Raw genomic sequence first — 137,983 nt, 5'->3', positions numbered from 1 at the left:
AAGGCCCTAAGCCCCAAAATTTCTACAAATAAATTTTTTTACCGAAAAAAAACTATTTTTTTAAAAAAAAATTATTGGAAAAAAATATGGAAAAAAATTACCGGGATTTTTTTTTACCTGAAAATTTTTTTTACCGGGAATTTTTTTTTACCGAATTTTTTTTTAAAGTAAAAAAAATATTTTACCGAAACTTTTTTACGAAAAAATATTTACTTGAAATCAACATTAAATGATGGTACCAAAGCTTGCATAACACACCAAGGAGACATTAATGATGACATGTCCACACTTGAGAGGGAAATTCAAATTTGAAAACTTGAAATCAACATTAAATGCATCATTAAATGATGGTACCAAAGCTTGCATAACACACCTAGGAGATGTGTTTGGGAGGGAAAACACAAAAGCAATTAGGGTTAAGCATTTGCTTGACCTAACTGGCTTTTATAATAAGTATGAAGCAAACAAACGTTTTAATTTGCATATGGATTTTTGATCCAATGGTCCCTCAAATAATTTCAAGTTTTCATTTTGGTCCCACAATTAATAAAACGTACTTTTTGGTCCCTCACTTTTTCCTCCGTTTGCCAAATAAATCCCGTCTGTTAACTTTTAACTCTAAATGTCTATGGTGGATCAACTTTAAAAGTGGTCCATCGTAGACCTTATAATTTTGTTAATCTTAACCGTTTGATCTTTTTTAAAAGAAAGTGGACCCTTTGATCTTTTTCAATTCCTAACTTCATCTTCTTCCTATCATTTTCATCTTCATGGATGACATTCATCAAAAATCCAGAAAAACCAAAAATTGAAATTGAACCAAAATCATCACAAAACACTTGCAGCTCCCAGATTTTGTGTTGCTTCCTTGCATAATTAAATCAACCCATGGAAAATAAACATTCAAAATTTCCCTCACCGTATAATTCATATTACCATTGTGCCACTCACCTTCTCCTTCAACCTTTTATCGCAAGCCCAGGAACAAGCCATAACCATCACCGTCGCCGTCGCGGGATACCCCAACAGCTTGTCCCTTTCCTTTGCATTCACTATCGGAATCTCTCCCGCCACCATGTCCATTTTCCGCATATCCCATGTCGTGATCTCGTCCGCCGCCGAGCCATTCATCAGCACAGAGCTGCGATTTCGTCGGTGCAGAGCTGCGATTTCAAATTTATGGTAGAAAACAACAGATCTTTGATTCGAATATTAACCTCTTATGCAACAAATAATTCAATTTCTTGATCAATTGTCACTTCACATGTTCATTGCTGCAATTGCATAAGTTTTGATTCAAGAGTTTATGATTCGATTAGCCTTGGGTTTGTTCTCTGGGAGGCTTTGTTCTTCATGAATGAAATTAAATGGTGACTAGAGATGGAAAAAAAAGTGATTGTGAAACATGGTTAGCCACCGTTTGAGCTAGAGATGGAATAACATAGTTCAGTAAAAAAATCAATAAAAAACACAAGATTTCAGTGAAGGGGCGAGAGATGGAATTTGACTTCGAAAGGTCAACTTCGTAGCTTTCCAACAATCAAGCTGGTGTGACACACAAAGCAATTTGGCTTCGACAGAGTTTGTTAGCCACCATTTGAATGAAAAAAAATTCCAGAAAGATGCATGGTTCTTCTTCTCTTACAAAAATTGTTATGTGTTTTGAGTTGAAGATTAAAGTTTTTTTTTCATGGGTTTTGAAATTGAATATTTATGATTTTTGGATAAGAATAAGTTGTAGAAAAAAATTATAAGTTTTAATTTATTTTTCTGGGCTTTGTATAAATATTGATGATTGTGGTGTTAAAGATGGTGAAGAAGATGAAGGTAGAAGATAAAGAAATGAGAAAAAATTATGTATTGATGATTCACCGTAAGATATAATAGATTTGCATGATCCAGCGGTCAACTTTAAAAAAAAGATCAAACGGCTAAAATTAACAAAATTAATAAGGTCTACGATAGACCACTTTTAAAGTTGGTCCACCGTAGACATTTTAGAGTTAAAAGTTAACAGATGGGATTTATTTGGCAAACAGAGGAAAAAGTGAGGGACCAAAAGGTACGTTTTATTAATTGTGGGACCAAAATGAAAACTTGAAATTATTTGAGGGACCATTGGATCAAATAAGCCTTTTTTTTTTTGAAGGACTTTGCATATGGATTTTAAAGAAAGTAGGGATTTTAGATTTAGGGTTCATGTACCATAATGAAGAGAGGATTTGAATCTTTATTCTTTTATTTTTTAAATTTTTTTAACTTCATTAGATTTTTATTATGTAATTCTATTAATAATAAATGACATGAAAAAGCCTATTAATGAGATGGAAACTGAATTAGCCAACACACACTACTATGTCAACCCTACATCATTAATAATAGTGACAAATCACCAAAATTGATGAGCGAGATTAAGAAAACCCAAAAATTATAAAATAGGGGATCAAAAATGCATTTAAGCCAAGAATTTATTCTATATTATCATATTGTTGGCAAAAGATAAACATAACTTGTTACAATTTAAAAGTAACAAATATTTATCTATATCTATAATTTTAATCAAAATCAAAATAACAAAAATTATTGCTTGTAATTTACACGCTATAGCGCATTAAAAAAATGTAGTGCGCGTCTAGTTGATATAAAATTATTTATGTTTTGATACAATAATATTAAAATATTTAAATAATAAATTTAAACGTAAAAATCAATTCTATAATGAAAAGTTAAAATTTCCAACTTCAAGTTAGAATCAATTATTATTAAAGCAAAACTGATTCTATTTTTTCTTTTTAGATCGATTATAAGTTTACCTAATAACAACTAAATATGTCAAAATTAATTTGGACCCTTACACAAAAATGGAATCAAACATAAAAAAAAAAAAAAAAAATCAATATACGTAACAATGATCAAAACCAACTTCAACCAAAATTGTTTCATTCTTCTCACTCAAACTTAGCAACTCTATGGTTTCTAGTGATTTGGGAATCTGTGTCTCTCCAATTAGCAAACTTGTCTCTCTACAAATCACTACTAGTATAAGATTAATGATAAATTTTAAAATCACCGGTGTAAAGTTATTTTCTCATATCAACATCTTGTTCATGAAATCTATAAATTTCAGCAATCATTTCCACCAAAAATATTGACGGTAATTTCATGAATAATCACTTGAAAAAATCCCCACTTTTGCATACATTTTTAATTTGGCTCATTACCACAATATGCAAGACCTTCCATGAGATTCTAAATGTCTTTTACGAATTATGAAGTTGATGACATATTTTTTGTGAGTGTGTGTGCGAACAAGTGCATCTTTATTATTTAATGCATCAATAATATATAAATAATATTGATTTACTTTATAATATATAAAGTATTTCAATTAAATTAATATCGACAACTTTTGAGTTTGAGTTGGACTGTCAAAATTACCCATACTTGGCGTGAAGGCAACAAAAGTGCAGATTGGTTTGCTAATTTCAGCATTTCGATGGATTTTCTAGATTTTCATAGTCTGGAGAATCCCCCTAGTGATCTTCAGAGTCTTTTGTTTGATGATATTTACGGGGCTTGCATGTCTAGGAACGTCCGTTTAATTTCTTAGTTTTCATTCTCTTTGGACTTTTGGCCCTCTTTTGTAAAAGGAAAAAAAAATATGGTCGGTCTTATAAGATGTTAAGTTTTTATATATTTAATACGTCAAGTAATTTCCCGCGTGGGTCTCATCCTAATACATATAAATTGAACAAAAAATTTATATAATAACAATTCAAATATTCAATTCAATACATACCACTCGAGGATCTCACATGTTGATAACAAAAGCTCTTGCATAGGAGTAGGGGTGGGAATGAGCCGGCCGAGCCGGACATTACTTAAATAGGTTAGGCCTAGTTGAAAAAACTAAGGCCTAAGCCTTGGCCTTTTACCTGTCAAAGGCTTTATTTTAAGTCTGACCTGACCTTTTTTAAAAGCCTAGTATGGCCTATTAGCCTGTCTAAAAGCCTAGTTTGTGTTATAAATTTCAAACAGAGTCTGTTCATCAATTTTTTTTTCCTTTCAATTTGTGCAACATACTTAATATAGAGATAAACATTAATTAGATACAAATTACACTAATAAAACACAATTGGTGTGAGTAACTCTTGACTCGTTAGATGAACTTCATCTGATATATGAGGGAAATAGCAAGAGGTGTGTTGTATCTCAAATACAAAATAAATAAATAAAAACTGAAATAATAATAATTGTGGTACTAGAATTTGAAGGATCGGTAATTCTTTTTGATATATATATATATATATATATATATATATATATATATATATATATATATATATATACACACACACACACACACATATATATAATAAATGTGGAAAAATGTAATATACTTATATACGGGCCGGCCTGATAGGCTTTTTTATAAGCCTAAGCCCGGCCTGATTAAGTTAATATGCTTTTTAAAAAGCTCAAGCTTGACTCATTTATTAAACGAGCTAGGTCGAGCCGGGCTTTTAGTAGGCCGAGCCATAGGCCCCTGACGGGTAACCTGGCCTATTTCCACCCCTACATAGGAGGAACATTAAACTATTAATTTTCATGAATAATTTGAAGACCACCAAGTTGGTCTCAAAAGAATGAAATTGTAAAATGCATGTCCAATAATTCACCTATACTACGAAAAATAAACCATATCCTTATGCACTAAAAGATTCATTAAAATAACAAAATCTATAAATTATTTCAATTACACCATGTCAAATTTAATAATTCTAAATCATACACCATCATTTTCAATTAGCAATTTAAACAAATTAGAATTGGAACAAGATAAAATTTTCTTTTCATATCGCAAGTGTAAAACTGTTTTCGCACTTCAACACCTTGTTTGTTAAAGCTACGAACTCCATCAATCATTGTATCTAAAACATCAATGGGAATTCCATGGTTGATAACCATGGAAAATCCCCACTTTCTGCATGCATTTTTAATCTGGGTAATCACCTCAGTATGCAAAGCAGTATTGTGGATGTCGTTTAGGTCAATGATTGGAACACTGAAGTTGAAGTCAGTAGTTGCATTTTCAGGGTTGTCCAATTTGTCACAATAGAACATCCGCTGATTTTTTGTTACACTCGACTCTATAAGTCCTCTAACACCCGCTTTTGATTCATCGAAAGCTGCCTGCCTATGATAGCTGGAATCATTCTGTTTAATTAAACATGCCACAATTAGGTAAAGAACAATCATCAACAGAGAAACATGTGTAGAAAACAAATTAGTAGCAGATAATCGTAACAAACATATAGGTATAAAACATTCAACAACATATCTAAGAAAATCAACTACAAGTCTAATTCAAACTTAGAAAAATCACTTGGAAAAATCTTCACTTTTTGCATGCATTTTTAATTTGGCGAATTACATCAATATGCGAGACGATCCACGAGATTTTGATTGTCTTTTTCAAATTATGAATTTGATGTCATATTTTTCGTGATTACGTGCGCGCGCGTGCGAGCGAATGTGTCTTGATAATTTCAAAAGACTTATAGAGTTCAGTTTCACCACCTCCCCTCTTCATGCATGCTTTGAAACCATTAGTAACTAACAAGTGATATTATCAAGACATCTTCATCCACTAAGGTTCTCACTCACATCATTATTTGGGATTCTCACATTCACCATCACCATCACCATCGCTTTCTCTGGTTTCACTTTCAGGTTCTCACTCACACCATTTTTGTTCATTATTTGAGATCTGTGATTCTTCCATTGTTTTTGGTTAGATCTAATGAAACACATCTTTCACATGGTCTAGGGAGAGACTCATATTGGCTTTATGCTGTTCCTAAATCTTTTTAGGAAATAAGGGACGATGTTAATGACATCAAAAGTCTTTTGAAGTTTTTTAAGTTAATTTTTTGAGAGGAGAATAATACCCAGAAATAATGCCTAAGTTATAATGGATGAAGTAAAAAAAATGAAATGGAAGAAGGTAGATTAATGCCCAAAATCATGGCTAAGTGAATGCCCAACACTAATGCCCTCAATTAAAGTCAAGATGGACAAAAAAGGTGAAAACGTAAACAATTGATGCTCATATTTATGATATGGACAAAATATATCGTTAAACATATAAGTAATTCGTTAGTTTACATTTTTTTTTTTGAGGAAAAAAAGAATTAAAACTGGGATGTTATGGACAACACATATCATTTTGTTTATTTTTAAAACTGAATCACTAATTCTTCAACCAAAAAAAAAAATTAATCACTAATTAAATGTTTGTCCTAAAAAAATTAATGGTTCTTCTTATGAATTAAAACAATTCGCAAGTCATTAAAATTTAACTAAATTAATTAATCAGTAATTGTAATAAAATGTAATTAAATGTTTTTTTTTCTTTCTGAAAAGTTAAATGTTATTTAATTAATTACAAGATATCAAAATTTATTTGAACTAAATTTGGTCATCAAATGAGTAAACAATTCATCAAATTTTTAATTAATATTAAAAAATCTGTAAATATAATTACATATAATTTGGGGGTGACATTGCAAATACATACAGTGTATCACATAAACCTATTAAAAAGATAACCATTCTCTAATCCTAACCATTGAATAAAATACTAATATATCAATGGTGAAAGAAGCATTTTTGTATGGTACACAAAAGAGTCACTTGTGTATGTTAAATGTCACCAACACTCCAAAACCATATGGCTTTTCAAAAACAATAAAACAGAAGGTGAGGCTCAAAGTTGAGAACAACAAAAGAATTCATTAAAAGTGAGTATAAAGATCTCAGTCTGAAGGTGAAAACTACATAGTATAGATGCATAAAATAATGTCAATTTTTAGAAATATGAATTCATGGTTAGACAGTTAAAATATACTAAAAAATGATATATTCAACTATATTGTCATAATTGCACACTGATCATCTTCCAGAAAGCTTGCTTTATCGTTTGCTATGATCCCAAATGGTGTTTTTTAATTGTATAGAGTCAATGTATATTAGCAATGTATAAGTTAAACATAAATTCAAATGTCACTTGTTCATTTCACTACCTTGAAAGGCTCCAAGGCAGAGTTTCTGTCAAGGCCCTTCTTAAAATGATGCGCCATCAATTCTCTTATGGTTGTGTCCATATATATCGCCGGATTTTCATCTGATAAGAGGTAGTAATTCATCAAATAAACATTAGATAAATAAATAGATAACTGATACATAATTATAAAAACTGATAAAAACTGATGATTATAAATTATACATAACACCAGAACCCATTTCTCAGAAACTCATAAACTCCTAATTCTTCAGCCGGTAAATCTCTTCAAATGTACCCTAGAAATGATATGCATTGAAACCCCACGGTCATGGCAAATAGGGCACAAAAAGCATAGGAATACGATGAAGTGTCTGTTTCAGGAATTTTTTTTAATTGTAGAGAGACAATGCATATTAGCAATGTATAAGTTAAACATAAATTCAAATGTCACTTGTTCATTTCACTACCTTGAAAGGCTCTAAGGCAGAGTTTCTGTCAAGGCCCTTCTTAAAATGATGCGCCATCAATTCTCTTATGGTTGTGTCCCTATATATCGCCGAATTTTCATCTGATAAGAGCTCCTTAATAGAACCATAGGACTTCGGTGGAGCTTCAGTTGTGTCACAGGAGTGTACAAAGAAGCTAGCCACTGAAATTCTTGGCTCTTTATAACTTGATACACTCGATGATAGACACTAACGAAAGTATCATTCGAAATGAGTTCTGACAATAACAAAGAAATTGATAAATATAATGCCCAGACATGCCTTCTGATGAAAACTATAGAGTATGGATGCAAAAAATAATGTCAGTTTTTAGAAATATGAATTCATGGTTAGACAGTTAAAAATGATATAGCCAACTATTGCCATAATTGCACACTGATCATCTATCAGAAAGAAGTATATGTATGTATTCTATCAATCATTTCATCCAAAATTATTAATGGTCAATTCCATGAATAATCACTTGGAAAAATCCCACTTTCTGCATGCATTTTTAATTTGACGAATTACCTCGATATGTGAGATCGTCCACAAGATTTTGATTGTCTTTTCAAATTATGAATTTGATGTCATATTTGTTGTGACCGAATGCTCGCGCGTGCGAGCGAGTCTGTCTTGATTATTTAATGCATAAATAATAAATAAATAATGAAAATATACTCACACACATGGGTAAGTACTTAATAAATATACATAAATAAACTTACGTAACAATATCATGAGTTTACTATCTATGTCGTTGTAAAAATATTAATTATAAATATGTTTTTTATCTTACGAAAAGTAGTTTATACTATCTATGTCGTTGTAAAAATATTAATTATAAATATGTTTTTTATCTTACGAAAAGTACTTTATATTAACCTCACTTTTAGTTAAAAAGCAATTTTATTATATCAATTCATTCAAAATCCTTATTTATTAATTTTGTTATGTCTGCAGCAACTTAACCTAATTTTTTCCCGCTCATTTGCTTTATTAGGTTTGCAATTATTTAACCTAACAAATTTCATCTAAAAAAATGCATTGCAGACCAATTTCATTCCTATCCTCTTGCCTTTTGTTTCCAACATTAAAATCAAGTTAAAAAGATGAAACATAACATATTTTCAACAATGTTTTAAATTTCATCAAACATTACAATTTAATTTTCATTTTACAATGTTTCCAACAACATAAACCAAGTTAAAAACGTGGACAAAAAGTAATTCTATTTTGTAAGAAATGCAAATGATTAAAATTTTATCATGTTCTAAAAGTTTAAGTAGCACATAAATACATTTTTGAAATAAAAAGAAAAGAATGAACTTAACAAGAGAAAAAATATATCATTTTATAAAAAAATTCATTGAGTTTATATGAGTATTGGTGTAGGAGGTGACATATGTTTAATTAATAGTTTTCTTATGTTGCGGTTTGGTTTGGTTTGGTTTGGTTCGGTTGGTGAAATGAAAACCGCAAACCAAACCAAACCAAACCATGCGGTTGAGTAAAAAAATGATCCGATTACATCTAAAACTAAATGCGGTTTTTTGCGGTTTCGGTTTGGGTTGGTTCAGTTTGCGGTTTTTCTATTGGATTGGTTCGGTTTTGAACACCCCTACTTGTAGATACAAAGTTGGTATCAATGGAGTATCCAACATTTCAGTTTCAATGCCATTCATTTGTCTTTTTTATGCCACTCATCTGTCTTTGTCTATGCGGTAAGTTTTTCTCTTTTACAATAAAAAAACAGCTTCATTTCAATAATAATATTCCCTTCGTTTTATAATGAGGTCATTCTAGCAAAGAAAAATTGTTTTAAAATGAATGACATTGATTTTTCTTCCAATTGTGTTATCTAATTAATATTATGGGTATTACTTTCAAAATATCATATTTCACTTTGCATTTATGATTGTCGGACCCACAACAATAGTAAATAAAGTTAGTTTACTAAAAATATCATGTTTTTGATAAGTGCATTGCATTTCTTAATCCATGTGTACAGGGGCGGAGCTACATATGCCCTTTTGTGGGCATGTGCCTCCACAAATATTCTAATTCTAATACTAGTAATAGTGTTAAGCATACTTCATGCCCCCATTAGTTAGTAAAAAAAAACTTATATTATCAAAGTAAAATTAGTCAAATTATTTAATATCTCAATTATTGATAAATTGATCCATTAATTATGATATATTTTCCCGTGAGTTTAGCTCAATTATTAGGGACATTGCATAATATATGTAGGAGTCATGTTTTGAACTCCGAACACCCAACTTCTCCATATTTAAAATGTGTGAGCTCAAATTACCAACCTATTTGACCCAAAAAAAAAAAATCATAATATATATTTTTTGTGCTATGAGTGATTCATTTGTAATAAAATTTTGTTTAAATTAAATGATCATTTCAATTTTTAATGCAATCTTAATTACTTTTTCTAATTGTACACTAATAATTGCACTATTCTTGAGTGGAAATAGAGACATTACATAATATATGTAGGAACCAGAAATTATATTAGGGACAATTGCATAATATACGTAGGAGCCAGAAATTTTTGGTGAATATTGCCCCCACAATCTAAAATTTCTGGTTCCGCCACTGCATGTGTATAAGCCTAAAACGACAAGAGTAAACCGATTAGTGGTACACAAAAAGTTCAAATGAAAAATTTGTTGCATTTTTTAATCTATATGTATAAACCTTAAACGACATTCATTTTAAGACGAATGGAAAAGACAGAATTTTTTTTTGATCATTCACGGTCTTTGTTTCTATCCGATTACGAATCACTTTTTTACTTCATCATCATGCATAATTTGACTATAATTAGTCTCAAATTTGTCCATTTGTCTCGCATAAATGAAGTCACTTGATAAATGGGGAGAGTATTTAACTTGGGGTTAGCCACATAGAGAACTACACCTTTTTTTTTTTGACAGAGAGAACTACACCTTTGATAATTGTTTTTCTTGATTATTGTGGAAAAAACCTTAAGCCATCGGTTAATCATAAAAGATATGTTAACACAAGATAGTTGTACACCTTTAATAATTGTTTTAAACACCAATGTAGATCCTTGGGTTAATTATGTTTCTAGTCCCTATAAAATAGCGACCTTGTAAGTTTAGTCCCTACTTAATTTTAATAGCATTTTTAGTCCCTGATTTTGTTTTTCTGCACTGAGTATTAGTCCCTACTCAATTCAAATTTGTTTAATTTATGCTTAAACTCTTAAATTTTTGAACAATTTTTACAGACATGTTTAGAACATTACTAAAAGTTCGTCCGCAAAAAATTATCGCAAAATTTGATTTCTACATCCAGATTTTATTACTTTTTATCTTTAACTTTTGTCGTTTTAAAAAATTCATATTTAATTTATTTCATGTCAGAAAATTCTAAATTTTAGTAAACGAACCTTTCATAGTGTTCTAATCTTGTCTCAAAAAAATCGTTCAAAAATTTAAGAGTTTAAGGATAATTAATCAAACTTTGTTTTAGCAGGGACTAAAATTATAAGTAAATTTTTTTTTATAGGGACTAAAAATGCTATTAAAATTAAGTAGGGACTAAACTTACAAGGTCGCTATTTTATAGGGACTAGAAACATAATTAACCCTAGATCCTTTGTAGCACAGAAAGAGTATATGTTGAAAACTCATAACCACACGCATAGTCTCCGACTCTATAATGTTTACATCTTAAAACTAGAGCTGTCAAAACGGGCTTGCCCGTATGGGCCGGCCCGAAAGCCCGAATAAAACGAAGGGCTTGGGCCTTAAAATTGCAGCCCGAATTTAAACAGGGCTTTTTGGCCCGGCCCGTAAAAGCCCGAAGCCCGTTAGGGCTAGCCCGTGCGGGCTACGGGTAGCCCGCCAGCCCGCGTAATTAAAATTACAAATTGAAGCTGCTGTTTGGGCTTGTGTGGTGTGTGTGGCCTAATTTCACTTTTCTGGCCCAATCCAACAAAATAAGCCATTTCTAGCTTTCTACCCATCCAACAAAAGAAACCAGTTCACGTCTCTCTCCCTTAGGTTCACTCTCTCACCATGGAAACTTCACAAACCATAAAAATTTCAGCTGCGCAGTCGATTTGTCATCCGTTCGTCTCGTTTTCTGTCATCGTGTAACTCGTGTTCTTCATTGACTCGTCTTCTTCCATCCATTTCTATTATATTCCATTTTTAATTTCTGCTTTAATATTACTCAAGTTGTGCTGAAAAATATTATGTCTATGTTGCTGGTTTATGTATTTATTGGGATCTAATGCATATTATTTTAATCAATATTTGTAGTATGTGGTTAAAAGGATTTACTTGATTATGTTAAATTGATTTTTGAAGCTGCAACTTCTGTTGTTAATGTTCATAAGTTTATTCATTTTTTTTCTACAAGTTATTGAGAATAAATTTTAATAATTCACAATGATGCAGTTTCTGCCCTTTGTTCTCAAGTGGATTATGAATTCACTACAAATACATTAAAAAAAAAAAGGTAAGACGGGCCGGCCCGTTAGCCCGGGAGCCCGTATAGGGCCGGGCTCGGGCTCTAATATTCAAGCCCGTTTTTCAACAGGGCTTTTTGGCCCGGCCCGATAAAGCCCGAAGCCCGTTAGGGCCGGGCCTAAACGGGCCGGGCTGCCCGATTTGACAGCTCTACTTAAAACTCACCTGGCAAAAAAGTACGGGTACCAAAAAAGAAACGAGTATTGAGACGCTCAAGGTTGGCGAGGGCAGAGAGAGATCACGCATGAACAGCTCCTAGCATGCTTCTAGATAGGGTACACATGAACAAAATAAATCACATCAAAATAAAAAGGATCCTAAGGTCGTGTAGGTATGAGACTGTATAAATGAAGGGGGCTTATAAGATCTACTTAGTGCTCATCCATAACATAAAAACTTCACAGTTAAGCGTGATTGACTTGGAACAATTTTGGGATGGTGATCTTTTGAGAAGTTATATATAAAACGTGTGAATGAAGACAAAACTAGCTGAAAGATGGCGATCTTTTGAGAAGTTATATATAAAACGTGTGAATGAAGACAAAACTAGCTGAAAAAACTCATGTTGGTTTGTGAGATCAGCCGACAATCGTGAAAGGAGTCTAGGGCGATACATTATGGGAGCCTTTTATTTTTTTCCTTTACTCTTTCAAAATGTTAAACCAAACGATATTGTTAAGATAAATAAAAAAACATGATCTGCAACCTAACTTACTTTGTTCAGTCCATGACCAGAAGGAGGGACTGACATGCATGATATTGAGGTGCATCATATAGGTCCATAAACAGTGCATACAAGATTAAAACATGAACTTCAATGTAGTCATAGCCAATTTGCCTTAAGTTAAATGTCTAAATTCGGCAATTAGTTACAATAAATTTTTGTTCTTAATATCCTAAGTTATTACAAGAAAGAATACAAGTACAACAAACAACAACAGACGTTCTCTTCTGCTGCCTCAAGCCAGCATCAGTCTTAGCATGCATCATGACTTTCAAATCAATACTGCAGCACACCCTGCAAACAATATTAAGTTACATTACAATCCCCCCAAATAAAAAGAATTAGTCAACTACTTGAAATTAGCCATTACACATATCACAGCCATTTCAAAAAAATTCCCTAGTTTAGAACACATCAAAAATCAAAGATGTTTAAAAACCTCGTATATCAACAATTCCAGTTCGAAAACTTGCAGATTCCATTTAAAGAAAAGTACGCTAGAATACTCTATCGATAATCATGTCTCTCACAGGATGAATATTGCTTACTTTGGTATAGTAATTTTCAACCGCCTTGCTCCGAAGTGAATGCCTTGGATTGAAATCATCTTCAACATGTCTTGTGAAGGAGGGAGGTCCAGGATTTATCTGGCAAGTGACTGCAGAGGGTTCTGCATCTTTATTTGCAATGGGAGCACCCTCGGTTAATGAAAAACCAAACACTCTGCAGCTACTTTTACATGTGGAAACCAACTCTTGACCGCTTCTCTGTAGTGCAACCAAATCACGTGAATGTGTACCAAACGAGTTCATGTCTTCATGAGCTAGCCCGCGGAAAATAGGCCTATTAGTTGGCGTTGAGGCAGATGTACCATCTTTCATTTCAGAAGCATAGAACGAACCTCTTTGAAGGACGTTATCCTCCACCGGATTAATTTTGTTATTATAATCCATGGTTGACGCTTGCTGGTACATCAACACTGATGGATGAAAATGTGAGTTGTTACTCGTCTGAGAAGACCATCCATTTGTGGATCTTGGCACCTGGTGGTGACCATCAAAAAGTCCAAAGCGACCATTTCTACAAGCCTCGTTGACAGAAAAGGCTTGTCCATATGGTTGGCTAGGAAGTATTTCTTGACCTTGCAAGACCTTCTGGAATCGGAAAGATTCACCAAAGCCATTGCAGGAAACATCAGAATTCATTTGTGGGATTCTGATGTTGTTTCCTGTTGAAGCGATCCCGGGATAGGTTGAACCGGGATAGCACCTCTGTAATTCAGATAACTGGTGGTGACTATGAGCACTGATACTATTGAAAGTAGTATCAACGCCTAAAATTTCTTGACCTTGCAAGACCTTCTGGAACCGCAGTGATTCCCCAAAGTCTGATGTCCCAATTCTACCTGTTAGAGGAATGGAGCAATTCATCAATGACGTTTCATTGCATGAGGTAGAAAAATTCAAAAGTAAACCAAAAAAATAAATAAATTGAGACATACTGGGAACCGGAAACTCTAGCTTTGATGAAGGCAATCCAGTCTTGGTCCTCTTCAAACTAGTTGCCATCAAGCTATTGGTGGTGGAAGATGAGCCTGAGGGCTCAATCTCCCATGGTGAAACCCTGTTGAGCCTTGAAGCTTCCATGTCATCCCACCTTACCTGAAATGATGAGAAATGCCATTTGATTGCAATCAGTCAATTTACTCTAAATATGACAACACAAACAAGTAGTAATGAGGTTAATAGGAAGCAATCATAGTTTCCATGAACAGCAAATGCAATCAATCTTCAAACATGCACACGAATGGCCTTTTATAGATTAATTAGTAGAAATACGCTTGCCGAGTGTACTTCTTAAGCTACTTCACATCTACCAAAAACTTGAGTTACTTCAAGAACGTAAAGTATAGACAATGTCAGGCAAAACAATATGAAGTGAAATATGGTATTGGTTTGAAAATCCAAATTTTTTTCCTATGTTAAGTAATACTCCCTTCTGTTTCAAAATGAGTGTCGTTTAAGGTTTTTATACACAGATTGATAAATGTAATGATGGTGTCAAATGACATGACAATTTTACTAAACTTACCTTATTTACTATTGGTGTAATGTTTTGGAAGTAGTGTACACTCAATTAATTAGAGGGTACAATTGGAAGTAGAATAATAATTCTACATTGAAAAGTGTAAGTGAAATTCATTTTGAAAGAAAATATTTTTGCTAAAGTGACACTTATTTTGAAACGGAGGGAGTATTTAATTATTACACTGAAAGACTGATCCATGTAAGTTTCTACAATTTTCACATTCCATAAAGCCAGTTCAATAATGGAATTATTTGACTATATAATAGTCCTTCTCATTCTAAAGGAATACATAACAGTAGTACAGAACTCCTACGGTTTTGAAAGTGTGCCACTAATATGTATAGTTAGATGGAAGACAGAGGTATTTTGCTATAACACAAGCACCTAAGTGCAGGCTATATAATAAAATGACGGTAAAATCATACTAACAAACCGTCTGCAAAATTTTATTGAAAATAAAATATCAGGCTTCAACCCCATATGACAGGATGACACAGGCATGAGGAGCCACAACATTGACAAAAAAAAAATGCAAACTTATATATGATAAATCCACAGGAGTTTCCTTAACTGCGGTCAGAACAAGCCATCTCCTAACACCCAATTTCAAGCATATAAATGATAATCCTAATAAACGAAGTTAGAAAGGTCCCAGCAAAATACCACTAGGCATTTCCATTTTGATCCAGGCCATCTAACAGGATCCACATCAGTAATTCCAATAATTAGTCCTGTGAATCTGCATAATAAAAGGAACATGATTAAGATTCTCTTAAATAAGGTTATCTGAATACAAAAAACTGAATCATGAACAAACCTTCGCTCTGCAGCATCTTCAGATTCAAAACGCATCCTGAACCTCATTCCAACTGAGTAAGAATAATCAAGGCTCTTTAAGAATTTGTGGATAGGTATGATGAACTCAGATGAACCAATCCTACAAAGAAATAGTAAAAGCATTGAAAATATTACACTCTAGAAATTGTAGATAGAAAAGAACGATTTCCCTTTCACGAACTACTAAAAAACGTACAAGAGAATAGCCATAAAAATACCTTGGATTGTAGTGTATGCTAAAGGCACATCTAGTAGATAAAGCATTAACTATGTCTTTAAGGCTACCAAGATTCAATTGCTGGCCGGAGATAGATGAAAAGTTACTGCAATTTTTTAATTGAGCTGCCCTGCGGATTCCCAATCTCAATTCGCCATCTTCTCCTCTGTCAATTGTCGTGAAATATAAAATGTCGGATGAGTCCTTGTTACTCTATGTAAATGTTTTGATAGAATGTAGGTCATCTTACCGGAGGAACAGAACAGCATCTCCAGATACAAGTTTCTTCTTGTTAACAAATGCACTCCATCCAGTCGTAAGCAAATGCCTTCGTGGCTGCCCTGCGTTTATTAGAAACCGAAAATACAAACCCAACAATCAATTGGTATTCTACCTGAAATGTTCTTGTCCTTATAAAAATGAGAAACAAGTGAAAAACCTCTGTATATATGCCGAAACTTCCATTCCTGGCCGTGCAGGTCCTTTGCCACAAGCTCTTGTGAAGGTCTTTGTTGAGAGTAATCCTAAAGAGGAAGTGGATTAAATTCAAAATGCATTGAAATAATAACTATTTAGCACAATTTTAGAAATTAGATACAAGTTTTGATGAAAGAAAACTTTCAAAATTGAACAAGGGTGTGTCATTTCAAAGTAGCACACTCAAGGTAAGTACCAGGGGAGGAAAGCAATCTTCGGCTGCTCGACGAGGTACAGAGAATCCACCATGAGTGCTAGTATCAGAAGCAGTAAGAGTCTTGCAGAACATGTGAGGTGTCGTTGACTTCATAACAGCATCAGTATCCTCTCCTTCACCATCACCATCACCATCAATTACCCCTTCCCTCAACTTTTGTTGCACTTGCTATAAAAAGTGGCCAAGTTCATTCAAAAATCAGTTCATAAAGTCACTTCATTTAATACTAATGTAGCACTCTAGTGTTCAAAAGGACTAGTTAATCAACAAAGACACAGAACAAGCCTATAGCTACTTAGTACTATGGTCTATGACTCCTTTGGTAATATGACACTTAACATAGCTCAATCAAGCAATTTCATTATAATCATCTCAAATGGTCAACTTAGACCCCTAAGACTTAGACACTGAGTAATATTTCTCAAGATTAATCAAGATTTTTTTCCATTTTCAGCACTCTCTCCAAAACAGAACTGAACCAAAAAAAAAAACATAAACAAGTCTCACCTCACTTTCAGGAACCAACAACACCTGACAATACACCTCATCGTTCCCTTCCTCAGCCTGCACAAATACACATTCTATGTCAAAAAATACAAAGCAACAACAAAACCAAACCATAACAAGTTTCACTCAAAAAAAAAAAAAAAAAATGAGATAAAACACACAGATAACAAAAGTGTCATTCACAAAATTTGTCAATTGAACAACAACCTATGCCAAACTTGACACTAACATAGATAATTTTCCCATCAATTTCCTCATTGAGCAAACAAAACCCACATGTAAAAACCCAAAAAGAAACCAAATTTTAGAAGGAAAAAAGTAAAACAAAAAAAAAAAAAAACATGAAAATAGAATATTGAACTATAACCCGACCAATAAAAGACAACATTCGATTTGTACGCTGAAAAGAAGGGAATAACAAAAACTCACATGAAGCTTGACATCAACAACACGACAGAACACATGAGAAGGAATATTATCCGAAAAAGATAACGGAAAATCATGAAGATGTTCCAAGTGTCCTTGAGGGAAGTAAACAACAACACTTCCTTTCTTTGGCAAAGAGATCATAGGACCAGCACAAGCATGCCATAGCTCCAAACAAACAGAAGAAACAGAACCAGAACCAACAGCGCCAACATTACCTATACTTGTACTTGAAGATGAACCAGAAGAAGGTGTTTCATCTTCCTCAGTAGTGTTGAGATCAATCAAACCCATCATAGTGAAGAGAATCTTGTGATAATGATGATGATGAGAGAAAAATGAAAGTGTTGTTTATTGTTGTAGTGGTTTCATAATAATGATGGTTACTAGTAGTAGTAGTGCATTTTATTTGTTTTGCAGAGAGCGTGAAGAACTTTGGCATTGGCAAAAGAACCTGACCCAATACACCAAAAAGAAAGAGACCTTCTTTCTCTTTCTCTTTCTCTTTCTCTTCCCACTCACTCACTGCTTTCACTCTCTGCCAAATTTTCCTTTTGTTTCTTTTTTGGGTTCTTTCCTTTTACTTTCTATTTCCCTCTCACTGAATGGGCTTTTGGGTAGGCATCAAATCCAGCTTTCATTTGCATTTTTAAGTTCAGGTCTCATAAAAAATTGTTTTTTTAAATATTTTTTGTGTCAAGGTATATCCTCTGCATTCAAATGTAAAAAATTAATCTTTTAAACCGAGTGTCTATTTGGTTTCGGTTTTAGAAAATTAATTTTTGAAGTGTATAATTGATTTTAATATATTTAATTATTGTCGAATAAAAGTTATTTTACTTTGACTGTTGATTATATTTGAAGTTAATCTTTGTAGTTTTTGATTTTAGAATTGATTTTTGCACATATATATAATTCAATTCACTTTTACAAAAATATATTCAAACAAAAATCACTTATTTTTAACCAAAATCAATGCTACATAATCAATTATATCAAAATCAATATTTCTCACTGCACAACCGAACACATGTTGAGTAGATCTCTAAATTGATGGTTGAGTACTTCTTCAAGCGATTTAATATTGTTGTATTTTCATGACCAAATTTGATTCCAAAACTTACGATTAAGCTGGAATGGATATTTTTTCATATTATCCAAATGCTACTAAAAAATTTATATGCTCTCTTCCGCTCTATATATAAAAGAAAGTTGAATCAATAAAAATTTATATATTTGGTGTAATCCAATTTTGAAGTATGCCTGTTAATTTTTGTTGATCTAATTTCCATTGATGTATAAATTTTTGTTATTTTGTTAAGTAACCAAGTGGTTAGGAATTTACCTTTATAAAGTGAATAAAGAATAAATGGGATGTCCGAAGTTTGAACCTCAACCTTTACGTATATTAACATATTATGCAATATCCTTGACAAATAAGTTAAGCTTACGTGAACAAAATCAAAATCGGGGGAAGCATTAAATACTAAAAAAGTTTACTTTTTTTGAGAGAATTATTAATGCTAATTATTGTTGGTATTATTATTTTTGTATACCCTTTTCTTTTGCTCGTTCGTCTGTATGCTGAAGGTGTAGCAGTGTTGCAGAGGCTGCAATACTGAAGACTGTTTGGGTGTGATGTGTGGCAGACAAGAAGAGAGAGAAAAGAAAAACAAAGACTGTGTACTGTAGTAAGAGTGAGTCACTTTTTGTTTGTGAAGTGAAGCCTATTTTAGTTGTACGGTCACCCTGTATTTCCGGGCGGATGTCTATTCTGTCCCCTTCTATTTCACCAAATCTCACATATATCCTTCTTCTTAATCTTAGTAATAACTATTGAAAATTATCAACATTATTACATTATGCTTCAAATTAGTGAAGGTTGATAGAAAATCTAAGTAGTATTATGTCCCCTAACATGGTTAACAATAGTCTCCTAGCAATTGTAAATGGCGATATTATTCGATATGATGTTACATTATCTACATGTGATTTTAGATGATATTTGTTTCTTTGTCTATAAACAAAAAACATGTGTGATGTGACCATAAAAAAATAAAGTACAACCTTGATCTCTCAAAAGAAAAGAAAAAGCATAGAACAAACCCAAATTAATATTTTAAGACAAAAAAATAGTTATTTTAAATCTAGTATAAAAATAAATTGGATCACATTAGTTCTTTATTCTGTCGTTTATTTTTCAACTAATTTTTTTTTCTATTTTGAACCATGTCTTGTTTATCTGATGCTACAACTACATGCAAGGGCGTAGCCCTTCACTAACATGAGGAAGCCATGGCTACCCCAAAATAAATGTTATTTTTGAATGGTTATGTATGTTTTTATGTTTAGCTCCCCCAAATAAATTTAATTGTTGAAAATTAGCATAAATAAGAAATATTATTACACGATGGATAGATTATTTGTATTAATTTGACACTTCAGTCTCAACAACAAATATAGAGAAAACTTTTTTAAGAACAAAAATTTGCTAAACAATAGTCAAAAACAAATTAAACATATAACGAGTTTCTTGCAAATAACTTATTTGTTTACATTGAAAAGGACATTATTAGTCTATTTTATATACAATCAATTATAAATAAAATTGACTTTTTGAAACATGTTGTGCCCAACTTTTCTAAATAGCTTATCAATTTTTATTTTCTTTGTCATTGCTTTAACTTACATTTCATGTAAGTGCAAATTATTTTGAATTTTTGTTAACAAATTGGTTAAGTTTAAGATTAAATTTGGATTTAATCTCTGGAACACTCACAATTTTTAAGTTAAGTTCCTAAGATTTTGTTTAATGTTGATCCCTAATTTGTTGTTATCGAAATTAAATGCATGACTAAAAGCACTCTTGAAATGTAAAAATTTGCGATAAAAATTGGATAATTTTTTTTGTAGTGACTAAACCTAAAAAGTTATAATTTATTAGACTAAAGTCATATTTTATCTTTAAATTTAATATGTTGGTTTTATAAATATTTTATTCAAAAAAATATTTTATTTTTTCTTTAAATTTGGCCCCTGCGTGAAATTTATGCTAGCTTTGCCGCCGACTACATGTAACAGTTTGAACGAGAAGTAAGTAAAATTTAACAACAAATTATTTCATCCAACGAAGAAACATAGATTCTTTTAGATGATTGATCTTTAGGAAGTTAATTAACTCCTCAAGCCTAATTACTACCTCCGTCCCTAATTATAGGATCCTTTTGAAAAAAAAATTTGTCTCTTTTTATAAGACCCTTTTGGTATTTCCAAGTACATTAATTAATTCTTTACCAACATACCCCTATTTATTTATATCTTTTTCTTCAATCAACATTAAATATTCATTGAAAACATAAACTAACTCTCTCTTTTAAAGGATAAAATTGTAAAAACAATACTAATTACTAACAAATTTATTACACTTATCAATTTTCTTAATATGCGTTATTTTTTCAAAAGGGTCTTATAATTAGGGACGGAGGTAGTACTTGTTTTACAAACTTTGTGTTTTTGTGAAGGATTAAAATGAATAATCATTAAAAATATAAATTACTGTCTTCGTATTCCCATTTCTCACTTCGATTTTAATCTCATTTTCTTGTGTCGGTTCTTTAATGATTTTGTTTGTTGCCATTATTACAAATTACAATTACATTAAATTGTATAGTACTAGTGTGTGTTCCCGCGCCATGCGCGGGATAATTTTTTATTTTTAATATTTTTAATAATTTGTTTATTTTAAAGTATCATATGATATAGTTTGTTTATTTTTACGATGACAGTTAAAATGATTGATATTCTTCATATATTTATATATAATGTGTATAGTATTTATCAAACAATTATAAATTTATTCAATATATATAACTGTAAAAATTATTTGCTTCAATTATCAACGGTGCTAGAAAATATTTTGAAAACTGACTTCGGATAATAAATTCAAATTGTGTTGTTTGACAGGGCTAGATTGAGAGTGATCCTCGCTCTCCATCGCAATCCTTCAAAATATTTTTCACTCCCATTCTCCACCACAGGAAGATTTTCACTTTTTTTTTTTTGAAGAAGCTAAATAGCCCACCTAAATTGGCACCGGAAAGAATCGAACCTGAGACCTTGCGGAGGAGCACACTCCCAAGACCCAAGCCAATATCACCAGGCCAACCCAAGTGGGTTAGGAAGATTTTCACTCTTGTCCCCGTCCTTGCATATCTCCACGGGTTTCTCTGGAGAATTCATATATTTTTTGGCTTTTCAAAAAAAAAAAAAAACATTAACCTTCTCATAACCCTTTTTTTCTTTCTATTATATCCGATGATAAGATCTTTATGTTGGTTTCTAATAATTCAATAGAAATAGCTTTCATTTTGTATTAAAATTCTCAGTGGTTTGATTCTCAAACCGTACAATCCCAAATAATTCAATTGTTAAAATTGATGTGGGGTTATTTTAATTTATCAATTCAAGTTGAAGGTTGATTTAGTATTACACAGTGCTTAGACTTAACGGTTGCATTTTTTTTTTCAGTTTATCTATACTACTTATTGGAGAAATTAGCTTCGTAATTCTTTATTAGTTAGCACTGGTTAGTATGCGCATGCAGGAATTAAGTTTTGGTCATTGATTGAATAGACCGGTATGTTGGCATCAATATTCAATTATCTATTGAAATCGAAGCTCAAGGTTGATGAACATGGTGAGTGAACAAATGAAATTGTTAGTTGGAGAAGATGAACAGAATTAATGAGAATTGATAGAATAAGGGAGGCATGTGTGTTATTTAATTAGATTGGAATATTAATTTAATTTTGTTTAGCTATGATTGTGGGAAGAAGAATATGAAAAGGGAAATGATTTTATGAGTATTGATATAATAAAGTGAGGTATATATGTGACTTTTTAATATCAACCATTTATTTTTGATCTAATGGTTGATGATCATTCTCATCATTCTCATATAAGATAGTCATTCTCATACTAAACGTTCTATATATATATATATAATCTCTATTATATCCTTATGAATACATCAAAAGAGAAAATTTCGTACACAATTTCCTCTTAGAGTTGATTCTTAAACTTGTAGATCAATGTTATTCATATAAAAGCATCAATTTGGTCTCCCTAAATAGCAAAGATTCGAACATCATATTTTAAACAAAAAATACAAAAACCAAAACGATATGAAAGAAAATATCTTTCGATCCATTACAACAGACCCCATGAAAAATGGAAGTTTCTTATTTTCGTAGTCATGAATAAAATAAGCATGCATGCACAACTCTCAGAACCAATATCCATGATTATTTTTCCAAGAGATGCATCAGAAATGAAATCGTGTTTCAGATACATTTTTTTAAAAAAAGGTATGGAAATATCAAAGAATATATGAATTTAAAAACGATTTTGTTATTGAATTTTAGTCTCCCAAAAACTCTATTATTTATATGCAACAACACAATTTATTGATATTGAAATCATAACGTAACGGTTATTTTTTTATTAATTATTAATTCAACAGTTTAAGAAACCGTTTAGAATATTTATTGTTCTTGGGTTGTAACCAACTAAGTTTTTAAAGTAAGATTTATTTACTTATAAATGAAATGTTTTCTTAATAATTATTATTTTCATGTAAATAATAAATATTTTCAAGGTTTGATGAAAATTTTGCCACATAGCACATGTCAGTTAAAACAGGGGTGGCCCTGAGCATGGGCCGGGACATAAGTGTCAGTGTCGTAAAGATACAATGGTCTCTTAAGAGTAGGTTTTAAATTATCTATTTATTTATTAAATACTCATATAATTCTTTTTTATGATATAATAGTAAAATCAAACGATTTCTTAGAGAAGGAGGAGGATGAAGAATATAAACATTAGATTATGATTCATATGTGCTATTGGAGCATGAATCTAGTTTAGAGTCACTTGGTTCACATTTCAAAGATCCATACTCGTGTTCTTTTTGCACAATGTCAAATGAAAATGTGCAAATCTCCAAGTTCAATTCTTTTATCCTTGTATATTTTTTGTTAATTTTTTTTATTGGGGCACCATTTCATGATTTATCCAAGGCATCCAAATTCAAAGGATCGACCCTGAATTAAAATTATACATAGAAAAAGGTTTTAAGAAAAAAATTAGAACCCACTTGGGTTGGTCTGATGGTGTTGGTTTGTGACCTTGGATTGTGCTTTTATCAAGTTCTCAGAATCAATTCTCCTCGAGACAATTTCGGTGGGTTAATTTGACTTCTTCAAAAACGTAATTAAAATCAGTTGTACACAATTGACTTAATTGAAATTTGATTTTGTTACTGTATATTTATTTTTGGAACGCAATATAGTTAGACTTACAACTAATTTATATGCCACTTCCTACTTTCTAAGTTATCTTTGCTCAATATTGTTGTTGTGTATGACAAATTTGATGGAGAAAAATGAGAACATGACATAGGATGATGTTAAAAAATACGACTTATATATTGTTTTCGGAATAATAATAGTTCCCAATTTCTAATCAATATACTACTGAGTTTTTTTTGGAGAATCATTCATTTATATAAGCAGAAATCTATTAGCACAATGAAAAAAAAATTATATTAAAAAAATATTTTCAAAAAAAATAGGTAATATATTATTGTATTTGGGTAAATATATATAATCAAAATGATAAGAAAAAAGTGGTAGTCACTTACCAACTAAATAGTTGTCGTCGTAAGAATCAATGAAAATATCAGACGTTAGTCTAAACGAATACATGTTTGTAGGGACTAAAATAGTTTTAGATATTTTGACTTTGTTATTGATTGTGAAATTCAGTTTGTATTTGTTACGTGATGTTCTATACGAACGATTGTTGGAACCAACATCAAATGATAAAATTGTGTACATCATTCCCTCTTGAAGTTGCTTCTTGAACTTGTAAATCAATGTTCTTCTTATAGTAGCATTATTTTGGTTACCCTACATAACAGATAAAAAATTCCTATTTCAAATTAAAAAAATACAAAAAACTAAAACGATATGAATAAAAATACCTCTTGATCCATTAGAACTAACTTCATGGAAAATGGAAGTTTCTTACAACCAAGCATGAACAACCCTCATAACCAATGTCCAGGATAGTTTTTTAGGTGACATATCAGAAATGAAGTCGTGTCTTATAGACATTTTTTTTTGCAACAGAAACCCATAAAATAGATGAATAAGAAAATTGTTGTGATTGTGAATTCATTGTACCCCAAAATGTTACTATTTATCTACAAAAATAATATCATAACGTTTATTTTCTATTAATTATTGATTTAAATGTTTTAAAATCAACATTGTTAATATCTTTAATATTATTTTCTCAAAAATATATCTTTTATATTAACCTACAAATTATTAATTATAATATTATTATATGTTTGTAACCGTTCAAAATATATTTCTTTAAAAAAACATTAAAAAAATTAATTAGTATATTATTGTAATTGTGTAACGGACCAAAAAAAGTTGTCTAACGGACCAAAAATCCAAACACAATGTTTTTATATTATTTATTGCAACTTTGTAACCTACCAAATTTTTAATGTATCATATAAATATTAATCGAAACACTAATTATATTAATAATTATTTGATTATAACTGACTATGTATCTTATGCACGATTTAATTTTAAATAAAAAACGGTTTTTTAATCATAATTATTATTAAACATGTATTAAAAATTAGGAGAAATTTTTGGAACAAATGTCAAGTCATATTTTGATGATGTGGACATCCTTTGAGAAGAGGATTCTTGAAATAGTGCATTTAGAAAAACTCTAAATTGTTAGTATAAAGACTAGTATTGCACCGTTATCTGCATGGCAATGTACCTGTGTTTTATCACAACCACCTTTTTATAAACTAACCAGAACTAGGAGGATTAATAATGCAAAATGATCAACCAGAGCAATGATATTCTAACATTTTAAGTTTTTTTTTTTTTGGATATGGACACTTTTAATTTTTCAACACTCATCTAACACATCATTTTCGTTTAATGTCGATAAAATATTTTCCCGTTTCAAGATCATACTATTGGAGTGGTTAAATTTAACTCACAAATGAATTTTGTTTAGATTGAAAGAAGTATCCAAATTCAATCTTTAATTGAAACGATGTCCTTAGACACTTGTTAGCAACACATCAACTAAAAGCGAAAACAAAGTAAGAGACAAATAAACTTGATAGTTGCATGCTACTTTTAAGCAGTGTCTTTATTTATTTATTTTTTTCACTTTACAAACCGCCAATTACTTTGCCTACCCAAGTTTTGATTTTGCAATTAGACACCTATCATAATTATTAGTTGTTTTTCTTTGACAAAAAGCATTGGCTAATCCAGGTCACCGTGCCTAACCAATTAAGGAAGTGGTAAATTAATGAACCTTTTTATAACAACTTTTTTTTTCTTTCTAATTTCTTTAGGCCAATCCTTGCCATTGAAAAGCTTTTTGTTGCTTTGCACATGACACGTTAGTTGATCATTGGTACCCATGCCTACTGGCCTATGAATCCATGATCCATCCCTACAAAATACGATTTTTTTCATTTTTGAGTTAGCTCGGTTACATGCTTTAATTTATGGTCCTTACTCCTTACCAAAATGTTTACGAAGCTCCTTTATTCTGAACCTTTGGTAGTTGAAGTTTTGAACAATAATTGTGAAATTATTTACTTGTATGGATGGAATGCCAATATATTAATTGTTTGATCTATACGTAAGAAATACCCTCTAACTCATACTAATTAATTGTTAAATGACAAAATGAAAAACTTTATAATGCAAATCGAAGATATGTGTGCATAAACATGAAAATCTTGTGAAGCACTTGTTGAATGATGGGTTATATTATTATATACCTCTAAATATACGTGATGATCATTTGATAAAACAAATAAAAAGAAAGCTATACATATTTGAGGGGGTGAGATTTATATGTCCAATACAAAAATTGATAGCTAATGGTTATTCAACATAGTATGTGAAAATTCTCAAATACACCGATAGAAGTAGAGGATCCATGCTCATTTAGATAAACTATCCTGACCATAAAGTGAAAAACTTCACTTTTGTAGGGTAGCTATTTATAAGAAAAACATAAAATATAAAATATGATAATGATTCAGTTCAGTTCAGGTACCATCAGACCCAAAATTACCACCCGAACCAAATCAAACCCTACATAAACCAAAATAACAACCGAGTGGTCCGAAGTCTGACACAAACCAACCCGATACACTTAAAAACATTCGGTTTGGACATGCAGATTGAATCAGTTTGACCTGGAATGCCCACCCCTACACACGCGTGATCCTTATCTAAAAAAATACATGAATATGATCAATGACTAGATCGCTATAAAAAATGGTAAACTAATTAGCCAAGTTGGCCCTGTCACCGGCGGGGAGGGGGGTGGTAAAGTACCCGTCCCCGATCCGCTCCATTGACATCCCTATGGCCAACAACTAGCTAGTAGCTACATGATAATTGGATATGGCTAATTGAAGTAGTACTCTAAATTAATTAATATTTCTTGTCGTATAATAGCTATAGCCTATAGCGACATTCAAGCTGTCGTTTCCTTAGTATTATTAGAAGATGAAAGAACTTTTAAGAACATTAATCGGCATAATAGTACGTAGTAGTATATTGGTAGTATGTTTCTGTAATTATGGAGCCTTAATTAGAAAAGAAAAAAAAACTATAAGAGTCTTCAATTTCCAGGTAAATATCATTGTACTTCATATATAATAATATCTCAAAAAATCTAAAGAAAGTAGTGAATCAATCCAAATTAATCAGAAGCATATATGTCGATTTGTTAGAGAAAGCAATCCTATATTAACTTCTTCCCTATTATTTTTTACATATATAGCATAGATCAATGATTCAACGCAATCCTTATTTTGCAAGGAAGGCCATCTAAAATATTACCAACTTTGTAAGCAATCCGTTTATGTTGCTTGCTACATTTGAGATAGACAAGTTGAAGTCCTTCTCCCTACCCCTATACCTATAATTTCAAAGCCAGAGTTAACAAGAAACCTCAGACAGAGACTTTTAAACTAGAAACTAGAAATAAACCATGCAAGCTTCCAGCAATTAACAATTGTTATTAAAATTGAAAAGTATAGGTTTGATTTGGTTCCCCAAGATATAATGTTAACCGTTAAGGATGAGGGCAGTAAAGTTTTGGTGTACTTTAGCCATTGTTAGATTATTTTTTTGGATGATTTAACCATTGTTAGATGTACTTGTAAAACTAATATGAGACAAATTAAAAAAATTAATTAATACAATGTTCGAGCTTGCTTCTAACTTAAACAAATACACACTGATTTCAAGAAGAAAAAAAATTTAAACAAACATACGCTATAAGTAAAAGTATATAAATATAGATTAAATAACAGAAATGCTTAATGTCGCGAGAGAATACATCCCGAGCATTTCACGATTTATTTTCATTGGCTAGTCAAACCTTGATCCACCCATGTTTCCCTTGAAATCCGGAATTGCTAGTTTTCCTTTGCTTTGCAAATACAACACATAGGTGTCGAGAAGTTTCACGAAGGAAACCTTCTCGATGTGCTCATTAAATAAACTATCACTTTGGTTCCTAAAATATTATTAGTTAACTTTTAATTTAGTTCATGAACTATAAAAATAGGGTTTGTCTATCCTATGCATAGGTTAAGATTACTACAAGTAATAATTTTTTTATATCATAAAGTACACAAATTCTAAGATGAATTTACTATCTTTTTTTTTACTTTTTAATATATGCAAGTTGATCATCTAATTCCTTTTAAAGTAAAGGGAGAACGATGGTTTAGAGACTATATAATTTAAGAACTTATTATATTTATCAGCCATGCTGTATATAGTGAAAGTTTATTTCGCAACAGAATCACGAGGCGTTATGCAGTACACCAAATCGTTGACATTTTGACATTTTGTTGAAAACACGGGATATTAAAGTGAAACCACCAATCACAATTGCTTCGTGAAGTGTTCGGGATGAATTCCTTCGGAATATTCAGCATTTATGTATATTTATATAGTGCATGGAGGTGATAATCCAAATACAAAACTGAAGACTTATTTAATGTAAATAATTTTACATACAATTCGATTAAAATAAATTATTCTACAATGTAGTTAATAATTTTACAAAACTACATTGTTTTAATTTTAACTATTAATTACACAAATTTAATACTGCCTTAGACTGGCCAACAGTAAGAATAAAATCATCATAACGTTATAATTAAAGTGGGAGTTGAGCTGAATTATAAACTCATATAAATACACATGTCATGGTCATGAATTTTCTTCTTTATTGGATGAAAAATTTACTAAAAAACGCCATAACTGCTTCTGTAAGTTGTAAAGAAACTGAAAATGGGGCTGCAGATATTGACCATCAGGAATGAAAGTAAACCCAGAAGGCAAATTGGGTACTGGGAAAAAGGGCAAATTTTGGAATTCATTTTTAGTGCTCAATCACTAAAATAGTTACCAATCCAAGTAGTAGTAATTAAAGGGGCAGGTCCTTTATAAGAAACCATCAATTACAAAGGACCCAAAGACCAAATATAGAGAGGTCTAATACTTTAGGACCAGCCTAGTTGCTAGCCCTAGTTGGTTAACTCGGTCACCACTCAGTACCCATTTAGTTAAAGCCTTGTCCCATGCTTTTATCCATTTGTGGAACTGGAAACCTTCTTACTCCAAGCATCTACTGTGTATGAGTTATCAACCTTCTCCACCACCTTGTGTATTTTCTTTTGAGATATGTTATTTGAAGGGTTAACTTTGGGATAACTTTTGAGATAAGAACAAATATAAATATTGATATGAAAACTGACTAGAGAGAGTAAAATCACAATAAAAGTATAAGAGAGAACATTGTTTCAAAAGTTATGAGAAAATAGTTATATAAATATCAAAAGTTATAGAAATTATTGAGTTTTTTGGTCACGGGAAGAGATTTAAGAAAATGGTAGAAATTAGGATTGCTCTTGAAGAGCTTGTTTAGGTTAATTTATTGTAACTCTTTGTAAAGAAACTCTTTGATAGTGAAGTGGAGGGATCTCTCCTCCAGATGTAGGTCATTATTAGACCGAACTGGATGAACAAATTCTTGGTGTGTTGTCACATTTTCTCTACTCTCTTTATCTTGTTGTTTTGGTTTGATTGTAGCTTTGTATACACTTGGTTGCTAGATTAAATTTATATACAGTTAAAACTCTATAAATTAATAATGTTAGGACCGGAGAAATTTATTAATTTAGAGAGTTATTAATTTATCGATAAATTAATAATTATTAATTTAAAGAGTTTTTAAGTAATTATAATGTACAAACCAAACAAAAAGGCAAATTAGTCTATGCCTCTTAGAATTACGTTGCAGCGAACCTTAGGACTCAACGTAAATTAGTAACTACTGTGTTCATATGCATTGGAAATCAATAATGACTTTTGAAGTACAATAAATGTAAACAAGAGGAACAAATGTGTTCAATGTATTCTTAATATATTTTTTTCAGTTTCTATGAATTATTAATTTATGATTTTCTTGGGACCGAAAATTATAAAGGGATCTCTCGAAAAATTATTATCTTATTATTTTATCGAGTTTTTCAATTTTTTACATTGGACCAAGTCGGGACCGGACAAATTTATTATTTTAGAGAGTTTATTAATTTACCGAGTAATAATTTAAAGAGTTTCTACTGTACATTGTTGTTGCTTGCTCCTGTTTTAGTTATTGGTTGTCATTAATGTTTGACTCACACATCTAAGTTTATTGATGTGATTTTGAGTCCCGAATTCACAACAAACAGGTCCAAAAACAACCGAGCCTTTTGGGCCTGACCCATTTAACAATATAGAAATTAAATTGGATCGGACTGGTCCATTGAACTTTGATCCAAGTGAAAAACTGAAAAAATTGATTGATTGATCCAAACTGAAAAAATTATTTAAAAATATATTTAAATAAGTAAGCTTAATATCAACAATTGATTGATCCAAGTGGTAAGTGACTTGAGTTCCTTAAACATGTGGTCAGGTGTTCGACTCCTAGCTCATACATATGGAAAAAATTCGGTTGAGGGGGGAGAACCCACCTTGTGTGGCCCACGGGTACCTTGACGGAGATCATAAATGCATTTGTTAACATTTCTCTAACTTATTTTATATACACACCGACATTTGAATTTTTGTTAACATTTCTCTAACTTATTTTATATACACACTGACATTTGAATTTTTTTCGTGTTTTGTCTAACATCAACAAATAAAGTTAACATTTCTCTAACTTATTTTATATACACACCAACATTTGAATTTTTTTCGTGTTTTGTCTAACATCAACAAATAAAACGCTCTTGCACCATGTGAAAATGTATTTTTATCATTTGATCAACAAATAATATTATTTCTCATTTAATTTAGTGGTGAATTTTTTTGATTCAACCATGAAAAACTAGTTTGTCCGCTGAAGATTTGTCCCATTTTTGCACTTTTTCTTTGATAGGTATGCCAAAGAACATAGATGTGGATTGGTTGACATATGATCAAATCTGAGTGGAAATAATTTTGAATGCAATAGCATTAGATGATTCTCTTGAAGCAAGGAACATTGCTATCATCGTCATTGAGTTGTCCACGGAAATTAAATAACAAATTCTGATTTCTCATGCTGTGGATGTTAAACATATTGCTGAGGGGAAGAACATCGAAAATTTGGTCTTTTTGAAAAGAAAACTATAATTTACTCTTGGAAACATCGTAGATATGACAATTAATGTGTTGAGTCATTATATCATGTCAATTTTAAGAACAAAGTTTTGTTGTAACCTAGGTGTACACAAATTTTGAGCTAAATGATAATATTTCAATTTTACATGTGTGTAGAATTGTTTTGGCTTAAACCCATTTTTGACCCCCTAAGTTTCATAATGTAGCGATTTTGGCCCCCTTTTAAAAAAATGGCAAAAGACACCCCTCATGTTTAGCCCCTTTTGCAAACCCCCAATTTTGACTTGGTCAATCCTAGGTGTCATGCCACATAATTTTAAAAGTTGACAGTGTTGGAACAAAATGTGTTTAACAATGAACCTTAAAGAGTTTTGATGATAACAAGGTATTAAAAATTGTAAATTGGACTAGCTAATATTTGTTCAAGTGTACAGGACCATAATTATAAAGTTACATCATCATTGGTTCTGAATGAGCAAATAAAGAGCAAAAGAAAATGAAGCTTAGATGATTCTGAAGGCAAAGCGCTCCTGAAGTCAAGCTGCTCCTGAAGAAATACCGCTCCTGAAGTAAAGCTGCTCCTGAAGAATAATGCTTCTGAAGACAAGAGGTCCAGAAGCCACATCATCAGAAGCTGCACCATCAGAAGCTGCAGAAGTCACTTCATCAGAAGCTGCATCATCAGAAGCTGCCTCATCAGAAGCTATTTCACCAGAAGCTGAATCTCAACTGTTTGCAAAAGATTCAAGAATTGAAGAATTATCAATGCAAAAGCTGTCCATTGGATTCGAAAACACAAACAAAGGATTAGTGGAATTTTGCAACGGTCATTTCAAAGGTGTTTGAAGGCATGTGGTTGCAATTTGGACGAAAGCGTTGACATTGTACTATTGTACGAATTGTACAGCCACGTTCTCCACTGCTCTGTTTTGTGTCCACGCTTCAAGACAAGAAAACAGCTCCAGAATACGGTCTCGCCTGCATAGATGTTCCTTTGGATAAGGAATGGATTTCAAATTTGTTCTTCATAGGACAACAACCAAATCAGGCAAAAGATCATTGGTGAAAGATCAAGCTTCAACAACGACTCTTTGGTGTGCTGGCAATTTCACAACGTCTCTTTCACACCTCTATATAAAGGAGTGAAGACCTAGAGATTTGGTAATGCAAGAACGCTGAACGAAAGACTCACAAGATTTTCACAAGTACCAAACCTCTGCTGAAATTGTTCTGCATTCACTTAGAATTTCTGTGTCTCAAAGTCATATCTTAGAAATTCTTAAGTCCATTGAGTCTGTATCTGATTTGTATTGTGAGCACCTCTGATTGTATATCAAGTGTTCAACCTTAAACAATTTTCTGTGTAATTTTGTTTAGTTAGGAAGTCTCCTGCAGTTGTGCTTGAGCAGGAAGTCTCTTGATTGTGTTCTTGAGCAAAGGAAGTCTCTTGCTTGTGTGCTTGAGCATTGGAAGTCTCTTGCTTGTGTGCTTGAGCATTTGTAATCAGATATTACTCATAGTGAAATCTCCTTGGAAGTGCAAGGGGGACTGGACTACTTCCGGATTGTGGAAGGAACCAGTATAATTGCTTTGTGTCGTTCTTCTTCTCTCTCTCTGTTTTATTCCGCTGCATTTAGATTCTGATTATCACTTCAGAAGCTGTCTCACCTAGCTTCTGATCAGTGTGTTCAGTTTTTAGGAGAAACGAAGAATTTTTCAAAACACAATTCAACCCCCCCTTCTTGTGTTTTTCTCACCTTCAATTGGTATCTAGAGCCTTGGTCTGTCGTGTATCACTTAACCGTGCAACAGTCAAAGATCTGAGAAAAACATGTCTACTCCTCCTCCTACTAGTTCTGGTGAAACTAGCTATAAACATGTCTCACATGATTATAGTGATAGTAAGAAAACCAGTGTTGGAAAAGTTCCAAAGTTCAATGGAGATGCTGAAGAGTTCTCTTGGTGGAAGACCAACTTTTACAGTTACATCATGAGCCTGGATGAAGAATTATGGGATATTCTGGAAGATGGTGTTGGTGATTTAGTCCTTGATGAAGAAGGAGCTGCTGTGGATAGAAAGAAACATACTCCAGAACTGAGGAAACTTTACAAGAAGCATCATATTATCAGAGGAGCCCTTGTCACTGCCATACCCAAAGCAGAGTATATGAAGATGAGTGACAAATCCACTGCTAAAGCTATGTTTGCTTCTCTCTGTTCAAATTATGAAGGGAGCAAGAAGGTCAAAGAAGCAAAGGCTCTTCTGCTTGTACATCAGTATGAGCTATTCAAGATGAAGGATGATGAAACTATTGAGGAGATGTACTCAAGGTTTCAAACCTTAGTTTCTGGGCTACAGATTCTAAAGAAGAGCTATGTTGCTTCTGATCATGTAAGCAAGATTCTCAGAAGCTTACCTGCCAGATGGAGACCAAAAGTGACTGCCATTGAGGAAGCTAAAGATTTAAACACTTTAAGTGTCGAAGATCTTGTTAGTTCTCTCAAAGTTCATGAGTTAAGTCTTAATGAACATGAGTCTACTAAGAAGAGTAAATCAATAGCTCTTCCATCCAAAGGCAAGTCATCAAAAGCTCTCAAAGTAGTTGAATCTGAAGAGGAAGAACAGTCAAGTTCAGATTCTGAACCAGATGCTGCTGAAATGGCCATGCTCTCAAACAGACTTCAATATCTGGCCAAGAAGAACAGAAAGTTTCTCTCCAGAAGGGGTAACTCCAGAAGCTCAAAGAAAGAAGATCAGAAGGGATGCTTCAACTGTAAGAAGCCTGGACACTTCATTGCTGAATGCCCTGATCTTCAAAGAGAAAAGTCAAAGGACAAGTCAAAAAGGTCTACATTCAAACCAAGCAAACTCAAGAAGCAGATTAAGCAGAGTTTAATGGCAACCTGGGATGATTTGGGTAGTGAATCTGGATCTGATAAAGAGGAAGCTGATGAAGATGCAAAGGTAGTTGTTGGGTTGGTAGCAACAGCAACTTCAGAAGCTGGATCAGATTCAGACTCAGAAGATGAAAACGAGGTATATTCCAAAATTCCCAGAGATGAACTTGTTGAGTCACTTAAAGAACTTCTTACACATTTTGAAGTAAGAACCAATGAGTTGAAGGATTTAAAAGAAAAATATGCTGATTTGGTACAACAGCAAAAATCAACTCTATTGGATCTGAAAGCTTCTGAACAAGGACTTAGGGGCTTTGACTTCATGTGTAAAACATATGAAGATCAGCTCAGGTTCTTATGTCAGAAGCTACAAGATAAGTGTAATGAAAAACCTTTAAGTAACCATGAAATTGCTCTTGAAGATTTTATTATATCTGGCATTGACAGAAGCAGAGTGGCTTCTATGATTTATAGCATTTACAAGAACAATGGCAGAGGAATTGGTTTTTCAGAAGTGAAACTTGAGAAAACCAATCTAAAATCTTGTTGTGAATGCATCAAGGAAGGTCTGAAAACATTCTTTGTACCAGAAGGGGCTGAGTTGGAAACTGTTGTTCAATCAGAACCTGAAGCTTCTAGTCCTAAGGCTAAGATTACTTCAAAGCCAAAGAACTCTAAGTCAAAGGCTATGATCAAATCTGATTCCAAGACTTCAAAGGTCAGGATCCTGAAAAGATCAGAACCTATTCCTCAGAGTCTGGTGAAACCAAAATCTGGGGTTCTGAAGTCTAAGTTTCAGAAGAAGACAGTTACTGCTTCTGAAGTACCAAAACCTAAGGTGATGGTTAATCAGAAGCAACCCAACTCACAGCACAAGGTACAAGAAGTGAAGAGTAAAGCCTTAAGTACTAACCTTCCAGGACCCATAGAACAATGGGTACCTAAATCTAAAAATGTCAATGATGCAGGTATGTCTAAGAGCAGTGCCAAAGCAAAGATCATGGTACCTAGACAGCGGTTGCTCAAGACACATGACAGGAGACAAGTCCATGTTCCTCAGCCTAACAATGAAAGAGGGAGGAAATGTGAAATTTGGAGGCAACCAGTCAGGCAAGATCATAGGTACAGGAACTATTGGTAATTCCTCTACCTCAATTAATAATGTATGGTTGGTAGATGGTCTTGAACATAACCTTTTGAGCATTAGTCAATTTTGTGATAATGGTTATGATGTGCTTTTTGAAAAACCCAACTGTACAGTAATCAACAAGAAAGACAAATCCATTGTGTTCAAGGGAAAGAGAGTTGACAATGTCTATAAAATCAATTTTTCTGAACTAGCTGATCAGAAGGTGGTTTGCCTACTATCAGTGAATGATAAGAAATGGATGTGGCACAGAAGGTTGGGACATGCTAACTGGAGGTTAATCTCTAAGCTTAGTAAGTTACAACTTGTGAAAGGGCTACCAGACATTGACTATCATTCAGATGCACTCTGTGGTGCATGTCAGAGAGGGAAAATTGTGAAATCATCTTTTAAAACCAAAGACATTGTTTCAACCTCAAGACCTTTAGAATTACTCCATATTGATTTATTTGGACCAGTGAGTACTGCATCCCTATATGGAAGTAGATATGGATTAGTCATTGTTGATGATTACAGCAGATGGACTTGGGTGAAATTCATAAAGAGTAAAGATGTTGCGTGTGATGTATTCAGTAGCTTCTGCACTCAAATTCAATCTGAAAAAGAATCAAAAATTTTGAAAGTCAGAAGTGATCATGGTGGAGAATTTGAAAATGAGCCATTTGAAGCTTTTTGTGAAAAACATGGAATTTTCCATGAGTTCTCTTCTCCTAGAACACCACAACAAAATGGGGTTGTAGAGAGAAAGAATAGAACTTTACAAGAAATGGCCAGAACCATGATTCATGAAAACAATTTACCAAAACATTTTTGGGCAGAAGCAGTGAATACAGCATGCTATGTTCAAAACAGGATCTATATTAGACCTATTTTGGAGAAAACAGCATATGAACTCTTTAAAGGAAGAAAACCCAATATCTCTTACTTTCATCAATTTGGATGTACATGTTACATTCTGAACAACAAGCTCTACCTAAAGAAATTTGATGCCAAGGCCCAAAGAGGAATCTTTTTAGGTTACTCTGAAAGGTCAAAGGCATACAGAGTGTATAATTCAGAAACACTCTGTGTTGAAGAATCTATGCACGTTAAATTTGATGACAAGGAGCTTGAAGATAAAACTTCAAAGCAAGGTGAAAGTTTTGCAGAGATACAGGTTCCTGAAGCTACTCCAGAACCTGATCAGATAGCTGAGTCTGAAGATAGTCCAGAAGTTGAACCCACATCAGAAGCACAAGATGAAGCTGCTTCTGATGAAGCACAAGATGGCTCACATCAAGCAGATCCTCCCAGAAACACATTCAAACACAAGTCTTCACATCCTGAGGAGCTAATCATTGGAAACAAAGATAGTCCAAGAAGAACAAGATCACATTTCAGACAAGAGGAGTCAATGATTGGACTAATCTCAATGATTGAACCTACAACAGTTGATGAAGCACTTTCAGATGATGGATGGATCCTAGCTATGCAAGAAGAGTTGAATCAATTTCAAAGAAATGATGTGTGGGATCTGGTACCCAAACCTCAGCACAAGAACATTATTGGAACAAAATGGGTATTCAGAAACAAGCTGAATGAGCAAGGTGAAGTAACAAGAAACAAAGCCAGGCTTGTTGCACAAGGGTATAGTCAACAAGAAGGCATTGATTACACTGAAACGTTTGCTCCAATTGCAAGATTGGAAGCAATCAGGTTACTTCTTTCCTATGCAGTTAATCATGGCATAATATTATATCAAATGGATGTCAAGAGTGCATTTCTAAATGGTGTCATAGAAGAAGAAGTGTATGTCAAGCAACCTCCTGGATTTGAGGATATTAAATATCCTGACCATGTTTTTAAACTGAAGAAATCACTATATGGCTTGAAACAAGCTCCCAGAGCTTGGTATGATAGACTAAGTAATTTCTTAATAAAAAATGATTTTAAAAGAGGACAGGTTGATACTACACTCTTCAGAAGGACCCTTGAGAAAGATATTCTTGTTGTGCAAATATATGTTGATGATATAATATTTGGTTCTACTAATGCATCTCTTTGCAAGGAATTTTCTGAGTTAATGCAGGATGAATTTGAAATGAGCATGATGGGAGAGCTGAAGTTCTTCCTGGGCATTCAAATCAATCAATGCAAAGATGGAGTCTATGTTCATCAATCAAAGTACACAAAGGAGCTTCTGAAGAAGTTCAAACTTGAAGATTGTAAAGTGATGAACACTCCAATGCACCCTACGTGCACCTTAAGCAAAGAAGATGAAGGAGCTAAAGTAAATCAGAAGCTGTATAGAGGTATGATTGGTTCTTTGTTATACCTCACTGCATCTAGGCCAGATATTTTATTCAGTGTATGCTTGTGTGCAAGATTCCAATCAGATCCTAGAGAATCTCATATGACTGCTGTCAAGAGGATCTTCAGGTATTTGAAAGGAACGACCAATCTTGGACTCCTTTATAGGAAATCCTTAGATTATAAGCTAATTGGATTCTGTGATGCTGATTATGCTGGTGATAGGATTGAAAGAAAGTCAACCAGTGGCAATTGTCAATTTCTGGGTGATAATCTTATATCCTGGGCTAGCAAAAGACAAACAACTATTGTTATGTCTACATCAGAAGCAGAATACATTTCAGCTGCAAGTTGTTGTACACAACTACTTTGGATGAAACATCAGTTGGAAGATTATCAGATAACTGCTAACAGTATTCCCATTTATTGTGATAATACTGCTGCTATTTGTTTGTCTAAAAATCCAATTTTGCATTCAAGAGCCAAGCACATTGAAATCAAACACCATTTTATCAGAGATTATGTTCAAAAAGGAATTTTAGATATACAATTCATTGATACTGAAAATCAATGGGCTGATATATTTACTAAGCCTTTAACTGTTGAAAGATTTGATTTTATAAAGAAAAATTTGAACATGCATTACGTGTCTGATTAGATGTTTGCTTGCTCCTGAATAGGATTTTAAGTTCTGAAGTTAGTTCAGAAGCAGTAGTCCATCAGAAGCTCTTTATTGAGGTTCTGAGGAAAACTCGCTTCTGATGACGTCAGCATCTGAAGTCCAGAAGCTGGATTTATTGCTTCTGAATAGTTGAATTAGTGGAAACGTTGGGAGTTACTTTTTAAAGTAACTTCTGGCCCACTAATTTGGTAGTTACTCTGTGAACTTCTTACGTGGCCTGTATGTGTTGGTGTATAACTAAAAAGGCAATGATGATTTAATAGCTTTGAAAGTACTTTTCACGCGCCCCCAATTTTGTCATTAATGTTATGTTTGTTTGTCTCTTTTGAATTGCAATCGTTTTACTTTTAACACTTTGACAATTCACACACTACTCACTCACAACAAACACATTTGCTCTCAAACCTCTTGCGAAGTAAGCGCATTCTCTCAAACCTTAGAACCCTAAAATCTTCATCTTCTTCAAATCTTCGTCAATCATCAAATGGCATCATCAAGCTCAAAAGTTTCAGAATCTACTTCACGGATGGTCCCTGAATTTGACTACAAAGGAAGAAGCATGAAATTGGAAGAATGGGAACTACAGGTTCAAATAGAAAATCCGGTGGATTTTGAATCACTCGCCTTCCATGAGTGTTGGATCAGAAGCTACTATGAAGAGCAGGAACTTATGCATTACTTCAAGATGTTGAATGGACCAACATACGAAGCATTGGTAAGACACTCCTGGGTAAGGGCTAAGGTTTATGACAAAGCTGCGTCTATAACTGAAGAAAGTCAAATGGTGTTGATTTATCCCGAACTGGAAGGGAAGACCAGAAAAGAAATGGGACTTGAGCCATTTACAGGTATTGAAATCAGGTCAAGTATTTGTGGTATTCCAGTGAGAATTGCGGAATGGCAGATAGAAGCTGTACTCTGTAGAGAGGCCTCTGGAAAATACTCTGGAATTGATCTCTCAAATACAGCTGAAGAACGCCTCTGGAAGGAAAAAGTAAACTTGGCACTGTACAACTCAACGCAAGCAGGAAAGTATGCTGATCTAAGCATGGATAAGAAGCTGCTTCTGAAGATTCAGAATGAGGACTTACTTCTGATAGACGTTTGGCAAGTGCACCAAATACTATCGAAGTAGTAAAAATATCGATCCCACGAGGACTGTTTTTAACTTCAATAATTCAATTGCGTTATAAAAATAGGATGTATAAAGGTTTATTTTAGTTTGCCACTAGGCAGTAGATTTGGTTTGATTTTAAGAAATCAAATAAAAGAAATAGGTTTGATTAAGAAAATATGGAGAGAGATGAGATCAGGTCTGTCGAATCCTCTATGTTTCCCCTAATTGGTTACTGCACCTATTATTACTAATGATTCTCTAATTTCACGATAGTTAACAAATTAGCCCTAATCAATCCCTTGAGTTAGGACCCTCTTTTTAAACTACAGCCCCTAATTCCTTAGGTGGTCTAATAATCATCAAAGGTTTAAGCACGTTAACCTAATATCACTAACAAACGATTATCCATTCCTAGACTAACCATGTTTATTAGAACAATTCAATTAGGTCTAAGTCGAAAGCTATGGTCAGTAGTCATTCGTTCTCACAAAATCATGTTTATATTTGATCAGGATATAAAAAGCATTAAGAACAATTGAATTGAATGAAAACTAGAATATCATTAATAAGTAATAGAGTTTCACAGCAACATGTATCAATTAGGGTTACATAGATTCATCTCTGACCTAATCTCTGAGAGATTTAGCTACTCATAATCGAGTTTACAAATAGCATAATCAATGAAATAATTAAAACATACATGAATTGGTAAAAGGATGAAGAAATCGCCCTTCTAGCCGTCTCTGATGTCTCAAAATCGCACTTTGCTCTCCAAAATCGTAACCCTTGTTCTTCAGATTGAGTGCAGTATTTATAGAAGTCATGGGCCTGACCCGTCAAAATCGCGCCGCGCCATGTATATAGGCGTGCCGCGATTTCCTCTTTACAGGAAGTGTGTAATTTTGCTTCAAAAATCGCAGCACGGCTTGAAATTGGCGTGGCGCGATTTCCTTCGAACAGACTTCAAATTTTAAGCTTTTTGCACTCCAGAACAGTATAAATTGCATGAGAACTCTATCAAAATGTCACAATAAGTCCCTAATATTACGTAATGACAGGATGTCATCACAACCCCAAACTTAAACCATTCCTTGTCCTCAAGGAATTTGCTTGCAACAGTGACAAATGACAGTAAAATAACAGTTACCTGACAAAACGATAGTACCCAAAAGTTCATTCTCCTTCTAGCTAAAGATGAGCTAGTTTGACTTGTTCGCATCCACCAATTCACAACTCCACGCATCAAATTGAAATAGGATTCTACCAGTCGACATGCAGGTCTACATATTACCATATGCTTGAAAAGTTTCTAAACATCAATCAAAGTCAATATCATTACACACTTTTGAGGTCTTTAGGGTTATAACGGGGCTTAGGTGAAAGGTGGGATATATTTGGATAAGTAGGCTACACAAAATTTGAGTTAGGCATTCCTACGGAAGTTAAAGCACAAAATTCAATCCTTCAATCATTCACCTTGTGGAATAACAATCAATGCAAAGGTACTAGAGAATATTTTTAACATTTAGGGACACTCGAGTTTGAAGTTACTCGGATTTTCAATGTTTTGTCCCTTTTTCATCATTCAATTTCTTTTTTTTTTTTGATACACCATTTTTATGTGTATATTTTGCATGACAATTTCATATTTCTTTCATTTTTGTTCTCTTATTCTCTAGTACCCCCACCCCAAACTTAGTTGGTTGCAAATTCCAATAGCAACCCCAAACTTAATCTTTAGCAACATTCTACAATGCCTTAACTCAGAAAATACATTAAGGGACAAGTCCTAAAAGTCTCTAGGCTTGTAATATAGTTTGTCACCGAACAAAAAGTTCTAATCCTACCGGCTCACAATTGATTAAGAAAGGATAAATTCAACAAATTAAAACAGGGTAGGCTTCAAAAAGGCTCACAGGACCAAGCACTTTTGCCTCAGTGTGTAATTAACAAAGACCAATCAATAATAGAGAAACAATGCAAGTTCTAGAAATGTAGTTGCATGGAAAACTATTCTAAATATAAGTAAATTGAAAAACAAAATTTGGCAATGAACCTTATGGCTGAGATTTCTGGGAGTATGTGACTACCTAGCAACGCCGTACACTTCGCCTTTGAATCAAGTCACCCCTCCTTTAGAACTTTTGGAATACCGTTTCATCAAACAACTGTTACTAAACTGGAATAGGTCACATGAAACAAAACAAATTCATTAATAATAAACAAGTGCAGGAGCAATTACAATAGGGAAATAAGTTCAATGGACTTCGACATTAAAAGAAAATAAAGAAAATACATCAAAAGAAAAATGACTGAAAATAAAATACAAAGCAGAAAATGCTAATCCATCAGTAGATCAGCCCATGTTCACATCATCATCCGAGTGTCCAGCCCCCGGTGTCCTCAATCCTTCAAAGATGCCATCCCCTTGATCTTGCTCGGTGGCATTGAAATCATCAGTGATTTCCCTCCTCAATTTCTCAACCCAACACTCCTCCGGCGGTTGAACATTCAGCAATGCATTAAGGGCTTCAGGGCTGAAATCAATGATCTTGCCCCAAACAAAAGATTGAAAGGGTGTATCGGAAACCCGTGCATTTGCAAAGAATTCGACGATCACGGTTTTGTTGTTCGCTTCATCGATCATCTCATTCAACTTCGTCCACCCTCTCCTTCGTAACTCAGCCTCAAAGAAAGGATATTTCACAAGCTTTGTGAAATCAAACTTCCTCTCCCCCACAACTTCAAAACTTTTCATGGCTTTGTGGAACTCTTGGGCTTGGTCATTGATAAAATGAATGGTGTTTTCGGGTGGTTCGGATGCGGTACGAGGGCGTTTGGCTTTTCTTGTGGATGGCTTGGGGTTGGTGGCTTTCTTTGAGCGGGTGTTTCGTGGATTGGAGGCCATTTGTGGTTAAGGAAGATGGTGAAAGGAAAGTTTTATGAAGTTTGGGAAGGTTTGGAATGATTGTGGTTTGATGGTGGTTTGGATTGGTGAATTTGTGATACGAATGTGGTATGATGATGGTTAGGAAGTGAATATTGAGATGAAGATGAGGAGAATTCGTGAATGGAAGTTTAGGGAAGTTTTGGTAGAGAAAGGTATGAAGAATGGAATGAAAATGATGATGAACAGTGAAGGATTTATAGGCTGAGGAGAAAAATCGCGCTGCGGCCATATACAGGCGCGGCGCGATTTTGTAGAAACAGGGAGTTCTCTCATGCCAAAACTTGTTTTCTTGAAAAATGCCTGAGTCTTATTGAATTTTTGAAAAACTTTTGAAGAGAGAATCATGCAAGACATCAGTACCTTGCATGATTTTCTTGATAGGAGGTACTAGAACAATTTTTCGAAAACTTTCCTGCCTCATATTAAAAAGAAAAGAAAAATATTTTTGTGTTTTTATTTTTGAAAGCAATAAAATCATACCTGAAAATTAAACAGTGGGTTGCCTCCCACCCAGCGCTTTCTTTTACGTCATTGAGCTTGACGCTTCAACCACTGTTAGGGTGGCAAATATGTCAGAAAGAATATATCATCCTTCTTCTTCCTCTTGTTTGGTAGGAATTCCATGAATTTGTAGCAAAGAAGTAGATGCTCCCATGCTCTCACTGTTAAACCTTTAGAGTTTAAGCTCTCCCACCGTAGAGAAGGACGTGCATCCATCTGCACACGAGTGATTTCCTCAACCTCCGTTGGTTCAGACTTCGGGAATATATCAACACTCCTCACTTTGGGTTTTTCTTCCACCTGAACCTTGTGACACTCACTCTTCATCTGAACCAGCTTCCTCTGAGACTCATGTGCTTTCTCAACAAGATCACCACACTGAACATCAAACTTCTCAAATGAAACTTGATTTGACACCAAGAAATCATCTAAAATATTCTGAAGTTGAGTATTGTAATCGATGTTGATCATCGCTTTCTTCCCTTCACCATCACTACCTGGTTGATTTGCCTCATGATGATCACAACTCGAGATTTTGTTGTCCAAAATTTTGATCTTAAAAGATAGCATATATTTTTCATACTGCAACTTAGCAATCTCTTCTGTGTCATAGAGGAGTACCCTGTCTATCATAGCTGCAAAACTTGGATAAACTTTTCAGTAGCACAGTACAATGAGAAGAAAACAAAGAGCATAATATTTTTTTTTATATATATATATACAAAAATATAAAAGACAGAAATCCTAAATAATAACGTAATTGCCAAATTGAAATGACTCAACAGTCCCCGGCAACGGCGCCAAAAACTTGATAGACGTTTGGCAAGTGCACCAAATACTATCGAAGTAGTAAAAATATCGATCCCACGAGGACTGTTTTTAACTTCAATAATTCAATTGCGTTATAAAAATAGGATGTATAAAGGTTTATTTTAGTTTGCCACTAGGCAGTAGATTTGGTTTGATTTTAAGAAATCAAATAAAAGAAATAGGTTTGATTAAGAAAATATGGAGAGAGATGAGATCAGGTCTGTCGAATCCTCTATGTTTCCCCTAATTGGTTACTGCACCTATTATTACTAATGATTCTCTAATTTCACGATAGTTAACAAATTAGCCCTAATCAATCCCTTGAGTTAGGACCCTCTTTTTAAACTACAGCCCCTAATTCCTTAGGTGGTCTAATAATCATCAAAGGTTTAAGCACGTTAACCTAATATCACTAACAAACGATTATCCATTCCTAGACTAACCATGTTTATTAGAACAATTCAATTAGGTCTAAGTCGAAAGCTATGGTCAGTAGTCATTCGTTCTCACAAAATCATGTTTATATTTGATCAGGATATAAAAAGCATTAAGAACAATTGAATTGAATGAAAACTAGAATATCATTAATAAGTAATAGAGTTTCACAGCAACATGTATCAATTAGGGTTACATAGATTCATCTCTGACCTAATCTCTGAGAGATTTAGCTACTCATAATCGAGTTTACAAATAGCATAATCAATGAAATAATTAAAACATACATGAATTGGTAAAAGGATGAAGAAATCGCCCTTCTAGCCGTCTCTGATGTCTCAAAATCGCACTTTGCTCTCCAAAATCGTAACCCTTGTTCTTCAGATTGAGTGCAGTATTTATAGAAGTCATGGGCCTGACCCGTCAAAATCGCGCCGCGCCATGTATATAGGCGTGCCGCGATTTCCTCTTTACAGGAAGTGTGTAATTTTGCTTCAAAAATCGCAGCACGGCTTGAAATTGGCGTGGCGCGATTTCCTTCGAACAGACTTCAAATTTTAAGCTTTTTGCACTCCAGAACAGTATAAATTGCATGAGAACTCTATCAAAATGTCACAATAAGTCCCTAATATTACGTAATGACAGGATGTCATCAACTTCCATGTGGTGCTAGTGAGAAACCCAATTTGGCACAAAAAGTCTTTCTTCAACACTTCATTAAGAAGGAGAAAGTGAATGTGCCAAAGTATATGTTCAAATACTTGATAGAGTGTCTGAAACAGAGTCAGCTGCAGAATAGAACCTGGGTACCTTATGGAAGACTCTTGTCAGAAATATTCTATCAAGGAGGAGTCTTGGACAAGCTAAGCAGTGCTGAAGCCTTCACAGATGAGCTGCTTGATACTAAAACTGGAAAGTTCATTAATGCACAAACCCTCAAGAATATGAAGTTGATCCCTGCTGTCACCAAGCTTCATACAGATTTGAGTGAATCACTTGTTAAGTCTGATCTTATGAAGGACTTTCCACCCATCTGCAAGAAGGATCCCATTGAAGTGCAGATGTACTATATCAAGGAACATTTTGAGGCAACCAATGAGAGAATCAGATTGGAAGATATTCCAGAGGAAATGTATGGTGGTGCTCTGCCACGAGCCAGAGGCAGAAAGTCAAAAAGGAAGATGACTGCAGAGCAATATCTAGAGGTTGAACAATCTGCTAAAAAGGCAAAAGTTGCTACTGACAAGCTCAAAATTGGTAGTTCATCAGTACCTTCTATTGAAGAAGCCATTGAAGACATGGATTCCAGGATGATCATGGATGTTGGCATTACTCTTGATCAACCTGCAATACCAAAGAAGAAAAGGAAGCAAGCAGTAAGGAGGACCAAGAACTTCCCTCATGTTTCTAAAAAGACTGAAGCTGCTACTATTGTGTCAGAAGCTATTGGAAAAGCTATGGAGATTGCTGCTGAGCTACAAGAGTCTGTAGTTTCAGAAGCCAAGCAACTGTTGCTGATGACCAGTGAGTCTGTTAAAGAGGATTCTGATCCTGATCCAGAGAAGGTAATTAATATATCATCAGATTCCGCATCCACACCATTATCAGATTCTGATGATTCTGATGATGATATACCCTTAGCCCAACTCTTTCAAAAACCAGTAAAAAGCCAGTCAACATCAACCAAAACCAACAAAAAGCCCTCTCAGTCAACTACTTATGAACCAGTTGGTCACATAATTAATGAGAAGTTGGCTGAAATGGCTGTGCAGAGAGAAAGAGTCATTGAGACTATCTTTCGCCTTAACCCTCAACCCCTTAACATTCAACCTCTCAACATGATTCCTCCAGAAAATGTTGAGTTTACCTCAGAAAAGGCCTCTGAAGCAACTCCAGAAGCAGCTGCTTCTGAAAACGTTGTTTCAGAAAACCCCCATCAACAAACACCTGAACCACATAAACCCACAACACCCCCACAATCACCAACAGCTACCATTGATCCCCAACTCAACACTCAAACATCAACTTCACCACAACAACCATCAACAGAAACTGATTTTCAACCTTTACCTGAACACTCCCCAGAACCAACTCCCATGGATGTTGACATCTCTCTAGTCAATGTTCAAGCTTCAACCTCTACCACTCACATTGCCTCTGACCAGCCTTCATCTTCAAACACACAAACACACCTTACCATTCCAGTTCCTAACCCTATTCAAGATCTGGAAATCAGTGATTCTGATCTTGAAACCCTTGAACATCCACCCACAAACATCCTGGAATCTGAATATATCAATGCTGAGCTTCTCACAATCCTGAGTCAGTTGCATAATCTTGTGGATCAACGAAGGACAATTGATCTCACAAGTGCATATGAAGACTCCTGGGCATCTCTTCAGAACCGGGCAGCTGAGCTTATTGAAGAGATCAAGGCTAAATGCATCAGAGTCAAGCAAGCCTCAGTCAGAAGGTTAATGGAGCATCTGAATCAGAGTCTCAGAGTAAGAAGTTCTACACTGCTCCTGGCAAACCAGCCTTTCTTCTCAGAAACGGACTACTTGACCAGAGAAGCCAGGTTGTGTAAGCTTCTGAAGAAACAGATGGCACAGCAGCAGCAAGAAGCTAAGGAAAGGGAACAGGCTCTTCTCCAGAGGCAACAACAGCTTGAAGAACTGTTGCAGAAAAAGATTGAAGAAATGGAGGAGATGAAGAAACAACATCAAACCAACACTTAGTTGCACACCCTTGTGTTTTTCTTTTTGTTTGTTGTTTGTTTTGAATTCCTAGTCCTTGCTTCTGAAACCATTCTGTTTTAATTCTCTTTGCTTCTGAATGCTTACTGATTCTGACTGTTTAGCTGCTTCTGATATTTTAGATATTCATGTTCCTATACTCTGCTCTGATTTATTTAGTTAATTTCCTATTATACTCTCTCATGTTTGAGTTTTTCTCATATCTTTTTGTCTTTTATGCTTATTTTTTTTTCTTTTTTGATAATGACAAAAGGGGGAGTATATGTGTCAAGTATTTAAAGGCTCTGAGCCCCATTAATGGCATTTGAAATTTTTTGAAAAACTTCTATCATTTTTTTTACCTTATTGGTATAAGCTATGAACGAACGAAGGAGTATCAAAATTCAAGTAAAATTAATTGAACCATTCTTCTTATCTATAAGTTAATTCTTTCAATGATTCAATTTTGTTTTTAAGCTCTGATATTTTTTATTGTGCGAAAAATGAATTTAATTAACCTGGATAGAACTTAGGGGGAGCTTACAAACCTCACCTTAAATACTATCAGACTCAGGGGGAGTTTGAGCTTACAAACCTCAGATTCTGAGCTTACAAACCTCAGAACCCCAAAGTCAACTTGTTAATTAGATTAACAACAATTGATCAATTTTAAATACTTTTGTTTGTCATCATCAAAAAGGGGGAGATTGTTGGAACAAAATGTGTTTAACAATGAACCTTAAAGAGTTTTGATGATAACAAGGTATTAAAAATTGTAAATTGGACTAGCTAATATTTGTTCAAGTGTACAGGACCATAATTATAAAGTTACATCATCATTGGTTCTGAATGAGCAAATAAAGAGCAAAAGAAAATGAAGCTTAGATGATTCTGAAGGCAAAGCGCTCCTGAAGTCAAGCTGCTCCTGAAGAAATACCGCTCCTGAAGTAAAGCTGCTCCTGAAGAATAATGCTTCTGAAGACAAGAGGTCCAGAAGCCACATCATCAGAAGCTGCACCATCAGAAGCTGCAGAAGTCACTTCATCAGAAGCTGCATCATCAGAAGCTGCCTCATCAGAAGCTATTTCACCAGAAGCTGAATCTCAACTGGATTTGCAAAAGATTCAAGAATTGAAGAATTATCAATGCAAAAGCTGTCCATTGGATTCGAAAACACAAACAAAGGATTAGTGGAATTTTGCAACGGTCATTTCAAAGGTGTTTGAAGGCATGTGGTTGCAATTTGGACGAAAGCGTTGACATTGTACTATTGTACGAATTGTACAGCCACGTTCTCCACTGCTCTGTTTTGTGTCCACGCTTCAAGACAAGAAAACAGCTCCAGAATACGGTCTCGCCTGCATAGATGTTCCTTTGGATAAGGAATGGATTTCAAATTTGTTCTTCATAGGACAACAACCAAATCAGGCAAAAGATCATTGGTGAAAGATCAAGCTTCAACAACGACTCTTTGGTGTGCTGGCAATTTCACAACGTCTCTTTCACACCTCTATATAAAGGAGTGAAGACCTAGAGATTTGGTAATGCAAGAACGCTGAACGAAAGACTCACAAGATTTTCACAAGTACCAAACCTCTGCTGAAATTGTTCTGCATTCACTTAGAATTTCTGTGTCTCAAAGTCATATCTTAGAAATTCTTAAGTCCATTGAGTCTATATCTGATTTGTATTGTGAGCACCTCTGATTGTATATCAAGTGTTCAACCTTAAACAATTTTCTGTGTAATTTTGTTTAGTTAGGAAGTCTCCTGCAGTTGTGCTTGAGCAGGAAGTCTCTTGATTATGTTCTTGAGCAAAGGAAGTCTCTTGCTTGTGTGCTTGAGCATTGGAAGTCTCTTGCTTGTGTGCTTGAGCATTTGTAATCAGATATTACTCATAGTGAAATCTCCTTGGAAGTGCAAGGGGGACTGGACTACTTCCGGATTGTGGAAGGAACCAGTATAATTGCTTTGTGTCGTTCTTCTTCTCTCTCTCTGTTTTATTCCGCTGCATTTAGATTCTGATTATCACTTCAGAAGCTGTCTCACCTAGCTTCTGATCAGTGTGTTCAGTTTTCAGGAGAAACGAAGAATTTTTCAAAACACAATTCATCCCCCCCTTCTTGTGTTTTTCTCACCTTCAGACAGCTGTGTATTTTTAAAATTAAAAATAAAAGAAAAATCCATGCCTGTAATTCATAATTACAAAAAGGGTTAATATGTGTTTACCCCCTGTAATTTGGGCGAGTTCCGGTTTTTCCCCCTGTAAAAAATTTTGTTAAAACTCAGACCCTGTAATTTGAAGATTCCGTCAAAAAAACCCCTGGTCGAATCTGGCACATGCCAGGTGTTGATGTGGCGTGCCACGTCACCTTTTTTATGATGACGTGGCACGCTGACTGTATAATTATTTTATTTTTTATTTTTTTATATTGTACACGTGGCATTTTTTATTTTTTTATTAAAAAAATATTATTTTTAATTAAAAAAATATTTTTTTTAATTAAAAAATTCTGAAAAAATAAAAAAATACCGAAAAAATTAATAAAAATGAAAACAAAAATCTGGAATATTTTAAAAATAAAAAATAAAATCTGGAAATATTAAAAAAAATGAAAACATTCGGGAAAAAATTAATAAATTTCGAAAAATTCATATTTCCAGATTTTTTTCAATACCGGAAAAATGAAAAAAATTCTTTTTATTTTTTTTTCGGAAAGTACTTGTCTTTCAACCGTATAACATGATTTATATACCGGTGTCAATCAATATACATTGTATCCTGTTATTCGAACATGATTTTTATAAATATGATTAATCTTGAAAATTTTGAAAATGATCAATTTTGAAATTTTTGAAAAAAGATTAATCAGCTCTTTGGGACTGATTGTTTCTTTTCAAAAATGTCCTCAATTTTCAATACAAATAAAACATGTAATACATCGTAAATATTAAAAAAAATTCCAGATTGTTTTTATTTTTCGAAAAAGAAGTTTTTCAAATTTTCTCAATAAAAAAAAATCTTGAAAATATTTTTATTTTTAAAAATCTGTGTACAAATTTATTTAAAAATTTAGGAAAATTCAGATTTTTTTTCAATTTTTTTTTACGATGTGTTACAAATTTGAGAATATTTTCTAATATTTAAAAATTGAGTATAAAAACAATCTGGAAATTATTTGTATTGAAAATTGAGGACATTTTTGAAAAGTACTTTCTGAAAAAAAATGAATTTTTTTCATTTTTCCGGTATTGAAAAAAATCTGGAAATATGAATTTTTCGAAATTTATTAATTTTTTCCAGAATGTTTTCATTTTTTTAATTTTTCCAGATTTTATTTTTTATTTTTAAAATTTTCCAGATTTTTTTTCATTTTTATTAATTTTTTCATTTTTTTAAAATTATTTTTTTAATTAAAAAAAATTTAATTAAAAAAGTAAAAAATGCCACGTGTACAATATAAAAAAATAAAAAATAAAATAATTATACAGTCAGTGTGCCACGTCATCATAAAAAGGTGACGTGGCACGCCACATCAGCACCTGGCGTTTGCCAGATTCGACCAGGGGGTTTTCGACGGAATCTTCAAATTACATGGTCTGAATTTTAACAAAATTTTTTACAGGGGGGAAAACCGAAACTCGCCAAAATTACAGGGGGTAAACACATATTAACCCTTAAAAAAATGAAAAAATGAAAGGGTAAATTGGAGAGGCACACGTGAGCTTCTTCTCCAGACCACACCACCACCACCCAACAACCATCACCTCCCTTTTCTTCTTCCCTCTGGGTTCTTTCCACCACATCATAATCAAAAAACACAACTACATCCTTAAAATCAACAACATTAGCAAACCTAATCCATATTTTAAAAAACCCCCAATCCAATTAGTGAAAAACCAAATCAACCCACATAATTTCAGAAAAATTAAACCAGTTTAGCATATCCTTAAACCAGTTCAAAACTTGTGTTTTCTCAAAGGAAGAACTCACTTTCAGAACAAATTCACAAACTAATTTCGTTTCTCAAATCAAATCAATTTTTTATTCAAATCGTGATTCTCTCCTTCACAAACTCACTTCAAATCCTTCATACCGTGTTAAATCGCCACGAACGTGATTCTCAGAAACGTGATTCAATAAGATTTGACCAAAACCGCGTTTCAAAATTGAGTACTAAATAACTTTATGTAAAATGATTGAGAAGGAGAACAGATCTCTGATCTAACTGGGTGTTTATTGGATTGATTGAATAATAATATTTCATGAAGAGAAGAACAAGTAAGAAGAAGAAGAATAAGAAAGGGGTATTGGTTTAAGTTTGGTATGGATTTAAGATAATAGGGTTTCTGGAAAATTAATGGAAGATTGAATGGAGAAGATAAACGTTTGGTATGGATTGAAGATGAAAGTTCAATGTTACCTTTCATGAAGATTGCACGTGCCTGCCAATTTTTCCTTGATTTTTTCTTTCTTTTTATTCTGCAATTACACACGTGGATATTACTCTCCTTTTTAATTAAAAAATTACACAGCTGGCGAGACACATAGGATTGACCAAGTCAAAATTGGGGTTTTGCAAAAGGGGCTAAACATGAGGGGTGTATTTTGCCATTTTTTTTAAAAAGGGGGCCAAAATTGCTACATTATGAAACTTAGGGGGTCAAAAGTGGGTTTAAGCCAATTGTTTTTATGGCATTAATTACATAAAAGATAGGCCACAAAACAAATTTAAGGGTTTTAGCACAAACCTTAGTTTTAACTTAGTTTCTAGCTTATTCCTTAAAGTATCCAACGAGACTCACTACTATCCCTAGCTAAAAGCAAATAATGCTAACAGTCCTAAAAACAATCCGTTTTATGGCATTAATTACATAAAAGATAGGCCACAAAACAAATTTAAGGGTTTTAGCACAAACCTTAGTTTTAACTTAGTTTCTAGCTTATTCCTTAAAGTATCCAACGAGACTCACTACTATCCCTAGCTAAAAGCAAATAATGCTAACAGTCCTAAAAACAATCCGTTTTCTAGAACAAGCTTCAATTTTATGCTGCACAAAGTACAACTAGACTGCGAAGTATATAGTCAATGGCCAAAAGCCTGAGACTCAGAGAATTTGATTGAAGTAAGGAAACATGATTACAAGGCCACTTGTGGAAATCACATAAGATGTTTGAAAACATTAATTTCCTCAACGTGTTCAGCTGAAAATCTGGCAACAGATGCAGTTTCAATTGGATACAAAATCCTTCCGATCCATTTAAAAATTGCATATAAAATCCTTCAAACAAAAACAAAGGTACATCTGCAAAACAAGTGATCCTCTTCCTCTTGAATATCTGGGTATCACATACAATCCGAAGTCACACCAACCGGCAACAATTATCTTTGAGATAAGTATGAGCGAGTCGGAAGTTTACAAAAAATTAACTGCCAAGAGAAAATTTAAACTTTTTGGAGAGCCAAACTAGTCCAAATTTCCCATATCCTTCTTCTATACGCCACACTTAAATATGTAGGAGGAAAAAATTTACTGCTCAAAGTGACTATAAAGATTTCACTGTGAAGATTTTATACATTTAATGACCTAAAGCCATCTATCTTTCTCTTTTTTTATTCGAATAGTATATAGGAGTTTCAATAGCTCACCCAACAAATGTTCCTACCTTGCAGAAACTCCATCCTCCGATCCAGATCCCAACAACACTCTTCATTAACCCACCGCCTCATTTGACTAACCTTATTATTCTTTTGTGTGGATAGCGAAAAAATTCTCGGAATTCTTTTGTGTGGATAGCGAAAAAATTCTCGGAATCAAATAGTATATAGGAGTTTCAATAGCTCACCCAACAAATGTTCCTACCTTGCAAAAACTCCATCCTCCGATCCAGATCCCAACAACACTCTTCATTAACCCACCGTCTCATTTGACTAACCTTATTATTCTTTTGTGTGGATAGCGAAAAAATTCTCGGAAATTTGGAGAGGAGAGATTTATCCCCTATCCATATATCATGCCAAAAGAATGTGGCTTCCCGTTATCAATACTTTTCTTTGCAAACTCCCAAAACTAATCTTGGACGTTTCCAATCCCCTTTCCTAAAGCACAAAATTCCTTCAACCAAAGGGAAGAAAATTTGAACTTATATCCAGATAGAAGATTTTAAGGATAATCACAATTTCCGCCATATTTCAAAATACATCTCAAATATGTTGGACATATTTCAAAATACTCGATTTTTACAATACAGTGTCATATAAAGCAAATATAATATGTTGGACATTCAGTTATCAAAACCTTTTAAAATGTAATCAAAGTACCGTAACTTGAACAATTAAAAACCAATCCAACAAAGCAAACAACATTTAAGAGAGTAAATATAAAAATAGTATCTATAGGATACACACGATAAAGTTGCAACAAATATATAATGTTATGGGTGTGGCGGTATGACAGGTAAATGTCAAGGTCATTTGTCGTCACGGCAAAAGATGAAGCTATAGTGTTCGACTAATGTTGGAAAATGCAAAGGCTGAGCTTCTTCTTTGTAGTCGGGATTGTATCCACCATAGGTAGGTACCTTATACTTGTTGATTTCCTTCATCTTTAAGATGAAATCTTCTGTTAAGATATCTTCTAATTTCGGACTATGACAAATTTTAGCAGCTTTCTTCACACATGCAGCGGTTCTTCCTTGCTGCTTACAACGGCCTCGTAGTACCATTAGGAAGAAGGGTTTCAAATATGGTAAATTCAAAATACTTCTTTTCTTTCTTTGAAGATTTTTAACCGAGTTTACACTAACCCTGGATTTTTTTCCACCACCTGAAACAACATATATCATTCTAAATTAGTAGTAAACACACAAGAAAGACAAATTATCGGTTACTAATTAATAGTGAAACGGTTTCAAACCTTTTGTTTTGCTTCCAACTTTTTGCAGTGCCATTAAGGTTTCCGGTTATTATTATTATGCAAAAAAAGGAGATTATACGAATAGAAGAGGTAAAGATGATTGGAGAGGTAAAGAGCCTGACGCCGCGACTTGTATCTACTAGCAGGCAGGCAATAAAAATTAGGGTTGTAAACTTGTAATATCATGCGCAATGTTTGGGCTGGGCAGGAGATAATAATTAAATAATAAAACACCTTCATTTTTTTTTTAAATAAAACACCTTCGTATTCATACTACTACTGACAGTTAAAAAAAAATCAGCCAACTACTATTAAAAAAGGTGCACATTGTTCACACGTCCTAATGCATCCGATAACAATGTTGAAATTGTTAGGTCGGACGTTTGGTGGTGGCTGGGGTTTGAACCCCAGACCTTGCATATTTTATGCATTGTCCATACCAACTGAGTAAGTGCCGAAATCGATATTTTCTTAATTGAAATGGTAAAGATTAGTAATGAATTGTTAGTTTAATGTTTTTTTTCCCCGCCCATATATTTAAACTTGAGATCTCCAACTCCTTTAACTATTATCTCAAATCAATTGAGGTATCAAACCTCCCCTTACGGAGGGCAACCAATTTTGAATGGAACACATACATACATATAGCTAGAAAATGAATTAATTTGAAAAGAAAAAAAAACTAATGCATGGATTAAAAATACTCCTTTGTGTACTTAAGAGCACTTAGAAACAAGAGATATTACTCTTTCTCGAAATATGGATGAATGAAAGTTTAACTCCTCACGAAGCACTTTATGAAGCCTCCCAAAATTTAATTGATTTATCTATTCCTTTTTTACATGTTGAAGTAGAAAACTTAAAATTTGAAAACAATCAACACAGAGTTATTCTACCACTCTTACTTTGTGTATGATAGATTGCTTAAGGATAAACTAAGGAAAAAGAAAAAGAAATTGCATTGAACCTCATTTGCAACGAATTCTCGATGTGAAAACGCAAATGCAAAAGGAACATCTTGGAATAGCCGAAAAAGTGCATCCGCAAGAGAGAACTTTTCCACCTATAATTCTATCTGATTTGATGGATTAATCTTTGCAGTTGCGTGCAAAGAATATTGGTGAACACATAAGAAAAAACTTGTGTTACATATTAGAATCTTGTAATGATTGCATGTTACCGATTAGAAATTAAAAAAAAATTATTAATTGTTTTCTTTCTATCAATGCATGAATTACTCATAAATTGAAGGATATTGCTAGTTATAGAGAAACATCATCCAACGAGAGTTTCACGAGTGGATTTTTACTCAATACCATTCTTAAACTATACCCTACCACTTTCCTTGTTTTTCAGCCAAGAAGGGAAAAAATTAACTGGCTAATAGCTTTTTGGTATCAATTCAGGACGATTTCTCTCGGGGTAAATAGCAGTACTCTAAATAGAATCCCATAAATTTGTCTCTGTGAGCTTAAGTCAGTTGGTCGAGACATTGCATTATATATACAGGGGTCAGGACTCAAACCTGACTTTCCACTTATTCACCTTAAGAGGTGAATTTCTAACCATTGTGCTACTTGAAAAAAAAATGATATACATTTAACAGGCGAATTCTACAGTTGATGGGTGAGTCCTTTTTATCAAATTAGAAATTATTAAAAATAGACATCAAAGCTTTATATAACTAAGGGCTGAACTCCATATAGTATTTAGGTTGCATATATATAATTAAAGGGTGTGTCCATGACATATTGACTCTACCTCCATTAGGATTGGTGAGTGTAAATTCATCAAAGGGAAATGATAAATGAACAACCAAAAGGTTGTACACACCGTATTTTAATACGGTTAGCAATACAAATCAATTTTTTTAATCATTTTTTTATTACCTTGGAATGCGTGGAAGGCTGAATTGCTTCATTAGGAGAGCTAGGGTGTGAGATGAGTTGTGGATATTTAGATGTCAATATAACACTGCTCTTTCTCTTTATTTATAACACGAGTGTGCAGCAGTTTACATACGCACACTCCTTTGGTTAACAAAAATGTTGTAGTTCTTCCTTTTGTACTCAAATGCGGAAAAATCTTGAAGAAAATATGAGTCAATGGAGAATCACACTCCGTAAACTTTTTTTCTTCTTCTTTTGTAACGATCTCAAACAAATTTGTTTTCAATACATTAAACTTTCTCTGTTTTTCAGAAACAAACATGACATTATTTTCCTTGATTACTTAAAAGGAAAAACACCTACTTTTTTTTAGTAGGGAACAATGATATCTATGTATGCAAAGAACAAGTTTGAGAAATTAATTTCTAACAGGAACTTATTGAATTCATAGTTCATAACTTATTGTTGCAACTTGAAACTAATTAAGGATAAACTTCAATGAGAGACTTGAAGCCAAAAATGGGGGTAATTTTGTAGCTGCTAAAACCTGCATCGTAAATGAGTTTCTCCCATTCTTTCTTTGTTCTTTCTTTACCAAGGAACATTGTAAGCATCACCAAATCATATTCCAATTGCAACTCTGTTAATCCACGATCATCACTCGTTTCATCAATTGATATGTCAATGATAATCACTTTTCCATCTTTCCCTTTGAGCGAAATAGCTTCTTTGCTGTTCTTCAATATCTTTAAGGATAATTCATCATTCCAGTCATGCAAAACCCACTGTAACCAAAATATTAAGATTTCATTTAGCTATTTGGTTGATACAACAAATGCAGCTTAATTTACCTATATATCTTTATTCCTAGTATATGAAACTCTAACACAAACACCAGACACAACACGACTTTGATACTAACATGTCGACACCAATAATAAATTTAAAATATAAAAGGGATTGTACGTAAGCAAATGTGGACACTAAACACGTCTAAATTAATGCGTCGGTATTAACAATTGATGGACATACATACCTTGAGTAAAACGGCGTCAGCAGGAGGGATAGACTTGAACATATCACCACTAACAAAGTTCAAATTTTCATTTCCAGTTAAGTTACCAACAATCTGTGGTTGATCAAAAACTGTGCATTTGATGTGAGGAAATGCTTCATGAACGAGTTTTGTGACACCACCAGTTCCACCTGCAACATCAACAAGAGATTCCAAACCCTCGAACACGTGCTTGTTCTCATGAAGTTCAAGCTTAAACATTCTAGAATCAGCAGCCATAGCATCTTGAAACAAACTCAAAGTTTCAGATTCAGAATCTTTGTTAAGAAAATCCCAATAGTTCTCTCCTGTTGCACACTCAAATAGTGTTTGTTCCTTATCCTCATTGAACCATTTCTTTGAAGACTTCCACATGTCTATAGAACTTGCATGAAGCGCTCCTTCAATAAGTGATGATAAACATGTTGGTTTTCCACTTATGAGAAGCTTTGAAGGAGGTGTGGGAGAATATGCTATTTCTTCCTTCTCCTTCTTTGCCTTTCATTGTTGTTTTTGCAAAGAAACCATTGTGTGTTAAAAGGCGTAAGAATCGGTGAAGTATGTCAACTTTGGAGGGGTGAAGTTTCAAAGATGAGGCTAATTCAGAAAGAGTCATTGGTTTTCCATGGTTATGGATTGCATCAGTTATGCCTAGTTCCATTGCTGATTTAAGTGCCATGGAACTAACAAAGTTGTATACATGTTTGTACAAATGGATTTGAGCATGATACAGTTCATTTTCTTCAGAACTGTTTGTACTGAAATCCATTTCTTATGTATTTTTGTTTAGTTATACTTTAGTGATGTTTTATGTCTTAGTGGAGATGTGTGGACCTTTTTATATGCTTCAAATGTTGAACAAAGTATAAGGGTCTAAATTGAAGACAGTGAAAACAAATGCATTATCTTGTGTCTTGTTTGGCTGTGAATCTTAAGTCATTATTGAGGGCTGAGCCGTATATTAGTACTAAGTAATAAATAAGTGACGTTCTTGAGCGGTGTCGATGGAATTGGGTCAATTTATCAATTTTGTTTGACCATATGTATCAATGTACCTTCTTCTAATGAGTTGTCTAATTTGTACCTGCACTTGATTAAAAATTTAAAAAATCATGAGTAAGGGATGCCTTCATTTTTCTCAAAAGAAATCCAGAGCTCATTTCCTACAATTTTGAATACAGTTCTTATATTAAGCACCTTGAAATTTCATTGTTTTTTTTATCATTTTATTTTATCTTCGTCTTTCTTTTTATAACGTCATCAACATATTACATTTATCACATCACTAGTCGGCCGTCCCGTGCTCTCGCACGGGTCAACGATGAGCACAATATATGAGCACATTAAATTGAAAGCATGCTAAATATAATATAGTTGAAACTTTCATGACAACATCACATGATTAATAATAACATTAATTAACGAACATTCTGAAATAGTATTTCTTTGTAAGCTACGTTAGATGTAATTTACATATAATATAATAATGAAGTTCAGGTTTTGGTAGAAGCTTGAACCAATAACATAATTTGTAATTAATATAAGTTTTTATAATATGATTTGTGGAAGAATACTTTATTAAGAATAACAATATGGTTACATGTTCATTAACTAATCTTGAGTAGTGCATATGTCTATATCAATGTAGTCTTTGATCTTAGCAAGAGTTCATAAAGTATGAGTTGATGTGCAATGAAAGTAAAAAAATCAAGCATTATTGTAGAACAAATATAACAATTACTTTATTCATATTCTTTCATAGTCAGTAATTCTTGCATCAGAGGAGTACTCTCATCAGAGGATCACCTGATCAAACATCAAAGGATCAATTCCATGGAGGACGATTCTCATCAGAGGTTCTAATTAGAAGATCATTCTTAGGTTTTCATAATCGTGACAAATGTCAATAAATCAGTTTACTACCTTTTCCACTTATCATCAGTCGCATTGAGTAAAAATCATATTCTATCAGAGCTAGCAGTTCTTGTATCAGAGGAACACACTCGTCAAAGGATAACCATATTAGAGAATCAACTCCATCAAAGGTTCTGATCAGAAGATCATTGTTCCTTTTGATTAATATTCTGAAACTAATTAATTACATTGTTCCATTAGGCGTATACTAACTTTTGATATCCCATATAGTTGATCAACTAATTTTTTCAACTTGCAACTAAATTATATTTAGGGATCTTTAAAAAGGAAAATATGATAAATGATATGAGAAATGTAATTATTAAACAATATAATTAAATCTCGACCTGTCATCCAAATAAATGAAGTAGATGTTGAAATTCAAAAATGAATTGAAGTTCAATAACAAAAATCAGTATTTCATTATTTTAAATTTAAAAATGTTTTGAATAAATTTTTTAAGATATATTTTGAAGGTGTGTATATTTGAAAATTAAACGATACAATCTCTAGTTTTGAAATTTTTTATGAAATTAAAAAAACAATTCAATTTTAGACATATTGCTATTCCCACCACCGAATTTGGCATACACCCCCCAAAACAAAGCTGAATTGGGCTAGGCCCAATTTTTCTCATCAAACCCTGGTTCTCTCCTCTCTTCCTCACTTTTCTTTCTTCTGCAACCTTAAACCACATATACGCTCTCTCCTTCCTCACTCCCTCCACCGCCGCCGCCGGCTTTCTCTCCCACCACCGCCGACACCGACCTTGATTTGTTAAAAGTACCATGTTTTCTTTACCTCCTCAACCCGCTCTATCTTTCTATCCAAACGAAACCAATAAAGGAGACAATCGAAAAAATGGGTCATTTTGTTTTATGGAGTTTCCAAGCAACTCATGCCTTGTTTTTTCAATTCAAGCATCATACCCTTCGTCACCTACCTCTGCTCTACAAAATCGATGGAATAACATACTAAAACCGTAGAAAGGTATTCAGTACTATTTTTACTTTTCTTTCTCTTGATCATCTTGCACATCTTTGTTATCCTTTTCTACAAATCTGTTTATGAAGCATTTTGGTTTTCTATACTGATTTCCCTCCTGCTTTTGTCTATTAATTTTTTTTTTGTTGAGGAGTTGACATCTTGTCTGCAACATCTTTGTTTAAGAGGAGGTGACAGGAAGTGGAACCACTGAATGGAGTCCAGATTTTGGTGTTCAAAGGTATTGACAGGCTTGATGCTATTGGTTATATAAGTATTTGACAGAATGTGGTATACTATTGCTGGAATATGTGGAATAACTCCCTTTGATGGGAGAAATATGTCAACTATTGTGTCCATTGTAATGTGTCTATTGATTGATTTTTTTTTTCTTTGATAAGTTAAAAAGAAACAATTTTATTTATATTTTAATAAATAGTAATCAAAGTTTTATATGGTAACTGATGGTTTATGATTTCTTTACATTTGATTAGGAAAAAAAAAACAAATTTTGTTTTTTCCTAATAAAATAAAATCAATTTCGTATAACTAATTGAATTTTGATTTTGGAATGTGCATAACTGAAACAGTAAAAACTTTCTCAAATAAAATATACAAATTGCGACATTATCTGATGCATGACTATTATTATGTTAATATAGGACTAAGGTTTTGAAGATGCAAAAACTCTTAATTGAAGCCATAAAGAGTAAAGGTTTTTCATCTATTGGGGGCTGCTGGATTTTGTTTGTGGTGAGTGTCACTCATTCTACTTATTATGCTTCAGCTCCTCACAGCTCTTCATAGGTTTACTCATTTATCAGGTTTAATTGGTTTTGTATGAGATAAGGTGATATATCTTGTCCTTTTTGTATGAGATAATACAACAATGATGCTTTCAATTCCACATGGTTTTATGTACTTTTCGGACCCTTTCTGTTGTAAATTATCAACCATTCTTGAATAGCATGAAAGCACTGTTAGAAATTCTTTTAGTTTTCTTTTTAAATGTGGTTAGATTGATTGAGTTTTGTAATAAAATAGACAATTTAAACTTGAATAAAAACTTTTGGCATGTGGAATTGAAAGCATAAGACATAGCTCAATCAATCATGTGGAATGCTATGTGAGCAGAAGCATTAGTCAATTAGAAGCATAAAACTTTTGGCTTTGATACCTTTGTGCTTTTTATTCAAATGATAATTAAGAACATTAGTTATTTATAAGGCCCGAGAAGATTATTTTGCTGCCATATTTTTTGCATGTGGCTCTTGATGCTTTTGTGAAGATTTTGGAAGGTTGTATTTGTTTGTTACATTAATTGAGTCATCCAAATTTGTAGAACAAATTTATGTGTAAATTGCGTGATTAATTTTGGCTCATGCTATATAAATCTTGAATTTTTAGCAGAACCCATTTGAAATTGGTGTATTTGAAGTGCTTTAACTACATGATTTGTTATCGAAGAATATAAGCATGAATCTAACATGCATCGGTCATTATGCAGATCGCTTGTGTTTGTCCAAGAGGAATTCGTGACCTTCTGTTATACTTCGAGAAAGAGTACACTATTCCTTCTATTTACATCACTGAAAGTGGTAATAATACATCTCAATATTCCTTATATACATACTGTGTTTGAATTGCAATTGAATACCTCAAAACTTATGTTTCAACAATAACATTATCTTTGCAACTTCTGCCTCAAAAGTTAGTTAAAACAATTTCTATAATGTTTGCAAAATATAGTTAGTTTAAGTTAGCAAACTTTAATCCAAACATATTTAAAGCAAATAAGTTTGCATCTTTTATTGTATGGAAAAATTTGTGATGCTGATGTCTTGCTTATGAGGGCTTCCAGCTGCAAAAATGAAGACGATGATAGAAATTTAATGATGAATACCATAAAAGGATGTATATCAGAAATTTAATCAATACCTTTGAATAAATGAAAAGCAACTAATTTATAGGTTAAACAACATAGTTTGCAATAGTAAACAATCTCTCACCTGTTCCTTCATATTTGTTGTTTCTCTTTTATCACATTTTTTCTCTTGTAATAGCTGTTCTGATAATATCTCCCTATTCAAATAATTATGCAGGAAGAGGATGACAGGAAACATATGAGAAGTCCATTATTATGAAATAAAAGGAGTGTTGAATACTAAGCCAGCAAAAGATGGGCCTAAACATAAAGGGAAAAAAATCCAGTGGTAAGTAATAAGTTTATAGAAGCACAATGAGATTATGAGCAAAGAAAGATTTCAACTTGGGTATTCTGCTCTTTGTACTTAGTTTCTATCAAATTGGGTTGAATGAGATTATGGGCAAAGAGTATATTTCAATGGCAAAGCAATACAAAGAAGTGGAAGGAAATAGAAAAGGATTGAAATGCATTGCAACATAACCAGTATATATAGGAAAATGAAACCAATGAAGACAAACTCTCTTGGTATTAATAATATTAATATATTGCAACTTGGATGTCCACGTGTATAGTCTTTTCTGTAAAGTTGAATTTTCTGTAAAGTTTGAAGTATTTTTATTTTCCTAGGCAAAATCATGGTCTACAATGCAGACTTTTTGCATTGGGCGGCTATTTTGTTGAAAAAGTTGCCTGTTCCCAAATGCAGCACTCATCATTCTCCCTAGGTCTGCTATACATGTGAACTGAGGGGGGTTTTTCTTTGCTGGATCCAACTTGGCAATAGTTGAATGGATCTTTACAGCCTACATTCAGAAGGGTAAGAACGTAAAATCTGTCCCAACCAGCAACTTGGCAGACGATGCATTGCTCCTCACATGTACCAAACAGAAGGGCAAGGAGGTATTTTTATCAAAATTGGCACCTAGGGTTTTCCCGCCCAACATACCAGCATGTTAAAATGTTGAGTTAGCTGAGCAATTTTGCTAGGGTTTGCTAGCAGTAGTAAGCTCCTTTTAATATAGTAAGATTATCCATATGAGTAATGCTAGTTATAGCGAACTAGCATCCCACGAAAGTGTCCCGAGCAGAATTTTACTCAATACCATTCTTAAACTATACCCCACCTCTTCCCATGTTTTGTGGCCAGGAAAGAATATAATTGGATCATGGCTTTTCGGGATCATTTCGGGATGTTTTTCTCGGGTTAAATAGCAGTACTCTATCCATATTTCTTTCTTTCTCAATATGTCAATTAGTTTTGGGTGGGCATTTATCAAGAAGTAAAAATGGAAATAAATTACAAATTTTATGTAAGAAAAAGTCAAATTTTGAAGTTTCAAAGTGTTATGTAAAGAAAAGTCAAGTTTTGAAGTTTCAAAGTGTTCACTACACCATTTTTAAGATAATGCTTTTTTAGACTTCTTGGCAAGTATCTTTGTTAGCATGTATATACACACACACACTTCTAAAACATTAGACTTATTAATAATTTTCAGGGTTAATAGCTCAAATAACTCCTTTAATTTGGGTGAGATAACAAAAAAAAAATGAAGAATGTTGGTCCCACATCAAAGGCAGCTAGGAAACACTAGAAAATTACCAATATAACCTCATCGACAGTTAACTGTCGATGGATTTTTACCGGCGGTAGTTAACCGCTGATGGAATTCAGGGTGTTAATTTGTCATTTTCTGGTGTTTCTTAGCATTGTTTGGAGTGTAGACAACAATTGTCAAAAAAAATAAAACAGATAAAGCCCACCTAGAAAATGGGCCCAGCAAGGTAGACCACCCCTAAAGGGGGTGTTACGGGGTAAGAGGGTGTCATAAAAGTAGGGCAAATTTGGAAAGAAAAAAAATCAACTAGGGTAGAATTGAAATTTTGGTTTCATAAACTAGGTGTAAAAAAAATCCCATTCATTAATAAAGATAAAAATATATACCAGTGTGAGAAATTATAGATGAATGACAAAAATAAAATCTATCTCAATTCTGAATTTCTAAGAGCACCTCCCACAACACCTTTTATCTTTACCGTCCGCCAGCGTGTAGTATCAACACACGAGTATTTTGCAAAAATTATGCTTGGAGTTGGACAGTGTGTAATCACCGTTGCGTCAGATAGTAACGATTTCTTTGAATAAAAAGCAATATAAATTGTGTTTTGAATAATACAGAGATCTTTTTCTTCTTCTTCTTTTTTTTTTTTTTGCTTTTTCTTTGTTACTTTGAAATTCTTCTAGCTATAAATATGTTCATTTGGAAAAATTACACACAATTTTTTCTTACAATTTCATCTCTTTGTTCTTATTTTCACACACAATTTTTCTCATATTAATTTAAAATAATAATTATTATTTTTTCGTATTAATATTAATTTAAAATAATTAAATTAATATTTTAAGTTGCAATAAAATTAAATATGAATATAACATTAATATGTGAGGTAAAGTTGTGAGACCTAAAATGAATTCTTTTAGAGTCTATCATTGAAGTTAAATATGAATTAGTTGATTGATGTGTCACAATGGGACCTACAAAATAATGTGGAATTGCTACGTAGTAGAAGAGACAAGCAATGAGTATGATAATGATAATATTAATGAATAGGATGATAAAATTTATAGATTTTGAATGCAGTTACAAGGTACAACACTTCCTTTGTGACAAAGAAAAAAAGAAGAAAATTACATCATAATTTTGTAGTACCAAAGAGAGGCAATGTGTTATTGATTCATTCTCAACATATTTTAGGAGCAAAGAAGTTTAGCTGCGACACCAGCTCTTGCAAGAGGAACACACATCAGATTATGTTCCCTTGGAACTGTGAGACCAGGTCTCTCTTCCATGCTAACCTTAGCATCATCACCTTTCAATATTTGTCCATGTGGACCTGGTACTTGCAGATCAAAACACTGAATAATTGATGAAAGTAGTGTGGCCATTCCTGCAGTAGCCAAATTGACTCCAGGACACATTCTCCTTCCAGACCCAAATGGTAGAAGTTGGAAATTTTGACCCCTAAGATCAATTGAAGCCGATTCACCAACATTTTCTAAAAACCTCTCAGGACGGAATTCTAATGGTGTTTCCCAATATTTTGGGTCTCTTCCTACTGCCCAAACATTGAAAAGTATCAATGCTCCTTCTGGAATCACATACCCGTCGATTTCACACTCTTGAGTACATTTTCTCTTGACTACAGGTAGTGGTGGGTGCATGCGGAATGCTTCCTTCACGACGGCTCTAATGTAAGGAAGATTCTGAACATCTGATTCATCAACTAGTCTATTTTTTCCCACAACAGAGTCAATCTCCTCTCGAGCTTTCTTCAACACTCTAGGATTGTTGATGAGCTCTGATAAAGTCCATTCTGTAGACACGGCGGTGGAGTCTGTTCCTGCAGAGAAGAAATCCTGCATACCGGAATCAATGTTAGAGCATTGCATGGTTAATAGTACATACAATTTAACTTACTAAACCATATTCAAATAAGGTTCCACAGTGGAATGCAATTTAATATCCTTCTTAGTTCAATAACATCTCAATTTAGTAATTAGTTTGTTGGTACAAACAAAAAATGTGCTAGTGTTATTTTTTATGTTAATTAGCACTGTTGAAACACCGTTGATTGATGAAATTTAAATTAATTAGCATATAATTAGAAGATAAGAAACAAAGACAATCAGAAGAAACTTACCACAACAAGACCCTTGATTTGTTCCTTTGTAATTTTGATGTCCATGGTCTCATCCTGAGCATATTCAAGCAAAGTATCAAGAAAAACTACACTCTGCTCGCCCTCTACGATTTCTCCATTTTTTCTTTTGTTCACAATCTCTTGTCGTTTCTTGATAACCTTTTCAATGATAGGATCATACTTATTGAAAATCTCGTCAATTCTCTTCTCATAGTTTCCAAACTTAAACTTGTTCAAAGGCCAAATAAAGTTTGTAACACTATATTCTCCAAAGATCTTGAGTACATCGCGAGCAATATCTCTAACCTCTTCAGCCTCGCCCAACATCATCGTAGAGATTGTGCTGTTTGTCCACTTGAGAAGCTCCTCAGTGACATTAAGTGGCTGTTGAGTTTCAGCACTATTAGCCATGACCTTAAGAACCTTACGGATTTCTCGGCTCCTCAATGGCCTCAATTTGTTAACAGTGGTGGCGTTGAGCAAGTCGTTCATGATAAGCTTTCTAATAAACTTCCAGTAAGGTCCAAATGGAACCATAGCAACAGAATTATCATAGGTAAGACGACTAATAGCAGAGGTTTGGAACCTTGTGTTAAAGGAAGTAGCTTCATGGGTTTGAAGGAAAAGTTTGAACAAGTCAGGGGTGGAGGCAACAACGGTAGGCATGGAACCAAAGTAAAGAGTATACAAAGGTCCATAACGTTTTCCTAACTTGATAAGAGTGTGGTGAAGAAGTGGGTTATCCAAAAGATGAAGATGACCTATGAAAGGAAGACGTGGTTTAGGGCTTGGTGGATTAGGAAGATGGCGAAGTGCCTTTGATTTAGCAGTAGGTGTTGGACGCAAGTGTATAAACAAAGCAATCACCAATAAAGCAATTGCAATTTCAACCAACATGGTGTATATATTTGCTTAAGTTGTTAAGTATACTAAGAAGTGGAAACAAGGAAGGTTCTTATTAGTTACTCTTAGGTGTTGAGAACAAATAGGATTTGTGTTTTGCTCTGAAGTAAAAGGTTTCCTACATTTCCCTTTTATAAGCCCCACGGTTGGACTAGTACTACAATATATGTATTATAATCGTATTATATATTTTTGCGGTCTTACAAGGAAAAAAAAAGGGTACTTGCTATAAAAATATTCTTGAATAAATCCAAATAAAATACGGCGGCTTATACTACTGCATCAGTATACACATCCCCTGCCACTAGTTTTCTATTTAGTCCAAGAGAGATGTGGCTCATTTTTTCTTAAATAAATACTTTTCAAGACTCCAGTTGCGACTCGATTGAAAACGCCAGTCAAATACAATTTTAATTACTCTGTCGATTAGTGACAAACCCATAAATTTTAAATAGGGGAACACCATGTGGTAAGAGTCTCATGTTTTACGAGAGATGAACCGAAAAGATGTTTACAAGTGGAGCAATCATGAGCATATAAGCTGATTTTGTAAAGTTGAGTGAGGTCCAACCACAAATTTCAAGATCATGTATATAATAAATTCGTAGCATTGAATATATATATATATATATATATATATATATATATATATATATATATATATATATATATATATATAAAACATTTATTCTTGAAAGGATAAATATACATTATAATAGTTTTCTTGTGATTTTTCATATTCCAGCAATATTGATTTTTTTTCATTTTCAATAACATATTATCAATAAAAAAATATCTCTCTAACAATGAACGTTGGGTCTAACGGAAAGAATTAAACTCGTATAATATAATAAACCAATTTTCGAATTATAGTCGAAAGAGATATCTACATTCAGTGTTCGAGTTCGACACACGTCAAATAAATTGCCTTTGGTGGAAGAACTCCTTGAAAAATAAAAAATAAATATATCTTTTCATTTATTTTAAGGAAAATATATATCTTTTCATATAAGTAACTTAACAATTATAAATTATACTGTCAATGTAAGATGCGAGAGCCAAAATGAATTCTCTCATGTGTAATTTACGTATGAGAGAGTAAAGTGTGATCTCTCCCCATTTTATAAGTTTTATATTTTAAACTTAATACAGTAGAATCTCTTTAATTTAATACTTGGTAAATTAATAAACTCTCTAAAATAATAAATATGTTCGGTCCCGACTTGGGCCAACATAAAAAATTGAAAAACTCGATAAAATAATAAGATATTAATTTTTTGGGAGATCCCTTTATAATTTTCGGTCCTAAGAAAATCATAAATTAATAATTCATAGAAACTGAAAAAAATATATTAAAAATACATTGAACACATTTGTCCCTCTTGTTTACATTTACTGTACTTAAAAAGTCATTATTGATTTCCAATGCATATGAACACAGTAGTTACTAATTTATGTTGAGTCCCAAGGTTCGCTGCAACGTAATTCTAAGAGCATAGACTAATTTGCCTTTTTGTTTGGTATGTACAGTATAATTACTTAAAAACTATTTAAATTAATAATTATTAATTTATCAATAAATTAATAACTCTCTAAATTAATAAATTTCTCTGGTCCTGACATTATTAATTTATAGAGTTTTAACTGTGTATCATGGCTATTTATTCATAATTAAAGGTGCTTCTTTGTTGATTTTCTTTGTTTTAAAAATAATAAAGCCTCTATTATGAGAATCAATTGAACTAAATGACATTATTTATTAAAGTATTCACAGTCAAAAGTAATTATGAAATGAGATATAGTGGTAAGACATAGAGACTATTATGTGAGTAGATTGACTATTTTTTTATTGACAAATGTTAGTATGTTAAATATTATGTTAATATTTTCTCCCTTGCCAAAATTTAAACCATGTACCTTTAACTCCTTAACTCAACCAAGTGAACTATCCATCCCCCATATTATGTGAGTAGATTGATGACCACATCTCATTCTTCATGAATAAAGAGTTATTAAGTATTCACATATGTATAAGTATAATGAGTAATATTTGTACTTGATTGACCCTTCATGAGAATATTACACATTGACTTATCTATAGTATCGTAAGATATTTTGATAGTGATATTGATACATGTCACCCCTAGGTCTGGCAAACCTATGTACCCTAGATGTAAGAATCGAGTTCTTTGTTGTCGTTCAAACGTCGTCTGCAGAAGGGTGACCATAAAGTCGGGTGGTGGATACTTCATGAATCATGTTGAAAGACATGAGTGACCAGAATGATGTTTGTCCATCCTACATAATAGAAGAAATATCGAACACCGACTATAGATACTTCTCTATGTTAGAATTTTGATTTGAAAATTGTAAAAGTTTAACCTCTTCTCTAAATCCAACCACCATTGGTCGCATTTATTGTAATATTTAGCTAAGTATATTTAATATTATTTAACTAATACCCCCTTCGTCTGAAATTATAAATTCTTTTGACCATTTGATATGTATTAACCGTTTAGCTCATGATTAATATGACATGAATGCGCTCATGAGAAAGCTTATGATTTGTGACAACCTTCTTTCTCATGCACGAATAAGCTCATGATTGATATGTGACACACTAACACGTAACTCTTTCTGATTTGTCGCTATATCCGGTAACATTTTCAGTAATTGTTGCAATGTGATGTTACTAAAAGGGACAAATGATGTAGTCGAAGTTTCTATTATGCATTCTATAAAAAAAAAAAAAAAAAAAAAAAAAAGGTACTTTCTATTGTACGCAAGTGCAGAAAAATCTTGAAGAAATGTGAGTTGAATGAGAATCACAATCAGTAAGCTTTTATATTCTGTAACGATCTCAAATAAATTTGTTTTCAATACATTAAACTTAATCTGTCTTGCAGAAACACACATAACATTATTTTCCTCTTTACTTTGAGTAATGAAAGGCAAAACACCTACTTCTGTAGTAGGGAACAATGATCTCTATGAATAGAAACTTATTAAATCGTAATTTATAACTATATATGCAGCAACTTCAGAATTAAGGATAAACTTCAATGAGAGACTTGAAGCCAGAAATGGGGGTAATTTTGTAGCTGCTAAAACCTGCATCGTATATGAGTTTTTCCCATTCTTGCTTTGTTCTTTCTTTACCAAGAAACATTGTAAGCATCACCAAATCATAGTCCAATTGCAGTTCAGTTAATCCACGATCGTCACTTGTTTCATCAATTGATATATCGATGATAATCACTTTTCCATCCTTTCCTTTGTGTGAAATTGCTTCTTTGCTGTTCTTCAATATCTTTAAGGATTGTTCATCATTCCAATCATGCAGAACCCACTGTAATAAAAGACAATTGACATTTAATTTAGTTATTTGGTTGATCCAAAATATGCATCTTAATTTGTTACTAGTTACTACCATTTTATCCTTATTAGTTAAAGTTATATAACAAGATTGAAGGTAATGTGTCCTACACATTTTAATGTCTTAACATTATCTCGACGCAGTCATATGTTATTAAATTCAAACAGTTTCGTTGACTAAATTCAATTCTGGTGTCTATGTCATTGTCAATATTGTGTCCGGTGTGTGCAGTGCAAGTGTCCGTGCTTCATAGACCAAAATTGAAATAGTAACAATTGTTGAACATGCTTACCTTAAGTAAAACAGCATCAGCAGAAGGGATAGATTTGAACATATCTCCACCAACAAAGTTCAAATTTTCATTTCCAGTTAAGTTACCAACAACCTGTGGTTGATCAAAAACAGTGCATTTAAGGTTAGGAAAAATTTCATTAATGAGTTTTGTAACACCACCAGTACCACCTCCAACATCAACAAGAGACTCCAAACCCTCGAACACGCGTTTGTTCTCTTGGAGAACAAGCTTAAACATTCTAGAATCAGATGCCATAGCATCTTGAAACATACTCAAAGTACTAGACTCAGAATCTTTGTTAAGAAAATCCCAGAAGCTCTCCCCTGTTGCACACTCAAACAGTGTTTGTTCCTTATCTTCATTGAACCATTTCTCTGAGGAACTCCACATGTCTAAAGAACTTGGATGAAGTGCTCCTTTAACAATTGAAGATAAACATGTTGGTTTTCCACTTATGAGAAGCTTTGAAGGAGGTGTGAGAGAATATGCTATTTCTTCTTCTTCTCCTTCTTTGCCTTTCACTATTGTTTTTGCAAAGAAACCGTTGTGTGTTAAAAGGCGCAAGAATCGGTGAAGTATATTAACCTTAGAAGGATGAAGTTTCAAAGAAGAGGCTAATTCAGAAAGAGTCATTGGTTTTCCATGGTTATGGATTGCATCAGCTATGCCTAGTTCCATGGCTGATTTGAGTGCCATGGAACTAACAAAGTTGTATACATGTTTGTACAAATGGATTTGAGCATGGTACAGTTCACTTTCTTCAGAACCATTGGTAGTGAAAGCCATTTCTATTCTCTTGTTTGTTTTGGGGGTGAAGTTTGGCTATGTGATTGATGTGTTATGATGGAAATGGATATGAAGAAATAAAGTAGTGTGGACCTTTTTATATGTTTCAAATGTTATATAATAAGGAGTGACAAAGTTGAACAGAATAGAATAATAGACCATTTACAATAATTGAGGCGGCTATGTATTAGGATTACTAGAAACAGTCCCTCAAAAAAAAAGGATTACTAGAAACAGTTGCAGTAAGTAAAGTAAGTGATGTTATTCGAGCTGAGTAGGTGAAATTTGGGTAGGTGAGGACTGAAGATGGCCTCAGTATGGGTAGCTATTTTACGTTTTCTTTTTCTTATTTGCACCTACCAATTTTGTCTAGTCATCATATCTCTAAAGGTAACTTTTTAATGACCAATTTGGATATTCATTAAATCAATTTAGAAGGAGATTTTGCACCTACCAGTTTTGTCTACTTCAATTTAGAAGGAGATCTTGATAGAGTTTGAAGTTAAAACTAGTTTGAATTGAAGGATAAAAAATATATGTGAAATTGGTTTGGTTGATTCAGTTTTTTTTGAGACATCACATAATTTAAAAACTATGTCAACAATTTTGATTATATTAGCTTGAACAATTAATTAACTCCAAATATCATTAAGGTGCATAAAAAAGTGCAACAATTAATAATTAACTTCAATTACAAAAACAATAAGAAGAGAAAAAGGATGTTAAAAATATAATCAAAATCATCAATATGTACAATTACCCATTGATTTATACGATTTGTAAAATTTATTCCCTGATTTTGAGGTTTTGATGAAATATTTTATGGATGATGTTGATGTTGTTTATTTTATACGATTTCTATTGTATAATTTTTTAACTTAATTTGAAAAAGAACAAGAAAAAATAAAGGGCCGAGTGAAAGTCCTCATGAGCTTAGCTTAGTTGGTAGGGACAATGCATAATATATGCAAGGTCGGGGTTCAAACCTCGGTCACCACAAAAAAAAAATGGGCTGAGTGAAAATATAACCAAAAAAGAGTATTTTAGGTTGAGTGATTGTTTGGGCTAAGTCATTGTTTCTCTAAGTTTGTGGTTCAATTTGGTTAGGTTCGGGTGACAAAATAAAAATTGTAAACTAAACCATGTGTTTGAGTGAAAAAGTGGTATGAATACAACCAAATGCAGTTTTCTGCAAGTTTCGATTAAGATTGGTTCGGTTTGCAGTTTTCTATTGGGTCGATTAGATTTTGAACACCCCTAAATAGAGGTGTTTGTCGCGCGGTTCGGCTGAATTTTGAGGCTAAAATTTATCTGAACCGCCAAATATAAAAAAGCAAGCGATTTGGTTTGGTTCGGTTAACTTGTAAAAAACAATTGAACCAAACCAAACTAATACGGTTTGCGTTAGTTCGGTTTTTTGCAAGACATTACGCAATAACAACTTAATTATTTTGAGAGGAGGCTAATATTTTTATTGTTAAAATTGATAAAAAAAAAAGGGAAAAAAATGTAGGGAAAATATAGGGTAATTTTTTATTCACTATATGTAATTTTTTAGACGTACTTTTAAAAAAATATCTATGATTTTTAAATGTAATTATACTTAATTAAAATTAAAATTATATATTTTAGATTTTTAAATTTAAATAAAGACTCATTTTGATTTTACACAGTTTTTGGGTGGGTCAATTTACTCACCAACAAAAGTAAAATCTAAAACTGTATGTTCATTTCGAGACAAATTTAGGGTCCGCTTGTTATGGATTAAAATAAAGTGATTTTTACATAAAATAATTTAGAGATTATATTTTAGAGATTTTATGAAAAATCAGAATTTATTCTGCATTTGTTTACCATAATAAAGATCACTTTTTTTAAACAAATAATCTAGTTTGTTTGGATACAACTATTTAAAAGCGATTTTTTGTTATAAAATTTGTTAAATCTTTTAAACAATATTTTCTATCTACTCTAAAAAAAATTATTTTTTAAAAAGCGGCTTTTAACAGCTTCTAATTTGAAGTTGTTTTTAGATTTTTTCAGATTCTAATTTTTTTAAAAAGTTGTAACAAACGGATGCAAAACTCTTAAAATTGATTATTTTTTAAAAAAGGAGTTTTTTAGAAAGGAAAAAAAAAACTTTAACTAACAGGCTCTTATTCTTTGTTACGCTAGGTCAAAACTAATTTATCTTTGATATAACAATATCAAAAATTACTTTAAATTTTTTTCGCCAAAGGGTTAAATTGATCCGCATTAATTTTTTTTTTTTAAGAAAACCGCATTAAAATGTTAAAATACCAAAATGAATGTTAACTTTTGAAACAAAAAATATTTAGGATAAAAGTTAGAGGAATGATATTTGAACCATCATTTGATAACAACTTTGATGAAAACCTCATCTTTCTTTATTTTCATTGATCAAAAACAATGGAGAGAGAAAAAGAAAGAGAGAGTAAGAATATAATATGAGTATGAGAGAGAAAGTTGTCTAAAAGTTGTCAAAAAAGATTGTACAAATATTATTTCTCTAAGGCAAATGTTAACTTGTGCCCTTAAGGGCACATGTTAATGAACTCATTATAGAAATACATATATTAAAAGTCGTGTAGCCAACTTCTTAAAAGTTAGAATATTATGTTTTCCAATGCAAAATTATTTTTTTTAGATTCCTTAACATGTGCCCTTAGAGCACAAGTTAACATGATCCTTTCACTACAAGTTAGCACAGCAGTCAACCAGGTGTTTACTTGTCGATTGTCGTGTCATAGAATATTGGATTATAAAGATGTGGCCATGAGTCAAGTCAATAACACACCTATTTTAATCGAAAAGGAAGGAAAAGATAATAAATCAATTATTTAATCAACTGATGCTGTGTACCTGGGACTGGGAGCCACATACTTTTCTTTGAATATATACAATTTTAAGCTCTACTTGTGAGCTTAGCTTAATTAATAGTTCCTCTGTTTTAAAATGAATGTCGTTTTAGTTAAAAAAATTGTTTTAAAATGAATGTCGCTTTCAGTTTTCAATGCAATAATAACTTTTTCTTTTCAATTGTACCTTCAATTAATATTATGTTACACTACTTCCAAAGTATTATTTTATCTTTAATGAAAAACAAACCAATAGTTGATTAAGATAATTTGGTAAAATTGCTATGACATTTGATTATTTTATTCTATTCCTTAATCTGTGTGCAATTGGCTAAATCGACACTCATTTTAAAACAGATGGAGTAAGCACAATGCATAATATAATGTAAGATTTAGAGTTCAAACTCCGTCCACCAAAAAAAATACAATTTCCAACTCACTCAGCTGCCACACAATTTGTTTTAAGTGGAAAACTTAACTATAGACATGAATTAATGCTCACTTTAGAGTTAAGTTTTGCGGATTACTCCCTCCGGTCCTTATTATAAGAAAAAGTTGACTTTTTAGGTTCATTGTGTAAGTGATGTATCTAGTCTATATTTGTAACAAGATACATTAATTATTCTATGAACCAAAAAAGTCAATTGTTTCTTATAATAAGGACCGGAGGGAGTATTTCGTCAAAGTACAGTTCCAGTCTATGTTGGCTCCCAGCACAGAGGACAAAATATTGTTTTCGTTGAATAGTAACACTAGGGGACAAACAAAATATAATTAACGTTTTCTTTGTTTTCATCATCTATATCGTCATTCTTTCGAAAAATATAAAATCATCTATACCGTCATAGCCTATTTTTTATGGACCGAGTTTGTTCAACATTTTAAAGACATTTTGTTTTCCACAAATAGTTTAAAGACTTTTACTTCAAATTCATCATATGTACCGACAGTCAACATTTAATAAAAGGTTGAAATTGGTTTATAAATTCAGAGGCTCGGCTCTGGGAATTGATAGAATCCTTGCAAGTGCACCAAATACTATCGAAGTAGTAAAAATATCGATCCCACGAGGACTGTTTTTAACTTCAATAATTCAATTGCGTTATAAAAATAGGATGTATAAAGGTTTATTTTAGTTTGCCACTAGGCAGTAGATTTGGTTTGATTTTAAGAAATCAAATAAAAGAAATAGGTTTGATTAAGAAAATATGGAGAGAGATGAGATCAGGTCTGTCGAATCCTCTATGTTTCCCCTAATTGGTTACTGCACCTATTATTACTAATGATTCTCTAGTTTCACGATAGTTAACAAATTAGCCCTAATCAATCCCTTGAGTTAGGACCCTCTATTTAAACTACAGCCCCTAATTCCTTAGGTGGTCTAATAATCATCAAAGGTTTAAGCACGTTAACCTAATATCACTAACAAACGATTATCCATTCCTAGACTAACCATGTTTATTAGAACAATTCAATTAGGTCTAAGTCGAAAGCTATGGTCAGTAGTCATTCGTTCTCACAACATCATGTTTATATTTGATCAGGATATAAAAAGCATTAAGAACAATTGAATTGAATGAAAACTAGAATATCATTAATAAGTAATAGAGTTTCACAGCAACATGTATCAATTAGGGTTACATAGATTCATCTCTGACCTAATCTCTGAGAGATTTAGCTACTCATAATCGAGTTTACAAATAGCATAATCAATGAAATAATTAAAACATACATGAATTGGTAAAAGGATGAAGAAATCGCCCTTCTAGCCGTCTCTGATGTCTCAAAATCGCACTTTGCTCTCCAAAATCGTAACCCTTGTTCTTCAGATTGAGTGCAGTATTTATAGAAGTCATGGGCCTGACCCGTCAAAATCGCGCCGCGCCATGTATATAGGCGTGCCGCGATTTCCCTCAAACAGGGAGGATGTAATTTTGCTTCAAAAATCGCAGCACGGCTTGAAATTGGCGTGGCGCGATTTCCTTCGAACAGACTTCAATATTTAAGCTTTTTGCACTCCAGAACAGTATAAATTGCATGAGAACTCTATCAAAATGTCACAATAAGTCCCTAATATTACGTAATGACAGAATGTCATCACAACCCCAAACTTAAACCATTCCTTGTCCTCAAGGAATTTGCTTGCAACAGTGACAAATGACAGTAAAATAACAGTTACCTGACAAAACGATAGTACCCAAAAGTTCATTCTCCTTCTAGCTAAAGATGAGCTAGTTTGACTTGTTCGCATCCACCAATTCACAACTCCTCGCATCAAATTGAAACAGGGTTCTACCAGTCGACATGCAGGTCTACATATTACCATACGCTTGAAAAGTTTCTAAACATCAATCAAAGTCAATATCATTACACACTTTTGAGGTCTTTAGGGTTATAACGGGGCTTAGGTGAAAGGTGGGATATATTTGGATAAGTAGGCTACACAAAATTTGAGTTAGGCATTCCTACGGAAATTAAAGCACAAAATTCAATCCTTCAATCATTCACCTTGTGGAATAACAATCAATGCAAAGGTACTAGAGAATATTTTTAACATTTAGGGACACTCGAGTTTGAAGTTACTCGGATTTTCAATGTTTTGTCCCTTTTTCATCATTCAATTTCTTTTTTTTTTTTGATACACCATTTTTATGTGTATATTTTGCATGACAATTTCATAATTCTTTCATTTTTGTTCTCTAATTCTCTAGTACCCCCACCCCAAACTTAGTTGGTTGCAAATTCCAATAGCAACCCCAAACTTAATCTTTAGCAACATTCTACAATGCCTTAACTCAGAAATTCATTAAGGGACAAGTCCTAAAAGTCTCTAGGCTTGTAATGTAGTTTGTCACCGAACAAAAAGTTCTAATCCTACCGGCTCACAATTGGTTAAGAAAGGATAAATTCAACAAATTAAAACAGGGTAGGCTTCAAAAAGGCTCACAGGACCAAGCACTTTTGCCTCAGTGTGTAATTGACAAAGACCAATCAATAATAGAGAAACAATGCAAGTTCTAGAAATGTAGTTGCATGGAAAACTAATCTAAATATAAGTAAATTGAAAAATAAATTTGGCAATGAACCTTATGGCTGAGATTTCTGGGAGTATGTGACTACCTAGCAACTCCGTACACTTCGCCTTTGAATCAAGTCACCCCTCCTTTAGAACTTTTGGAATACCGTTTCATCAAACAACTGTTACTAAACTGGAATAGGTCACATGAAACAAAACAAATTCATTAATAATAAACAAGTGCAGGAGCAATTACAATAGGGAAATAACTTCAATGGACTTCGACATTAAAAAGAAAATAAAAAGAAAATACATCAAAAGAAAAATGACTGAAAAATAAAATACAAAGCAGAAAATGCTAATCCATCAGTAGATCAGCCCATGTCCTGATCATCATCCGAGTGTCCAGCCCCCGGTGTCCTCAATCCTTCAAAGATGCCATCCCCTTGATCTTGCTCGGTGGTATTGAAATCATCAGTGATTTCCCTCCTCATGCGCAGCCCATACTCTTCTTGATGTGTAAAATATTTCTCCATGCGCTCACGGGAACCTCCAAACCTCTCATAAGACCCACTAATCGGACCCATATGCAATTGAGCCTCCGCAGCAAACGCAGCTGAGAACCTAGGACGGTTCACCCACAGCTGGTCCGAAGTCTCATTCATCCAATTAGCTTGCACATGCATGAATTCCTCAAGCTTTGGGTGAAGAGGAGCATAACCCCCTTGGCTACTACTCCCTCCTTGCTCCATTTGTTGTTGTCTTGCTGCCTCCCTCTCTCTCTCCTTCATATAGCCTTCATATTTCTTGACAAACCCATCCATGACCGAGTCGGTGATCGGCTTCATATTGCTTGTGTTGAGATCACTATCATAAGCCGGCACCAACTGTTGCTCACACAACCAATTAATTAAGCTTCCATGTCCCAATTGTGTGGTGTTCCCGGTTGCTAGATCATGAAGACTATTGGCCAAGAGGCGGCCAATATCTATAGGGTGCCCCTTGATGATGGCATAGGCAGCAAGCACCCTCTTGAGAGGAATTTCAGAAGTGCAAGATGCACTCTCAAGAGTCTGGACCACATATGATACCCACGCCTTGGGTACCGGCAGCATCTCCGCATAAGTAAGCATCCGGGACTTTTTCCAAGTCGACCCAGGCCTACACATGGTGGTGATGATCTCATCAAAGGTATCCTCCGTAATAGCAAATCTCTCCCTCCTCAATTTTTCAACCCAACACTCCTCCGGTGCCTGAACATTCAGCCATGCGTTGAGAGCATCCGGGCTGAAATCAATGTACTTTCCTCGAACAAAAGATTGAAAGGGTGTATCGGACACCCTTGCATTTGCAAAGAATTCGACGATCACTGTTTTGTTGTTTGCTTCGTCGATCATCTCATTCAACCTCGTCCACCCCCTCCTTCTTAATTCAGATTCAAAGAAAGGATATTTCACTAGCTTTGTGAAATCAAACTTCCTCTCCCCTATTACTTCGAAACTCTTCATAGATTGATGGAACTCTTGGGCTTGGTCATTGATGAAATGGATGGCGTTTTCGGGTGGTTCGGATGCGGCACGAGGACGTTTGGATTTGCTTGTGGATGGCTTGGGGTTGGTGGCTTTCTTTGAGCGAGTGTTTCTTTGGTTGGAGGCCATTTGTGGTTTGGGAAGATGGTGAATGGAAAGTTTTGTGAAGTTTGGGAAAGTTTTGAATGATTGTGGTTTGATGGTGGTTTGGATTGATGAATTTGTGATTGGAATGTTGGTTTGATGATGGTTAAGAAGTGAATAAGATGGTGAAAATGAGGAGAATTCGTGAATGGAAGTTTAGGGAAGTTTTGGTAGAGAAAGGTAGGAAGAATGGAATGAAAATGATGATGAACAGTTAGGTTTTTATAGGCCTGTTTGGGCAAAATCGCGGCACGCCAAAATGCAAGGCGCGGCACGATTTTGCGTTGTAACGGCTAGAAACGGCTAGTTTTGCAACGGTTGGTAGGTAGTGGGTTTACAACGGCTAGTTTTTGCAACGGTTGGGAAGCTTTTAAGCAAAATCGTGCTGCGGCCAAATACAAGGCGCGGCGCGATTTCATTAAAATAGGGGGTTAGGCTATCTGCTCTTGAAAATCGCGCTGCGGCCATATATAGGCGCGGCGCGATTTTGGTCAAACAGGGAGCATTCGTTGCTTCCTCAGGCCAAAAAAAAAAAATTTGTTTTCTTGAAAAATGCCTGAGTTCCTTGAATTTTTGAAAAAGTTTTGAGGAGAGAATCATGCAAGACATCAGTACCTTGCATGATTTTCTTGGCAAGAGGTATCTTTGAACAAATTTTTAAAACTTTCCTGCCTTGTATCAAAAGAAAAGAAAAATATTTTTGTGTTTTTATTTTTGAAAGCAATAAAATCATACCTGAAAAATAAATAGTGGGTTGCCTCCCACTCAGCGCTTCTTTACCGTCACTAGCTTGACTGATGACTATCCCTAAGGATCAGTTGATGTGGCTCCCTCTTCATTGTTTGGGAGTCCTCCTTTACGGTACCGTTTCAGCTTTTGTTCCTTACCCTTGAAAGTTCCTTGTGCACCAGACTTCCTCAGGTCCACAGCTTCATCAATAGGCTTGTTTCTTGCCAACCCTTCGTCACAGTACCTCCTAACTCTTTCTAAAGTATCAGAGAGAGTAGAAAGCATACACCATTGAAAAGCAGCCGGCCCATTACGCATCCCATAGGGAATCCTCTTATAAGACAATTTACCACCTGGACCAGTGGTAGTAGTCTTTATTTCATTATTACCAGTTGTCAATCCCCCATACTTGTTGTCACGGATGTCTCCTGATGATTGTTGTTTCATCTGTTCTTTGCTTACTTCCAGTTGCTTAACACCCTCTATTATTCCAACATCTTCAATTACTTCTTGTCTGTCTATAGATTCCACACTTTCCACCTCCGTAGATTGAATAGGTTGAGATTCAAGGGATTTATCTTCGACTGTTTCTTCCACAACGTCAATTCGGTAACACTTGGGATTCTCATCTTGGTGCTTCATTGCCTCAAAGATATTGAAGACTACCTGCTCCTTATGGAACCTCAACATTAGCTCTCCACGTTCAACATCAATCAAAGCACGACCAGTTGCAAGGAAAGGTCTTCCTAGAATGAGTGGCATGTCTTCATCTTCAGCCATATCTAGGACCACAAAATCTGTTGGGAACACCAAGTCATTAACCTTGACTAGCACATCTTCAAGCACACCGAAAGGATAAGAGATTGACCGATCAGCTAAAGTAATGGTCATTCTTGTTGGTTTTGGTTCCCCACACTTAAGCTTCTTCATCATTGAAAGAGGCATCAGATTTATACTTGCTCCCAAGTCACATAAAGCTCTTCCAATGTCTACCGGTCCAATTGAACAAGGGATAGTAAAAGCACCAGGATCCTTCAGCTTAGGTGGCAGCTTCTTTTGAAGAATAGCACTACAGTTTTCAGAAAGTGCAATGTTCTCATCATCCTTAGGCTTCCTTCGTTTAGTCAACAAGTCTTTCATGAACTTAGCATACAACGGCATTTGATCAAGAGCTTCGCCGAAAGGAATGTTCACCTGAAGTTGTGAGAAAAGTTGCATGAACTTCTTGAATTGACCTTCATCCTTTTCTTTCTTCTTTGAAAGGTGAGGGTATGGAAGCTTCACATATGATGGAATAACCTGTGGTTTGTCTCCATCTTTCAAAATTTGACTCTTCGACTTCCTCAAGATTGAATCTTCATCAATTAACTTCTCACTTTTTTCTCCCTCTATTTTTTTCTTCCTTTCATTTTCAACTACTCCATTATCATTTTCTTTTTCAACTACACCCTCATCATTTTTTTCAACTACACCGTTCTCCTCCATCTCAACTACTTCATCAACCTTCTTTTGAGCTTTTGGAACTAAAGGTGTCAAAACCTTTTTGCTCCTCAATTCAATAGCATTACAAGACTCATTCTTAGGGTTATCTTTAGTGTTACCTGAGAATCCGCCTTTGTTTTGTTCAGCCAACTGCTTAGCCAATTGCCCTAGTTGAGTTTCAAGCATCTTCCTAGAAGCTTCATTGTTCTTTCTTTCAGCTTCTTGACTCTTCTTCATCTCTTCAAAGTTGCCTTGAGTCATCTTCATGAAGTTCATCATAGTTTCCTCAAGAGCTGATGGCTTCCTTTGTTGTTGTTGAGGAGGAGTGAGCATTTGAGAGTTCAAAGCATTGTTATTTGAGTAGCTTAAATTTGGATGCTTATTGATGCCTGAATTGTAGTATTGATTCTGCCTTTGATAACCTCCCATGAAGTTAGCTTCTTCACTTGATCCTTCTGGATCACACTCACCGTTGGGATGTTCTTCACCACATAAGTCACATTTGATTGCAGCTACTTGTTGTTGCTTATGAGCCAAAGTGAAGCCTTGAAACTCCTTAGTTAGAGCTTCGATTTGTTTGTTCATAGCTGCTTGGTTCGCAAGGATAGCAGTTTGTTCACTCACCCCAAACACTCCTCTTTCTTTCTTTTTAGCTTGATCACGATACTCATTGCCAGCCATGTTTTCAATTAGAGCTTGTACTTCATGATCAGTTTTGCTTTTGAGACTACCTCCCGCGGAAGCATCTAAGAACATTCTAGTGTTTGGAGTCACCCCCTCAGTGAAGATTTGGAGGTATTGTTTCTCGGTGAACTCATGATTTGGGCATCTCTTAAGAAGTAAGTTAAATCGCTCCCAAGCATCATATAATGATTCACCTTCTCCTTGCTTGAAGTTAGAGATCTCCATCTTCTTTTCCCAATATTTAGACATAGGGAAATATTTCTCCAAGAACTTCAGCTCTAACTCTTCCCATGTTTGGACAGTCCCGTTTGGTATTGTCAGCAACCAATCTTTTGCTCTTCCCGTCAAGGTGAAAGGAAACAGCCTTAGCTTCTTTTGTGCTTCAGTCACGGTGGCTGGTTGCACACAAAACTCGCAGGTTTCAGCAAAGCGGCTCAAGTGTTCATGAGGACTCATAGCTTCAGTCCCATCGAATTGCTTGTCCCTCAAACCGTTGAGGACAGTTGTCTTGATGTCGAAAGCTACAGGGTTAGCTGGTTGAAAAGTGTGGGTCAGTTGACCGCGATGAGTGGCTAACCCGTAGTCTCCTAGCTTAGGTCTCGGTGGTACAACTCCTTCTCCTTCCATAGTTGCAGATTTAGGAGAAGAGATTGTTTCGGATTCAGTTGAGAGTGGCTCCGGTATTTGTTCTCGAACACCCGGTGGAACGGACTGAGCTAACCTTTGCGATCGGACAGCTTTCCGAAGTGCTCTAGCAGTCCTTTCAATTTCTGGATCGTATTCTAGGTCGTCTGAGCTCTGTTTACCTCGCATAAACAGCAAAATACCTTAGTAGCACTGCACAACGCAAAGTAATCAAGTGAACCAAATACTATCGAAGTAGTAAAAATATCGATCCCACGAGGACTGTTTTTAACTTCAATAATTCAATTGCGTTATAAAAATAGGATGTATAAAGGTTTATTTTAGTTTGCCACTAGGCAGTAGATTTGGTTTGATTTTAAGAAATCAAATAAAAGAAATAGGTTTGATTAAGAAAATATGGAGAGAGATGAGATCAGGTCTGTCGAATCCTCTATGTTTCCCCTAATTGGTTACTGCACCTATTATTACTAATGATTCTCTAGTTTCACGATAGTTAACAAATTAGCCCTAATCAATCCCTTGAGTTAGGACCCTCTTTTTAAACTACAGCCCCTAATTCCTTAGGTGGTCTAATAATCATCAAAGGTTTAAGCACGTTAACCTAATATCACTAACAAACGATTATCCATTCCTAGACTAACCATGTTTATTAGAACAATTCAATTAGGTCTAAGTCGAAAGCTATGGTCAGTAGTCATTCGTTCTCACAACATCATGTTTATATTTGATCAGGATATAAAAAGCATTAAGAACAATTGAATTGAATGAAAACTAGAATATCATTAATAAGTAATAGAGTTTCACAGCAACATGTATCAATTAGGGTTACATAGATTCATCTCTGACCTAATCTCTGAGAGATTTAGCTACTCATAATCGAGTTTACAAATAGCATAATCAATGAAATAATTAAAACATACATGAATTGGTAAAAGGATGAAGAAATCGCCCTTCTAGCCGTCTCTGATGTCTCAAAATCGCACTTTGCTCTCCAAAATCGTAACCCTTGTTCTTCAGATTGAGTGCAGTATTTATAGAAGTCATGGGCCTGACCCGTCAAAATCGCGCCGCGCCATGCATATAGGCGTGCCGCGATTTCCCTCAAACAGGGAGGATGTAATTTTGCTTCAAAAATCGCAGCACGGCTTGAAATTGGCGTGGCGCGATTTCCTTCGAACAGACTTCAATATTTAAGCTTTTTGCACTCCAGAACAGTATAAATTGCATGAGAACTCTATCAAAATGTCACAATAAGTCCCTAATATTACGTAATGACAGAATGTCATCAGGAATGAAAAGAGGTCAATGATAAAATTAAAACGTATTTTTTTTAAAGAGCAATGTTCTATTTATATTTTTTAAAAGATAAATACAAGGTGTCGTATATATACGGTACACCCAAAGGTGAAAATGACTACCGTATACATGATGAACCCCCACCTAACACCAAAAGCAAGATGACCTAATTCTAATAGGCCTAAAAGGCTAAAACAAGATGACAGAAAATGGCTGGGGGTGTTAAAAAAAATTAGAGGGCAATAGTATTAGTGGTGATTAAAAAAATTTGAGGCCCATGACTGGGGGAGGCCCAGCTGTGTTGAGCTGTTTGCACCCCCCCAGGGCCGGGCCTGGTTTATATAATACGTGTAATATTCAATTTAGTTCTTATGCAGCTCATATTTGAAGGACAAAAACTAAATATTGTATATATTATATAGAAGAATTTCAATGTGAATAAATATTTTAGAGACTAAAATAAAACAACGAAGACCAAATATAAGTGATATATTTACAAGGACTGAATAAATGATATATCCAATAAAAAACAATGCAAAGAGAAAAAGATAGAGAGAGGTGGTGACCCTAGCCTCCGTCAAGGGCAACCGCGCCGATATTCTCAATCGCCGGTGACGAGGTACAATCGATGGTCGGGGTCCAAGTAAGGTGCCACAAAATGGGGGGATAAGGGAGAATGGACTGAGGTGATATCGCAATATTGGAAAGCGTTCAAATAGGGTTATTGAGGTCAGGACATGCAGCAGGGGATTCACGGCAAGGAGGTTTTGGATTAGAGCGGTTTGAACATGATAGGGTTATGGTGCAATACAGTTTTCAATCGGTATGATCACAGTTAAGCAGGGAAAAACTCGTCACTATTTTTGGTCTTGCACGATCAAGAATTGATTCAGGTCACAACTTGTCTTGTTCATGGTCTCGAATTCGGCAGGGAGAGAAGGAAGACCATGTGGGTTCTGACTTTAAGAAATTTGTTTCCTTTTACTTCACCAACATGTCGAAGCATATTCCCTACTTCTACTTACGACATGGTTTTGAAGTTTATGCTATGTTGGAGGATGTGTATTTGGCTAAAAAAACACAACGCCAATGGTCAGGCTTATGGTTTTGTCTGCTCTTGCTATGTCAAAGATGTTGGTAAATTGTTTAAGGCTTTAAATAATGTCTATTTTGGTAATTATCGAGTTTTAGCCAAGGTTGTATGGTTTGATCGATTCGACAATTATAAGGAGGTGGTTAAGGAGAGAGCATTTCGAGTGGGGGAGATTGAAGAGGGAGAGCAAGTTCTTGAGGGAGAAAAAAGTGAGTTGGTTGGAAAGGTTGTTGGTGGAGAGGGCGTTAAGGAGGAAGCGAAGTTGAGGGAGGGAGGGAGTTTGGATTGTGTTGGGAAGAAAGGGGAGCCGAGGGAGTGGTGGAGGTGTGAATAATTAGGTCATGACGGGGGGGGGGGGGGGGGGGGGCGAAGAAAAGGTGAGGGAGATTCGTAAGGTGGTTAGGAGCTCTAGTGTTGACGGGGTGGTCAAGGTTTTAAAGGGACATGTGTTGGAAGACAAGCTGCAACATACAGGGGTACGATCTTGCAAATTCATGTTAAAATATAGGAGCCCAACATTTTTTAATTTTTAATACTATAAAAAATAAAGTTAAAAGAATTAATAATATCCACTAAGCATGTCACATAATCAAAAAAATGACAAACTCGATGCACCGCATAAGTTTAACTGTACAGTCAGATGTTTTGAGGATCTAAAATCAAAGAATTTTTAAATTACAAAAGTGAATCTCAAACTTTGTTTTTTACATAAGGTTAAACCAAAACTTGCATAAATGATAAGGAGTAAACATCATTTAACCCTTTATTATATATTGTCTCTAATCTTTTGATATAGAATAACCAAAACTCGCATAAATGACAAGGAGTGAACATCATCTAACCCTTTATTATATATTGTCTTATAATTTAATTTTTTTTTTGGATCAAATTGTCCAGTAATCTTTTGATATGTAATACTATTGTTAATTTTATTGAAATTATAGACGTCTCTATATTATTCTATTAAAACTCTATATGGAGGTTAACAATAAGATGTGATTCCCGTGTGTTTCACAAAAAACAAAAGAGTTGTGATACTTGTACAACCATATCGGGCATGGATCCTCTCCAGTGAGAATTTCATTGGATGTTGTCCAGTGTAAATCTGATCCTTTAATTACCCTTTTAATAATCATTAATGCTTGCATTGAAAAAAATTGAATGGCCTGGATTCCACTGGAGAACACTTTAACAGGAGAGAATCTCCTCCCCAACCATATCTAACAATTTTGATGACAACTTTTATTTACTCTCTTTCTATTGGTTCAAAACAATAGGGAGAGAAAAAAGGAGAGAGATTAAGAATACAATGTGAATATGAGAGAGAAAGTTGTCAAAAAGTTGTCAAAAAGTGGATGTAAATAAATCATTTCTCAAAACAAAAGTACTAGTACAGTTGAAGATGAATCACGTTGATATCCGAGACCAAAACCGGACTCAAGATTGAATGAATGAATTATATAATATGTAGTGACGCTAGATCTTTGAATCTATTGGCATATGTCATTTCGTGAATAATTATCCTCAAACAAGGCTGTCTTCCTTGACTATCTTAATTTGTTAATATTTTTTTACTATATTAAATTATTAATATTTGAGTAAGAAAAACTACTAATATTTTGACTGTATTAAATTATTAATATTTATGTAAGAAAAACTATTAATAGTTATCTTTTAAGGGACTTAATTTATTGATCTAAAATATGTACTATCTATGTTTAGGGGTGGAAATGGGCTAGGCCGGGCCGGACTTTGTAAGACCTAAGTCTATCCTACTTCAAAAATTATAGGCCTGAGCCTAGCCTATTACCCTTCATAGGCTCATTTTCGAGGTCTGACCTGACATTTTTAAAGGTCTGATGAAGCCTGAAAGCCTATTTAAAAGCCTATTTTATGCTAAGGTTTGGCAACACATGTAAGCCTACTCCTAAATAGGCCAGAACTTATTAAGGCCTAAAGCACGCAAATATGTTTGCTATTAAATAATGAATTCTTATGAAGGTTTTTTTTTTGAATCGACACTTATGAAGGTCTAATCACACCAATATATCAGCTATTAAATAACCAATCATATGAAAGCTTGTGTTTATGAAAAGAAACTTCAAAAATATCAATAATGGAAGATATATTATATATGAAAAGCTTAATAGGCCGGCTGATGGGCTTAATAGGCTTTTTTGCAAGCCTTAGCCTGACCTGTTTAATTAAATAGGCCTTATAAAAAACTTGAGTCTGACCTTGTTAATAAACGAGCTGGGCTGAGCTAGACTTTAAATAGGCTAGGCTGTAGGCCCCTGTCGGGCGGCCTGGTCTGTTCCCACCCCTACCTATGTTCTTGTTTTTATTGACTTTTCATTTTCAAAGTTCAACAAAATATTAATTATTGATTTGTTAATAGTAATTTTAAGTTGTTTATAGGAGAAAGATAATGAGATGAAATAAGATAATAAATAATTAAGAGAATTATAAAAAAGAAATGATAGTACCAATATTTATTGATTATTTTGGTACATAATTTTTTGAGAGGATTATCATGAAACACATAAAGAGATAAAAAAAAGACAGTTAAAAAGTGACAAATAAAATACTTGTATCGTAATTTTATTAAAGTCATGCAAACAAGTGCTTCAAAAATATTTGTTGAAAAAGCAAAAGATAAAAACTTAACCTTAGAAACAACAATTTTGAAATATTAAAAAAAAAAATTAATACACATTTTCTTATCATTTCTTAAAACAATATTTCTATTTTAGTTTTTTTAGACATTTTTTAACATTTCCTTTTTATTAATTAAATGTGTATGATTTTGGATGCGTTTAAAAAAAAAATTGATTCTGTGTTACAAAAATGTAGAGATTTTTAAAAGGAAAAACTGAAGTGATCTCTGTTTGTTTACCATCTAAAAAAAATCATTTTTTAAAAAAAAAATTGATTTTTAACTAGTTCATATGTTACCTCCTTATTTTTTAACAAATAAAAGATTTTGCAAAAAAACTAATCCTAATAACTTTTTATTTTAAAGTCAAAATAGATTTTTTTTTTTATGAAATGATTTTTCAAAAATCCTATACAAACACTTAAAAATAACAAAAGGTTTTTTTCTTTCTAAAAAATATAAAACAAACATGGCCTTTATGTGTCAATCAATGTTTTTTGGATATATTCTATTATCACAAGTCACAAACAACACAACATCTATCTGAATCACAGCTAGGTCAAAAAAAAAAAAAAATGAGTGAGGAACTGAGGGTAGGTATGCAGTTTTGCCCATCTACTTCCCCCATGCTGGCATGTGACATATAGTGCTATATGGAACTTGATTTTGTTACTAAAATAACAAAATACTTTTACACTCCTTAAAATATGGATTTTGCCTTATAAAAAATGTGCCGGCAAAGACACTTTATCAAGTAGAGAAATTTATTAATATATTATAAAGTTATTCAAAGCTTACTAAAGCAAAACACAAAAGTTCTAACATGTTATCAGAATTATGGTGAATTATTCATAAATGTTCAATAGTAAAACATGATAGCTGAGGTGTACAAAGGAAACATCACAATAGAGAAACAATATACCAAGATATTGATTGGTTTATGGCCTTAATTCCATGTTGCAATCAACGGTAAAATATGATAGTTTCTTAGACTTTTCCATCTGTGGATGAAAAATGTTGGGCTGATATCCAAAGCTAATTTTAAGCCATATTGCTACTTTAGGTGTATATATTATCTACCAAACATTTTTCATTTGATAGAGGGGGTAACATTCGAATAAAATCAGACAAATTATTACCCGTGATTTTTTTCGAATAAACCCACTAAAAGTAATCAAGTGCAAAACATATCAAATTTAGATGTAGGCATGAGAGAGAATATGTGCATTCTTACTGGTTACTTTAATTCCATGAATGGACAAATACTGCAGTTTGTGACATTGACGTAGTAAAACTCTTAAAGAAACAATTGACGTAGTAATTAAATGTATAGAATTTTTTGTCGACACTATCAAAGACCAAGACCGGTGCAACTTCCTTCCTTCCTTCACACTTCACTGCAGTTCACACTTCACAGCTGCCTTTTATAGTTACATTTGAATTTGAATGTTCCTTGTAGAAAAGTATACTAACACACTAACAATTGAATGTAATAGGGTTTCTTTTTTGACTAGAAAGTAGGGCTAACTTGAATAGTCAAGTGGAAGTTCTCACCTATCCCTGTACTGTAGATGCAATCCCGCAAGATAGGTTCTGTGAATAACATGTTGTGTGCCACCCTTACTAAGTTACTAGAAAGGTAGTAGTAGGTGAGGATATACATGTACATAATTTGACATAAAAATAAATAAATACTAGAATAGCAAAACAAAATTAATTGATTTTAAATTTGGCATAGTTTTCAACCTTGAAACATTAGAAAATGTTTCACCTAGTAAAAACTCCTTATTTTCATCTAAACAATAGTTAGCTATGCAAAGCAAAATTAATTGATTTTAAATTTGTCATAATTTTCAACCTTGAAAGATTAGAAAATCTTTCAGTAAGAGATAACTGCACTCTTCAAATTAAGAAGCATAGAATTTTTGAGTGGCAGCTTGAAGAGTAGTATTTTATTTCATATAACCGACGAATCACTCATTGTACGTAAGCCGCCACAGAGAAAGAGTATGGAAACATAATAGTTTTATTTTGCATTTTGCATTATGTGTACATCATTCAAGAAATATAAATATTTTCTTTGAAGCCACCATTGTAGTTGTAGGCCCCACAAAGATAGAAGAAAATTAGGACCTAACGCTTAATTCTTATTTCTTAAACACGAGTGAGACTAGAACTAGAATGTTATACGGAATCAAGAGGTTATTACCTTTATAAAAGGGGAGTGTTGGAAACCTTATCTCTCAGGGCAAAACATCAATCCTATTTGTTCTCAAAACCTAAGAGTAAACTAATAAGAACCTTGTTTCTACTTCTTAGTATCCTTAAAAACTTAAGCAAATATATACACCATGTTGGTGGAAATTGCAGTTGCTTTATTGGTGATTGCTTTGTTTATACACTTGCGTCCAACACCTACTGCTAAATCAAAGGCACTTCGACATCTTCCTAATCCACCAAGCCCTAAACCTCGTCTTCCTTTCATTGGTCATCTTCATCTTTTGGATAACCCTCTTCTTCACCACACTCTTATCAAGTTAGGAAAACGTTATGGCCCTTTGTACACTCTTTACTTTGGTTCCATGCCTACTGTTGTTGCCTCTACCCCTGACTTGTTCAAACTTTTCCTTCAAACCCATGAAGCTACTTCCTTTAACACAAGGTTCCAAACCTCTGCTATTAGTCGTCTTACTTATGACAATTCTGTTGCTATGGTTCCCTTTGGACCTTACTGGAAGTTTATTAGAAAGCTTATCATGAACGACTTGCTCAATGCCACCACTGTTAACAAATTGAGGCCATTGAGGAGCCGAGAAATCCGTAAGGTTCTTAAGGTCATGGCTAATAGTGCTGAAACTCAAAAGCCACTTGATGTAACTGAGGAGCTTCTCAGGTGGACAAACAGCACAATCTCTACGATGATGTTGGGTGAGGCCGAAGAGGTTAGAGATATTGCTCGTGATGTTCTTAAGATCTTTGGAGAATATAGTGTTACAAACTTTATTTGGCCTTTGAACAAGTTTAAGTTTGGAAACTATGACAAGAGAACTGAGGAGATTTTCAATAAGTATGATCCTATCATTGAAAAAGTTATCAAGAAACGACAAGAGATCGTGAACAAAAGAAAAAATGGAGAAATCGTAGAAGGCGAGCAGAATGTTGTTTTTCTTGACACTTTGCTTGAATTTGCACAAGATGAGACCATGGAGATCAAAATTACAAAGGAACAGATCAAGGGTCTTGTTGTGGTGAGTTTCTTTTCTTCTAACTGCTTTGGTATTAAATACATGCTCCTCGGCTCACTGTTATAACCAAAAAATTACTTTTTAGGTTCACTGAAGAAATGATCTATGTGGTCTATATTTATGACCACATACATTACTCATTCAATGAACTTAAGAAGTGGTTTTTTGCTTGTAATAGTAACCAATGAGAGTATATTACATTTTAGATAAGATTGTCTCGCTCCATTATATGCTAAGTCAAATTCCTTTGTTTGCAGGATTTCTTCTCTGCAGGGACAGATTCCACGGCTGTGGCAACAGAATGGACTTTGGCAGAGCTCATCAACAATCCAAGAGTGTTGAAGAAAGCACGAGAAGAGATTGACTCTGTTGTGGGAAAAGATAGACTTGTTGAAGAATCAGATGTTCAGAATCTTCCGTACATTCGCGCCATGGTGAAGGAGGTATTCCGCTTGCACCCACCCCTACCGGTGGTGAAGAGAAAATGCACCGAAGAGTGTGAGATCAACGGATATGTGATCCCAGAGGGAGCATTGATACTTTTCAATGTATGGCAAGTGGGAAGAGACCCAAAATATTGGGAAAAACCATTGGAATTCCGTCCAGAGAGGTTCTTAGAAAATGCTGGAGCAGGTGAAGGTGAAGCAGCTGCAATTGATCTTAGGGGTCAACATTTCACACTTCTACCATTTGGGTCTGGAAGAAGGATGTGTCCTGGAGTCAATTTGGCTACTGCAGGAATGGCCACACTACTTTCATCCATTATTCAGTGTTTTGATCTGCAAGTACCAGGCCCACATGGACAAATATTGAAAGGTGATGATGTTAAGGTTAGCATGGATGAGAGACCTGGTCTTACGGTTCCAAGAGCACATAATCTCATGTGTGTTCCACTTGCAAGAGCTGGTGTTGCTGCTAAACTCCTTTCCTGATAAAACATGTACACGTACAACACAAATGGGCCATGAGTGATGTTTCATATTGTAATGACCTTTTTTCAATAAGATATCATTGAGATTCAATGAATCACATACATACATGTTACGATAGTACGTATGATGTAATTTTCTTCTTTTTCTGTTTTTCTTTTTCCACAAAAGAAGTGTTTTAAGAGCGTACAAATCTATAAATTGTATCAACATATCCATTAATACTAATACTGTACTCTTGTTTTATCTCTCCAAATTTGTTGTAACTCTCCATAGTCCATATAATGAACAAATGTGTGTTGAAAACTCTCCATAGACTATAGTTGCTAACGTTTTTATGTGTTGTCTTTTTAATTATACGTTGTCTTTTTAACGATCTACGGTTATGTATATGCTGAAGCTATATCAAATTATTATTTTATGAACTATAGATTCCACTATCTTCAGTTTTTTTTTTTATGTTCCCTCTTAATAACATTTTTTGTCTTAATCTTTTGGTTTCAGTTTTCGAAGAGTGACTCGTCATCTAGAATTCGTCCGTAAGTAAAATAGGAATACCAGTAATAAACCACAAAATTGTTCCACCTTTAGTGTACTATTTAATTAAAGTGGTTCCCCTATTAATTGTATATATTTTTGAATTAAAGTTCACAAATTTAGTTTTGATTAAACACAACTTTAGAAAAGTATGTGTTCTTGTTAACATTTAGAAATGAGTGTCCTATAGCTTAGTTTATATTTGACTTGACACATGTCAACCCGACGAAGGACAGACGTTGCGTCCTAACAAGTTTGACGTTTACTGAGTTGTAGGCTGATACACATTTCAATTCGACGAAAGACCAATGTCTCCCAACAGACTTACTTGACGTTTGGTGGACTGTGGACTGATACAAGTCAACCTGATGAAGGATAAACGTCTATGCCCTAACATGTTTGACGCTTTGTGGATTATGAACTAATACATGTCGACCCGACAAAGAACAAACAACTACATTGCAAAGGTACAAAGGACCAAACCAAGAGGATTTTTACACTTTGACTATTCAACTTATGCTAAGGTCATCTCCACCATTCAACATGCAAGGCAAGAGGATCTATCCATTTCTAGGGACAAGAGTGTATTTTACTTAGTCATTCTCAAAGTACTCTTGAAATTTCACATTTCATTGATTAGCTCACTCTTGTAACTATCTTGTGTTTCATTATGAAAGTAATTATGTTGTGTTTACATACGTGAACAATATTTGAATTTTTTTTAAAATATATTTGAGAAAATGAAATTTATAGGAATATTGTTAATGAAAAGTATTATTGAAGTTCTTTTTTACTAGTATTATTGAAGATATAGCTAACAAAATGATATAAATTTATAAATGTAAATATATATTTTATGTTCTTTTTACGTTCCAATAATAAGTGTGTTAAATTATTAACAAAAACAAATAAATGAGCATTAAAAATACAATAATAAATAAATATAGGAGTATTTGGTCAAAAAAAATATAGGAGTATTGTTCTATCTACAACATGTAATTGAACCAGAATCTTATTATATAAAATTGATTTTCATTTACAAAATATAAAATTGAATTAACCAACTAACTAACATGATATAGAAATAGATCCATCAAAAACAAACATGATAGAAATAGTTATAGTTAATTATAACAATTTATATATGGCTTGCTGTGTCATCCAATTTGCATGCATATAAACCATCCATTTTGTATCTATATGTACGAAACAAGGAAGACTTGGCTTCGGTCTCCTCTGGACAAGAATACAAACCATCAAGAATTCTTCAAGAATAAAGAGCAGCCAATCACAATGCACTATTTGTCACAATTCAATGAGATGTGGCTGAAAACTAGGAAGTGAACAAATAAACCATGCAATTAAAATTTATCAGCTGTGTCTTGAAAAAATTTTGATGCCATTTTTCTAGAGAAATAGCATTTTCCTATTTGAGTTATTATTGGATGGATGCTTATCGGCAATAAAGTCTAGATTTTTTTTTAAGTCTAGCTAGATAATTTAAAATTGGATACGTGTGATGCCGATACTTTATGGCTACTCACGGATACGCAATTTAAAGGTATTAAATTCATTTATTTTATTTTTAAAAATATTTTATTGGATTCGTATCAAATACTCAAAAATATTCTAGAATATGTATCTAGAATATATGTGAGAAACTCGTAGAGATGTACACCGATGATGTTAACGAGAGGAAAGAGACTTAATTAGTTAGTATTAGACGAGATTTATTTTGAACTCTTTTAATGATGTTTAAGTTGATTTCTAACGTAGAGACTATAATATATTATAGTTTTTTTGGTTACATGACAAAAAGAAAAAAGAAAGGAAAAAAAAAGAGAAGAAAACTAAGTCCTTGAAAAGGACACATCTAAAGCATCACCTAGTAAAGCATGTGATAAACATGAAAGAGGTTCATCAAATGTAATAAGATGGTCTGAACTATTAGCTATCAACTTAGCAAAGATATCAGCGCAAGAGTTTCCTTTCAGAAGGATATGCTGAATAGAAATAAACCAATCCTTAGTAAGATAATTATGGATGAGTTTCAAGAGATTTGCATAATGATGAAACCTTGAGATGTCCTTCATCACCAACTGTACCACATGAAGAGAATCGGAGAAACACATAATCTTTCTATAATCTGCCTCCCAACATATCTTTATATCAGTCAACAACGTATGAATCTCAACGGGGAAAACTTTGCATATAGTGCCTTACCTACTGTTCAACCGGTTCTTCACATAATTTAAATCAAACGACGTTTTTATATGTGTTTGTTGACACGGTTTTAAGCGGTTTATTTTATGAATCAGCATAAAACAACACCAACAGTTCGTAAGGAACAGTAGGTAAGTTTTTTCCAATCTCAACATGTAAAATATTCGAGATCCCCACGCTACCAAAGAAACCACAAAGGAAACTTCCATCGTGCTTACGTATTAACCCACCATATCCCACCTTTTCTGAATTGTTCAAAGCACTTCCATCAACATTGAGAATTATGGTGTCCTCGTCCCCATGCTGCCAACTCACCAAAGAAAAAATTTATAATGAGTTTTTTCATTTATAAATATTTTACATATATATAATTTTTATTATTAAAATTTTGTGAACATATCTACTAGATTCTATGGCATCGTGGTTCAAAATTTTCACATATCAACATGTTTATGTGTATGTTTGGTTTCACTTTTAGATAGACCATAATTAATTTTGGGGCGTACAATTGATTGCGACATATGTGGTTATTGTCGAGTTGAATTAATTATGCTTCCATAATTGATTTTACTTTAAGTTATAATTTGTAATTAATTTTTTATTCTAGAATTGATTTTCACACACGAGTTTATAGTTAAGCACTTTCAAATGAATGTATCTAAACACAAATTATTTTTAATCGAAATCATTTTTAACTAATATCAATTTTAAAAAATTAATCTTATAAAATCAACTATCTCTACCGCACAGCCAAACAGGTGCTCATTCTACATAAGCTCATGGGTCCATTATGCATTCGTTTGTGTTTGTACCTATGAAGCTCGGATACTCCAAAATGGAGACGTACCCGTATCGGATACGGATACTCGCGGATACGTACCCACGGAGTATCGGAATTAATTATTTTAATTTGTAATAAATATTTTATCGGATACTTATGTGATACTCCACAGATACACAAAGATACTTCTAAGATACTTCACAGATACGTATCCTAGAAAAAGATGAAGAGTAAAAAAGTGAGACAATGTTGCAAAAATTCATTATAGAAGTATATGATTCAATTTTAGATATGCATCAATAGAATTGTTTCTCGATGAACCACTTAAAATTATTCGTGGATGAACGTAGCAAGAGAGGTGATTTCGTTAATCAACATTAGATAAAATTTGTCTTGAGTTCTTTTAATGATGTTTCTCTTGATATCCCAACATATGAAAATGTAATATGACTTATAAGAAAACTTTCAAAAAGAAAATATATTTTGATCACATGTATTATTTTTAAAAAATTGTAACTTTTATAATAATACAATAATGAAGAGTAATCAGTGTTAATTTTCTTCAATTATTTTACATACAGATAAGTTTTATTATAAATTTTTGTTAACGTATCATAACCGTATCGTGTTATAAATTTAAAAAAATTCACGTATCCGCGTACCCGTATTGTATCGCACGCGCATCTGTATCCGTATAAGGGGCTTCATAGTTTGTACACATGTGCAATAAAGGACAAAATTAGAGTGGGACCATCTCAACTGTAACCCAGGAATGCGGAAGAACAACGGGTCATGTGTTTTTTTACTATAAAAATCTCTGAAGTTAATATAAATTTATTTTTCAATTGCTCTTTTATTCTTGTAAGATTTTTTTTCATAAATGATACTTTTCTAAGATAAACTAGTTGTCAACCCGTGCTTCGCACGGGGTAGATTGCTTTTTTTCGGATAATTTTGTTGACAAACACATTTGTTAATGGTTAAAAGTGAACTGATTGTGAACATAGATATTACATGCCTATAAATATAAAAAGCTATGGTCCATAACATATGAATTCCTAGATAGGTCTACCATAAAAGAAATATTGCACAAACATTAGAAATATTTATCAAAGCCTTACCAAGTCTTGATTCATGAAAAGAGCATATATTTTGTTCATGAATCAGGAAAAACAACATAATAATTAAGATTAAACTAATTGGAACCAATGATGTGCAAATTACGATTACATATTAGCCAAAATTATAAAATCGAGCGCTACTATTGTAGAGTTACCAAAAAGGGATTAACACCAATATTCACATCACACAAAATGAACCAAAGAAACAACATTCCCAAGTTAAGATAGTTTTTGAAAAACTTTGTTTTTTTTTTTTTGAGCAAAGAAAAACTTTGTTATAAAGGAAAAAAGAGCAAATTAAGGGAAATAGCTGCATTTTTCAAAAAAAAAATTGCTGCCCTTTTTACACTCTAGCATACTAAGGGAAAATGCAAACTTCATAAATGTGAAAATCAAGCAAACATATTGCACAAATCGTAGCTATATGCACCTTTTTAAAAATTTATTGAAGGATTATATAGTTTTGCTGCAGGAAAAGAACATGTCTTATTTTGTTCAAGAGATTGGGAAAAAACATTATAATTAACATGATACTAATAGGAATCAGTGAAGGAACCAACAATGTGCAGATTATAAGATGTGAAGTAAATATCAAAGAGACTGTTATTGTCATATACTAACCAAAAAGGAATTTTTGCCCATAAGTTTTGAAGAAATACTTATGAATTTACTTGATTGTTGGTTGGTTTCTTTGTGAAACCGATCCCTTCTTTAAATTTGACCTTAATTATTTACTTTGCTCATTTTTTACTCTTTATATAAGATGCTATTGGAGCTTTTCATGATGTAACTTCTACAAACAAAAGTGGATTAAAGGTAAGATCAATCACTTTCGGCGTGAATACTTTATTTTGGTGAATTACTTGAAAAATAGGTGATTTTCCAAAATGAAACGAATTTCAATAAAAAGGTAGGATAAATTGTGATGGATAAATTGTGATAACATTAAGACATTAAGTTTTTTCTTGCTAAATGAAACAAAAGTTTTTTGGTTCCACATGTGCTCATAAATGAATTCTTTGGATTTTTTAATTAAAGAAAATAGGATTTGGTTTCATATATGGTCATAAATAAATTCTTTAGTATTTTCAGGAGAAAATGAAATGGTTTTTGTTTTTCTTTATGGTGATAAAATGGTTTATGTTCTTGTGAATAAAATAGCGCTTGTTCACTTTTGTTATATGCTCATTCCTCACTTGAAAAGAATATGTTCAAATAAAATGTCAATTTTCAAAATGGTTTTAGTAAAATTATTATTACTACTTTTTATATTACTTTCGATAGATAATTTAAATTTAAGGTGAGAAGAGAATACTATTTCAGTCTCTGTTAAGAAATACTTGAACTCAAAATCTGATGTCAAAGATCCGTCTTTTGACCACCCAATCAAACACTTGGAGTTACTCATACTTTTTATTTAAATTATGAAAAATGATTTAATATGAATTTTTCGAGAAAGTAGTATCATTTTTGGTTATGATCCAGTTAGGTCATAAAGTCCATAATGGACAATATCAAGAGTTAGATCAAATGCATGGTTCTTATCAGGGATTGTTTACACTATATAAGCTCCACTTTTCCTTCAATTAATGATGTGGTAACATGCAAGTGATTTGTTGGGTTGAGATAAATTTTAAAAAAAAACCATGGTATATTTTTTTTATTGACTCAACTGAACATGTATCTAGACTATAAGTGTAGTTTTTGACCTCTAAAATTTCCATAAATGCATTTTCAGAAAACATAAAACGTGCATGCCTAAAATAATGTCAGGGATGGGAAAAGTTGCTCTCTATTTTTATAGTACCTGCATTTTGTCAACCGTAAACCTTCGTCCATGTCTTATGGACAGATTTTGATAACTCCAGAGAATGATGTGTGGATTTTGAAGTCAATAACATTGGTTTATTATTCTTATTGTTGAAGCTATTTTTCCATATATTATATAAAAAGAAGCAAACCTGCTAGATGAAACATAAATTTCATACTATTGCCACTTTGAACAACGGGTAGGTACCACACTAAAGATAAAAGAAGCACAAGACATGCATAGCAAAAGCCACAGGTAGCTACAACAGCAAATCAAGGGACATAATAGTCTACAAACATCTTACAATAGTCTCTAAATCCACAGTGAAAATTAAATTACAAATTTGTGGGACATGCTAGACTAACTCGGCGAATAAGCTGTTCAAGTCGAAGTCAAAACTGAATCTAACTTTGTCGCCCACCTGAAGAGTGTTGTCAAATGCGAACTGAATCCAAGCATCTTTCATACATTTCTCATCCCTATCCCTGGACTGAATAATGTCAGTTTTATACAATTCCATTGTGTCTAAATCCATCAAAATAATCGACATCTTCTTGACTAAATAACTTTTTACAGAAAATGTTTTTAATCTCTGTACCTGTATTCATTCAGTCCCTATTAAAGCAGAATAAGGACCAATATTTATATAAGGACTAAATTTGAAAAATTGTGAATTTTATAGAGACTAACATTAACCCTAAGATTAAAAAGAAAATAAAAGAAAGTGACCAAATAAAACTTTAAGAACAATGTAACATAGAAATGATGGATGAACCTTTACCTGACCAACTGATGTTGCTCCATGTCGCTTTGATAATTTACTCCGATCAGGAGCTAAAATCAAGGAAATGTGTGCAAAATGAGGCATGGGAAATTCTAGTGCCTGTAAACAGATTCATGCACACATGCAGAACAAACCAAAATCAGTGACCAAGATACTATAAAAGATTATATACTTTACTGTTTGAGCTTTACCTTATATATTAATGCCTTCCTTAGAGTGTTTGGTAAATGCTCCTTTGCTCTGAATTACAAATACTTTACGGAATAAGATAGCAAAAGTATTTAATCAAACAGATTCATTTGATTGAATAAGAAATTTAACCATTACCTGATAACATGAGAAATAGCCATGGTAGCATTATCAACTGTCACACAAAAGTTATAAACTGGCTGACCGGTACTCCTCATTATCACAAAATCTCCAGGTGTATCCAAATTCCAACTAACCATCAAGACACTAACAAAGAAAGTTAATATCTAGTCAACATGATTTGCAAGAAATTTGTTTATTTTTTTATCAATGAAAAGCACATCTTAAACATGTAAAGAAATAATGTGTTTATGCGATTACATTAATCCACTGTTTCAAAGGGATCATGGATAGCAAATTATGAGATGAAATACATTACTTAATCAGTTGACTTATGAATATGAAGGCAACACATTAAAAGAAGTGAAGTACTTCATTTTTGTACTACATGGAGTAGGAAATCACCGATCATACCTTCAAAAAAAATACCAAGATAAAAAAAAATGGATAAAGGGCGGAAGAGAAATAAAGAACTCACCTCGCCTCGTATTAAGTCAGTAATTTTTAAACTTCCTTTGGGGACACGAAACTGGAATGTATAAGGAGTTCCTTTTGCCGGCTCTTCTTCTACTTCCCATCTGTTGCATTGGCCCATTTACCTGTGTATACTGGAGGCAAATTTTTTAGTTTAGCATCATTGGGAGAAGAAGCTTTATGTCACTCACTAAATGAGGTTATCTATTTTTCCCATGTCTCAACGAAATGTTTATGCATTAAGCTGATATGGTATTCATTAAAGTCTATGCCAATAATTAAGCTGTTATGGTATTCCTCAAAGAACCAAACGACCAAGGCATTTACCAATAATTTTAAACTTTAGCCAAATTCAACCCTTCCACCGAATTTAATACACATATGAAATCTATAATATAAATATCCAACATGAGCTGTTAAAAGTGTTTGTGCAAACAGTTCTTATATATAAAAACAAATGTGTAAAAAACTTGTATTTGTGATTAAGTCACCCTCAAATTCTGTTGTTGCAGACAGAGGTCACGACAGTAATTTGTGGACAGAAAGAATTGAAAACACTTTTAAATATTAGCGTCACATGAGAAAGCTCTATCCTTAATATATTCAAAACTCCACATATACTCATGTACTCATATTTTCACATATTCCGACACAATATACACATGTTGCCAAGAACTATTAATTAAGAAATACCTGTTCTAAAAAGGAATCAACAACACTGGGGTCATCGCTGCGACTCCCATTAACCTTGTAAGAACCATCGTGGTTTGGATTCGCAATGTTTTCTTCTCAACAATAATTGTTTGTTCTTCAAAGCCTCAAACTCACATGGATAAAATCCTGCATTTTATGCCTTGAAATAAAAAAAAAATCAAAACATTTCAAATATAACATAAAATATAAGAACTCAGAAGGATATAGTCTAATCAACAAAATGCTAACCTCACGAATTAAGGTTGGAAATTAAGCTCTCATTAGGGTGATGTTGGGATGGGTTCAGTACCAGAAACATGGGAAGCAGCGTCTTCTTTTGATATGGCCACATAATTCACAGGAGAAACTGGTCTAGTATTATCCCTTTTTCCATCTTTTGATATGGACCTGCTTCCATTTTGATGAGCATTAAGCGATAGCCGTCGGCAAGGAGTACCGTTGGCCCCTCCATTAGCACGAGGGCCACCTACCTTCTTAGCAGCGCTAACTGGCCTAGCAGGGCTTCGTTTTGAACCAAAGGGGGCTTCTGGTTCCGTGCTTTGCTACTCCTGAAATTTCTTCTGATCATATACAGTGGAAAGTCCACAGAGTATTCGAGTCGGTAAAATTGTAGTCAACAGAATTACATCAAGTTGACTGTTTACTTTTGCTCAGTCTTATTATTAGCAAATGCTCCAGTTAATTCGATAATCAGTCATCCTAATCATCATACCAGTAAAACTTACCCTCATTCTTCGTTTTTCTTCTTCCGATTCATGCCTAAGCATGGCATATTCATCTAACATGGCAAGAAGACTAACACCATCATATGTGAATGACATATCATGAGTCTCTTCCCAAGCACATGTTTTGGCAATGCATTTACACCAAAAGAAACAATGTTAATTCTTCCAATAATGTAGCATCTTTTTGTTTTACCTAATATTGACAGTAAATATAACTAATAATAACATTATCTGATGGTGGTTGTGGTTTCATTCCATACATACCGGGAATTTTATTTACCAGTATCCGGGCTTTCTCTGCTCGCTTGAGGTTTAAGTGTGCACCTCTGCTTGCATTATACCTGTTGTCATCCTGTTTTGCATTGTTGTGTATGACAAAATTATTAAATCGAAAATGATATATTGGACAAACTTATGCAACCATTTAATGCAATGATCAAATTGCAGTAAAGCTAAACTTGGTAATTCTGGAAACATGGCAAGGCACTATCAAAAAGCAAATCACTCATACTGATAGGCTATAGAAGAAAAATGAGCAAATTAAGGGAAATGGCTGCATTTTTCAAAGAAATAGCTGCATTTAGTATCAATTAGTTCTTAACTCTTTATTGCTTGAAGTTTTTAGTTGGAAGCAAGTCATCATTATCAACCAATACCATACAGATTATGAAGAGTTTACTTGGTTAAAATTTTAAATTTTCTTTGATACATCAATGCTTTTATACATCAATGCTAACATGATAGTAAATGTCTTGACTCACCTCTCTCACCAAAACTGGACACATAGAAAAAATGCACAAGGGAGATTATAATTACCCGATTATAGTCCTCAAGCCAGCTCTCTTCTTCACATGCTGACATCCATTTCTCAATCTTGTCCAATATACATTTTCGGCTTAAAGTTTCTTCTTTGGCTTTTGCTATTTGATTGTCCATGACAGCCAGTAATTCAGTTGGTTCAATGTCTCCAGAATCAATCAATGCCACGATCTTCTATCTTGCAGCATCTGAATCTATTTCTATATGAGCATTAGCAAATATCTCTTCAAGTTCTGCTTGCTTCTTGAAAGCAATTTCCTTCATCCTGCTTGCTTTAAGCTGGTCCAGTCTCTCAACTTCCACTTCAGCCTTCATAAAAAGAACAAAATAATATGTTAGCATAAGTTTCGGAGCCCAAATTTTTAAACTTCAGAAGGTCTCTAGCACCTGCTCAATCAGATCCAGAGCAAGGGTATCAGGAAGAGTGACTTCATCGACAGAAGCTGAGATGTTACAGGTAACATGGTCAAACAGTTTCCTTTCCTCTGGAGGAGTATCCATTAGATTACACAGATCAATTAATTGAGAAGCTAATTCCTGGAGCTGCAATGGTTGAAGTAAAATACATTATACCAAAGACTAAAAGCCAATCAGAAATGAATTCAAAATGATGAAGGTAAATTTACTTCCAAGTGTGATAGGCATGGATATTTTGCGAGACAAAAACAACATTATGTAAAAATTACAAACAATTGAAAGCATATTGTTAACAACCTTGTGCAACCTCTGATTTTTATCTTCTTTCAGCGTTAAAACTATGTTAGCAAACTGTTCAGAAACAAAAAGAGAGAGCATGAATAACAAAGCAGAAATTTCCGTAAATATCCACCAAAGTTATCTTGATTAGTTTTAGGATTAAAACAATTCAAATTTTGGAAGTACTGTTCGAATATTAAAGCATGGACAATCAAACCACATTTTAGGAACAGCTTTTAGGTTCAAACCTTAGGAGAAAATACAGAGTTACTAACAAAAATGGCACAGAGAATTATAGCAACTAATAAGTTTCTTAGAATAAGCTTATAATTTGAGCTGAGAGATAAAATAAGCTCACCTTGCAGCAAACAACGAAATTTTTTGTTTCTTTTAACTATTTAAATCTCAAACATTTCTGAAACATTTCAAGAGTTCTACAAAAACATTGAAAAAGGAAAATATCAACCGAAAAATGTAAAGGAAAATATATAATACATCATTGTGTTGTTACATCCACGTCCAATATGTCTGATTTGAACCTTTCTATACCATTCCTCAACCCACAAAACATAAAAATTTCATCAGCTCACAAAAAAAGAGTCGAAATTGGCATTATTCAGACCAAACCTAGTATTTCTTCTCAGACCAAACAAAACAAAAATTTTGTAACTTGTGATCAATAAGAAGGAATTTTCCTCCAATGCAATGTAAAGGAGAAAAGTGTTGATTATATCTATTGCTTAGATAATAAATGTTTGTGATTGTGATTAAAATAAAATATGTACACATCTATAATATACAATAAAGTTATGAAAATCCTCTTCTACATGTTCTAATCAACATTCAATAAGAAGACACCACACCTGTAGTTACATTTTATCATTATCTTCCCCCCTTCATCTCTAGCACACATGACAATTTACTAAGCATCAACGTAATTGAACTTATAGCTCAAAGTCTAGAATAGTATGTTGTGTACACTCAAGGTGTATTTAATCTTATAGCTAAAAAGGCATCCTTGCCCCAACCAAGACACTTTTTAAACGTATAGCTACAACTTGTAAGTTCTAGGCTAGGCTTATCATAGCTTTCATGTCAGCCTTGTATATGTTATTTAAACTTACAGGGTCCACTCAATTCTAGATGAAAAAAATATTATTTTATTGATTATATAAACTAAATTAATCGGTCTATCACACCTCAAAATTTGAGAGACCAAAGTCTAGCCTTCTCAGCAAAATGTGCTTTAGAAGAATTCTTAACCTAGTTTATCAATTACATATGTTTGTCCTAGCCTAAGCCTAATGTGCGCTACGTCGGGCTGTCTGGCCTATTTTCATCCTTATAAATAGAAGTGGCATCTTATTTGCTAGGAACAAAGTAGAACTTGATATACAATAAGCTTTAGAATTCTGAGTGCAATTGTTGACATACCATAAATACAACATTGGTGATGGAACCAATTTCACTTGTGAATAGCCGTCTTGCAAAAACCGCCTGCTCGACTATTTCTGCGGCAGTAAGATGTCTCTTGAGACCCATTCTGCAAAATTACACTGTATGAAAAACATGTAGCAAAACTAAAGACGGTGTAGCCACTGAATCGATCATTATAGACAGAAAAAAGGCTTGCCTTCCAGTATAGCAAAATTGACAATTCATGGCAGGCAACTTGACTTGAAACGCACACAGTAGTCCTGCCTGTATCACAAGGTATGACAACTGTTTCTATGATCAGCCCATCATCCAATGTGAATAAAATCTGCAATATTCTGTGAGTTTAAACAGTCAACAAAAAGACTCTCCAGAAACGAAATTAAAAAAATATAAGCAAGTAATCTTGAAGCTAAAAACTGAAATATAAATGTCGTCAAGTAACCTCCAAGGTTGCATGTATCACTAAATGAAATAATAGATGCAAAGTATATAATAAGAATTAGAAACAAAATAGAGACAAAAACTCAAAAGAATTCTCTACTCAAAAACAAAAAATCTGAGCCAATTTTCCAAATGTTCACGCTTCATTTTTCTCCCTTTCGGCCTTGTGAATTCTTAGGGACTTTTCCTTGCTTCATTGTACCAGGATCAGACCTGAAGTCAATCAATATGCATTAAATAATTTTTAAGTATCATAATTAAGTATAACAAATATAGCCTTCATATTAGAATATTAGATCTTAATCCTGCACCCAAAGAATAGAAGCTAAAAACAATGATTATTATTCAAATTCAAATAACATATAAAGTAATATTTACCATATCATGATAATTATGTCTAAAATTAGATTGTTTCTTTTCATTACTTTGTTCAGCACCTTCTTCAACTTTCTCTACTCCATCTCCTGTCACCAAAAAAACAAATAGGAACTGAAATAACCACGAACAATCTTTTTCAACCCTAACCTTCAGAAATACATATAAGCAAAACTGAGTTTTGAATTCTATTAGAACTATACATAGACTAACATTTTGTAGGCTGATCAAAAGACTATCATTCCTAATCTTCATCAACAACTCTATGAACCTGCCAAGTAATATTAGAGAAAAACATAATTTAAAATCTCAATTAATGAAATGCAAATAGGAATATAATTAAAGCAATACAAATCCTACTTAATACATATTGAGACATTTCCTCAAACACTTAGTGAGCCCTCACCTTAACAATGAAAAAAATTAAATCCAAAATGTAAATAAAATGCAAATTTGAAATAAAGAAATCATTTAAATAAAATCACAGGACTGAGAACATAAAAAATTTCAATAACACATGATACATACACTTCAGCTTAAGCGTCCCTTGAGCTCCAGCCATCTCGAATTCTCCATAATCACTACTTATTGCTTTTCTCTAAAAAAATTCCAATTATCTCAAACACTATCTTTCACCCAAATTTTGTATCAAACACTATCATTATCAGTTTTTAACACCTTAGACATAATCCCATATCAACAGATTTTCCAAAGTTAGAACAAAACCAAAGCACAAAACACTAACAAAACACAAAAACAGAACAAAATCAAAGCACAATCAAAAAAACCTAACAAATAAACGACATGCAAAGTGTAATAGCAAACAAACCTGAAAAAGAAAATGAAAACAGAACCTAGAACAAAAACAAAGGACACAAAAAGCAACAAAACATAAACATGCAACGAAATCAAACAACACAAACCTTCAAACAGCAAACAACCGGACCAAAAGCTGCTATCTCCTAAACAAACCTGAAGAAGAAGCTGAAAACCAACATTAGAAGAAAAACAAAGCACAAAAGAAGCAAGAAAACACAAACATGCAAAGCGATTAAACAACACAAACATCACAACCACAAAAAACCGGACCAGAAGCTTCTATGGCGAGAAAAACAGGAACCGGACAGAAGAGATGAAGAAATATGAGGAAGTAGTCATAGTGGGAAGCACAATTGAATCATATCGACCAATATATATAAGGGAACACCATGATTTACTAATTTACCAAACTGCCCCCACAGGGGTAAAATTGGAAAAAGAACGTCCAAAGATTTTCCTATTTAGTTTAGTAGATAATATTGTCACTTTGATAATTTTACAGAAATTAGGAAATGCAATTATTATTGTAAGAAAAAGAGAAATTATGAGTTAGTTTACAAAAGTATCATTCAAGAATGATAGAGAAAAGATCATTCAAAAAAATAAAATAAAAAATAGTAAAGGGCCTAATAGAAAAATAAGCATTAACACTTTATTGATACCGTAGAGTGGCGTAAAACTTGGGACAAACATATTTTGTTAGAATGACGTATAATTTGGGACGAAGGGAATATGAATTAGTTCAAATGCATCATGGTGCCCTTCAAATTTAACGTTTGACCCGAATCAGTCCTTTTAGTTTTAAATTGGTTCTTTATGTTAGTTTTAAATTGGTTCTTTATGTTAGTAAAAATGAACAAGTTAGTCCTCTAATTTCTGTTTGTAACAAATGATCCTTTTTTTTCATCCAACTTTGTTAAAAAATGCTTATGTGACTATTTGACATTGAGGTGAAAGGTTCTAAAAGTGTACGACGCAAAACATGATGATTTACGTGCATTTTCTTTATTGTTTTCCAATTCAATAATAATTTTACAGATAAATATTTTACCAACATTATAAAACAAGTAATTGGTTGATTTTATTTCAAATCATGATTGAATAATACACCTATGAACTATAATTTTGAAATAAATATATACATTTACACGTTTTGACTGAGTTTGATAGAAAGATGGTATGATGTCTATATTTTATAATGTAAGGGACTAGGTGCACATATTTACAAAAGTTTAATTTAAAACGAAAAAAAAAACTAATTTTATTACAAAGTTTAAACGTCATAGTATGCATGTGGCCTATTATTATTTATTTATGTGGGGGACATTATACTTAACTAAATATTTTAATGAATATGATATGATCAATGATGGTTTGGTAATATGATATGATCAATGATGGTTTGGAGTATACCAAAGACATTATACTCATACAACATTACAAATCAATCAATATCTACATTTTCATTGAATAGAATTGCCTTGTGTTTTTCATAAGTATAGCTCAGTTTACAAGAATATTAATTATATTATATATGTAATATTTGGGATTCAAACCCCAAAATTGCCTTAAAATGAAATTTTAACCACTAAGCTAATCAAAAACAAAGAATTACCTTGGGTGTAAGAAACCTATAAATAAATAAAAATCCATAAATGTGAGATTAAATAAATATTTTTGTGTATATTTCAAAACCACAATTGAAAGTGCATGTGTTTGGTGCATTGTTCCGAAGCCAAAATATGTTGCAGCTCTCGAGTCAAATTGTACTTGACCAGGGGTTCACAATCGAGTCGCAACTGGAGTCTGGAAAAATATTTTAAAAAACATGCAGCCGCATCTTTCTTGGACTAAATAGAATAATATTAGTAGGTGGTGGAAATAATACACATAACTCACACTTGTAGTGTATAGTGCAACCACGTCTCCCTTGGACTATAGAACCTGCATGTGATATTGTTATTTTTTTCAAAATAGAGCAATCACTTTCACTAGGAGTACGGAAGCCGCCATATTTTATTTTGAAGAATGACAAATATTTTGATCACAATTGCCCATTTACTTGAGGCTTATAAAAGGGAAATGTGGGAAACCTTTTCCTTCAGAGCAAAACATAAATCCTATTTGTTCTCAACACCTAAGAGTAACTAATAAGAACCTTCTTTCTACTTCTTAGTATCCTTAACAACTTAAGTAAATATACTACAAAGAAGCTATACACCATGTTGGTGGAACTTGCAGTTACTCTATTGCTCATTGCTCTCTTCTTACACTTGCGTCCAACACCTACTGCAAAATCAAAGGCTCTTCGCCACCTTCCCAATCCTCCGAGTCCCAAACCTCGTCTTCCATTCATTGGTCACCTTCACCTTCTGGATAACCCTCTTCTTCACCACACTCTTATCAAGTTAGGAGAACGTTATGGCCCTTTGTACACTCTTTACTTCGGTTCCATGCCTACCGTTGTTGCCTCCACTCCTGACTTGTTCAAACTTTTCCTTCAAACCCATGAAGCTACTTCCTTTAACACAAGGTTCCAAACCACTGCTATTAGTCGTCTTACCTATGACAACTCTGTTGCTATGGTTCCATTTGGACCTTATTGGAAGTTTATTAGAAAGCTTATCATGAACGACTTGCTCAACGCCACCACTGTTAACAAGTTAAGGCCATTGAGGAGCCGAGAAATCCGTAAGGTTCTTCAGGTTATGGCTAATAGTGCTGAAACTCAACAGCCACTTAATGTCACCGAGGAGCTTCTCAAGTGGACAAACAGCACAATCTCTACGATGATGTTGGGTGAGGCGGAAGAGGTTAGAGATATTGCTCGCGATGTTCTTAAGATCTTTGGAGAATATAGTGTTACAAACTTCATATGGCCATTGAACAAGTTTAAGTTTGGAAACTATGAGAAGAGAATTGACGAGATTTTCAATAAGTATGATCCTATCATTGAAAAGGTTATCAATAAACGACAAGAGATTGTGAACAAAAGAAAAAATGGAGAAATCGTAGAGGGCGAGCAGAGTGTAGTTTTTCTTGATACTTTGCTTGAATATGCTCAGGATGAAACCATGGACATCAAAATTACCAAGGAACAAATCAAGGGTCTTGTTGTGGTAAGTTTCTTATAATGTCTTTTTTTCTTATCTTCTAATTATATGCTAATTAATTTAAATTTCATCAATCAATAGTATTAAGTATTTAATTGAGATGTTATTCGACTATGAAAGACTTTTAATTTTATACCACTATGGCTCTTTTGAATATGGTTTAGTAAGTTATGTGTTTGTACTATGAAGCAAACTTGCAATTTTACGTCACTAGCAATGCTCTTACATTCACAACGCTTTGTGTGTGCAGGATTTCTTCTCTGCAGGAACAGATTCCACGGCTGTGTCAACTGAATGGACTTTATCAGAGCTCATCAACAATCCTAGAGTGTTGAAAAAAGCTCGAGAGGAGATTGACTCTATTGTGGGAAAAGATAGACTGGTTGATGAATCAGATGTTCAGAATCTTCCTTACATTAGAGCCATCGTGAAGGAAGCATTCCGCATGCACCCACCACTACCTGTAGTCAAGAGAAAATGTACACAAGAATGTGAGATCGACGGGTATGTGATCCCAGAAGGAGCGTTGATACTTTTTAATGTTTGGGCAGTGGGAAGAGACCCAAAATATTGGGAAAAACCATTAGAATTCCGTCCTGAGAGGTTCATAGAAAATGTTGGTGAAGGTGAAGCAGCTTCAATTGATCTTAGGGGTCAGCATTTCCAACTTCTACCATTTGGGTCTGGAAGGAGAATGTGTCCTGGAGTCAATTTGGCTACTGCAGGAATGGCCACACTGCTTGCATCTATTATCCAGTGCTTTGATCTAGAGGTACCAGGCCCAAATGGGCAAATACTGAAAGGTATTGATGCTAAGGTTAGCATGGAAGAGAGACCTGGTCTCACAGTTCCAAGGGCACATGATCTCATGTGTGTTCCACTCGCAAGAGCCGGTGTCGCAGCTAAACTTCTCTCCTCCTAAAACATACATGGGAACAACACAAAATGTTGCAATGGTTGATGTTTTTATATTGCAATGGTCTTAAAATTATAATAGTCTGCTAATTTAGTACTTTCAATTTATGAAATAGTAATTTAGTATCTTAAACTAAAGAATGTAAGTCAATTTAGTTTATTTTTTTACAAACTTGTGGTTAATTCTAAAGATTTTATGTTTGTCTGAATGTAATAAAACTATTCAAGGTAATATAAGTAAGTTTTTCATTAATTTTTTATGAATATTTTTAAAGATATATTTTCATGGATAACTTTCATTTTGACAGTAAAGAACATAACTGTTTGTAACATGAGTTCAAGAGGTACTCCAACCCAATTACAAAACATGATCCATAAAAAATTATAAATGTATAAACTTATAGCCTAAACAAACACTCTAAGGGTTAACACACCACTCATAGAAGAGACAATGACCCTTAACCCTACTATAGAATCACTTTCACAATTGTACCTTGATAAGATCTGAAGATTTTCTGTGACTGCAAAACTCACTTTCTATTCATTCTTTTAGTCTAGTTTTAGATAACTAAAAGCAAAGGTCTTGAATTTGTGCACAATGCACTGGATTAAATTCATAAAAGATTTCCTTAATGAATACAACACTAAACAGTAAAAACATTTAGTTAACTACATTTTTATAATGGTTCTGGCATCTGAGTGAAAGAAGGAAAAGAGCTAGACATGAAATACTTTTCAGGTTAACTTTATTATCTTTAAAATCTCAAGATAATAATGTTGCCTAAAAGTCATGTTGATGGTTTCAGTATATGATCGTAGCGGTAAATCAATTATTCATCTTCGCCGTTACTTTCAACATCAATAGTCTAGGTTTATTTAAGCAGAAAGGAGATAATCAAGTATACCTGTTAAGTACAAGATACTTGTAGCTCTACTCCTGAAACTTGAACAACTTTCTCATTTAACAAGTCATTCAATTTATAAATCAAAGAACCAAAATAGTCCGCTGTATGTACAACAGCTTTAGTGGCATAATCATTCAGTGTCTCTACCACTCTGAAAACATGAGATAGAATCAGAAAGATCCAATAAATATGAGGTATAAAGAACATGACAGGATTGACATACATTTATACCAGCTAAGCATAGCAATATATCATTTATGATTATTAGATACACACCAATAGTTGATGGGATTAGTTTAGTAAAAATGATATATTTGTTGACTACTTTATTGCATTTCTTAATCTGTGTGTAACAATAAACGACACTCATGTTGAAATGGATGGAGTATATGAAAGACCAAAATGGCGTGAAGAAAGACAATGGACTACATTGTCATCTGAAATTAAAATTAAGGGACCACAAGAATAATTTTGTCTTAAATTAATTACTAAATATGAATGGTTCCCATACTGTGATTATGTTTAATATATATATATATATATATATATATATATATATATATATATTCGTCTATGTTTGGATTCGCGATGAGTTTGGCAGAATCACGGTGAGCCACCATGATTTTGCAAAAACTACACTTTAGCGCATCAATAAAATCATAGTGTCAAACTGAATGTGATTCCAATCATGCACGAGATAAGTAAAGGCATTCTTTCTTTATGTGGATCAGCGGACCTACAAAATCAAATTATAGTACCAAATTTGTTTGGGAATTGGGACTAACTTTGTATTAAGCAGCTCTTAAGAATGACTACATTGTAAAGATCGGTCAAAAAGAGAGGGTAACAAACATGGTCTATGTGATGATGATGATGATGATGATTAAGAATTTGTAAATTAATAATATATATTCAGAGTTGATGGTTCATTATTGTATGGTGTGGGATAAGCACATTATGGATATTAAGTTTGATAATTCAGTTATACGTAGGATAAGTGTTTTGATGGGAATGCAGAATGGTGATAAGAGAGGGTCCTGAAAAATCAGATAAATGTGAAAAATAGGAAAACAGATAAAATGTCAAACCAGTGAATTCGAACCTCCACATTTGTTGGTCTTCGGCACGCCTTCTTCCACCATCTGAGGGCGTCGCCACAGCCGAGTACGGTTGGATTTCCGGGGACTGTGACAACATTCTTACAAAATGCTTAAAATTACAAGCTAATTTGAGTGGCCTCTTCTATATGTCTTTTTTAAAAAGTATGATTATTTTTATTTATTTTTTGTCTTAAATATGTGATTATTATTGTGTTAAATTTACTTAATTCAACAAAAAAATATTGTCTTGTCAAAACAAAAAAATATTATTGTGTTAAATTTATAATAACGAAAATATCATTTTTTTTCTTACCTACATACTACAAAGAAAGGCATACAAATCATTTTTTGTTGAAGTGAAAAATAAAAACATGAAATATGCGAAGTAATTGGACCCTTATTTATTTTTTTGTTCATTTAAGTGAATGGAGTAAATAGACATCTAAGAGATCAAATTAGCCAATAAAACCCAAATAAAAGTGAGCTGATTGAGAGATAAGTTTCATTAGGTGAGCGGAACAATTTCATTATCTTGGTTTTTTTTCATACATTAGTACCTTGTTCCACCTCCTAAAGTTTGTGACTAATTTACCTTCATTTCTTGTAATAATAAAATAGGTTCAGAAACAGGTTAACTCAAGAAACAAAGAGAACACGCCCTTGCTTTCACTACTAGTTTAATAAATGAATGTGTGTGTTGAATCCATTTTAATCCTTTCTTATTTCAGGTTGTTCCATGTGAATAGTAAAAAAAATATTCTTCTTGTATAGCCTCATAAAGATCCTTTTCCCAAAGATAATATGATTTCTTGCTACCAATCTCCATAGCATTTGTATAAATTGATATTGCTAATGTTCTCTCTGCATCTCACTCTATTGCTTAACCATTACTGCAACCGTTGATAAACAACTAGCCATTGGAATAGTAGTTTGGAGAAATGGATTATCTGGCTATATTTTTAGTCTGTTTAATTTCATTATCAAGTAAGTTTGAGCCATAGAGATTCTTTATGTTACATTGTCTTATTACATTAAACTAATGCAATTTTTCCTAACTCTACAGGTGCAAAAGCCAATAGCAATATTGGTGTGAACTATGGCGTGCTTGGGAACAATCTACCCTCTCCGTATCGATCCATAGAATTACTAACAACGATGAAAGCTGGCCGTGTGAAGCTCTACGACGCCAACCCGGATATTCTAAGCCTTTTATCAACCACAAAGCTCAAAGTTTCCATTATGATCCCAAACCATGAAATCTCAGGCATTGCTGCAAACCAAAGCATAGCAGATGAATGGGTGAGGAACAATATCCTCCCATACTACCCAAATACCCTGTTCCGCTACTTACTTGTAGGAAATGAAGTGCTAAGCTACAATTCAGAACAAGGTCACAAAATGTGGCATGATCTTGTCCCAGCAATGAGAAGCATCAAAAGAGCACTCAATTCTCAGAACATCAGAGGCATCAAAATTGGCACCCCATTAGCCATGGATGTCTTAGAATCAACCTTCCCACCGTCAAGCGGAACATTCCGATCCGACATAAGAGACAGTGTGATGGCACCAATGCTCAAATTCTTAGACAGAACCAATTCATTTTTCTTCATTGATGCATACCCATATTTCCCATGGTCACAGGACCCCAACAATATTCCCCTAGACTATGCTCTCTTCAGAGGAGATTTCACCACAAGAGACCCTGATAGTGGCTTAATCTACAGAAACTTGTTAGACCAAATGCTTGACTCCCTCCTCTTTGCTATGTCGAAACTTGGATACTCCAACATCCAGCTTGTAATATCCGAAACAGGATGGCCAAACTCCGGTGACATAGAAGAAACAGGTGCAAACATCTACAACGCGGCTACATACAATCGCAATCTCATCCAACGAATGACAGCAAAACCACCCATCGGAACCCCAGCACGCCCCGGCATCCCAATACCAACCTTCCTCTTCTCACTTTACGACGAAAACCAAAAGTCAGGACCTGGAACAGAACGACACTGGGGCTTATTACACACAGATGGAACCCCAATTTATGAACTAGACTTAACGGGTAAAAAAAATAACACAGATTATGCACCATTACAAGCTCCAAAGAACAATGTGCCATACAAAGGTAAGGTATGGTGTGTGGCTGCAGAAGGAGCAGATGAAACAGAATTGGCAGCAGCTTTGACCTATGCTTGCAATGTAGCAAACATGACTTGTGATGCACTTTCACCTGGAAATGAATGCTATGAACCAGTTTCAATCCCTGTTCATGCCAGTTACGTTTTTAGTACCTATTGGGCCCAGTTCAAAACTAATGGAGCCACTTGCTATTTCAATGGCCTTGCTACAGAAACAACCAAAGACCCTAGTAAGTTCCGACTTTACTCTCTTTACAATTCATACACAATTTCACAAAACTATAATTTCACATTTCATTTCATTCAATAACCTAATGTAATTGTTTATGTGACAGGTCGAAATTCTTGCAAATTCCCAAGCGTAATTCTCTAGAGACTGGTTATCATCAGATTAACAAAGAAGGATTGATTATTAAGCTTATGCATGCAATTATTTTTACATTTCAAGATGTAATCAACAGCATTTAATTTTTACTTTGAAATAATTGTATTTATCAATATATTTAACAAGAATTTCAACATTATACAATATGCCTTTATCAACCCTAATTTTGATTTCAAATCCAATTAGGGATAACAAAAGTTCGGAAAGTGTAATAAAATGACAGAAAATTAGGGTTAAGAAAAGATAAAAAAAAAGCATAAGTAATTGAACAAAGAGTTTAACAAAAGATGATCGATTTCATTGATTAAGCGTTAAGCACATTACAATATAACAAAATCCATAGAGAAACTTATAGCAACGGTTTGTGATTTAACTACATCATGAACCTATCTACACAAACCCTAACAAAGCGAATCAACAAGATCAAGCACGCTCGCCACGGATACGCCTAGCGAGCTGGATATCCTTAGGCATGATAGTGACACGCTTAGCATGAATGGCGCAGAGGTTAGTATCCTCAAAGAGACCGACGAGATAAGCCTCGGCCGCTTCTTGCAAAGCCGACACGGCGGAGCTCTGGAAACGGAGATCAGTCTTGAAATCCTGAGCGATCTCACGGACAAGACGCTGGAAGGGGAGTTTGCGGATGAGGAGCTCAGTGCTCTTCTGGTACTTGCGGATCTCACGGAGAGCGACGGTTCCTGGCCTGAAACGGTGAGGTTTCTTCACTCCGCCGGTGGCCGGAGCAGATTTGCGAGCGGCTTTTGTGGCGAGTTGCTTCCTTGGAGCTTTGCCACCGGTGGATTTGCGAGCGGTTTGCTTGGTACGTGCCATTGATTATGAAAAATAACTGAAAAGAACAGTATCAAACAGAGAAACTTGAAGGTTGTTTTTGTGCTTTGAAGAATTGAGAGTGATGAGGAAGAAGAGATGAAAGGGGTGAGTTATATAGTGATATGATTTTGTGCGGGTTTTGAAATTTGAGAAGTGGGTGAATGGGGTGTAATTGTGGCCGTTGATTATTGGTTAATCGACGGGTGTCGTTTATTTGGAGTATTTGCGACACGCGGATCGATGACGTGGCGTGTGGATGTGTTTTGTTTGTGTGATGAGGATCGTTGATTTGATGATTATCGATGGTTGAGATTGAATTTCATAGAATCATGCGGATCGGTGACGTGGCGTGTAGTTATGGAAAGTTGAAATTGAATTTGAGAGAGTGACGCGGATCGATTGTTTCTTGGAGGGGAAAGTGAAAATTAAAATGAAAATAAATGAAAGAAGGTGGAGGTTCACATGGGAAGGTACAATCCCTTCCCACCATGGGAAGATTTTTTTAAGCCATTAGATCAAATAAAGAACACAATCTTATCATACACTTTCAACACTATATTATTTTCTAACACCTTCCACCATCCTTCTCTCTCCTTCCTCTCTACCACCACCAGCAACATCAAACCCAGCAACATATTATCTTCCATTGGTTCACTATAATGATTTGCCAATTAAACCCAGCAACATGTTGCTGAGTTGAGTAAGATAAGCATTCCACCAGCACTATATTATCTTCTCCAACTGCGGTTCCACCCCTCTCGTCGACTGCGGTTCCACCCCTCTCGTCGCCGAACTGATCAACATTTTTAATCCTCATGACATTTTCGTTTAGTAACTTTAACAATTAGAATAACAAAGCCAAACACCATCAAAATCCATGAACATGAACCAATACTTTCAAATCTGAAAAGTTTTCTGCAATTTTTTTTTTGAAAGATTCAGGGTCAAAATATACAAAGCAGTTTGTAGTGATGTTGCAAATAAGGAACCAAGCTCCACCGAAGCCATAAACCAGTAGATTCAAATCTACAATTTTAACCTAATATGAAACCTCCTTCTTGATCTAAATTGCTGCAACAAAAATCCAGGCAACAAAAGCAGAGAAATAAAAAACTGGGAAATGGGTCAGCGACGGTACGACAAGTAACAGGTCCAGAGGAGGAAGACGACGCTATGAGCAATTCGACGGCGAGAGGGACGGCAGTCGACAGTTAGAGGGACGGCGGCGGTGGATTTGATTGGTGGTGGTGGTGGGTTAGGCATCAAATTCATGGAAAGCAAAAACAATTAAGTGAATCAAAATGGGTCAAACAACAATAAAAACATTTAAAAGCATTAAAATGTATTTACACTGAGAATAAAATTTGGACGTTGACGTCCTTTTTTTTGGATTGCATGGCTAAAGACAAAACAAAATCCTTTTAAGTTTCATTGTGTCTTTTTTCTTCTTCTGGAAAAAAATTGGGACTACAGATTTGATGTTGGTGGTGATGGATACATGAAGGAGAAAGAAACGGTGTGGGAAGATGGTATGAAAGAGCAAAGAGAGAAAAATATGGTGTGGTGTGACCATGATAAAATCAGCAATCTAATGGCTAAGAAAAGCTTTCCCATGGTGGGAAGGGATTGTACCTTCCCATGTGAACCTCCACCATGAAAGAATGGAATTCATTTTTGGCGGTATGCATCTTCTTTCTTTTTTAAGAATTTTTTTTTTCTTTTGTCAAATGAATATCGAATTGAAAATCCAAAGTGATGGGCTATGAATTCCTTTAACAAAACACCAAATCAAAATAAGAGAGTGTTTCTTTTTAAGCCCCTCATATCTCTTTAAGCCTCTTAAAATTATGAAATTGTCCTTAATAATATGTTCTGTAGATAAGATAATTATCGGATGTTCATTTTAAAAAAATTCATTTTGTACATCCAGTAGATAGTTATCATATGTTCATTTTAAAAATTTTCATTTTGTACATTCGGTAGATAACTACCAGATATTCATTTTACAAGTTCCAACAATGTACTTCTGGTAGATAGCTACCGGAATACTCCTTATATAAACCAAGGTTGCAGTTTTTAAGCAGTTATTTTCTATTTTGCAATCAACTTGAATATGCTTCTAAACTTTGCGGTTTTTAAGCGGTTTATTTTGTGTTTTCATCACAATCAATAGAATAAATAGCGCAAATCTTCACTCAATTGCGATCAATTAGTAGGTTTGGTGGATTTTGATGATAGTGAATAATTGGACGGTTAGGATTTGGCATTCACGTGGGGTTAGTGGGTTGAGATTGGTGGTTCAGTCGGTAATCAGAGTGAAGTGATGGAGGAAGTGAGCTGGTGGAGAGATGTGAGAAGATGGGAGAGAAAGTTTCAAAAATGTATGTTGTCATGTAAAACAAAAGGTTAAATGGGCAATAATCGGATAGTTATCTACCGGAGGTACAAAATAGAATTTTTGAAATGAACATCCGGTTGTTAACTACCGGAGGTAGAAAATGGAATTTTTTTAATATAAACATCTGGTAGTTATCTACCTGATGTACAAAATGATGTTTTTTAAATGAACATCCGGTAGTTATCTACAGAACGTTTTATTATGGACAATTCTGTAATTTTAGAGGGCCTAAAGAGATACGAAGGGACCTAAAAATAAATCTTCAAATAAGAAAATTTCTTTTCTCCCGTGTGAAATTGTTTAAAAACATATAGAATTTACGAATATGCCTCTGACGATAGTTGACTATTGTTCCATCAGCGGTAGTTAACTACCATCGTGCAATTTTATCTAAAACAAGCAGACCCATACTCCTACCAATTCATTCATCACCTTTCATACCTTATTATAAAAAATAAAAAAATAAACCCAAAAACTAATTTTTTTCCCCAGTCTTTGTATCAAATCATTGAAGAATGATGGTCATAATGTTTCTACACATATTTGACGTCAGGAAACACGTAATGCAATTTTTAACCCGTTTACAGTTGTTGATTTTTCTGCCATATTTTTTATTTTCTGACATACACTCGCAATGGTGGTTAACTATCGTTGGGATTAGAACTTTAGTTGTAGTTAACTACGTCTTCCATTTTGAAAATTTTCAACAACCACTTTTTTTTCCAATTATTTTTCTCAAGATAAATATTAATTGAATGTTTTTACAATGCTATGTTGTTTATTTATAGTTATGCTTGAGAATGCGGGTGATGATCTGGTTGAGACAAAACTTAGTTTTGTCGATCATAAAGTATCAATGAAAAAATTGAAGCATGAAGCAACGAGATCAAAAAAATGTGGGTGTATGTTCTGTTGGAACAAAATGTGTTTAACAATGAACCTTAAAGAGTTTTGATGATAACAAGGTATTAAAAATTGTAAATTGGACTAGCTAATATTTGTTCAAGTGTACAGGACCATAATTATAAAGTTACATCATCATTGGTTCTGAATGAGCAAATAAAGAGCAAAAGAAAATGAAGCTTAGATGATTCTGAAGGCAAAGCGCTCCTGAAGTCAAGCTGCTCCTGAAGAAATAGCGCTCCTGAAGTAAAGCTGCTCCTGAAGAATAGTGCTTCTGAAGACAAGAGGTCCAGAAGCCACATCATCAGAAGCTGCGTCATCAGAAGCTGCAGAAGTCATATCATCAGAAGCTGCCTCATCAGAAGCTATTTCACCAGAAGCTGAATCTCAACTGGATTTGCAAAAGATTCAAGAATTGAAGAATTATCAATGCAAAAGTTGTCCATTGGATTCGAAAACACAAACAAAGGATTAGTGGAATTTTGCAACGGTCATTTCAAAGGTGTTTGAAGGCTTGTGCTTGCATTTTGGACGGAAGCGTTGACATTGTACTTTGTACGAATTGTACAACCACGTTCTCCACTACTCTGTTTTGTGTCCACGCTTCAAGACAAGAAAACAGCTCCAGAATACGGTCTCGCCTGCATATATGTTCCTTTGGATAAGGAATGGATTTCAAATTGGTTCTTCATAGGACAACAACCAAATCAGGCAAAAGATCATTGGTGAAAGATCAAGCTTCAATAACGACTCTTTGGTGTGCTGGCAATTTCACAACGTCTCTTTCACACCTCTATATAAAGGAGTGAAGACCTAGAGATTTGGTAATGCAAGAACGCTAAACGAAAGACTCACAAGATTTTCACAAGTACCAAACCTCTGCTGAAATTGTTCTGCATTCACTTAGAATTTCTGTGTCTCAAAGTCATATCTTAGAAATTCTTAAGTCCATTGAGTCTGTATCTGATTTGTATTGTGAGCACCTCTGATTGTATATCAAGTGTTCAACCTTAAACAATTTTCTGTGTAATTTTGTTTAGTTAGGAAGTCTCTTGCAGTTGTGCTTGAGCAGGAAGTCTCTTGATTGTGTTCTTGAGCAAAGGAAGTCTCTTGCTTGTGTGCTTGAGCATTGTAAGTCTCTTGCTTGTGTGCTTGAGCATTTGTAATCAGATATTACTCATAGTGAAATCTCCTTGGAGTGCAAGGGGGACTGGACTACTTCCGGATTGTGGAAGGAACAAGTATAATTGCTTTGTGTCGTTCTTCTTCTCTCTCTCTGTTTTATTCCGCTGCATTTAGATTCTGATTATCACTTCAGAAGCTGTCTCACCTAGCTTCTGATCAGTGTGTTCAGTTTTTAAGAGAAACGAAGAATTTTTCAAAACACAATTCAACCCCCTTCTTGTGTTTTTCTCACCTTCATGTTCATGTTGCGTGGATATGTTAATATGTTAATAGGGAATTAAAGACTTGAAAGTTGGTTATTCTTAATGGCATTCACAACAACGAGATGGTGTCAAAGTTAGAAAGGCACGTGCTTGCGGGAAGATTAATGAAATATGACAATAAGATTGTACGTGACTTGACCAAGAGTTCGGTACAACAAAAAAAATATTTTTTGAAGGAAAAAAGAAAAGAGTGCATGACAAATATAAATCAAGTATACAATGAGCGTCATGATTTCAAAGAGGCAATCAAACACGACAAGTCAGAGATGCACTATTAGTGTCAAAGTTGAAAGAGTACAAATATGTTTATTTCACGAGAACACAATGTGAGAGTGCTACTGTTAAGATTATATTTTGGGCTCATCCCAAATTGGTTAAGTTGTTTGACAATTTTCCGACAATTTTGACCACGGACTCCACCAATAAAATCAACTTGTACAGGATGCCATTGTTTGAGATAGTTGGGGTCACCTCAACCGATATTACACATTCGGTTGCTTTTGCATTTTTGACGGCCGAGTAGGGATGGGAATAGGCCAGGCCGGCCTACAGGGGCCTACGACTTAGCCTACGACAGGTCAGGTCAGGGCAGACTTTTTTCTTAAATAGAGAAGGCCTAGGCTTTTTTAAAAGCCTATTTAGCTTAATAGGCCAGACCATAGGCCATTCAAAAAGCCTCTTAGGCCAGACCATAGGCCATTCAAAAAGACTCAAGCCTAAAAAGTAAGTCTATGATAGGCCGCAGGCCTTACAAAGCCTAGCTCGGCCTAACCTATTCCCATCCTTACGGCCGAGAAAGAGGAGAACTTTACATATGTTTTACAAATATTGCTTCAACTTCTTTACTCAAAGAAAGATATACCCAAGATGTTTGTGATTGACAGGGATACAGCTTTGATGAATTTCACGCAATTGGAGAACAAATGAAAGGAATTAGCGTCGCACCTTGTATATTTAACCACTAGAGCAGCGTGAGTGATCAGTACTAGGTGGCTTTGTACCGTAAAAAACAAAGACGCAGCCATCTAATTACAACATTTAACCATTGTTTTATAGGTTAAGGTGAGTAGAATTCGGATTCGACTTCTGTAACATAGTGGCGGGCTATGTCACATGACATAGCCAGTAATATTGTGCCACGTGTCACTTCTTTTTAAACCAAAAAAATCAAATAAAATAAAAGAAAAGGAACAACATTTAAAAAAAAAACAGTGCATTCGTACATACTTCTTCTTCAAAAGCGTTTCCTCACTTCTCCTTGTGCTATCCACCCACAATCATCATCTGTGCACAGGCCGCCTTCACTTCTCCTCCGTCGCCGCCTCCCTCCTCCGTCGCAGGAATCATTTATGCACATGTCACCGTCGATTTTCATGAACTGATGAATTGACCACTGTTCTGTTACGTCAAAGGGATTCCGTATTGTATTGTGTAGCTGTGTTTTCATTTTCAAATTTGTTGAATTTATTTGAAATTGATTAGAGATTGAGGGTTATTATCTCAGAGAATTGATTTGGAATTTGAAATTGCTCAATAAAAAAAACAATGTTTTTACTTGTTATGTGAAATAACTATAGATGAAGAAAATACCTGTTATGTGAATCCAAGACTTTGTGTTGGCACGGTGGAGGAGTGACTGTGACCTCTGAGATGTGTTAGCATTCTATTAAAATTGTGGCATCGGATTCTGGTTTGAACTGTTTAAATTGCGACATCGGATATTGGTTTGAAGATGTGGTTTTTGGTGTGTTAATGGAGTATATGGTTGCAGTGTGTGCTGCTAGTGTTAACGGAGGCGGTGGCGACCGATGGTGGAGGATAAACAAACGATGATGGTGGTGGGTTTTGTTTTTGCGAAGAAGAAGAGTGTGCGACAGGTGGGAATGTGTTCTGTTGCTGTTCCTTTTCTTTTATTTTATTTGATTTTTTTGTTTAAAAAAAGAAGTGACACGTGGCACAATATTACTGGCTATGTCATGTGACATAGCCCGCCACTATGTTACAGAAGTCGAATCCTATTCATCTCTTGACTCGTGATTATTAGTATGAAACTTTCATTGCACTAGTATCATTTTCGGTTTTTATTTTCACTAAAATTTTATATTAGTTAAATTGATGATTTTCTTATAAACGTTGTTTCATAATACTTGATCCTTGGAAGAAAAAAAATTAATCCTTAATTGTAGTCGCTATTGATTATATTTCTTATATTTTACGTTGTTTTAGAATTGATGATTTGACTATATATTTTCAAATATAGACACAGTATAACTTCTTTTTTTGTTTCTTATTTTTTTAGAGCACTTCTTGTAATGTTTAGCTCATACTTGTTGTATAAAATGACAATACTTTAACAATAAACATTATGATTATTCTCTTCAAAATAAAATAAAACAAACATTATAAACTCCTTTTTTTTGTTTTCTTTTAAAAAAAAATTGTGTTTTTTATAAGATGCTTATCTTTTTATTATGAGAACCGGGTCTCCAAATTTAAAGAAACGACCCTGACACCATGCCATATGGTGGATCCGTCTCTGCTTGCGTTAACCGATTCATGCGATTGGATATCAAGTTTGGGAATAATTGAAGGTTCAATTCATACCTCATCCAATCTTCAATTACACATACTTTTTTTTCTTCCCATGATATCTTTTATGCCGCCCAATTGCAAATATTTTATTAACAAAGTTAAGAAGTACATCCCAGCTCAAAGAAAGACCAGATGATTATCGACATCCTGTATCCATATGGGTTGGTCTCAACAATAGGATTGTAACCATTAATCACCCTCCTTTCCAAATTCCAAAATAAGCATCAAAACTAGAATATGTTTGATGGTAGTGGAAGTGTACTTTATTCCTTCCTTACCCCGATCATCTTTCACTCCTATTCAACCTAATAGGCTAGTACAAGAATTTCATTTCTATCTTTCATGTTGTTTAACACAAAAAAAGGAATCGCCTTTTTATTGTCCTTTTGTTTAAATGTTCGTGTGGTTCTTTACTTTTTGTTCGATTTTTCTTCTCCCCTTTTCAGCAGTGGTCTCGTTGAATTAAGGGAAAAAGGAAAATAAAAAACTGTACTTCTCTTCTGTAATTGTTAGACCATCCTCAATGGTAGTGTCTTTACCAATTAAGACCTGGTACCTAATAAGTACCTCTATTGGAGAATTTTTTTTTGGGGGTCTCTTAAGACCCAGAGTCTCACTTAAGACCCCATTCTTAAGTGGGTCCCACACCATATTTTAATAAAATAATCATTGTTACTTTGTTGCTTTCCAATTACAATTTACTGTTGGCTTTTTTTATGTTATTTATTTATGACCGTTGCAATTTAAAGTTCGCTTTTCATTCTTGTTCCATGTAATATATATATTAACTTCCAAAATGCTACTGCACTGTATCGTTGGCTTTTCCTTCTTGCTCTCATTTCCTCAAAGTCCCTAAAAATTATTCAGCCATTCCTATTTTATTTACTCATAATTAAATATTGTATCGTTATATTATTTTGGACAATGGATCCAAACCAAAATAATTTCTACAATTTCATGTCTAATTATCAATCTCCTCCTAATCCTAATCCAAATTTTCAAAATCCTGCAAATTTTCAAATTAGTTATTATTTTAATTATGTAATTTTAGATTTTAGAAAATTAGTTATTGTTTGTTTTAATTATGTAATTTTAGATTTTAGAAAACTTGTTATTGTTTTAATTATGTAATTTTATCATCATTTTAAATAATTTGTAATTTTTAATATTTGGCAATATTATTATTAATTATTTTTCAATCTTTTAATAAGCTACGGTTCATATAAATTTTGTAACTTTACATTTTAATCAATTTAATATGATAAAATAGATAATAGTGTCTTAAATAGTTATTGGTGGGACCCATTTAAGACCTTTCGTTAGAGGGTCTCCATTGGAGTGGTTGAGTATCTATTAGGTATTATTATTAAAAAACAATAAAAAAGTGATGTGTCAACGTGGGACCCGTTTAAGACCTCACAATTGAGTGTCTCCATTGTAGATGCTCTTAACATCAATATTTGACCAAAGTGGCATTGAAGTTAAAAGTTTAAACATTTACTCATTTTAGAACGAAATATAAGTAGGGGTTCGAACCCTCCATTTCTCAGGCATTTAAAATGTTCAAGCTCCAGCCACTAGACTACTAGACAAAAAAAAAAAACAAAAAAACAAAAACGGTGATAGTTTAACAGGTTAATTTATGTAGTTAAAATTTTAGTTCACATACATCAAGTTTTCAACTACCATTTTTATTTGTATTTCTTTTTGAAAGGGAGTATATTCTTCCAATAATATTATTGATCATCGTGGTTCAATTGATGGCCAAATTAATACTCTAAACGTGTTTGATAATAATACTTGTACAAGTTTTATTATTATCTTTTACATAGAAAATTAGGAAAATACTCCTCATATAATTTTATTTAACACACATGGTTTCTCTCTAAGACCCCTCTATTCACGCATGCAAGCATTTTAGTAGGCAAATTTTAATTCTCCAAGACTATCTAGTTAATAGATACTGGTAGTATATTTGGAGTTTAATTTTGTGCTTTGCGTTGATATTTTTTTCTTCATGAAAATTGTATATGAATTTTATGAATTTCAATTATAATATTTTAGTTAATATTTGATGCTTCACCCAATATTTTATAATATTTTAGTTAATATTTGATGCTTCACCCAATATTTTAGACAAGTCCACGACTGTCAAGGCAATACCTTGATTAGTAGTGATGCCTTTAAAATGATCCGTGATCAGTTAGTAATGTTTATATCCACGCTTACATATACACACCACAAATCATCAAATAACACTTTCAATTCTGAGATTAATTTTGATAATTATATCCACGCTTACATATACACAACACAAATCATCAAATAACACTTTCAATTTTGAGATTAATTTTGATAATCGGTGTAAAACTATTTTACCTATACATTCAATCAAATTATACAAAGTAGATGTCTTAGAGATATGTTAAGAACTAGTAAAAACAATAGCATTATAATGTGATTTGATTGGATAAATGTGTAAAAAGAATTACACCGTCGATGTATCCAAATCAAATCTTCAGTTTTATGCTAATTTTTCAAAATGACTACAACTATGAAAAGAAAACTTCATCTAGCATCATATGAAGCGAGTTCAATCTTGACAAATAATTTTCCAGAAATATTGAAACAAAATGGTGTTTCAATATTTCTGGAAATCTTGACAAAATTGCCCTTCTATTTAAAATTAATTAGAATATAAACAAAATAGTGTTTTAGTAAATTATAGGTGGGTGCAGCTTGCTAACTTGCACCTTAGTGTTTTCAGGTGGGTGTAAGTTAGCAGCCCTATATATATATATATATATATATATATATATATATATATATATATATATATATATATATATATATATAATTTAAGATGAGATAATAACGTCTTAGTTTAAGGAAAAGAAAACATTTGAGCTTAAATAATACTTTTTTTTAATAACCTAAATTAGTCCACTTAAATTGACACAAGAGAGAATCAAACATAAGACTTTGAGGAGGAGCACACTCCCAAGTCCTAAGCCAATACCACTAGACCAACCCAAGTGGGTTGAGCTTAAATAACACTTATAAAAGGTTTTATATTTACTTCACTATTGTTGATCACCGGTCAACATAACCCAAGATAGTTGGAGCATGCTAAACGTTTTGCATTCCAATAACAAGCGAGACACAAGCTCATAAGGCCAAAGTGGGTTGGGTCAGACCGATCGATTTGATAATTATAAGGTTTTGTTTGGAGTTTAGAGGGGAGAGTTTTGGAAAAAAAGAAGGAGCATGTGAAAAAACAGAAGACATTATATTGGAAGGAGAGAACTTTGAGGGTTAATTTTTTATTAGAATACAAAATTCCGCTCATTTGGGAAACTAAAAAATTGCATTGGTGAAGAGTTTTGGAGGGTTTGGGAGGATTTATATGAATTTTTCAAATTTAATCATAAGAATTGGTTTATCATTATCTAAAAAATGTGAAAGATTTCTCTATTTTTCTAGACATTTCCAACCTCCCAAAGTCCTAATTTCTTCTCCCATTCGAACTCCCAAACAAAGCATAAATTTACGTTTGCATAGTGAAAACCATGACAATGTTTGGATATTAGCTCTAGTGAAAAGAGCTAATATCCCTCCCACAATGTGAGTAAGAGTTCAAATCTCATATGAAAGAGATGTTTACATTTAAAAGGAAGATATGAAAACGAGATTCCTACTAAATAGGATATCAAATCAATTAAATATCATGAAAATTAAAACTACTATAATCGATAAAAAAAATCAATTTAGAATATGATAAATTGTTTTATGATTTTAAAATTTGTGTGGATAATACAATTTAAATATTACGTCAACGACAATTGATTTTGTAGATAAAAAATTGACTAGTTGACTCAAAATTCACAAGTGCGTGAGTTTAATTTGTGTTGGTGTCGTGTCGAACATCGACCTTTGTCGTCGCTTTAAACTTTCGAGTATGTCAAATCAGGTTCTAAACAAACCATCACACATATCATACTGCCAACGACAACATCTTGTGATGCCTTTGACATCATTTCCTTCTCATGATCAGTTGAGACCATGATGAACCCCATGACCTAATTCATATATACTATATTATACAGTTTTTTTTTCTTCTTAATATTGTATATTTGTCTTGTAGCTTCCCCACCCACCCAACAAGTTACCATAAACAAGATCCCAAAAGGAGAAGCGACAATGCGACATGCATGGTAAATCGACTAGTAAAATTGGTAGAGGAATGTAAAATGGTTGAAGTAATGTTTAGAGCCTATGAAGTCTGGATACATAGGACGGATGCGAGTGCAGTATAAGATGGGTGTGTAAATACACGTAATTTTAAAATTTATTATACAATACGATTAAGATATGTTAATAAAAATTTTATACAAGACTGATATTCATGTAAAATACTTGAAAAAAAATATTGATTACTCTTTGTTACTGTATAATCTTAAAAGTTAGAATTTACAAAAAAAATAATATGTGATCAAAGTAAAAAATGAATAATCTTATATTTTTCATTCATATGTTAGGATATCAATAAATACATCAATAAAAAAACTTAAAAACAAAGTTTGATTAATGTTGATTTATTTAATTTTCTCTGCCGTTACCTTCATTTACCAAAAACATAATTTATAATTGGTTAATTGAAAAATAATTATACTGATTCATATTTTAACTTGAATCATATATATTTCCATTGATATTTCACAACATAGTCACTTTTTTCCTTCATTATATAGGTATTTGTACGTGTATGTCTAATATCAAATAAGTATTCGATAACATATCTTTTAAAATTAAAATAATTAATTATAATCTATAAAGTATCGATATCTGATGCGTATTCGATATATGTACGTCTCCTTATTTAAAGTATTGAAGCTTCATGGCTGAAAGCATTTCAAATAGAGATGGAACTACAGAAATGTTAAATAAATGAAAAAGATTATCATTAAAAGAAATACACCTTTTACAAGAAGAGTTCGAAGACAAATGTCGTTGTGTAAGACGAAAAACATTAGTAGGCAGGTTTTCACGAATAACCACATTAGTCAATTTTTCTGATTCGATGCTCTTTTAGTTAATGTGAAATTTCTACCTTTCAAACAAATTATTTTCGTGAAAATAGAAAAACATATGATTCACAAATCCTAACTCAATTATAAAAAAAATGTCGAAATTATGGTCAAATATTTTGTTTGGAATTTAAACGGTTATTTTTTTAAAGATAAATTAGTCAATCTAAATTGATACGGTGAGAATCGAATCTGAGAGCTTGACAAAAAACACACTTTCAGATCATCACTTAACCAATCCAACTCCTTAACCCGACCTGACTCTTAACCTTTCACTCAAAACAGAGTTGAGCTATTCAATCTCCGACTTCTTCACTTGTGTGTGTGAATTTACAATGTCTATTATCATTTCGTCTACATTAAAAAAGTGTAACTTATACAAAATCACAATGAGTCGCCAACACCGTGATGCCGATACAATCAATGTGATATCAAACATTTGGCCTAATCACACTATCAATATTGATTCTTCACTATAATAGTCTTTGCTTTATTGCCTCAGAAAATAAGCAGGAAAAGGAGGGAGAGAAGTCACCAACACAAAAAGTCTCTCTCTCTCTCTCTCTCTCTCTCTCTCTCTCTACATTCCTTTATATGCCACCTTCTCAATTTTTGGAAGAGACAGTCACAAAAAACTGAACTCTTTGTTTTTTTCACCCCAAAATTCACATCACCAACGCATTTTTGGGGGAAAAAGCGATTATCACAGAATCTGAGGTAATCACCGTCCTTCTCTTTTCTACCCTAATCAACAATCATACCTTTCAATCGATCTACAACATCTTTTTCACTGTTCATTTTGTTCTACAATTTATTCATCCAATTTTGTTTCTGGGTTTTCGATTTCTGCCAGTATATTTACTTGGGTTGGTTCTACTTTACTGTATTCATGCTTAAATTTGCGTTTTTTTACTTGATTTTCATTTTTGGGGCTTTGGGCCAGATTATTTGATTGTTTTGACCTATGTTTAGGGTTTATTTTTCATCAGTAAGAGTATGTATTAATATGCTTTTCTTTATTGGTTAATTAATTGTGATTGGGGTGAATCTTGTCGTATAATTGAAATTTAACTTAATTCTCAAGTGGGGTTGTTTGATTCCTTGTTTTAGCCTTTTGGCGTTGTGAATAATTTCAGCTGGAATATGCTTCTGATCATGATAACTCTTCATGCTAGTTGTGTGCATTTGTTGGATTATTCTCTCACTTTTTGCATGTCATATTTGTGAGTTTAGGGTTTATCGGAAGAACTTCGAGTTTGATGATGAAGAAGGGTTCGAAGAGAAGCTGCAAATCTGCATCACATAGTCTTTTCAAGGACAAGGCGAAGAACCGTGTTGATGATCTGCAGCTGATGTTCCTGGATTTGCAGTTTGCGAGGAAGGAAAGCCGTACTGTTGATGCTGCTGTGCTCGAAGAGCAAGTTCATCAAATGCTTCGTGAGTGGAAATCCGAGCTCAACGAGCCTTCTCCCGCTTCTTCATTGCAGCAAGTAAGATCATATTCATGTGCTATTCTTATTATGTTCAATGCAATTGCAGCTAGTGGACTTTGTTTGAGATAACTGTCATGGGTACTCGTTTCTAACCAGCAATTTTATGAATTGTGATGGATACATGTGAAATTGAGTGACAATATATTAGTGGTAAAGCTGTGATTTTGAACTGTGGTGTTTGTTGGTGAATTCAGGGTGGAAGTCTTGGGTCATACTCCACCGATATCTGTCGGCTTTTGCAGCTCTGTGAGGAGGAAGATGACGCATCTAGTCCATTAACTGCACCTAAGCCTGAACCTAACGACCAGGCTCTGCAGGCTGGGGGTAACATCATTTTTCAAGAGGTGAGTTTCTTATTCCCTTTTGGGGATGGATAATCTATTTTGTACTTCATATTGCTTAAGTTCTCTCATGTTTTTCTATTTTTATTAGGTGCATTGCTTTAACTTCTTCTATACATCATAGTCTTGTAGATGCTTCAGAAATGATTAATATATGTGTTGTCAAATAACCGATATAGCGCCGCTATACCGCTATTACGTTTCGAGATTTGAAGCAACCACCCGCAACAAAAGGCGAAACGCTATTTTATTCCGCTATCACTGCAATAGCAGTGCCTTTTGCATATTGGTGATATCCGTTATTGCTTAAATAGCGGAATAAAATAGTGTTTCGGCTTTTGTTGCGAGTAACCACTTTTTCATTTATTTTATATAACCCCTAAGCCCCACAAGCCAGCTAGCCTCTCATCACTAAACCACATCTGTATCTCCATCTTATCTCTTCATCTCATACTTCATCTCCTTCAAGACATTGATCGGAGGATTCCATTTAAAAGTTGAAGGATGTGCCTCACTATCTGAAAATGAGGATAATGATTATGTTAGGGAAGAGGAGAATAATTAGATCTTTTTATCTTTTATCACTAGTTAGAACTACCGGTTATTAGTTGTTTTGAACTATCTAGTTTTTGAGTTTTAACTCACTTTCGATTTCTGCTACTGGTTTTTCAGCAGCAATGTATGCAACTATGCATCATGCTTTATTAGTTATCTGTACTATTGAGATTTTGAGTTTTATGTCAGTCATTTTTTTTTAATCTTTGTCAATGTTTTATTTTATATACAATTATTAATATCAGTCGTTTTGCTGCTTCCGCTATTTGCCCACTTCACTATCTGCTATTTCTCATAGCGGATTTTCGGTGACCTGCTATTTTGCACGATCCGTTATTAATAACACTGCTTAATATCATGTAATGTAAACTGGAAAGGATTATCGCGTGACATTTCGAATCTTCTCCTCTAGAAAAGGATGATATTATACTTTTTATTTTAATTTGTTTTCACCAGTCATTAAGTGGGGTCGTTTTATAGTTCGAACATTCAGTGTGACAAACAAAGTCTGTATTTTGTTATATTTGGATTGAATAAATGTTTGTTTATTTAGTTTGAAGTTCATTGCTCCGTTCTTGAAATTTGAATGCCATCTATTATTTATATTGAAGCCAGAAAAATGGTATGTTCAAATAGAATTTCAAAAAAACTCAACGTGCATACATTGGTAGCATTCTTTCTACTCTTTTTTTTTTTTTTTTTCACATTCTCGTAGAAGAGATAGTTGAAAAAGATGTGGGCTACGTTTTAGAAGTTAGAAAGAGAAGTGTGTGGAGAAAAGATAGGGCCCATGATCATGGGCCCTATCAAGAAACCTAATTGATATGCTAGGAAATAAGGAGATCAATGTTATTTTTTTATATATTGCTTTTATAGTTTATTGATTTTAATGATTGATCATCGATGTTGTGATTCATTATAAATTTCAATCCATATTTCAGAAAATGCGTCTCTGGATTTGTGATTTGATAACTATACATCTTATTGCATTGTCCATGATAAACCCAACTCTTTGTATGTGGTTGAGGAAAAATTGAGTTGTTAATTCCATCTACCTGGAGCTACCGAGTATGCACTTTAACGTGATAATTTTAAATCTTAATGCAGTGTTTACCAAAACTTGATTGCTTTTTGTTTTACCGTGTGAATAAATCTTGGGCCTATGTACCTTATTTATGGCAGTTTATAGACTTTGAAAGGTTGTCAAAATTAATAAATAAATAATACAGGCTTGGAAGTGATTATTGCTTTATAGTGTTTCATAGGTTTCATTAACTTTGTAAATTGGGCTAAGAGATGTTAGCTCTGATGTGCTGCATGGAATAGTCATTAAGCATCAGGCCTGATTTGAAAGCAACTGATTCTCTATTAGTTAACTGTTTTTGATTGTATGAATGATTTAGATGACATTACCTACCCCAGTTTGTTGGATATGTTATGTTGCAATGGGCATTAGGTTAGTTTGATGCTCTATTTTTATCTTCCTCCTTTAACTGATTCAAAAGAAGAGAGAGGCTCTGATGGCGTGGTTATTTTATTCCTCAAGAGTTTACACATGTTTCCTTTTAAAGATCGACATATTTATCCATCTTTTCTTGCACACTGTACCTTTATCCATATTTTAATGCTGAGCTGGTTCCGTAACTAGATCTCACCTGTAATTGTAACAAGTTTCCTGGTTTAACTGTAAAACAGGGCCAACAGCAACATGATTTCCCATTGGTTGATGAGCGCAAACACTCAACCTCAGGAGTTCAAAATGTGGCAGCCAACCAGGATGGAGCTGCTTTAGAATATCATCAGTTTGATTTGCAACAGGACTTTGATCATAATTTATATGCTGGTTTCAATGGTACAAGTTATTGTGAGGAGGATGCTGTTCCTCTTATATCTAGCTATCTACCAAGTATATGCCCTCCTCCTTCTGCTTTCTTGGGCCCAAAATGTGCACTTTGGGACTGTCCAAGACCCGCACAAGGGTTGGACTGGTGTCAAGACTATTGTAGTAGCTTTCATGCCGCTCTAGCTTTGAATGAAGGGCCACCAGGCATGGCCCCAGTTCTACGACCCGGGGGCATTGGTTTAAAGGATAACTTACTTTTTTCTGCTCTTAGTGCAAAGGCACAAGGAAAAGATGTTGGCATCCCAGAATGTGAGGGAGCAGCAACTGCAAAGTCTCCATGGAATGCACCTGGTAATTCAATCTTTTAGAATCTTTTATGGTTTGCGTTTTGCGCAATTTTGTCTGCTACAGCCTACAAGGTTTAGCAATATTGTTTAATTATTTCCCCCTTGTTGGAGTGCAGAGCTCTTTGATCTTTCTGTTCTCGAGGGCGAGACTATTAGGGAATGGCTCTTCTTTGATAAGCCTCGAAGAGCATTTGAAAGTGGAAACAGAAAGCAGAGGTCATTGCCAGATTACAGTGGACGTGGTTGGCACGAATCTAGAAAGCAAGTTATCAATGAATTTGGAGGTCTGAAGAGATCCTATTATATGGATCCACAGCCTCTGAACCATTTTGAATGGCACCTTTACGAATATGAGATTAGCAAGTGTGATGTATGTGCCTTATACCGTTTAGAACTAAAGCTTGTTGATGGGAAGAAGAACTCCAAGGCAAGAATAACAAATGATTCAGTTGCTGATCTACAGAAGCAGATGGTAAAGCTCTCTGCTGAGTTTCCACCTGATAACAAAAGGCCTGCCAAAGGCAGAGCCAAGATCAATGCCAAAGTTGGCATGGGTGCTGTCTATCCAGCTTCTCACAGAATGCCCCCACTAAATGGAACATATGAATATGGGTTAGCTGCACCATATGACTATCTTGTGGAGAACACGGGCGACTATTATGGGACATGAGCTACATTGGAGTAATGTGCAACATGCTGTATTCAACATGCTTATACATTATTCTATGCTGTTTCCTTTTGTTTTGGCCTCCTTGCTCTGTTTTTCCTTTTATCCCTTCCCCTAGTAACAAGAATCCAAGGCCATTTTTGTTTGCCTTGTCTAGATATTGTGAATAGCTCATTCTCTTACTGGAGTGCGGCACTGGAAGCTGCTGGATGCTGGATTCTAACTTGAATTTTACAGCAATTGCTGTATGTCATTTATGATTTGCAATTTGTTGAATGCTATAATCTAATTAGCATCATTAGAATTGCCCTGCTCTGTTTAGGCTCTATTGCTGTGATTCAGCTCTGATTATATTTTCAAAATTATGCTAATGTAAGGTCTCATTTGCACTATTTCATGGTAGAAGTCGCAGGACAAACCTTCAAAGGTACATAGTATTGGCCATGTAATAAAAATGTCCAGTCTCATTTTGTTGTAATTTTTGTATGATTGAAGGGAATCTTTGAAAGTCATCAGTGATATGAGCTACCTACTGTTGGATGAATTCACTGTCTGGTTTATCTTATTTGAGATTTTCTTTCCTATACTGAAGCGTTCATTTAGTACACTACCTTCGAAGGAACTTCAAGGAAGTACGAAGGAACTTGGAGGAAGTACTTGCCCCTAGTACATAGTGGGAGTCGACGAAAAGAAAATGTTTTTGGTCCCTTCAATTCTTTGTCAACTTGGTTTATCTTTTTTAAAAATGAGTCAACTTAATTCTAGTTCATAACTATGTCAGTCAAAGATCTTAAATGGCAAACTGGAAGTTCTATCACTGGTTGCCACATGTACTGATGCTTCTCATGACTGTTGAATTGAGTCAACTTTCTCCAACACAAATCCGACCAACTCTTCTTTTCCCTTCCCCTCTACAAAATTAAGTGTACGTTGGGTACGGCAGTGACACACAAAATCACAAAATCATGGTAAGTCAACGTGATTAATAGTAAATGCTACTTTTTAAAGTTTCAATCAACTGATGACACTGTGATTTTGACAAACTCGCCTCCAATCCAAACATACCCTCATTCTTTAGATTTTCACCATTATTAAAAGCAAATGTGTTTTAATATTTTATATATTGGAGAATGCTAACATGTGTTAATAATCGCCTCCAATCCAAACATACCCTCATTCTTTAGATTTTCACCATTATTAGGAGCAAATGTGTTTTAATATTTTATATATTGAAGAATGCTAACATGTGTTAATAAACTTAATATAGAGTAATATATTCTAAAAAGTCGTTGATTCAATGTTTCAAAAATATGAGAAAGATTTCTATCAGTGCAAAATTAGTTCTTTTAGAATCTTTAACACGTGTCTTAAAATATGTTAGCAAAACCTTTATGCCTATATTTTAGTTCCTAATCATTTCTTTTTTAGAGGTCAATGAGTTGGATCCAAATTTGGTTTTTGATAGAACATTATGACGTCATTTGATCCATGTAGCCGACCCTACTTAGTAGGATAAGACTTGGTTGTTGTTGTTGTAATGTAATCCTATACTTAAAGGTCAGTTTGATCCGGACACGGCTGGATAGCATTTAACATATCGGTCAATGAATGACGAAAGATAAAGAGAAGTAAAAGCGTAGGAAGACTAAGATAGAAAACACGACACACCAAGGATTTAAATGTTAGGTAAAGCTTTTACAACACACACCTGCCACCGATTTCATTTTTAGATAAAGTTTTTACAACGCACACAATCCCCTTGTTTGTTTGGTAGTATAAGCTAAACTGAGAAAGAGATGTTTTATTGTTAAGACAAAAGTATCAGCAATAAATAAAATGCAAAAGTGCAATATTAAATATGTTGTACTAGATTATTTGTGTGCATCTTATGCAATAAAGTTTTTTCTTTTAGTGGAGCGTTGCAGTATTTCATCACGGTGCAAAGTGAACGATGGGAACAATGAATCCTGCTATTTACCCAAACAGTTCTGCTCATTCTCAAAGTAAAATACAAATATATTTCTACGCAATTTAACTTGCGTTAGTGTATTTTGTACGCATGTTAAGTCACGCTACGTGACTCAACATGCGTTAGTGTAATATGAACGTGACTTAAGTCACGTACCACTTAGCACTAGCTCAAGTTAACTCATGCTAGTTGGCCGGTGAAGAACAAACGTTTTTCCAACTTTGGTCAGCTTTTCAACATTCAATCTACACGTTTTTTACCACTTTCACACGTTTTTTTGACTACATTTATGTTAGATACAACCTAGGTTCACATTTCTACCTATAAATACCCTCACATACTTCTCATATTCCTCACATTATCTCCTCCCACTCTCTCCCTCTAATTCTCTTCTTTCTTTGTTTTTTTTTTTCTTTTCAATATTCTCTTTGGGGTAAAAAGGGATCAAAATTCGTCGGGAAAAATAGTGAGTAGCCGACTTGGGGAAGTGATCGACCGTTGGGATAATTTTAAATCTGTTTTTTTAACCGCGGAAACTTTTAGTATAAAGTTAAGAAAATAATTTAGAATAATGTAAACAAAATATTTTAGAATAAAGTTAATAAATTAATTTAGAATATAGGCCTTAAATGTAACCAAAAAAAAAATGAAGGCCTAATTGAAAATTGTTTAGTGCATAGGTTTTATATGCACTAAATTCAGTCAAAAACAGTAAAAAAAAAAAGTGTAAAACACAATAAAACCATGGTTGAATAACCGACCAAAGTCCAACAAACGTGTTCTTGAGTTGTGACCACCGGCCTAACTAGCGTGAGTTAACTCACGCTAGTGTTAACCTGTGCGTGAGTTAACTCACGCTAGTGTAAATCCTGGGCGTGAGTTACAATCTCCCCCTATAAATACACTCCTAAACTTCCCCATTTCCTCACACCATCTCTCATTCTCACTCTCTCCCCCTATGAATCTTCTTCCTTTCCTTATTTTATTTTTTTATATTTATTTTATGATTGCGTATTGAATTAATAAATTGTATTGAATTAATAAATTCAAATAAAGGAAATTAGAATAAAAATTGCGATAGCGTGAATTCGAATAAATATTGCGTATCGAATAAGTAAATTATAATAAGTACACAACATTAATTCAAATAAAAATGGCGTATTGAATAAATAAATTCGATAAGTACACAACATTAATTCTTAGACAATTTTATTTAGATATAATTTCATTTACGTTACATTACATTGTGGTATCACTACATTACATTACGTAAAAGACATGTACGTCAACTATCATTACATTACATTCGGAAATGTACCTTCCAACTACAACAATTATCTTACCACTGAATGGGGTCAATTCAAACTAGCTAAAAAGCAGGACTCCGACATTCGTCCAGAAGTGCTTCTGTTCCATTCTAAATGTTAAATTCTTGTTGGTCTTGGTTTAAAATGATAGTATCTAAGTGCCAACGGAATGAGGTCCAGACCTTGACACTTCGATACCATCATTTAAACGAAGCCAACAAGAAATTAACACTTAGAATGGAACAAAAACACTCCCGGACGAATGCCGGTGTCCTGCCATTTAACTAGTTTGAATGACCCCATCCAAAGGAAGACAATTGTTGTAGTTGGAATGTGCATTCCAACTACAACAATTGTCTTACCTCTGAAATGGGGTAAATTCAAACTTGCCAAACAACAGGACTCAAGCATTTCGCTCAGCATTCATGCCTTCCTTTGAAAAGAATAAATTTTTGTTAGGCTTGATTTAAATGAATGTATTCCAGTGCCACCGAAATGAGGTCCATTCCTTGACACTTAATACCTTCATCTAAACCAGCCAAACAAAAATTTAATCTTTTCAAAGAAAAACATAAATGCTGAGCGAAATGCTTGAGTCCTCGCCGTTTGGCAAGTTTGAATTACCCCATTTCAGAGGTGAGACAAATGTTGTAGTTTGAATGCACCTTACCCTAACTAATGACGATCATCTGGTGGAATCAAGCTGTTGATGATATCTTCAGTTGATCTCAGCAACGTCACCCGCATATCGATCCACTGGAACTTGGTGTGCTCCCAAAACATACTCGTCACGTTTTCGTCGTTCTTTAACTCCACCCAAGTGAATGATATGTTCCCCTCGTCGAGCTTTGGACGTTTATACAGAATATTTTGCACTCTCCTTGTGTCTGTGGGGTTGACTCCTTGGTAGAATTCATTCAGTTGATCCTTGAGACCTCTTAACGTTACATCAAGACACCGAACCTTCAACCTCTGAGTTTCTCCGCCGTTGAATTTTGCATGAACGTCGATCCACCTGACCATTGCTTCAAATCTACACAATTACAAATTAAACACAATCAATGAAAAACTCATTCAAACATTTCATCAAACACTTGGAGTGCAAATTATACATAAACCCTAAAAATGATAACTACAACATAAACATGCAAAGATCAAAATAATTAAGCAACATTACTCATTTGCATGTAACATTGTATCATATATTGCAAAAAACAAAATAACCAAAAATTAAACAAACCATAAATCTAAAAAAATCTAATCTAAGTGTAAAAAATCTAACATAATCATGCAAACATCTAAACATCATAAGAATTAAACACTATAAGTCATTTGCATGTAGCATTCTATAATTTCTTGCAAAAAAATTTAAAATTTTAACAAAACAATAAACCTAAAAAATTCTAGATTAAGTGAAATTTTTTATCATAACAACATAGTTTAAGTGAAAGCTTACTTGTTCTTGTTGTTGTAGTGTTGTTTGATTTGAAGTTGAAGGAATTTTGAAGTTGGGAAATTTGAGAGAAAATTGAGAAGTGTGTGTTGTTTGATGAAAATGAGGCAGAATGAGGTTCTGCCTGGGTTAATAACATCACGTAGCGCAACTTAAGTCACGTAGCGTGACTTAAGTTGCGTAAACATTGCAACTAGCGTAAGTTAACTTACGTAACGCATGTTAACATGCGTAGGGGTATATTTGTATTTTACTTTGGGAGTGAGTAAAACTGTTTGGGTAAAGAGCAGGATTCGGGAACAATTACTTTCTTCACACGGCACAACGTCGTAAAGAAAAATACAGTCTCATCAAGGAGCGCACACGTACTATCAGGCACATTTTTATTTTTATTTTTTTAAATTTTTAAGGGAAAAGGTATATTATAGTAAATACTTTAGCGAACATGTCATCACCATACACAACATTAGTAACTGCTATTCACTGAAGATGGGATCAAATTGAGAGTGCTCAGCAATGTCAGTGGCCATTTTGGTAGTTTAGTCCCTTAACATTTGTTAGAGAGACAAACAAGAAATGGATCATACGCTTTCTCCTGCTTTAATGAAAGTTTGCACCCAAGTCAAGTTTGCCAACAAATTCAAACTGAGAAACTTAACAATTGATTTGCTTCATGCTCTTGGGGTTTGACAACTTTACTTGAAATATTAGTTTTGAATCTCACAAAACTTTAACTAATGGAATCTCACAAAACTTTTACTAATGGAATCTTTGGGAATCCTCCATTATCAAAATGAAATTCTCAGGATTATAACCGTGTCTTAATATTTTTATTAAAACTCGATATCCAACCTAAGAACTGACTAATCCGAAGGATTCAATTCTACCGTGTGTCTTAATATTGATGATGCATCCCGTCTCTAGAGGATGTGGAGGCCTCTGGCATGATAGGGGAGAAAATTGGTTTATAGGTTTTTCAAAGCATTTTGATTGGGTAACTTCGGTTAAGGTTGAGCTGTTTGAGGATACCGGAAGATTGAGCTTTGTTTGAATTCTTCGGTGGTGGTTTCTTGCCTTAAAGGTAGTAGAGATGGTGTGTGAGTGGTTATCAACTCATCAATAAC

General features: G+C 33.8%; 9 protein-coding genes, 3 long non-coding RNA genes and 2 pseudogenes across 26 annotated transcripts; 5 read left to right on the top strand and 9 right to left on the bottom strand.

The window, feature by feature from the left end:
* Positions 1-12,842: 12,842 nt before the first annotated feature.
* Positions 12,843-18,088, bottom strand: LOC146932268 (auxin response factor 3-like). 2 transcript variants are annotated; one of them, XM_085703914.1, is made up of 11 exons: positions 17,565-18,088; positions 17,136-17,192; positions 16,608-16,796; positions 16,374-16,458; positions 16,185-16,275; positions 15,936-16,100; positions 15,698-15,817; positions 15,544-15,619; positions 14,294-14,453; positions 13,341-14,197; positions 12,843-13,086 (listed from the first exon to the last, which is right to left on the bottom strand). In XM_085703914.1, the coding sequence occupies exons 1-11, from the start codon at positions 17,856-17,858 to the stop codon at positions 13,069-13,071; spliced, it is 2,112 nt and encodes a 703-aa protein (XP_085560040.1). In that variant the 5' UTR covers positions 17,859-18,088; the 3' UTR covers positions 12,843-13,068. The 2 variants fall into 2 exon arrangements, with proteins under 2 accessions (XP_085560040.1, XP_085560039.1); XM_085703913.1 differs by having other exon boundaries at positions 13,062-14,197.
* Positions 18,089-55,945: 37,857 nt separating this feature from the next.
* LOC146932267 (isoflavone 4'-O-methyltransferase-like) lies at positions 55,946-57,620 on the bottom strand (annotated as a pseudogene). Its single transcript, XR_015007079.1, has 2 exons — positions 56,773-57,620; positions 55,946-56,521 (listed from the first exon to the last, which is right to left on the bottom strand). The product of XR_015007079.1 is annotated as an isoflavone 4'-O-methyltransferase-like (transcript).
* A 1,740-nt stretch (positions 57,621-59,360) lies between these two features.
* LOC146932265 (uncharacterized) lies at positions 59,361-62,649 on the top strand. 6 transcript variants are annotated; one of them, XR_015007077.1, is made up of 5 exons: positions 59,361-59,694; positions 59,875-59,929; positions 60,351-60,441; positions 61,196-61,286; positions 61,791-62,217. It is a non-coding gene; the product is annotated as an uncharacterized LOC146932265 (long non-coding RNA). The 6 variants fall into 6 exon arrangements; XR_015007075.1 differs by having other exon boundaries at positions 59,363-59,694; positions 59,843-59,929; XR_015007074.1 differs by having other exon boundaries at positions 59,363-59,694; positions 59,840-59,929.
* On the bottom strand, positions 61,321-61,838 carry LOC146932266 (uncharacterized). Its single transcript, XR_015007078.1, has 2 exons — positions 61,698-61,838; positions 61,321-61,549 (listed from the first exon to the last, which is right to left on the bottom strand). It is a non-coding gene; the product is annotated as an uncharacterized LOC146932266 (long non-coding RNA).
* Positions 62,650-64,213: 1,564 nt separating the features above from the next.
* LOC146932264 (2-hydroxyisoflavanone synthase-like) lies at positions 64,214-66,320 on the bottom strand. The gene is made up of 2 exons (XM_085703998.1): positions 65,315-66,320; positions 64,214-65,030 (listed from the first exon to the last, which is right to left on the bottom strand). Exons 1-2 carry the CDS (start codon positions 66,209-66,211, stop codon positions 64,365-64,367), a joined length of 1,563 nt encoding a protein of 520 aa, XP_085560124.1. The 5' UTR covers positions 66,212-66,320; the 3' UTR covers positions 64,214-64,364.
* Positions 66,321-69,031: 2,711 nt separating this feature from the next.
* Positions 69,032-70,745, bottom strand: LOC146932263 (isoflavone 4'-O-methyltransferase). Its single transcript, XM_085703997.1, has 2 exons — positions 69,886-70,745; positions 69,032-69,566 (listed from the first exon to the last, which is right to left on the bottom strand). The coding sequence occupies exons 1-2, from the start codon at positions 70,672-70,674 to the stop codon at positions 69,264-69,266; spliced, it is 1,092 nt and encodes a 363-aa protein (XP_085560123.1). The 5' UTR covers positions 70,675-70,745; the 3' UTR covers positions 69,032-69,263.
* An 18,327-nt stretch (positions 70,746-89,072) lies between these two features.
* On the top strand, positions 89,073-91,257 carry LOC146932262 (2-hydroxyisoflavanone synthase-like). The gene is made up of 2 exons (XM_085703996.1): positions 89,073-90,075; positions 90,330-91,257. The coding sequence occupies exons 1-2, from the start codon at positions 89,179-89,181 to the stop codon at positions 91,002-91,004; spliced, it is 1,572 nt and encodes a 523-aa protein (XP_085560122.1). The 5' UTR covers positions 89,073-89,178; the 3' UTR covers positions 91,005-91,257.
* A 6,371-nt stretch (positions 91,258-97,628) lies between these two features.
* LOC146932261 (glutamate--tRNA ligase, chloroplastic/mitochondrial-like) lies at positions 97,629-99,893 on the bottom strand. Of its 7 annotated transcripts, XM_085703992.1 has the most exons (7): positions 99,734-99,878; positions 99,045-99,174; positions 98,585-98,713; positions 98,449-98,497; positions 98,255-98,356; positions 98,072-98,088; positions 97,629-97,963 (listed from the first exon to the last, which is right to left on the bottom strand). In XM_085703992.1, the coding sequence occupies exons 3-7, from the start codon at positions 98,704-98,706 to the stop codon at positions 97,936-97,938; spliced, it is 318 nt and encodes a 105-aa protein (XP_085560118.1). In that variant the 5' UTR covers positions 98,707-98,713; positions 99,045-99,174; positions 99,734-99,878; the 3' UTR covers positions 97,629-97,935. The 7 variants fall into 7 exon arrangements, with proteins under 7 accessions (XP_085560118.1, XP_085560119.1, XP_085560120.1 ...); XM_085703993.1 differs by lacking the exon at positions 98,072-98,088 and having other exon boundaries at positions 97,629-97,958; positions 99,734-99,893; XM_085703994.1 differs by lacking the exon at positions 98,072-98,088 and having other exon boundaries at positions 97,629-97,958; positions 98,585-98,698; positions 99,734-99,893.
* On the bottom strand, positions 99,734-105,408 carry LOC146932260 (65-kDa microtubule-associated protein 1-like; annotated as a pseudogene). Its single transcript, XR_015007071.1, has 12 exons — positions 105,171-105,408; positions 104,461-104,518; positions 104,251-104,336; positions 103,628-104,085; positions 103,429-103,537; positions 102,013-102,066; positions 101,686-101,841; positions 101,296-101,607; positions 100,735-100,831; positions 100,480-100,619; positions 99,983-100,320; positions 99,734-99,893 (listed from the first exon to the last, which is right to left on the bottom strand). The product of XR_015007071.1 is annotated as a 65-kDa microtubule-associated protein 1-like (transcript).
* A 1,761-nt stretch (positions 105,409-107,169) lies between these two features.
* Positions 107,170-109,347, top strand: LOC146932259 (2-hydroxyisoflavanone synthase). The gene is made up of 2 exons (XM_085703987.1): positions 107,170-108,185; positions 108,430-109,347. The coding sequence occupies exons 1-2, from the start codon at positions 107,289-107,291 to the stop codon at positions 109,099-109,101; spliced, it is 1,569 nt and encodes a 522-aa protein (XP_085560113.1). The 5' UTR covers positions 107,170-107,288; the 3' UTR covers positions 109,102-109,347.
* LOC146932258 (uncharacterized) lies at positions 108,429-111,206 on the bottom strand. The gene is made up of 2 exons (XR_015007070.1): positions 111,102-111,206; positions 108,429-110,150 (listed from the first exon to the last, which is right to left on the bottom strand). It is a non-coding gene; the product is annotated as an uncharacterized LOC146932258 (long non-coding RNA).
* Positions 111,207-111,942: 736 nt separating this feature from the next.
* Positions 111,943-113,766, top strand: LOC146932257 (putative glucan endo-1,3-beta-glucosidase A6). Its single transcript, XM_085703984.1, has 3 exons — positions 111,943-112,083; positions 112,163-113,467; positions 113,573-113,766. Exons 1-3 carry the CDS (start codon positions 112,038-112,040, stop codon positions 113,608-113,610), a joined length of 1,389 nt encoding a protein of 462 aa, XP_085560110.1. The 5' UTR covers positions 111,943-112,037; the 3' UTR covers positions 113,611-113,766.
* Positions 113,767-113,898: 132 nt separating this feature from the next.
* On the bottom strand, positions 113,899-114,540 carry LOC146932256 (histone H3.2). The gene has a single exon (XM_085703985.1). The coding sequence runs from the start codon at positions 114,454-114,456 to the stop codon at positions 114,046-114,048; it is 411 nt and encodes a 136-aa protein (XP_085560111.1). The 5' UTR covers positions 114,457-114,540; the 3' UTR covers positions 113,899-114,045.
* A 12,967-nt stretch (positions 114,541-127,507) lies between these two features.
* LOC146932255 (transcription factor VOZ1-like) lies at positions 127,508-132,674 on the top strand. The gene is made up of 5 exons (XM_085703983.1): positions 127,508-127,601; positions 128,118-128,374; positions 128,572-128,721; positions 130,969-131,467; positions 131,580-132,674. Exons 2-5 carry the CDS (start codon positions 128,144-128,146, stop codon positions 132,131-132,133), a joined length of 1,434 nt encoding a protein of 477 aa, XP_085560109.1. The 5' UTR covers positions 127,508-127,601; positions 128,118-128,143; the 3' UTR covers positions 132,134-132,674.
* Positions 132,675-137,983: the final 5,309 nt, after the last annotated feature.

This window comes from Medicago sativa, chromosome 4, assembly GCF_051527215.1.
Source record: "Medicago sativa cultivar Bolivia chromosome 4, Bolivia_mono, whole genome shotgun sequence".
Classification (NCBI taxonomy): domain Eukaryota; kingdom Viridiplantae; phylum Streptophyta; class Magnoliopsida; order Fabales; family Fabaceae; genus Medicago; species Medicago sativa.
The sequence above is the reverse complement of the archived record's forward strand: the minus strand, read 5'-3'. Positions and strand labels throughout refer to the sequence as shown.

Bases quoted from the DNA above. Each gene is read 5' to 3' on its own strand.
- LOC146932257 (XM_085703984.1), top strand. From the start codon at position 112,038: ATGGATTATCTGGCTATATTTTTAGTCTGTTTAATTTCATTATCAA. The intron at 112,084-112,162 runs GTAAGTTTGAGC...CTAACTCTACAG, and splicing joins CTGTTTAATTTCATTATCAA to GTGCAAAAGCCAATAGCAAT. The intron at 113,468-113,572 runs GTAAGTTCCGAC...TTTATGTGACAG, and splicing joins AGAAACAACCAAAGACCCTA to GTCGAAATTCTTGCAAATTC.
- LOC146932262 (XM_085703996.1), top strand. From the start codon at position 89,179: ATGTTGGTGGAAATTGCAGTTGCTTTATTGGTGATTGCTTTGTTTATA. The intron at 90,076-90,329 runs GTGAGTTTCTTT...CTTTGTTTGCAG, and splicing joins AGATCAAGGGTCTTGTTGTG to GATTTCTTCTCTGCAGGGAC.
- LOC146932268 (XM_085703913.1), bottom strand. From the start codon at position 17,858: ATGATGGGTTTGATTGATCTCAACACTACTGAGGAAGATGAAACACCT. The intron at 15,818-15,935 runs GTATTTTTATGG...ATTTCTTTGTAG, and splicing joins AGCATACACTACAATCCAAG to GATTGGTTCATCTGAGTTCA. The intron at 14,454-15,543 runs GTATTTTGCTGG...TCATCATTTCAG, and splicing joins CAAAATGGAAATGCCTAGTG to GTAAGGTGGGATGACATGGA.
- LOC146932259 (XM_085703987.1), top strand. From the start codon at position 107,289: ATGTTGGTGGAACTTGCAGTTACTCTATTGCTCATTGCTCTCTTCTTA. The intron at 108,186-108,429 runs GTAAGTTTCTTA...TTGTGTGTGCAG, and splicing joins AAATCAAGGGTCTTGTTGTG to GATTTCTTCTCTGCAGGAAC.
- LOC146932263 (XM_085703997.1), bottom strand. From the start codon at position 70,674: ATGGCTTTCACTACCAATGGTTCTGAAGAAAGTGAACTGTACCATGCT. The intron at 69,567-69,885 runs GTAAGCATGTTC...CTTTTATTACAG, and splicing joins CTGATGCTGTTTTACTTAAG to TGGGTTCTGCATGATTGGAA.
- LOC146932256 (XM_085703985.1), bottom strand. From the start codon at position 114,456: ATGGCACGTACCAAGCAAACCGCTCGCAAATCCACCGGTGGCAAAGCT.
- LOC146932255 (XM_085703983.1), top strand. From the start codon at position 128,144: ATGATGAAGAAGGGTTCGAAGAGAAGCTGCAAATCTGCATCACATAGT. The intron at 128,375-128,571 runs GTAAGATCATAT...TGGTGAATTCAG, and splicing joins CCGCTTCTTCATTGCAGCAA to GGTGGAAGTCTTGGGTCATA. The intron at 128,722-130,968 runs GTGAGTTTCTTA...ACTGTAAAACAG, and splicing joins GTAACATCATTTTTCAAGAG to GGCCAACAGCAACATGATTT.
- LOC146932261 (XM_085703988.1), bottom strand. From the start codon at position 98,706: ATGGTTAGTTGGAATTTGGATACACCTGGAGATTTTGTGATAATGAGG. The intron at 98,498-98,584 runs GTAATGGTTAAA...TTTGTAATTCAG, and splicing joins GCTATTTCTCATGTTATCAG to AGCAAAGGAGCATTTACCAA. The intron at 98,072-98,254 runs GTAAAGGTTCAT...GAATGAATACAG, and splicing joins GAGCAACATCAGTTGGTCAG to GTACAGAGATTAAAAACATT.
- LOC146932264 (XM_085703998.1), bottom strand. From the start codon at position 66,211: ATGTTGGTTGAAATTGCAATTGCTTTATTGGTGATTGCTTTGTTTATA. The intron at 65,031-65,314 runs GTAAGTTTCTTC...TCCGGTATGCAG, and splicing joins AAATCAAGGGTCTTGTTGTG to GATTTCTTCTCTGCAGGAAC.